Source organism: Malania oleifera, chromosome 1 (genome assembly GCF_029873635.1).
Source record: "Malania oleifera isolate guangnan ecotype guangnan chromosome 1, ASM2987363v1, whole genome shotgun sequence".
NCBI lineage: Eukaryota > Viridiplantae > Streptophyta > Magnoliopsida > Santalales > Ximeniaceae > Malania > Malania oleifera.
This window is the reverse complement of record NC_080417.1, coordinates 102,831,976-102,976,154: the sequence shown is the minus strand read 5'-3', so window position 1 is coordinate 102,976,154 and position 144,179 is coordinate 102,831,976. Positions and strand designations below refer to the sequence as shown.

The 144,179-nt window shown below is 35.0% G+C and overlaps 1 protein-coding gene and 1 non-coding gene across 2 annotated transcripts; one reads left to right on the top strand and one right to left on the bottom strand.

Moving 5' to 3' along the window:
- The first annotated feature begins 108,805 nt into the window (after positions 1 to 108,805).
- On the top strand, positions 108,806 to 108,877 carry TRNAD-GUC (transfer RNA aspartic acid (anticodon GUC)). Its single transcript has one exon. It is a non-coding gene; the product is annotated as a tRNA-Asp (tRNA).
- Positions 108,878 to 111,643: 2,766 nt separating this feature from the next.
- Positions 111,644 to 112,153, bottom strand: LOC131147917 (uncharacterized mitochondrial protein AtMg00810-like). The gene has a single exon (XM_058097576.1). The coding sequence runs from the start codon at positions 112,151 to 112,153 to the stop codon at positions 111,644 to 111,646; it is 510 nt and encodes a 169-aa protein (XP_057953559.1).
- Positions 112,154 to 144,179: the final 32,026 nt, after the last annotated feature.

Genomic DNA, 144,179 nt, shown 5'->3' with positions numbered 1-144,179 from the left:
TCCCTTTCGTTTTCCTCATGATGCAATCCTCCTCCGGCACGTGCCCCTTGCCTTTGATGCAATGAATGTGAATGCCCCGCACGTGACTTGGCTGGCCCCATCTAACCATCTTTTACGCAAACCACAGTAAATCTAACCAAATATATAATCCAGTCATAAATCAATCTGCATATTACATAAATCGAATATCATTTAAAATTTTTTTTATTCACTTTTAATTGAGTCGATTGACATATTTAAATTTTTATTTGAATCTATCGGTGTATCCCGATAACAACTTATGTTTAATTTCACTAATAATTTCATACGTCCATGCTTATTAGGCATTAATCCAATTACCATAAGTTTTAGTCGCTAAGACCTAACTAGTCACACACTCTCAACTCTTGCACAATTGTTTTCATCTCTGGTCTACCTTATGACGACATTCAAACTCAAATCTGAATACTTAATTTTCTCGTGATTAAAACAAAAGCCTCTAAATTCATGTTCTAAAAAATATGAATAAAAATAATAATTTTATGATTAGTTATTAAATGTTTAATATATTACCAAACTATATTTTTAAAAATAACTTTAATTGTTATATTATAAAAACAATTTGCTCATCGAATGGTTAAAAATTATATTATGGATGAGAATGACGGATTATCCATCATATGTCATAGATTATCCTATCCAAATAGTCATAAGTCCACAACTTAAATGAGTTGAATATATTAGATTTACTTTGTTAGGTATAAAACTTAATGTAAATTAATGGTTCGAAATTAAAAATTATTAAAATTTTAAATATATTATTAGTTATCTAAATTCTAGTCTGGTTAAGCCACATGACCTAATGTTAATTTCATGCAAAAATTAATCAACAACCTATAAGAAAATTTAAGAAAAAGTAAAATATTCATGTCTTCTCTACGTTATGGGCATAATACAATTAAGATGATTATTTGATGTGTATTAATTTTTCTCTCATGGAATATAATTGGAATAAAAATCAAGCAATCCAATATATTTTAATTTTGTTTGTACCTATTCGGATGAGCTGAGATATGTAACTTTAGCAATACATAAAAAGGTGAAACTAACGACAGACTTCATATATAATAATGCTAGCAGTAGTACTGCTGCCTACTAACCTTGAAGATGTCAGAAGTACTTAATTAATGATTGAACCTCGACGATGAAATTCATTTTCTTATGGATAATTCTAACGGATAAAGTCCATCTCCGACCGATGAAAAAGTACAATCATTTGGATAAGTTCAGATGGAGTTTTTTCCCAATTTATTTTTTTTTTAAAATATATTAAATAATATCTTTTTCGAAAAAATAATTCTCGGAATAATCTTAAGGTAATTTATTTGCCACGTGTCATTTCGGGAATTATTTTCCTAAAAAAAATATTATTTAATATATATTTTTTAAAAATAATAATAAATCAGGAAATAAATTTTTCTGCGTAATAAATAAGAAAATAAATTCTTTTAATATATTTTAAAAAAATGATAAATCGAGAAATAAATCTTCTGCGTAATAAATTTTTCTGCATAATAAATCGGAAAATAAATTCTTTCTATAAATTTTTATATGCTATAATATTATTATATATAATAAAAATATTAATAATGATATCATAATATTAATATTATTTTTAAATTTTATGTAATATATATTATATATAAATTATCATATTATAATAAATATTGTGTTTTCAAGAATCATGATTTGATTCCAGAGTAAGAGATAGAAATCAAAATATAGACAAAAGGAAAAATCTCATTATGCATGCGGAATTAAAATGAGATTTCCAATAAGCAAACAATCGGAACGAGAATCAATTATTTCAATTTCAGTTCCTATAGTTCCAATTATCAAGCACCACCCTAATTTAGTTGTGGAAAATTTTTTATTTTTTATTTTTTAAAAAATTATAAAAATTTTAATTGGTTTTTAAGATTCATATTAAATAGTTAGAAAATAAATATTTTGTTTAAAAATTCAAAATAATTTTTTATTTTAAATTTTTAGCTTTTTAAATAATTATTAAAGTAATTTTTTTAAAAAAAATTAAATTATATAAGTTAATATTTTTTATCACTAATTTTGGATTTGAATTCACAAATCTAAATTTAATATATGAGTGCATGCTCTCAAGTCTTAATTAACAAAACAAGAGTTAGAAATCTAAAAAATAGTAAAAAAATATTTGTTACATTTTCTATATGAATTTTAAAAAATAAAAAACGTCATTTTTAATTATTTAAAAAAATAGAACTATTTCTACAAGAAAATTGTATCAAATTTTTTATAATGTTAATTTATTTTAGAAAAAAAAAATCTAAAAAATGAAAAATTAGCTATTTTTAAAATATTTTTTGAACTAAAAATAAAAATTTAACATATTTTCCATCACTAAATAGACCCTTACTTTTTTTTAAAAGTCTTCATGATATTTATTTTTACATTTAACTGGTGATTAAAAAGCCATATATGATGACAATTTTTATATTTTGAGAAATATAAAATTTTAAAAAATGTGACACTCTTATCTTTATGCTCACATATGACAAAATATGAAAATTTTAATTTCATGTAACCCATGAGAATCTTGTGTAGAAATTTTATTTTTGTTATGAACCAAATAGAGAAATGAGTATTGTCTATACATTTTTTATATTGATATAAGATAGACTAAATAAAGAATCTTTAAATCTAGTGAACAAAATAATACTTTTAAGTAAAAAAAAAATTCAAGAATATATTAAATAGAAAAAAATAGATATAATTAAATAGGAATTTTCTTTTTTTCAAAAATTTATTGTTCCAAAAGTAATAAGATATAGAATTAAATTTGGTTTTATTTCCCGATTTATTATGTAGAAGATTTATTTCCCAATTTATCATTTTTTTTAAAAAAATATATTAAAAATTTATTTTCGTATTTATTACACAGAAGAATTTATTTCTGATTTATTATTTTTTTAAAAATATATATATTAAATAATATCTTTTTTAGGAAAATAATTCCCGAAATGACATGTAGCAAATCTCGCTACTCTAAGTAGCGAGATTACGTCAGGGTTATTCCGGGAATTATTTTTCCGAAAAATATATTATATAATATATATATTTTTTAAAAAGATAAATTGAAAAAAAGCTCCAATAGATGTATATATATATATATATATAAATATAATTGAGCTTTATAAAGATAAAACACAATCGAGCTTATCTTTGTTTCCTTTTCCACAAACAAGACCAAAGTTTTCTTACTTTTCTACAAAGCCCCATGAACTCCATTTTTAGAATAAATTCATTATCATATATTACCCATCTCCTCTCTCTCTCTCTCTCTCTCTCTGAGATATTATATATAATGAAAGTGCATGCATCTGATGATAGTGCAGTTGATCAAGTCCCCCCGGGGGGGGGGGGTGTTTTGAAACAACCTTCAACTTTTTATATACACATCAAATCCATCTCACTAATTATTAATTAATATATAAAAAAGTATTGTGAATATATATATATATATATATGTATATTTGATAATCCAAAAATTTCAGCCATCATTGTACCACCAAGAATAAAAATCATCCATCCATTGAGGTACCCTTGTAATTTATTAACGTAATGCTTTAAGGAAAAATTGAACTCGTGACTTTGAAGTTATCGTCCTTACCACTTGAATTGACTTAACCCAACTGTAAATATATTTTTAATGTATAATTAGTTGCATGCATGGGCACCTGCATATATACACACACACAGAGGAGAAGCATACGTGCGTACGTAGGTAGATAATAGAGAAGGAGAAAGCATAATCGGCGGATACGGCGGCCGTCACGTAGAATGAAAATACTCTAAAAGAAATGGTGGATGGATGGATCTAATAATGATATGATGGAGGCGAGGGCTGATATTTTGTAGGTGGGGAGATGGCGACGGGAAACACGTGGAGGGGAGCTGAGTCTTTGAGACTTGAGAGAGAGATAATTCCTTATAACTTTACAAATTCTATTTTATCTGTTTCTGTTTGAAGGGAAGCATGAGAGGTGGAAACCGTTGAAATCCCATGAACCACTCAATGCATGCAAGCAAGAGCCACTCTCTCTCTCTCTCTCTCTCTCTCTCTCTCTCTCTCTCTCTCTATATATTGACTTATGCGTACGCCAATCACATTCCCACACTTTTCATCCATGTCCCTCCCATTTGCTTATGGGCATCTTCATCCTATGTACTCTCTTCAATCTCTCTCTCCTCCTTTTCCTTATGGCTAACATACTATGTATGTGCATCCTCTCTCTCTCTCTCTCTCTCTCTCTCTCTCTCTCTCTCTCTCTCTCTCTCTCTCTCTCTTATCATGTCAAACCAATAGGAATGACAGTGAAACCCACCAGAAAGAAGGTGTAGAAGTTTGCGAGACTACCAGACAATGACGTCGTGCTTTTGGCGGCAAACACCACCTTTAAGTACATATAAGATGTAGTAAGTTGCTATGATCATATATCTATATGGTTCCCACGCTAAACACTACACTAATTACTTTGCAAGTCGTCACCCTCATCCAGCTAATGTGGTTTTGCTTTTCTGGATAAGTATCCCCTTCGGTCCTTCAATATAAATGGGTACTTGAGCTTTCTAGATGATTACTTTTTAGTTATAAATGCCAACTTTGCGTCTTATTTGCTCATGCTTCCAAGATTAATGAGGTGATTAGTAGGAACATAAAAGGAAAAAAGAAAAAAGACAATGGCATAACAAGTCAAAAAATTAAAAAAAAAACCCTCAATCTAGGTACACATTTTTCAATTGTTAGAGTTTGTTATTTTTGTAATTGGGTCTAATGTTAAGAAATCGTAAAAAAAAAATTTGGATAAGAAATAAATTATTACTGTCATGTTACCTAGCTCAAACTCGAGAAATTATACAAGGATCTCTCTCTCCATATGTCCGTGTGTTTGTTTGACAAATTGTTGTTACATTCATTAATATCAAAGAGAGATTTATTTTCAGTAAGTGTATAATTAAAGAAACAGACACACGACACATGGATGGAGAGATCCCTTGTATAATTTTTGCACAAACTTAGCATGCTTCTCAATTGACACAAAATTAAGGAAAAAAAATGATAATAAAAAACGTGCTTTTAGCTCCTCCCTATCTCGTTTTTTCGGTGATGAAAGAAAAAATTATATCACTAAATTAATGTGCATATACGTCTCTATTTATTTAATTTTTTATTTCTTAATTTAGACTACTAATTTAGATGTAACTAAATTAAGCTCATTACCATCCTTTTTTTTTTTTTTTTATTACACAGGAACTCCAGCTATCAACAAACCCTTCGGACCCCCTAGTGCGACACCAAACCTACGGATTAGCGTCCTTCCCCTAAGTCTCGCTGATCAGGTAAAGTCCGAAATGCGGACACGACTTCCATGCATCAGTTAGACGTTCGGCCAACCTGACCCCCGAGATGCATCTCCATTACCATCCACGATCTCCGTTGGCTCACATAAAACTCTCACCATCCACGGTCCCTGCTGATTCACAGAGCGAACTCTCACTATCCACGGTCCCCACTGGCTCACAGAGTAAATTCTCACCATCCACAGGTAAAAGTGACTCCGTGAATGTATTTACCTGGAATTGAACCCCCGATGCTCCTTCTTACGTGCTGATGTCTTTCCACAGCACGATGCCCATGGGGGCACTTTACCATCCATTCTTTTTAGATAAATTAATTGTTCCCTAGGTATGAAACAACTCAGTTATACTTGTTTCCCTTCCTTCATTATCTTTTTTGAACTAAAAAAAATTGATTAATTTTTTTCTTCTTTCCTTCTTTCTTCTCCTCACCTCCTATCAGCGGCCTGAATAATTCTTTAATATAATAATTTAATGGTCTCTATCTACTAAATATTAGGGATTCTTCTACCATTCTAGGAATATATATATATATATATATATATATATATATATATATATATATATAAAATTGGTTTTCATGGTTCTAGTACTCTTGTAAGTAACATTTGGTTGATGATCTTATTTTACATTCTTTGAAGTCTTTATTTTTAATTTCATTTTTACTTCTTGAGTAGTTAATTTTGGCTCTTTGAATTCACAAAATCTTTTATTTTTCTTTAATTAATAGGGTAATAAGACATAAATCTTGCCTTAAATTTCAAAAATCTTATATGGACCTTGCTTGAGATTTCAAAAAATCCACATACACATTTTATTTTGGGACATCTTTTTTCTCTATTTTTGGATAAGTTTGAATTTAGAATTATATTAAATTTGGATAAGATGTAATATAAAATTGTGCTGAAATTTGTCCAACTTCACCGAAATCCAAATTTAAGGTTTGAAATCTATACTCCCAAACGCAACATTAGTAAATTTGAGGAAAGATCTAGGAAATTCTTGAAATCTAAAGAGAGATTTCTGAAATTTTTAAAACATCAAAAAGTTCGGTATCTTTCTATCAAACTTCAAGGGAAGACAATATCTTTCATCTTAGTTAATATTGTAAAATTATAAATAAATGAATTCATGGGATACCTTGCCAACAATTAAGTCTGTCAATATCTTAATTATTCCTACAAATAAGACATGATAATTAATTAAGTATCTTATCTTATTTGAATAAAGCAAGTCAATTACTTGTAAACACTACTTTTTTTATATAAGAAGATTAATTAGAATTTAGGAATTCTTTTAATTTAGAAGATTGCAAACATTATGTCAAGTATGAAATAAATTAATCTTTTTCACATGATTGTGATGACTTTTATTTCTTCACGAATCTAAATTTTCCATCTTTTGTAACAAAAAGTATTTTATTTTTTAAAAAATAAATTAATCTTTTTTTTTTGCTTCACATGGGAGTGCTTTAATTACAAATGAATCAAATTGACTCTGATGTATATTCACGAGTTTCTATTGGATTAGTTTAGTACTTTGAAAACAACATAATAAAAGACAAATGATCTGGAAAATAAGACGCCATATTTGTCCACTATAAATAAAGAATCCAAATTTCTCAAAGGAGTCACCAAATCAATATCTCCTAATTCAAATTTCGCCTAGTTCATGATCTTCAAGTTTGTTATTAGCTTTAATGCTGCATTTAAGAGCATAGATGTTAAGATTTGGATCTAAATTTAAATAAGTTTATATAAATTTTAGTATAATTTTATATTATATCTTATCTGTTGACCTTATAGGTCACGCCCGGTTTTAATAATGACAAATACTCATTGTATCTAATGAGTGTTTGAAGTCTTATGCAGGAACTAAGATTGTTAAGATCAAGATGTGCACAAAGCAAGTAAAGTCTGAAAACTAATTTCTATTCAGCATTGTAATATATTTCATTTAATTGGTCTGTAATAGTAACTAGGGCTCTGATTTGTAATAAGCTCACACACATCACATGTATGATAATACGTAAGCTCAAACAAACCGTGTGTGAGAAATGACCTTAGAAAGACCTTAGGGTTTTCCTTTTGGTCGACCGACACCGGACTTTTTCGGTGTCTTCAAATTAGACCCCAAGTGACCCTAGGAGACTCACATTTGCTCCAATGTTTGTTAGGCACTTGAATAGGGTTTGTATGTTTCAAAACTCGACTGAAATGCACACATGGTGCACTTTCGGTCAACTAGCCAAGTCAGTTCATTTTGACCTGGTCGACTGAACCAGACCTGGGTCAACTGTTGACCAAGGTCCTAGTCGATCAAACCAGAATAGTTTAAAAAGCCCCAGTCGACCGAAACCCTCTCTGGTCAACATTTTGACCACCTGGTCGACAGAACCAAAATAGTTCAAAAAGCCCCGGTCGACCGAAACCCTCTCTGGTCAACATTTTGACCACCTAGTCGACCAAACTAGTTAGTTCAAAAAGCCCTGGTCAACCGAAACCCGCTGGGGTCAAAAGTTTGACCATTTGGTCGATTGAGACAGAAATGAACTCCAACTACTTGGTCGACTGAGGGTCCTCGGGAAAATTCTCAATTGTCTGGTCGACCAAACCAGCCAGTTCAAAATGGTCTGGTCAACCGAATCTCAGAAAATTGAGAAATCACCCTCTCCTGGTCGACCGAGCCCTCAGTTCAAAAGTCCCCTGGTCGACCGAACCATATAAGACTTGATCGATTGAACCTATTCTAGTCGACTAGACCTCTCGGGTTGCCCTGATTTTTACCGCAGTTAAATATTTTTTAAATAGGGTTAAAATGCTTTAAACATCATTAAACTTTCCTAATAATACCCAATTGGTCCCCAACGGTGATATTTTCTCCCATGCCTACATATATGAGATCATTTGTTAAAAAAAAAAAACATAATTAACTACTTTGATTAGGGGAGAATCCTCTGAAAACCTAAAATCCTATACTACTCATTCTTGAGCCTCATTCACTCAAACTTATCCTATATTAGTATCTAAATCATTTGTAAGTGGATTAAGTGTCTATTTGCAAAGGATTGCTCTCCTTATTCTATTTAATAGAAACGATTTTATTTGAGAGCAAAATCTAAGGATTCTTAGGGGACTTTATTGATAAGTCTATCCTAAGAAAACTTTGATAGATCTTCTAAGCTTGCACATTCATTGTAAGATCTTGAGAAGATTGTATTTGTTTTTGGTTGCAAAATGTTTTCAAAATACCTTCAAATATCTAGTCTGTGTTATCTTGATAAATATTTTTAAAGAGATATTTGATTGTGTGAGAAAAATATTTGTTGCAATATTCATTGATTCATATCTCTAGTTGAATACAAAGATCACACATCCTTTGCATATCAAGCATATACTTCATTTGGTACTTGCATGCTTGAAACTTCCTGCTGATTGAAATACTTGAGACTTGACATCTTTGTGTGAACTTATTGGCTGAATATCTTGTGATACAAAGATTGCTTATTTGGCACTCTCACGTATGCATTACACTGATAGAAAATACTTTTGAGAGTTGAATCATCTAGACCACATTAAGCTTACATATTGAATCATATTGTAGTGTATGTTATTGCGCGTATTTGGGTACATATCTGCTTTACACGAAAACACAATCACTGTACCATTTGATTATATACACATTTGTTGTATTTTCAGGCATGGGCTTGAAGAGGGAGCTAGCTCTGGAATTGTCCCGAATTGGCTTAGATCCGATTAGAAAAGGTAGGTGCGTCGTCCTGTTAAGGCGTGTAGGTTGAGGTTAACCCCTCTAATTGACCTGGATAAGGTTGAGGTCAGTCCTGTGTTAATTTGATCTGATTGTAAACGGTGCTGCTCCACCCTTAAGTGAGCTATTAGTGGAATCCTCGGGCTTACGAGTTAAAGGCGGGGACGTAGGTGCTGTTGGCCGAACCCCGATAACATATCGTGTGTTTGTGTATATTGTCGCACTTTATATTTACCACATGTGTATGTTATTATGTGAATGATGCGCTTGATTTAAATTTCTGCATATTATATTTATCAGCGTATTTGGAACTGTATAGAAAGACCCTAGGTTGTTATACTCAACTGACATCTAGTTCAACCTAAGAGAAAAGTTTAAAATTCCAATTCACCCCCCTCTTGGGAATACACCAATTCCAATATTATCACATCTATGTAAATTCAAATCAAAGAGATAAGAGTATACTTCATACCCATGTTCCAGTCCTGAACATTGAGATGTCAATGTAATGTCTACTATAAGGTTCCTAAGGTTTCTATTATACTTACTATATGGGACAATACAATTTATCATTTTTTTAAAGTAGTGGTCCCATTGTAAGTCCAATATAATCTGTTTCATAAGCCTTTATTTGCTATTATTAATATTGGATTTTGGGATTGATATCTAGATTGAGGATGATTGTAATTAACTATATACACGTAATGAAATGTAGTCCTTTAATTTACAGCTTGTGATCTCTTTTGTTGATTTTTCTTATGAAAATTAGATTTCATTTGTTGTCATCAATGAAAAGAATACAGTTGAAGCTTTCATAAAACAACCATATATTTTACTGAGGTGGAGTACATTTATCATATTATTACACACAACAAAAATAAAAATAAAAAAGCATATTTATTATTTAGTATTCATAATTATTACACTTCTCATTAGTTTAACCCTATGTTTGGAGAAATCTTAGATTTGGAGTTGTATTAGATTTTGTCAAAATTCACCAAATCCAAATTCAAGATCCAAAATCCATGCCAACTCCCAAACGCAGCGTAACTAAATTTATTATTCCATTTTTATTTACCAATCTCTCATTTTATTGTACGAATGAATATCAGTACATGCATATATACAATACTTATCTCGCGTGAAATTGAGTTCAATTATAAATCCACTAGCAAGTAAGGGATCATTTGGAGCCATTACTATAGAAATGTTTTTTAAAAAGTAGTGTTGAATTTAAGTGTTGATAATAAGTATAGACCTGAAAAGGTGTTAAAAGTTTTTTTAAAGGGGTAAACGAAAGTTTATTAAACCAACTAAATGGGATTCAAGCGAGTGACTTGAACCCATGCACAACATAGAAAAATCATCCAAAAAAAAAACCATAGAACAGTATAGATAAACAATCCATCATCTCGACTACGAAAGAGTAGGGAAACAAGAAATAGAAATAAATGAATAAAAAGCTAACCAACACCCCTAACAATACTCCGCAAGCGCTGAAGCAGAAGAAAAGTCATGTCTCTACTCCCTGCTCCCCTGGAAAGTTAACCACATATTGAAATCTCCCCACTCCACATCTACCAATTGTTAAATACAAAAAATAAGGTTATTAGTGAAGGATCAAAACCATCACTAATACTTATAAATTCATCACTAATATTAGTGACGAATTTATAAGTATTAGTGACGGTTTTAAATTAGTTGTTTTATCTGCTGTTATTACTAATTATTAGTGACGAAATTTGAAACCGTCACTGATAATGTCTTATTAATGACGGATTATAACCGTTACTAAAACTCCAATACCATCACTATAAATTTTATATTGACTTGACACAAATTCATCACTAATAGTAGGGTATTAGTGACGAATTTCAAAACCATAACTAATACTACAGTATTAGTGAAGGATCAAAACCGTCACTAATAATCCACTATTAGTGACAAAACCTGAAACCTTCACTAATAGTGGAGTATTAGTGAAGGATTAAAACCGTGACTAATACTTATTAACCTTTAGTGAATGATCATAATTCGTCAGTAATAGTATAGTATTAGTGATGGTTTTAAATTCGTCACTATTAGTTGAGTATTAGTGAAGGATCAAAATCGTCACTAATACTTATTAGCCTTTAGTGAATGATCATAATTTGTTACTAATAGTTGAGCTTTAGTGAAGGATCCAAATTATCACTAATACTTGATCTTTAGTGAAGGCTGAATATTCGTCATTAATAGTATAGTATTAGTGATGGTTTTGATCCTTTACTAATATTTATAGAAACCGTCACTAATTAATTGAAAATTAATGTTTTTTAAATCATTAATTCTTGTGAAAATTTGTAATTACATTTTTGCATAGATAACATTAAACCATAATTATTAAAAAGATTCACAAATTATTAAAAATTCTAATTCAAAATCAAATACAAATACATTATACAAATTCCAAATGTTTTATACATGAATCCCATATGTTCAGATAACAAAAAAAATAAAAAATAAAAATCAAAAGTTGCATCCTTCTGTAGTGCATGGGATGGTGTTGATGGTGTAACAGCCGCAAACCCTACAAATTAAGAATTATAATAAAAAAAAAAATTAGTATACGATTTTTGACCATATACATACTATAAGTATAAATGATTTGATAGAAAAATAAACGGACATTCGGACAAAGTTTAAAAAAAAAAAAATGATACTATTTTAAATTGCTAAATTTTATCAGTTTTGAGAAATTTTGACAGCATTTCCCCTATAAATAGAACGTTTTCTATAAAGATATGTTTGAAACCTGGGTGTTTACACAAATAGTTTACAATAATCCAACTAGTAATTAATGAATTTTATTAATGCACAAGATCTTCATATAATCAACATTAAATAATGTTATGTGTTTATGCATCCCACAAACAATTTATATCAGACTATAGTTTTATGAAAAAAAAATGTGATGTTGAGGTTTACATGGTTTCTTTAGGACTCAAAAACAACTATAATAATAAAATATTACAAATGAGTCCATTATTGATAAAAATTTCACTTAACATATGTAAAAGTTAATTTCGAGATGAAGTTCACAATTCAATTGAACTTCACTCATCATTTCAAAAATGTTTTAACATTCAGCACACTATAATCATTCTCACAAATATGGGATATGACTTTGATTATTTTAGGATAAATTTAACAAATTTTTGGCAGCATGCCGTTTTAAATAGAACATTTCTCAAACTTGCAAGTCACAAAAGTATGCAATTCAGAAGATTTTTGCATCATATAGATACTCAATGTGCTCAAGATAACCTTATGACTCAAAAATAAAGACAATGATATGTATGAAAGTCCATAGGATTATGTTTTCCAAAATTATAGAAGTTTTGAAAAATTTTGACAGCATTTTCCCTGTAAATAGGACATTTTCCATAAAGATGTGTTCCAAACTTGGGTGTTGACACTAAATAGTTCAGAATAATCCAACCAGTAATGATTGCATACATACATACATACATACATACCTAAAGATCTTTATTTTGACTAGATTTTATGCATGCTTTTGATCTTTGTTTCCCTAATTGGGTATTAAGTTGGGAGTTTAATGTTGTTAGATCTTCAGTTAAGGAGTTGGCCGGGAGGCTCCTGTATTACTTGTAGGCTATAGTATTTGGAAGATTTATTTGGGAGAATGTTAAGAAAGCATTAGAATTTAATAAATTTTCGGCAGCATGCAGTCTGTAAATAGAACATTTCCCAAACTTGCAAGACACAATTTCTTCCTTGGTTTTGCTAAGCCAGTAGCAGTTGTACACAACCTAGGGTCCGTCTACGCATATATGAAATTGCAGAAAAAATAATTCAAGTCCTAACAACACAAGCAATACAATTCCAATATCTCCCAACAATTCACAATTCAGCATATGAATAAAATTAAACAAGCACACACATGCACATTTTTAGAATGTATATTACCTGATGGCAGGAAAGAGAGATGCTTCATTAAAAGATATTGATTTGATTTTAATTTTTTTTTTTTAGTTTTATTTCAAATTAGTTATTTTAGGAAGGTGTGTATCCTTATTTTTAGGGAATTACTTACCTACTATATGCATCATAAACCCATAGAATTTAAGTTTATTATTTTCGAATAAGGGTTGCTCACCCTGAGTGTGTGCATGCGCTACATTAATACATATGTACATGTTTTGGTGCATGTATGTATCTGCAGGTAGATCTATTAAAAATGACCAAATGTGAATTGTGGGACAATCTGCTTATTTAAAAATTGTGGGTGTCTAACTTCTCCACACCTGTCTGGGTGGGCATAATTATAAGTTTATCATGTATAAACTTTACTAGCTGACAATATTTTAGCATATTTCTTACATGATCAATTTTACCAAGTATACCAATTCATAAATCTCTTTATCAAGCTCACGTGTATTAGACTTAAACGTATGGGGTATAGATGTTGAATTTTCTATGCACAAGAATAGAACAATTATATACTAGGATTTGATAGCTTACCTAAAAAAAAATCATTATCATGATGTACATGACTCTAAAATTGTAACAAGCCATCCTCTTAACCACTTGACAGTGAACCATTAACTACTAGGCCACTAATCCCAACAATGATACTGCGGGGGTAACTAAATACCTCATTTTTTATTCTATAGTTCACATGCAGTCTATTTTGGTCAAGGGTTTCATTTCAACTAAAGCTGAAAAGCTCACTAGTCTTAAAAACTCTGCAATAAGGTTCAGAGATGCATAAAAAAAGAAAGTACTAATTCATGAAAGTGAACTTAAGAGAAAAGAAAATAAATATTTTAACTAAAAACAGAAGTGAGAAACAAATAAAAATTTTAGATATCAATAAAAAGCATTTGTGTGTGCATACACCTGTATATGTATTATATGTTGTGCAACACCTAGTGCAAGGCATCATGTGCCCAATCTTACCTCCACACTTGGAGAGATTTCCAAACTTTTGAACCTTCATATTTGGATGTTACACACTTACCATAGAATCGATGCTCACCCTAATCAATTATATATTTATGTGTAGTTAAGTAGGTCCTATATGTGTGCATTTTACATAGTGAGCTCAACCATCCTACTTCTGTACCATGACAAATTACCAATACTCCCAACAAGTGTAAGCTTGTGGCCAATGAGTAGCTTAATTCATTTTTTCAATTCTCTAGCACACAATACACACTTCAATATGGACATTTCTTCATATGCAATAAGATGACGGCTCTTGCTACACAGCATATAAAGTCAAATCATTCAAAGTTATGGACTATCTTAAACGACTTCATAATTTTGAACTCTCATATAAAAGAAGCCTTGACCTGATTCTTTAAAAGAATCTTATACATCTTGATACACGGGACTAGATTTCACCAAATTCTCCAAAAATATACTCAAAATTTCAAATTTTGAAGGGGGGTTCAAAAGAAAACAAAACTAATGTTGCTTTTCTTTCAAAATTTTGGTTGAAATTTTGGACACATCACCTCGAGTTTTGGGAAATTTCTCCAGTTTATAATGATTTCAAAAATTATGAAACTTCGATTATAGTTCTTAGTTCCTACTTTTCTTTTAAATGAGATTATGATGTCATATTCGTTTATATATGTGATTGGGGGTTTACTGTTATTTAAACTACATTATAAGTAATAATAATGTTTAGAATTTAAAGTATGCCAATAATGAAATTATTTAAATAAATTATAGTGATAGAAAATAGATAAAATATAATGACACGATAGCTAGCATTTAATAATTTATAATGATCATATTACACTCATGTACACCCTTGCTCAATATTTTGTAAACTATAATCAGTGAAGTATATAAACACTAAACAATATAAGATTTCATCCCAATATCTAAGTTACTGGGATAAGAACAATGATTTTGAACAACCAAGAAGATAAAGTTGGATTAACATTTTATAATGATGATTTTAGACAATCAAATGAATGTAAGATGGTTATTGTAATGATTTGGATGTTCTTTACTTTTTCAATAATTGTTTTGTCTCACATGTACTATGAGGCACGAATGTATAGTAACAATTCTTGAATGAGTCAAAGTTTCAATTAACACAAGAAATAACAGTAATTAATTTGACAATTTACTTCATATGACATTTAGTTCTTGGCCTTTCACTGTATTTTGTTGTTCTAAATATTTGCTAACCATGCACAATCTCAAATGAATGCTCAAGAAGGATAAAAAAAGTGAACATTTATCTGCCTACCTTATCTGTGTAAGTAACATCCACATAAATTCTAGAAATAGCCAGAAAAACATAATGATATAGTGAAGCACAAAATACAGGTAGAAACCAAAAGCACCATATATTTTCATTAATTTTAGACGCAATACAATGTAGATAAAAACATCAAAGCACGCGTACAACCATTCAAAAGCATGGTAAAACAAAATACATGAAAAAACAAATAAAATAAAATAAAAACAAAGGGTGCGTGAACACATTATATAAGAAAAAGAGAAAGTGCATAAAAATATCCCAAGCATCTAGTCGATCCTAATCAGAGTCAGAATCAAAATCGAAATTGGCCAAGCAAGGCGTGCTGGCTACTACTCTAGTGGCATTTCAGTCCCGTGCCAGTTCCTCCAGAAGACAACGAAAATCAGGGGTAAGAGGCGAGGGTGGTGGTTTTCATGGCTTGAGGATACGGTGCGGCACCAACTCGTCAGGAATGTCCGCAAGAGGTGGAGCCTCAAAATAATATGGCATGGTCAGCCTAATCGTATTGAACAACATCAAATGAGCGGGTATGTCCTCTGTAAGCCCTAAGGTAACATTTGGGGACTGCTCTCTAATGGGTGGCGTAGCAGAACGTGCCGGGGGCAACTGCACATCCTCAAGAGTCACCCTTGGTGCTTTCGTCTCATTCAAAATCCTTTCGTGCTCACTCAGGGCTGCTCAACCCCTGGAAGAAGACTCTCCCCTTGGCAGGTCCTAGACCCTCTCCTGCTTGGCAGCGCATTGTGGCGAGTGGTTGTGCTTTGAGGTAGTCCGACGCTTTGTTCGTGGAGGCATTGGCCAGGAAAGACGAAACTCTACGATTTATGTTGAAAACAACATTTTTTTTTCAGAGGGACATACTTAACAATAACATTATGAGAACATTTTCACACCTACTTATTAAAAAAGTTCAACATAAATTTAATTTTAAACTCATTTACTAAACCAGAGAAAATCGTTAGGGATGGCTCAGGTGAGCGCTTCATTTTAATATATATATATATATATATATAATTATAATATATTAATTCATAAATAATAAGGTAAACATTTAAGCAGTTTAGGGTGAGTTTGATCCCCCTCTTTTGTCTTGTCCTTTTTAAAAGATAAAAGTAGGTCTAATTTTTGGTATAGTTTTTTTAGTTTCTAAAAATCAAGTTTTAGTTTTTTAGAAGTTACAAAATTAAAACTTGAAAAGCTAAAAGCTAATTTTTTTTCACCAACAAATTATTTTTTCTATTGTTGTCCTTAATTTTTTCTAACACTATAAAACGGTCAATATATTAATTATATTTCCTAAAAATACCATATTCATTTTAGTTATTATATACTTTTAAACACCTTATAACTTTTTTCATCAAATACTCAAATCTAACTTTTTCTTTCTAACAGCTCTTTTTTCACAAGGAGACCAAATATTTTTAAAACGACTTTAATAAACTCATTCTTATCATCTCTTTTTAAAAATGTTAATTTAGAAGTTATTTGTGAAGAATTTATGTTTAAATTTTCATTGTGTACACCAATAGCAGAAGCAAATTTATTATTCATAAAAACACCCAGCTCACCCTCCCTGTTGGGTGCCTACCAAAACCAACAATGATTTATGAATATCAAAACTGTGGACTTTCATTTTTAGGGTGAAATCCATAGATGCCTTTAGATTTTTTAAACATGAAACTAAAAAACAAGTCATTGCTGGTTAATTTAACTTTATTATTATTTTATTTATAACTAGTATTCCATTTTTAATTACTAGCTGTTGGTCTTACAAGACTTAACATCTTATTTTGATGCTAACAAACAAGTGAAACTTAATACATTTGGTTAAGTAACTGTAGACACCCCATTTTTACCCAGGCCCAATATTATTATTATATTACTATTATTATTTTTATTTTCATTATTATTACCTTTGTCATTTTTAAATATTATTATTATTATTATTATTATTATTATTATTATTATTATTATCATGGTTTTTATTTTGCATTATTATCCTAATTATTATTATTATTATTTTTAAATATTACTTTATTATTATTATTATCGTACTATTATTTTATTATTATTATTTTCAAATCTTGTCATTATTACATTACTATTATTATTATGATTATTATTATTAAGAATTATTATTAGTTGTCATATTCATTATTACTATAAAAGTATAAAAATAAAAATAAAAAAGAAGAAAAAGAAAATAAAAGAGGGAGCTTTAGGGTTTTGATTTTTTATAAATAGGAAGGAAAAGAACACTCTTAGGGGAGGAGGAAGCACAAACCAAAAAAGAAAAAAAACCTTACCTTGTAGTCTTGTGCTGCAACAATGGAGTCGTCGGCGTTTGCGCAGTCAACTAGATGAAATCAATCGAGTAGCGATTTCTTATCCGATTAATGCGAAACTTTACGAGGTCTTTTCTAACCCTTTCATCTTAATTTTCACCGTTCAGATTCTTCTTTTGAGTTTTCCCCCTTTGTGTTAATTTCTTGCACAGTCGTATCACCGCCGCAGCAGTGGAGTCATTAGCATCTGCGCATCCAACTGGATGAAGCCAATCGAGCAGCGATTTTTTGTTCGATCAATGCGAAATTTTACGAGGTCATTTCTAACTCTTTCTTCTTAATTTTCACCGTTCAGATTCTTCTTTTGAGTTTTCTCCCTTTGTGTTAATTTTTTGCACAGCCATATCACCGCCGCAGCAATGGAGTTATCGGCGCCTGCGCATCTAACTGAACGAAGCCAATCGAGTGGCGATTTCTTGTCCGATCAATTCAAAATTTTACGAGGTCGTTTCTAACTCTTTCTTCTTAATTTTCACCATTCAGATTATTCTTTTGAGTTTTCTTCCTTTGTGTTAATTTCTTGCATAGCCGTATCACCGCCGTAGCAGTGGAGTCATCGGCGCCTGCGCATCTAACTGAACGAAGGCAATCGAGTGGCGATTTCTTATCCGATCAATGCGAAATTTTACCAGGTTGTTTCTGACCCTTTCATCTTAATTATTACCATTCAGATTATTATTGTGAGTTTTACAAATTCATTTTAATTTATTGCACAGCTGTCTCACCGCCGCAGCAGTGGAATCGTCGGCGTATGCGCATTCAACTAGATGAAACCAATCGAGTGGCGATTTATTATCTGATCAATCTGAAACCTTACTCGGTTGTTTCTGACTCTCCCTTGTTAATATTTATTACTTTTATTAATTTCTTTAAGTTTCGTAATTTTATCTTCATCTCTTGGACAGCTTGTCCACACACACACAAACACACACATGCATGTGTGATGTTTTTGTAATTTGTTTATATTTTTTTTTCTTCTTCTTAATGTTATTTTGTATATATATTGTATTATTATTGTTTTATTTGTTCTAATATCTAATGTTTGGGGTTCTTTTTGTTTTTTTGTTTTTTTCTTTTTGTATATGTAGGTATGTAGGTTTCTTTGGTTTTTGTTGGTTGTTTTAATGTTTAATATCCATGATATATTTTTCTTGTTATTATTATTGTATACTTTAATATTGTTGTCATATTATCATTGTGTATTTATTTTGCATATTATTATTATTATTATTATTATTATTATTATTATTATTATTATTATTATTATTATGTTGCATATTTATTATATATATATTTTTGCATATTTATGTGATTATTATTATTACGACCTTATATTTATGTTATTATTGATTGCATATTTTATTGTATATTTAATTTGCATATGTATTATTTTCATTGCCTTATTTGTTTATTGGCATATTTATATTATCATTTAATTGCATGAGTAGTTTGCATATTTATTATAGCGATTGCCTCATATAATTATTTGCATATTTATATTATTATTGACCGCATATTTTATTGTGTTTCTATTTTAGATGTTTACTATCACATTGTTTCCATATTGTATATGTATACACTTGCATAATAGGTTTGTAGTTTGAATTATTTCCATAATTTTGTTTGCATGTTCATATATTGTATACTATTTATGGATTTCATTTGTATTGTCATATTTATATATAATATTCGATGTGCGTACCATTATTTTTATTATTATTATTATTATGCTAGGAAGCATTATTATAGTATTTTTAGTATATACGGTATATATTATGGTACTATTACTATGCTTGTGGTTAGCATTACTTATTAGGATAGTTTTAGTATTTTAATATACATGGTATTACTTATTATACTATATATTTATTATTTTGTACTATGGTACTTATTTTTATATTTTAGTATTATTGTTATTATTTTAAAAAAATTTCGATTTTCTTTATCCCTATGATTTTATTGCGGGGGTATGAGCCTTCGAGCATCACGTACCCTAAGCTCTGAGGGAATATCTATATATATATATATTATCTTTATTTATTTATTTATTTTTTACATGTACTTATAAATTCATAAAAAAGGAGTAATTTAAAAAATTATTAGATTAACTTAGGGATAATTTTAAATTAATTAGGTACCGTTCGTAAGAACGGGCGCGTAGGGGGTGCTCGTACCTTCCCCTTGCGTAACCGAACTCCCGAGCCTAACTCTGGTAATGTAGACCGATTATACCCCTAACGGGGTAATAATCATGTGTTCTAACCGCACTAAAGGTTAGTGGCGACTCCGACATTCCATGTTTTTCCATGAAAATATTAAAATGGTTTTAATTTCGCCGCCCGGGGCACACATGCCTCCGGGACGTCGCGACAGTAACGATATTTCAGGATTTAAGAATGAGAATTTTAAAGATGAGTCACAAAGATGAGTCAAAGCATGAACGCAAAGATAATATCTATTAAAGCTTGAAGATCATGAGAGTGTGGATGTTAAAGAGAACGTGCTAAAAGCTTAAAGCTTGAAGACAAGAGAACCAAAGAAAAGCAAAGTAAGAGAGCAAAGGAAAAGTAAAGCGAGAGAGCTCAAAAGACAAGCATGAAGACTCAAGCGCAAAGAATGTCCACAGTCCTAGAAGTCTTTATGTAAGTGCTTCATATTTTAAATATCTTTTGAAATATTTTTGAAGCTCTTTTTTGTGTTAAATATGGACTTAAAGACCAATTTTTTAAAAATCCTAGAAAATATTTTTGAAAAGTCACATGCAAGTTTTTCAAATAACAAAAGGTTTAAAAGCTTAAAAAAAAATAGAAATTTTGGAAAAATTGACTGGTCAGCTGACTAGCCAGAACGTACTGAATTTTCCCAACCGACTGACAAATATAACCGTTGATTAACTGCCTAGCCAACTGACCATTTTAAACTGAGATCAGTCAGTCGACTGACTCTTTTTGAACTGTGTTAAGTCAGCCAACTAACAATTTTAGTGAAATTAATTTCTAGAGATAGAAAGGTCTCAGCTTCTTGTCCAGCCGACTAACCCTGTGTAAAATGGCTACCTAGTTATCTATCCAGCCGACTGACCCTACGAGAATTTGAATTTTGAACTTCAACGAGAAAATTCTAAAAATTAGTTTTTCAAATATGAACGTTATAAAAATTTGGTGGACACTCCAAGTAACTTCGGAAACAAGGAAACTCATCCTAGAAAGTCTATAAATACTCCTTTAAACCCAAGAAATCAAATCCCCAAGCAATCACACAGCATTAAAGCAATTCAACTCTCAATCTCTCACAAAGCTCTTTCTTGCTGACACTCCATCTAGGAGAATTCATCTGAATTTCTACTGATTCGTAAGCCTACGGTTCTAATACTGAGTTTTCTTAATCACTAAAGAACCCTTGGTGATCTTTAATCTTGAGCTTCAATTCTATTTCATCTTGATATTTAAATTCTTAAAGTACATAGTTCTGAATTTGTACTAATCTACTCTGTTTTGAGAGTGTTCTTGCACGTAGCGTTTATTTCATATTTCTTGTGATTCTTGGACGATTCAAGGTGTTTGAATCATTGACCAAGAATAGGGTATCACTTGGAGAGGTGCAGCTCTAACCTATTGAAGGAGTGACTGAGTGTGGGGTATCACTTGGAGAGGTGGTACTCTAGCCTATTGAAGGAGTGTGTAATAGTTTTGTTCCGCCCGGAAAGGAACTAGTTTAGTGAATCCTTTGGTGGTTTACCAAAGGTGAGGATGTAGGTTAGGGATAATCCGAACCTTGTCAAAACCCGGTGTCACTCTCTTTCCCTTACTTTCTTTATTTTCAACAAACATATAAACTGCGTGGATGTTTTTAATTCCTTAATCATAAAAACTACGTGGATTGTAAATTAAATAAACCAAAGTTTAATTTTCATTTAGGATTGCGGAAACCGAAAGGGAGTACGTTGGTTGATCAATACTTTGCGGAAACCTCAAAGGGAGTACGTTGATTGGTTAACACTCAAAGACAAATTAACTAAGAGTTTATTTAAATTTTGAGTTGTTAGGAATTTGAGTTATGGCTTGCATTAAAGAATCAATTTCATTCTTTACAGGACTTGCATAAAATTTCATATACACAGGACTGTTCACAAAAGTTGAAAGCTGAATATTAAATTTTGTGGATTGAACACTTTGATTGTTGAATGATTGGTTGATTGTTTAAATTTTATTTTCTTGTGTTGTATTGGTTACTTTGTTGGTATATGGTTGTGGATTGAATATTGTTTTAAGTATTGGTTGTGTACTTGATAAATCAATTAGAAGTCAAGAATTTATTAAAAGAATTAATGGAGGTTAAGGATTCTTGAAAAGAATTAAAAGAAATTTTTTAAATCCAATTCATCCCCCTCTTGGGGCTACACCTTAGTTTTCACTAGCAACTTGTTTGGTAAGATTTTATTTTAAAATCCTAAGAACATACTAGATAGTGGTCAATAATATTTTTTAATAAAAATTTTTCAAGTATTTATCATTTCACTTAAGTTATAATTTAATATCATAGTGGAATTTGCACATTTTAATAAGGTTTATGGCATATATATTCAAAAGCACATAGTGCCACTACTCTCTTGATCTTCTAAGATTAATTGAAATCTAAGGCATCGATGTGTTGGGTATATCATCATATATATATATATAGCCTGCTGGAACCATTATATATATACATTGATCTTTTTTTTATGGTTTGATTTGTGTTTGATGGATGGATCAGAGATCATGCAAGGTTCTCTGCTGCAAGGAAGGGTCCCAATTTAAATACAATTTCCCAGTTAATTCAAACACAAATAGAGAAACAAACACAAACACATAATAAACATAAAAAATTGGAATAAAAAAACACAAAGACAAATTCTTCAAATCCTAGTTCAAAGAAACATATCTTGAAGGTTGGAAGGCTTCCGGCGGTTGATCTTCAATGGCAACTCTAGAACCGAGGAGAAAGTCCAATGGGGGTGACTTGAGAACACATAAATAGAGAGTAATACACGCCGCTTATGTCAACCATTTCATTGATATAAACTAGTTTAACAGACACAAAAATTTTTCAGTACACAAAATTTGCAAACCTAGAAAATAAATGAAGCTAAAATTACCATTAAAGGGCAATTTTTTAAAAAAAAAAATTAAATAAATAACACAAACTTCTTCATTTAATTCCTCTTTATTTGTATCAATAAACATTTCTTCCAGTCGATTGCTTTCAGCAACATCACTTTATCTTCCAAAGAAATCTCATCCTTTGATTCCATATGTCAACAAACTTTTGCAGCAAAAGAGATAAAATGTTGGGAGGGATTATACCTGGAGTAACAATCACACACGAAGAAAAATTATGCACATCCACAAGGAACACCAGATTTACGTGGTTCGGTCAAAACTGACCTACGTCCACGGGAGCACACCACTGCACTATAAATTGGGAGAAAAATACAGAGGAGCCTCACTGCTCTACTCACCACAACTCACTGCTGTCTGCACACAGCACAGCACTCTCACACACTGCACACCTCTCACAACTCTTTGCTGCACACACAACTCATTACACACACACACCACCTCTCTGCACTCACAGCAACACTGCTGCACATACACACATCTGCAACCCACACACATCCACGCACACTCCCAGCCCATATATATATATATATACAAGGGGGAGCTAAATTCAAAGACGGTGGCTTGCAATTTCAGCAAAGCCTGCAGAGCAGGTGGCCGTCCATCTCCAGTGTCAAAGGTGGTGGCTGGGTTGGTGCGGCTGTCGGCGGTTGGGCTGGTGCGGCTGCCGACGGCTCCACACTAGCAATCCTAACATAAAAATTCCCAGAGAATTACAATTCAGCAACTGTGATAAAACCCCAACAAGCAAAACTAGCGAATTACTCTTCAAAGCCCAAAATCACAAAACTAATGATCAGTCGAAACTCTCATTACAGAAAAATTGCCACAAAAGCCTATAATTAACTAGTTTGCTTACATGCTTGTAATTGAATTTTCTCAGATTTGTGTCATAAGATCCACAAGGAAGGACCCAATCTCTCTACTCTTCCAAATTTCAACGAAAAAATGGGAAAAGAAAAGAAATGAAAATTCGATCTTACTTGGCACATTGCTTTGATTTTCATAAATGGAAAGACCCACTTCAGTTAACCCAACTAAGCCTTAACTTGAATGCAATAAAACCACTTTCCTTTCCCTTCACCACATTTTCTCAGCAACCAAATAGCATATAAATTATCTAATAAATTGTAAAAATTGCGCACAAACTCAAAATAGAAAATCGAACACAATAACAGCTAAGAGGACCAAACTACAACAGAGATCCAACAAGCTTTAGCACCAAACCACAAATCTACGCACCAATAGGACAAAAAAAACTAAGAAAACCCACAAAGTTGCAATTCATAGAGATAGCAAAAGTACCTAAGATCTTTCAGTTAGCACATTCCAAGCACCTTTTCATGCTTTTACAAACAAAAAAGGGTTGATATTCTGCAAAAGGGAAACCAACAAACGAATTCGCGAGGGCTCCTACAGGTTCGAAATGAAGTCAAGAAGGGTCGTGCTTCTTCAAAATGTTGAAGACAAACTCACGATCCTAGTTCGAAGCTCGAATACGAAGTCGCGAAGGCTTTCGGCTAGTTTAAAGGATCGTGAAGGCTCCTGTTGGTTCGAATGTGCAAGACGAACTCACGAAGGGCTTCGAAGGGCCGAAAGGGGCTAGGACTCTGTTTGTTCGAGTCCAATGAGGGCTACGGGAAGGGTGGAGAAGACGTGCACAAACCAGAAGAAGAAATGAGGGAGGTGGAAAGAAAGGAAGAGGGAAAAAGGGATATAGAGAAAGTAGAAAGGCAAGAGCTCAGGGAAATCGTGCGGAGAGGGTATCAGTGACAGTTTTGAAACCATCACTATTACATACATAAATTCTTTTTTTTTTTTTATAAATAAAATACACTATTAGTGACGAATTTAGAAAATCGTTACGAATAAATGACTATTAGTGAGGAATATCCAAATTTGTCACTAATACTATGAAATAATTTTTTTTTAAATAAAATAAGTATTAGTGATGGTTCCCAAATCCATCACTAATAAGGGGATAATAGTGACGAATCACCAAATTCGTCACTAATACTATGAAATAATTTTTTTTTTATAAATAAAAGAAGTATTTGTGACGGTTCTCAAATCCGTCATTAGTAAGGGGATAATAGTGACGAATCTCCAAATTCATCACTAATATTATGAAATATTTTTTTTCATTTTTTTTTAAATAAAAGAAGTATTGGTGACAATTCCCAAATCTGTCACTAATTAGGGGCTAATAATGAAGAATAACCAAATCCGTCACTAATACTATGAAATAAATTTTTTTTTCTTTTTTAAGTAAAGAAGTATTAGTGACAGCTCCCAAATCCAACACTAATAAGGGGATAATAGTAACGAATCACCAAATCCATCACTAATATTATGAAATAAAATTTTTTATTTATTTTTAAATAAAAGAAGTATTAGTGACGGTTCCCAAATCCGTCATTAATAAGGGGATAATAGCGACGAATCTCCAAATTCGTCACTAATACTATGAAATAAATTTTTTTTTATTTTTTTAAAATTAAAGAAGTATTAGTAATGGTTCCCAAATCCGTTACTAATAAGATGATAATAGTGACGAATTACCAAATCCGTCACTAATACTATGAAATAAATTTTTTTATTTTTTTACATGAAAGAAGTATTAGTGACGGTTCATAAATCCGTCACTAATAATTGACTAATAGTGATGAATGTGAAGATTCGTCACTAATATTGTGAAATAAATTTTTTTATTTTTTTTAAATAATATTAGTGATGGTTATTTAATCATCACTAATAAGAGTCTTTTAGTGACGAATTGAATCCGTCACTAATAGTTTCGTCACTAAAAACCCGTTTTTTTAGTGGTTTGCTAACACAACTCCAAAAGAATAGGTTGTTTGGAATTCTTGAGGCCACAACTGAGAACGAGATGGATTACTCCCTGAAAATTCTATTATTTCTCTCCTTCCATATCTCCCAAGCCACCGCAACTCAAATAACTAGCCTAAGATACTTCATTGAATCCTTAATCTTAAATCATACCCAACTACACAACAAGTTGATTAGAGAGCATGGCATGACCCATTGCAGCTTCAAACAATTCAGAATAATGGACCATATATTCCATGTGTAGCCACAATGAAGAAACAAGTAGTCCACACTTTTCAAATATTTTTTGTAAAGGAAACAGAAGTATGCCATGTGCTGGCCACTTTTTTTTTTATTTCTTTTTTTGTCAAATTATCCTCCACCAGGAGTCTATTATAGATTACAAGCCACATGAACGCTGACACTTTTGTCAGGATGAATATGTTCCGAAGTAATTTGTAGTTATACTCTCCCTTCTTGTCTAAATTGGAACTCCGAATAGCATTATACAAGCTCGCTACTATAAACGCGTTGCTTTTAGAAAGCTTCCAACAACAAACATCTTCTCTGTTTACTGCTGATTTGGCTCTCTTAAAAATGTTGAGCAAACCCTCCAACTCCTCTGAATGCATGCCTTTAAGTCTTCTAGTAAAAATGAGATTTCTGACACTATCACCGAAACAAGCTCTAAACAAGGATTCTATCTTTGTAAGAACCCGACCCGAGATTTTTGAATTAAATAAATAAGAACAGGGAAAGGAATTTAAAAAGGTGAAAACAGTAGGGCTCATTGACAAGGCTCCTTCTCTCGTCAATGAAGTCCCTTCTACAGCTCAGCGACGAAATTCGGAGGTTAGTCGATGAGTGAATACCAAGAAATTTTTGGGAATTCTGAAATTTCAGGCTCGTCGACAAATGCCCTTCTTCTGCTCGTCAATGAGCGCTCCACTTCATCAACGAGGCTGGTCGGGTCAAAGGTCAATAAGTTGAACTTTCAATTGCTTAATGGTTAAAAAACATAAAAATCCTCTCTCTCTCTCTCTCTCTCTCTCTCTCTCTCTCTCTCTCTCTCTCTCTCTCTAAGGTTTTGGGTCGTTTGTTATCCGAATCAATGATCTGACATTACCACGTGGATAAGGAGGAGAATCTCTACGTTTATAGCAGATCGGATTTTCATTTCGAGGATTTTTGGGTTTTGTTCCAAAATTGAGGTAAGGGTCTAATTTCGTTTTCGATTCGGTAGATCTTTAGTTGTTGGGATTATATTGAAGTATTGTTCTTCAATTTTTAGGTTTTGGGGATCTCGTGTCGTTGTTTCGGACAGATTAAGTTCGTGTTTCGATTTTTGGGATAAGGTAAAAGGTTTCTGTTTATATCAGTTACTTTGTAATCTCGATCGGTAAAACTAAGGTTTACGATTATACGAATGTTTTGGCTACTTATTAGGGAAAATCTATCTAGTAAAATTTCGAGATTTTCAAGTTTACAAATTTTGGGAAAATTGAAGGTTTCGAGCATCATCTCCGTTTCTGTTGGAAAATTTTATATATGATTAAATTGTAATATAGAGATGACTGTACCTTTGATTAATTAAACTGTATTTTTGGAGTATATGATATGATATTATTTGTTTACCCAAATAAGTGTGGAATGAGTTGATGTATTGAATGATGTGTTATGTGAAAAAGCATGTCGATTAACTACCGTAAGCTGTGAGTTATTAAAATGAGATATATGAACAGGATTTCCAAAATGCTCCAAGTTTTGTTAAAATGCTGAGTCAGAATAAAACCAAAGGCCTAGGACAATCGAAGCGTGATGGTTAACTACGGAAGGCTGAGATATGAGGCATGCCAAAATAATACCGTAGACGGCTGAGTCGGTTAACTACCATAGGCTCAGATATTCAGCGTGAAGCCGAGGGTGTGAAATACCATCTATGATTCCAGTTGGTCACCAAAGTGCGTGAGTTTTGCCATATTTGCACCGGTTGAACGTTATGGGGCTTATGCTATGCTAGTTTACCGAGGGCGCCGTGTCGTGCGGCCGACTTAGGACGAAGAGTATGATGACACTAAACCGAGTTGTTTTGTGAGATATACTGGAACTGTGATTTGAAAATACTACAATTGTGAAATGTTTATGTTAAATTATTGAAATAACACCCATGTATCCACACACTGATATAACCTATTTCTCCATCACTGACAGGTGTCTCACCCCTATCATATAAATGTTTTTTAGGTCCTTCGAGTAGCCGACACTAGCATCCTAGCATTTCAGGAAAATTGTTGTTGGTTAGCATTATCTAAGTACTTGTGTAAGTACTAATCCTTCGCCGGGTTGTCATTTTGGGTTATGTTGGCACCCAGGGGTATATGTTGTGTTATGGGACTAGTTCCAAGTTTTGTATAGACTCTGGTATGGTATTATGATGTAATAGGTTGAATTATTCCGCTGTGTATATTGTGTATGTGATTGTGGATAGGGTATACGAGAACCCTAGGGGGTCAGACCCTTATATTGTGTAGTATCATGGATGGTTGTATGATAAAGAAACAAGTTAGGTTACTAAATCACACCATAGGGCCTATTTCCAAGTTTGGGGCATAACAGCTGTCAGAGCTAACTAAGTTGTTAGGTCTTGTAGACTTGGTTAGGCTTGACTAAGTGAACATACTAGAGTATAGGAATGTAGGGAATGGGTAGAGTAGGTCAAGGGTTGTCTTGTAGCTAGATAGGGATTCATTGATGGTGTTCTGTGTTTTTCCTGGAATGACGATTTCAGTAAAATTACAGCAAACCATTGATGGTTTCATGTTTGTGCAGTAGGGCAGACCTGGACCTAAGAGTCAAGAGTTAACATGATTATCTTGTAATGATTGTGTTAACTATGCTATGATATAGGAATGCTAATCTATTCCTATACTATTTTCAGAATGATGCCCAAGGATAGCAATTGGGATAGTAGCTTGGAAGGGACTGCAAGTGAAGGGTCTCCTTCCGTGCCTCGGGGATTGACCAGGCAAATTATGCAGGAGATCGAGCGAAGTGTTAGGGGACAGGAGCGTCCACCTACGGCTGTGGGTTGCACCATTAAGAAGTTCACCCACATGCATCCTCTGACGTTTACTGGAGGGTTCGACTCAATTATGGCGGAGAACTGGGTGCAGAAGATAGAAAAGATACTAAAAGTTATGCACTGCATTGACGAGCAGAAAGTTCTCTATGCTACGTTTCAGCTGGCGGGAGAAGCAGGGAGATTGTGGATGGTTATGAGTCTGCTTGAGAAGCAGAGAACTGATTCACAGGGATGTCGTGGGGCCGTTTTAAAGAGATATTCTTCAAGAGATACTTTTTGGCCTCCGTCTGTGATGTAACGGTAGACGAATTCTTGAGTCTAACTTAGGAGACCTTGATAGTGTAGAGTTATGTAGCTAGATACATTGAGCTGTCTCACTTTGTGCCATGTATAATCTCGAACGAGTACGAAAAAACTCAATGGTTTGGGAAAGGCCTAAGGAAGGATATTCGTAGACTAGTGGGAATGCTGCAGATTTTGGAGTTTCTTCTTCTGGTGGATAAAGCAATCATGGTTGAGGCTGGTCTCTAGGTGGATGAGGTGGTACGAGAACAAAAGAAGAGGGCAGTACCTTCCGGTTCACAGACTGGTTCTCGTCAGGGGCGGTGGAAGAAGAGGAACTATAGTTTGGGTAATCGCCAGGGTACGAAACCATGGGGTCCACAAGAGAACTGATCTCAGGAGCGTTGTACCAGGTGCCACAAATGGAATCATGTTGAATGCTAGCCGTTTGTGGGTAACTGTTTCAATTGTGGCAAATTGGGTCACAAAGCTCGAGACTATCGTACGCAAATGACTAGTACGCTTGCACCGAGTTAGAACCGAGGAAAGGATCAGGTATTCCATGGAAACACAGCTTAGGCGAGGATGTGCACGTTTACTCTAGCCGATGCAGAGCATGCTGGCAACGTGGTGATAGGTACCATGTTACTGCTTTCAAATAAAGTTGTTGTCTTATTCAATTCAAAAGCAACCCACTCCTTTATATCTGCAAACTTTGTGAAACTATGTGGGGTTGAAACCAAAGTGATGGATGAAGGGTTGTCTGTGGCTACACTGTCTGGGAATGTAGTGATCTGCAGGAAGATTTTAGGGAACTGCCGAGTGATAATTCAGGGAAGGCCACTACCGGTGAACCTGGTAGTGTATGATATGTTCGATTTTGATATTCTACTAGGGATGGATAGGTTATCCTCCAATTTTGCTGTGATTGATTGTCGTAGGAATGTGGTGGTGTTTATACCTCCTGAGGAACAGGAGTATGAGTTCATAGGATTGAGTGTGCGCTCGACGCCATAGACTTTGTCGGCAATGTAGGCAAGAAAGTTATTCTTGGATGGGTGTCAGGGATACCTAACTTATGTGAAGGAACCACCTCAGGATGATCTGAAACTTGAAGATATCTGAGTGGTTAATGAATTTTTGGATGTATTCCTAGAAGACTTACCTGATTTACCTCTTGATCGTGAGGTGAAGTTTGCTATTGAATTGCTGCCAGGCAAGGTACTGATTTCTAAAGCTCCATACCGGACAAATCCAGCTGAACTTAAAGAGTTGAAGGAGCAATTGCAGGAAGTATTGGATAAGATAAGGGCTTTGTCTGACCTAGTGTTTTGCCCATTGCCTCGTATAAATGATCTATTTGACCAACTGTAGGGAACGCGGGTCTTTTCAAAGATCGATCTACAGTCAAGGTATCATCAGGTGAAGGTTAGGACTGAGGATGTTGAGAAGACTGCTTTTTGAACAAGATATGGTCACTATGAATTTCTGATCATGCCATTTGGGTTGACTAATGCTCTGGCAGTATTTATGGACCCAATGAATAGGGTTTTCCATGAATACCTGGACCAACTCAGAGTGTTATTCATTGACGATATTCTGGTATATTCTAGGAGTCCGGAAGAGCATGAAAACCATATGAAGTTAGTACTTTAGGTACTGCGGGAAATGAAGTTGTATGCTAAACTGAAGAAATGTGAGTTCTAGTCGAACCAGGTTACATTCCTAGGTCACATCACGTTGGGAGGTGGTATCTCAGTTGATCTAGGTAAGATTGAAGTGGTGATTGAGTGAGTGAAACCAAAAAGCGTGCATGAAGTTCGGAGTTTCCTAGGACTGACTGGGTACTAATGGCAGTTCGTGGAGGGATTCTCTAGATTGTCTAGCCCTTTGACATGGTTAATGAGGAAGGATGTGAGATTTGATTGGACCGACGAGTGCGAGCAGAGTTTCTAGGAGTTGAAACACTAATTGGTCACTGCTTCGATTTTAACCATCCCATCTAGGGATAGTGGTTTTGTGATCTACAGCGACGCATCTCTGAAGGGTTTGGGATGTGCTAATGCAACAGGGGAAAATAATTGCTAATGTTTCTTGGCAACTCAAAAGTACGAGAAGAATTACCCTACCCATGATCTGGAGTTGGCAGTAGTGGTGTATGCACTGAAGATTTGGAGACACTACTTGTACGGTGAACAGTGTGAGATCTTCATGGACCACAAGAGCCTCAAATACTTTTTTACACAGAAGGGGTTGAACATGAGGCAGAGGAGGTGGCTGGAACTGATCAAGTACTACTATTGCACCATTAGATATCACCCAGGGAAAGCTAATGTGGTAGCTGATGTGTTGAGTCGAAAGTCAGAGCACGTATCAGTATCGGCAGTAGTAGATCAGCATCATATTAGACAAGATCTGGAGAGTCTTGGCATGGAATTGGTGGACGGAAATCATCAGGCTTTTATTGCTAGCTTGGTGATCCAGTTGACATTATTAAAGAGGATTAAAGCCGCGCAAACTAATGATGAAGAGTTAGTCAAGGTTGTAGAGAATGTACAACAAAGGCTAGCTATAGATTTTAATATCTCTGAGGGAGGTGTATTGAGGTTTCGAACCAAACTGTGTGTTCCAAATGATGATGAGATAAGGAGGATGATTCTGGAGGAGGTGCATTGTTCTTTGTATACGGTACATCTAGGTAGCATGAAGATGTATCGAGATTTGCGCGATTCTTTCTAGTGGAGTGGCATAAAAAGGGAGATTGCTCGATTTTTGGAGTAATGTATCACGAGTTAGTAGGTAAAGGTTGAGCACTAGAGGCCAGCAGGGCCGTTGCAGCCATTAAGTATCTTGGAGTGGAAATGGGAGCATATCTTCATGGACTTTGTCACCAAGTTACCACCGGCAGTTCACGGGCAGAATGTAATCTGGGTGATCATGGATAGATCAACTAAATCTGCTCACTTTGTACTGATATAGGTTAGCTACTCTTTGAGTAGGCTAGCAGACCTATACGTGTAGGAAATAGTCAGAATGCACAGGGTACTAGTGTCCATTGTTTTAGATCGAGACCCGAGATTCACTTCTTGATTCTGGAAGAGCTTACAAGAGGCACTAAGGACGAAACTTACTTTCAGTACAGAGTTCCACCCCCAGACTGATGGACAGTCAAAGAGGACGATACAGATCTTGGAGGATATGTTATGGGCTTGTGTGTTAGATTTCATCGGTAGTTGGATTTAGTTTCTACCATTAGTGGAGTTTGCCTATAACAATAGCTTCCAAACTAGTATTGGGATGGCACAGTTCTAGGCGTTGTATGGTCGGAGGTGTCGATCTCCTCTGTACTGGGATGAGGTCGGTGAATGGCAGATACTGGGTCCTAAACTCGTATAGCAGGCTTCTAAGAAGGTTAGGTTGATCAGGGATAAGATTAAATCAGCTCAGAGTCGGCAGAAAAGCTACACAGATGTTCGCCATTGTGAGTTAGAATTTGAGTTGGAGGGTAAGATATTCTTGAGAATTGCTCTGATGAAAGGACTAATGAGATTCGAGAAGAAGGGCAAGCTGAGCCCAAGGTATATTGGACTATTCGAGGTACTTGAACGAGTGGGTCTGGTAGCTTATAGAATTGCACTACACCCAGTGCTCTCTCGAATCCACGATGTATTCCACGTATCGATGTTGAGAAGGTATGTCTCGGATTCGTCACATGTGATTAGTTACAAATCTTTAGAGATTAGGAATGCTTTGACGTATGAGGAAGTACCAGTTTAGATTCTAAACCAGAAAGTTCAGAAGTTGCATACCAAGGAGATACTATTAGTGAAAGTACTATGGCGGAATCACGCGGTTGAGGAAGCTTCTTGGGAATGGAGACAAAAATATACCAAAAATATCCGCATTTGTTTTGAGGGGTGATGTTTACAGGAACAATTTGGGTAAGTATGTGATGTATCTATTATTTAAAGTCATGTGTGGTTAGTCTCTGGGAGAGTTTTGTGATATTATAAGCTCCTAAGACACTGTGCATGCAACCACGGTATTCCTCCACCATAAGTGAGGGTATGTAATATATTTGGGATGGGGATACTATGTGGACGGCTGTCGGCTCTTCTTAGAGTCGAATATGTGTTTAGGTATTGGTGATTTAACGAGTAAGAGATTGCAAATTTCGAGGACAAAATTTTTGTAAAAAATAGAGGTTGTAAGAACCCAACCCGAGAATTTTGGATTAAACAAATGAGAAAAGGGAAAGGAATTTAAAAAGGTGAAAATAGCAAGGCTTGTCGATGAGGCTCCTTCTCTCGTTGACAAAGTCCCTTATATAACTCGGCAATGAAATGCAGAGGTTCGTTGATGAGTGAATATCAAGAGATTTTTGGAAATTCTGAAATCTAAGGCTCATCAAAGAGGCCACGTTGTCATCGACGAATGCCCTTCTTCTGCTCGTCGACGAGCGCTCCACTTCATCGACGAGTGTGGCCAGGTCAAAGATCTATAAGTTGAACTTTCAATTGCTTAATAGTTAAGAAACATAAAAATCCTCTCTCTCTGTCTCTCTCTCTAAAACTCGAACCACTCTCTCTCTCTAAGGTTTCAGGTCGTCTATTACCCGAATCAACAATTCGAAGTTACCACATGGATTAGGAGGAGAATCTCTACGTTTATAGTGGATCAGATCTTTGTTTCGAGGATTTTCGAATTTTTTTTCCAAAATTGAGGTAAAGGTCTGATTTCGTTTTCAGTTTGGTAGATCTATAGTGGTAGGGATTACATTGAAGTATTGTTCTTCAGTTTTTAGGTTTAGGGGATACCGTGTCATTGTTTTGGACCAATTAAGTTCGTGTTTCGATTTTTGGGATAAGCTAAGGGGTTTTCATTTATTTCAGTTATTTTGTAATCTGGATCGGTAAAACTAAGGTTTACGATTACACAAATGTTTTGGCTACTTATTTGGGAAAATCTATTAGGTGAAATTACGGAATTTTCAGGTTCACAGCTTTTGGGAAAATTGAGGATTTCAGGTATCATCTTCGTTTCTATTGGAAGATTTTATATATGATTAAATTGTAATATAGAGATGACCATACCTTTAATTATTTAAACTATATTTTCAGAGTATCTGATATGAGATTATTTGTTTACCCAAATAAGTGTGGAATAAGCTGGTGTATTGAATTATGTGTTTTGTGAAAAAGCGTGCCAGTTAACTACCGTAGGCTGTGAGTTATTGAAATGAGATATAGGAACGAGAGTTCCAAAATATTCCAGGTTTTGTGAAAATGCCCATCAAAGCGTGTCGGTTAACTACCAAAGGCTGAGATGTGAGGTGTGCCGGAATAATATCATAGGCAGCCGAGTCGGTTAATTACTATAGGCTTAGATATCCGGCATGAAGCCAAGGGTGTGAAATACCACCTATGATTGCGATTGGTCATCAAAGGGTGTGAGTTTCTCCATATTTGCATCGGTTTAGTGTTATAGGGCTTATGCTATGCCAGGTTATCGGGAGTGCCGTGTCGTGCAATTGGCTTAGGCTGAAGAGTGTGACGACACTACACCGAGGTGCTTTTATGAGATATACTAGAACTGTGTTGTGAAAATACTAGAATTGTGAAATTTTTATGTTATACTGTTGAAATAACACTCATGTATCCACACACTAATAGAACCTGTTTCTCCCTTACTGAGAGGTGTCTCACCTTTATCATATAAATGTTTTTCAGGTCCTTTGAGTAGCCGAAACTAGCGTCATAGCGTTTCAGGAGCATGGTTGTTGGTTAGCATTGTCTAAGTACTTGTGTAAGTATTGATCTTTGGCTGGGTTGTCATTTTGGGTTATGTTGGCGCCTGGGGGTATGTGTTGTATTATGGGACTAGTTCCTAGTTTTGTATAGACTCTGGTATGGTATTATGATGTAATAGGTTGAATTATTCCGCTATGTATATTATGTGTGTGATTGTGGATAAGATATACGTGAACCCTACAGGGTTGGACCCTTATATTGTGTTGTATCATGCATGGTTGTATAATACAAAAATAGGTTAGGTTACTAAATCACACCCTATGGCCCATTTCCGGGTTTGGGGCATGACAACCTTGGTGTCTATAAATTGTCTTTTAAAATAGATTTGGAATCAAGAATGTCAACTGTTCACCTTCTACCTAGATATCTTACTAAAAGGAAGTTTTTTAGTCATTCCCTATGAATCTCTTAGCATGCTCCCAAAGGATTGCTCCATTTGAGATGATGCCTTTCCAAAGGTCATTTCCTTGTTTCTTCTTGTTGATAGATGGATTCCATGTTTCTGTCTTGTATTCATATTTTAGACAAATCATATTCTTCCATAAAATGTATGGTTTAGTGCAAAATCGCCAACTCCATTTGCTTAACAAATTAAGCCACATTCATCCATTTCAAAATTTTAATCTCTAAACCTCCTTCCTGCATTTTTGGGTAAACCTGGTTCCATTTGATCAACAAATTTTTGAATGACTTGGAGTGACCCTTCAAAATAAAATTTCAGTGTAGATTTATGATTCTTTTGGCGATAACTGAAGGCAAAGGCAGCAAAGAGAGGAAATAGATGCGCAGATTGGATATCAAGTATTTAATAACACTAATTCTACCTCCCAAAGAAAGATAACCCGCTATCCACTTAGATAGCTTGGATTCAATTTTTTCCACCACTGGGTCTCAAATATGATTCACTCCTCCCTGTAATCCAAAGGAGGACTCAGATAAGACGTGGTTACGTAATCTTACCAACTTGCAATGAAGAATTTCCACAAATCTCTCTAGTGTTAAGTAAGAGAATCATTCCACTTCCTCAAATCTCGACACGACAAATTTCTGTCCAATGGCTTCAACATCTGTAACAAACATATCGACTCCAACAACCAAATTTAATTTTAATTTTTTCTTTCACATAGCTTGTACTCAATATTTATTATTTTTATTTCAAATTTCAATGTATCATTGTAATAACCAGCTCTATATAAATAAACCAATACACATACTAGTTTGGTGTTCAGGCCAAAAACTTTTATTCATATCTTATTTCTTTCATGGTATCAAAGCTTATCTAGCTTATGCACTTCTACATTGATCCTTCAACATTTCAACCTCATGTAATGGCTACCTCATCATCAGTCAATTTTTTTGCCCCCAATCTTTGCTAACTTGTTTTGGCTAAGTTGGATGAGACCAACTATCTCATGTGGTTGTCTCAAATTGTTCTGATTCTTAATAGCCATGATCTAATGGGCTCGTGGATGGTTCTCTATCGTGCCTTTCTCAGTTTCTCATTGATGATCAAGGGAATCCAACAACTACTCTTAATCCTGAGTATATCCTATGGAATCAAAAGGATCAATTTGTTTTGGGCTGGATTAATGCCACTCTTTCTGATAAAGTGGCACCATTTGTGTATGGTATCAATTCGGCGCGACCTGCTTGGATTGCCTTGGCCAACAAATTTGCTTCTCCATATTGATCTCTCATCAACCACTTGAAGCAACTCCTCCAAACTTTGAATCAAGGTTCCATGAAGTGTTCCGCTTACCTTGATTCAACAAAGCAACTAGCAACACAACTAGGAGCTATTGGTAAGCCTATGGATGATGATGATTTAATTTTTTACATTGTGAGTGGTTTGAATCATTCACATCATCCCTTTGTCACTTCTCTGTCTCTTGCCACATGAGACAAAGCTCTTTTCTATGAAGACTTCCAAGCCAAGATACTATCGTGTGAGTTACTTCTAGAAACTCAACTCCATTCAATCCTACTTGAAACCAATAATTTAGCCTTGTTTGCTCCCAAACATCCCCAACGGCCTTACAACTGAAAGCCAAAATACCCCACAAAACCCCACCCCCCGACCTCCCATACTCCATACTACTCCAAACAGCCAACACCTAATACCCATCTTCTCCTTTTCCTCGACAAAACTGACCCTAGCAAACTTTTAATACCCCACACACCCCTTGCCAAATCTGTGGCAAAACCAACCACCAGGAACTTGACTGTTTTCATTGCATGGACTATGCTTATCAAGGTCGCCATCCTCCAACTCAATTAGCGGCTATGGTTGCTCAAACTAATGCTATTCATGTTGCCAAAAATCCTTGGTTTGCTGACAGTGGGGCTAATAAGCATATTATAGCCAATCTTGAGCAACTAACTCTTACACATCCGTACACTGGATAGGAGCATGTTACTATTGGTAATAGATAGGTTTGAAAATCAAAAATACCGGTTCCATTGTTCTCCATACCCCTACTTCTTCACTTAAACTTAATCATGTTCTTCATTGCCCTCAAGCCTCTACTAATTTACTCTCTATTAATCAATTTTGTTTTGACAATCATTGTTTCTTCATTCTAATTGATTCTCATTATTTTTTCAAGGACAACCGCACGAGGAAGACACTGTTGGAATGACATAGTACTGGTGGAATTTATCCCATCAATTTGTAGTCGTTAGTTCTCAATAAACCACTTGCAATGGCAGTAGTAGTAGGAGTCATAGCGTCTGTTCTAGTTTGGCATTCTAGATTAGGACATGCTTCCCATTTAGTTGTCACTCAATTATTAAATAAAAATTCACTACCTTATGTTCATTCATTGGATTATAGTGACGTCTGTGAGCCTTGTCAACTTGGTAAAGGCAAACAACTTCCCTTTTTAAGTTCTCATTGAATAACATGTTCACCTTTGGAACTTATTTGTTCCGATGTTTGGTCTTCCCCAATTCAATCTCTTAGTGGTTGCCATTATTATGTTCTTTACATTGATGATTTCTCTTGGTTTACATGGCTTTATCCTCTTCAAAATAAATATGATGTCTATGTATGTTTTCTCAAATTTAAAGTTCTTATTGAAAATCAATTATCTTGCAAAATTAAGAACTTCCAAACTAATGGAGGTGGGGAATATATGTTTAAACCATTTCAATCATTCCTTGCAATGAATGGCATTCATCATCGTATCACATGTCCCCACACTTCTCAACAAAATGGTACTGCTAAGAGAAAACATAGACATAACGAATTTGGATTATCCTTACTCGCTTAATCTCATTTACCTCTCACATACTTGGTTGACGCTTTCTTAACTGCCATATACCTTATTAATCGTTTGCCTACATTGGTTCTTAACAATGACACACCTTTCTTCAAATTGTTTGGCAACCACGCCAATTATACATCTCTTCGAACCTTCGGATGTGCTTGTTATCCGCTTTTGCGGTCATATGCATCCCACAAACTCATGTTTCATACTAAAAGGTGTATATTTATGGGTTATAGTGCTAATCAACGCAGCTATAGGTGTCTATATCCAGTTTCTCATAAAATTTTTATCTTTTGTCATGTGATTTTTAATGAACTTACATTTCTTGCAAAGGATGGCTTGACATCCTCATAACCTTCCACGGTGGCTACCTCTCATGGTAATTCCTTCCCTATCTCATTTCCTTCAAATTTTAATTCTGATTTACCTATATCTAAAATTGAATATGATCTATCTCTTAGCACTCATATAGATTCAACTACCCCTCACAATTCTCTTGACCAAACCCCTTTATCATCTCCACATGCTTTCGTTCCTCCCACATCTAGTTCATGCCTGGATATTTCTCCACCTCCACCTCACTCCTTAACCGCACCTATAATTCCTCTCGCCTCTCAAAGATCCCATCCTATGACTACTCAGTCTCAAATAGGCTATCTCAAGCCCCGCACCTTCCCTGAGTATAAGACATTTTACTCCAAAAAACATCCTCTTAAGGCTGTCACCAGTATAATAATGCCAATTGAACCACGTTCTTACAAACAAGCCTCATTGCTTCCTAAATGGTGCACGACTATGCAAGAGGAATAAGATGCTTTGATTGCAAACCATACATGGATACTCTGTCCTCGACCCTTGAATCATAATTTTATTGATAGCAAATGGGTCTACAAGGTTAAACAAACATCCAATGGTCAGGTTGATCGGCTTAAAGCCCGATTAGTGGCTAAAGGTTTTGAAAAAGAATGTGGCATAGATTTCACTAAGACATTTAGTCCAGTTATTAAAACTTCCAAAATTCGAGTTATTCTTGCTCTTTCTATTCACTTTGATTGGAAAATATGACAATTGGATGTTTCTAATGCTTTCTTGCATGGTGTTTTACAAGAGGTGGCCTATATGAAGCAACCTCAAGGCTTTTTTCATCCGAATTTTCCTACCTATGTTTGCAAGCTTGAGAAGTCCTTATATGGACTCAAACAAGCCCTATGGGCTTGGTTCATGCACTTATCTTATTCTCTACTTCAGTTTGGATTTATTTCCTCACTGGTGGACTCTTCATTATTCATTTATCATCAAGGAAATATTCACTTGTTCTTTCTCATCTATGAGGATGATATTCTTATGACAGACACACATCCTTCCCTTATTGCTTCTCTAATTAGCAAGTTGCAAATGCAATTCAAAATGAAGGATCTTGGTTCATTAAATTATTTTCTTGGCATTCAAGCTTATCAAGACTTTACGGGCTTACACCTTCGGCAATCAAGGTACATTGGTGTTCTTCTCAATCGCACTAAGATGATTGGTGCCAAACCTTATCCCTCACCATGCTCCTTGAGACTTCAGTTTTCAACTCATGATGGTGAACCTCTATCGGTAGTTTAAATTACTAAGTATTGCCAAACTGTTGGTGCTCTACAATATTGCACTTTGACTCGTCCGGATATTGCTTTCTCAGTTAACCAACTTGTTAGAATTTGTGTATTCCCAAGAGGGGGGGTGAATTGGAATTTTAAACTTTTTCTCCTAGGTTAATGTATTCAACAACAGTATATGCACAACCTAGGGCCTGTCTATGCAATTTCCAAATGCATAGATAAATATAATATGAGAATTAAGTCATACGCATCATTCACCCATAACATACATGTGCGGTAAATGTAAAGTGCGAAAATGTAAGCAAACACACGATATGTTATCGAGGTTCGGCCAACTGTGCCTACGTCCCCGCCTCAAGCTCGCAAGCTTGAGGATTCCACTAGTAGCTCACTTAAGGGTGGAGCGACACCATTTACAACCAAGTCAAATTAACACAGGGCTGACCTCAACCTTAACCAGGTCAATTAGCGAGGTTGACCTCAACCTACACGCCTTAACAGGACAACGCACCTAGCTTTCCTAACCGGGTCTAAGCCAATCCAGGACTATTCCAGGGCTAGTCTCCCTCTTCAGGCCCGTGCCTGGAAATACAACCAAAGTGTATTACAATGAAATGGTACAGTGATTGTGCTTTCAAGTAAAGCAGATATGTACCCAAATTTGCGCAATTACAAACACCACAGTATGATTCAATATGTAAGCTCAATGTGGTCTAGATGATTCAACTCTCAAGGTATTTTCTATCGGTGTAAAGAGTACGTGAGAGTGTCAAACAAACAATCTTTGTATCACAAGATATTCAACAAATAGGTTCACACAAAGATGTCAAGTCTTATGTATTTCAATCATTAAGATATCTCAAGCATGTAAGTATTAAACGATGTATATGCTTGGTTTGCAAAAGACATGTAATCTTTGTATTCAGCAAATAATATATAAGTGAAGGAATATTGCAACAAAGATCACAATCACACAAGCAAATATCTGTTCAAAGTATTTTGCAATATAAAAGTACAATAGATATTTGGAAGTGTTTGAAAAGTTTTTGCAAACAAAAACAAATACACTCTTCTTAAGATCTTGCAATGAAAGTGCAAGCTTAGAAGATCTAATAAGGTTTTCTTAGGAAATGCTTATTAGCAAAAGCCTCCTAAGAATCCTTAGGTTTGGCTCTCAAGAAAATCGTGTCAAACAAGTAGCATAAGGAGAGCAAATCTTTTAAACAAAATACTCAATCAACTTACAAAATATGTAGGCAATGATAGAAGGCAAGTATGAGTGGTTTGAATAATCAAATGAGTATTATAGGGTTTTGGTTTTTCAAAGAATTTTCCCTAATTAAAGTGGCTAATTTCTCCCTTAATCTTTGCAAATGAACCCATATATATAGCTATGGAAGGAAATATGACCGTTGGGGACCTATAGGGTATTATTAGAAAAGTTTAATGACGTTTAAGGCATTTTAACCCTGTTTAGAAAAATATTAACCACGGTAAAAATTGGACCAACCCGAGAGGTCCGGTCGACCAGAAATGGCTCGGTCGACCAGGGGCATTTTGAACTGAGTGGTCGGTAGACCGGGCAAGGGCGATTTTCCAAAACTCCGAGGTTCGATCGACCGGCCCCATTTTGAACTGCATGGCTCAGTCGACCAGACCGTTGGGAATCCTCCCAAGACCCCTCGGTCGACCAGGTAGTTGGAGTACAAATTTGGTCGGTCGACCTGGAGGTCAAACTGTTGACTCCCAGGTGGTTCGGTCGACCGAGGTCAGATGACCTATAAGGGCTCGGTCGACCGGGCCTGGGTCAAATAGTTGACCCGGACCGGTTTCGGTCGACAGGGCCAAATTGAACTGAATTGGCCGGTCGACCGAAAGTGCACTCAGTGTGCATTTCGGTCCCGTATCAACCCAAATAATTCCTATTCAAGTGCCTAACAAATATATGTGAATATGTGTGTGTCCTAAGGTCACTTGGGGTCCAATTTGAAAGCACCGAAAAAATCCGGTGTCGGTCGACCGAACCCTTAGGTCTTTCTACGGTCCTTTCTCATTCATGGTTCGGTTTGAGCTTACGTAGTAAATCATACATGTGATGTGCGTGAGCTTATTACAAACCGAATGCCCTAATTACTATTACAGACCAATATAAATATATTACAAAGAATATGATTTGGTCTTCAAGCTTTTCTTGCTTTGTGCACATCTTGATCTTATCATTCTTGATTCCTGCACAAAACCTCAAACGTTCATTAGATACAATGAGTATTTGTCATAATCAAAACCGGGCGTGACCAATAAGGTCAACACAACTATGCCAACATATGCATTGTCCAAGATCCACTCACTGGTCTGCTGCTAAGCGAGTTCTCCATTATCTCAAAGTAACAATTGACAATGGCTTATGGTATCCAAAATGAACTCTTACTCTTTAAGCCTATTGCGACTCTGATTGGGTTGGTAATCCTGATGATCGTCATTCAACTACAGGCTATGGTGTATTTCTTCGTTCCTGTTTAGTGTCATGGGTTTGAAATAACAAACTGTTGTAGCACGCTCCAGCACTGAGGTGGAATATCGAGCTTTAGAAATCACTATAGTCAAACTCTATTGGGTTAGAATGCTTCTCAAAGGCCTATGTATACCTCTCTCTATCCCTTCCACACTTTAGTGTGACAACATTGATGCATTAGCCTTAGCTTCTAATCCTGTCTTTCATGCTAGAACCAAGCATATCGAAGTTGACTGCCATTTTATCCATGATAAAGTTCTTAATAAAGATATTACACTCAAATTTATTTGTTCCCAAGACCAGATTGCTAATGTTTTTACAAAAGGATTAAGCACAAGTCAATTTTGTGAGCTTCGGCACAAGCTGCAAGTGTGCCTACCCACTTCCAGGTTGCAAAGGGATGTTAGGCAAGAGAATTAGTCCACTTCCTTACATCTCGACATAGCATATTTCTCTCCAATGACTTCAACATTTGCAACAAACATATCAGCTCCAACAACTTGAATTAATTTTAATTTTTGCTTCCGCATATCTTGTACTTAATATTTATTGTTTGTATTTCAAATTTCAAATGTACCATTGTAACAACCCACGTTGTATAAATAAATCAATACACGGACTGGTTTGGTATTGAGGTCAGAATCTTTTATTTATATCTTATTTCTTTCATCTAGTTAAGTTATCTCTAATAAGGAACAAGTTGCTCTTTGAAAAAATAACCTTTAAACGTGTAGCTACCTCAAAACATAGCAATAGAATACTCAAGTTCCTAATCTCTTCCTTGGAGTCCCTGCAAAAAACTAATAATGTCATTTGCAAAAAAGATATGCAAGATATTAAGAGATGCACCTCTCCTTTGAAAGTTGACACCATTGAGGAGATCCAACTAGGTTATCTTAAATATCATTTGAGAGAATGCCTCCATAATCAAGGTGGATAAGAAAGGCCAAAGTGAATCACCTAGCCTCACTCCTCTAGTGTTGTTGAAGAAGCCCATCACTTTCCCATTAAAAAGAATAGAGAATGAAGCGGAGGAGATGCAGTGATGGATCCAGCCTATCCATTTTTGCCCAAAGCCCATAATCTCGATGATGTTTAATAGATATCACCAATTCACATGATCAATTGCTTTCTCCAAATCACACAGCCAGCCTAGCTCAGGTGGTAAAGATGAACTTGTGTCTTTGGAGACCCCAAGGTCATGGGTTTGATTTCCCTCTGAGGCATTACACTTGTGAATTACCAATGGTGCGTCAATGAGTGGACGATAAAACTTCACTCTTGTGGGGTTTGGTGCCGTACTGGGGGCTCCAAAGGACTTGTCGGTGGCTAGAGTTCCCATGTAATAAAAAAAAATTTTCTTTCTCCAAGTCTAATTTACAAAGTGTGCTTTTGGTTGTATTTAAAATAAGTGATATTTGGATACTTACTTTCACTATAGGGTACTTTATGACTATTTTTAAAATAAAAATATTAATATTTTAATTAATAAATGCATTAATAATTATTTTAATTATTTATAATTAAAATTTAAATATTTTTATTAAAAAATAATATATTATTATTTTTTTTAAAATAATTATTCTTGTTATTAATGTACATTTATGGCATATTATTATCATATTAAATTATGAAAAAATAATACTATTAATTAAATTTGAAATTTTAATTTATTTAATGCTAATTTAAATTAATGAATAGTTATTGTTTAGTCTAGAATTTAATTTTTATAACTAATATGTATTTTTAAATATATTTTAAATAAAAATATTAATATTTTTATAACTAAAAATTTAAATGATAATTTTATTATAATAAAAATAATTTTTTTTAATTTATATTGATAACATATTATTATCAAATTAATTTATGTTAAAATAATATTATGAATTAAATTTTTATTTTTATTATTTTAATGTTAGTTTGAATTAATTGATGGTTCTTCTTATTCATTTCATAATTGAATTATGTTTTATTAATAATTAATATATTATAATATATAATAAAATAATATATGATTCCCCTCTAATGTATTTTTATAAATATATAATAACAACTAAATTTTCTTATATTTACAAAATTGATCTCCCCTATAGGTTATGAACAATGTCACTTATAAGTAGTCAAAAAGCTTTTTAATTTGTTTCTCAAAATTCACTTAAATATTTTTCATGAAAGTGACTCTAGATAATGTAAAACACTTTTTTACAATAAGTGTTTATTGTAGTACAATAAACATTAATTGCAAAAAGTGTTTTTCCAGAACCACTTTTTAAAAAACAATTTAAGTGAATTTTGAGAAACAAATTAAAAAGCTTTTTGACCACTTATAAGTGACATTGTTCATAACCTATAGGGGAGATCAATTTTGTAAATATAAGAAAAATTAGTGGCTATCTTATAATTAAAAAAAATACATTAAAATATAATAATGTATTATTTTATTATGTATTTTATAATATTAGTTATTAATAAAACATAATTTAATTCTGAAATATATAAGAAGAACTATATATTAATTTAAATTAACATTAAAAATTAAAATCCTAAGTTAATGAATAATATTATTTTAACATAAATTAATATGATAATCATATGTTATAAATATAAATTAAGAACAAACTGTTAATCAAAAAATAATATTATACTATTTTTTTATTTAATAAAAATATTTAAATATTAATTAAAAATAATCGTTAACGTAATTATTAATTAATTTTTTAGTTATATTTATATATATATCTATATATATATATATTATTTTATAATGCATTTAGCCCAACTTATTAATAAAATATAATTAAATTCTAAAATGAATAAAAAGAATCATCTATAAATTTAAATTAACATTTAATAAACTAAATTTTTATTTAATTGTTAATAATATATTTAACATAAATTAATATGATAATCGTATGTTATAAATATACATTAATAACAAGATTATTATTAATTCATAATAGTATTTTATTATTTTCAGTAATAGAAAATTTAAAATATAAAATTAGTATAATTATCATTTAAAATTTTAATTATAAAATATTAATATTTTTTATTTAAAATTGTTGTTTATGACATGACTCTTATACTTCAAGTGTTTATAAACAAAGGGAAGAAAAATATGTGCATGTGTTCTTGGTGCATAGCAGCAGTAGGGACTCGTCGACGAGTGCCCTGTCCTCGTTGACGAGGAGATCTCGAGAGCAAGAAAAACTCATAGTTTTTGAGATACTGAGAGCAAAAAAATGGGTTCGTCGACGAGTGGACAGACTAGTCAATGATTGTCCTTTGTCTCATCAACAAATCCCCTGTTCTAGTCGATGAGTAGTTTTGGGTTGCGAGCAATTTTTTGAATTTTGAATTTGAATGTTAGGATGGTTGGATAATTGGAGGGAAACCTTCAAGGGACTGTTATATATGTCATTCTGGACATGTATTGACAGAGAGAGTGATCATTTGTGAAGTGTATTGTGTACTTTGATATTTCCTTAGTTGAATTCTTGTGTCATTGTTTTCATGGATGTAGGCTTTGCCGAACTATGTAATTCTTGTTATTGTTCTTGTTATTTCTTGTGGTTGTGATTGATTTGCTTGTTGTGTTTTTATTCCTCTGTGCATCATTTATCCTATCATTATTCAAAAAAAAATTGGTATCAGAGCGATTATTGTTATGGCATCGGGATCATCTTTTACAAGATTTGACATTGTCAAATTTGATGGAATCGAAAATTTTGGTTCATGGGAGAGAAGAGACAAGGATATTCTTGTGCAACAAGGAATGACTAAGGCTCTATTTTATGTTCAATCGAATGGAATGGATGAGGCCATATGGGGAGATTTGAAAACAAAGGCCGCTTCTACAATACGCTTGGGTTTAGCCGATGAAGTGCTCTATCGTGTGATGGAGGAGGATTCTCCAGTGGCTATATGGCGAAAGTTGAAAAGCCGGTACATGTCTAAAATCACTCAACAATAAACTTTTTCTTAAACACGGTCTTTATTGGCTTAAGATGGTTGAAGGATCAAACTTAAATCAACATATCAATGCCTTCAATCAAATCATAAGTGATTTGATGAAAGTTGATGTTATGTTTGATGAAGATGACAAAGCTTTGATGCTATTGAACTCCTTGCCGTCGACTCATACCTATGAAAATCTAGTTACCACTTTTATGTAGGGAAGAGAGACTCCTGATCTTGTTGGCCTAACATGACTTACGAATCTTTTTTTGATGATAATAAATCAAGGGTATTTAACATGTTTTGGTTAAGGTGATGATGTTTTAGGAATCAAGTATATAAGTTCAAGATTAAGAGATCACAAGCCTTATTGATTGATTACATTCCAAGGATAAGTTGAAAAATGAATGCTTAAAGAGTATGAAAGCATGGATTCAAAGATGATTTTATGAAAGCTTAAAAGAGTATTGAAGTTCAAATTTAAGATGGACTCAACAAAAGACAAACATGAAGACTCCGAGCTTAGAACGTTTTTATGTCTTAAGAAAGTCTTTATGTAACTACTTCATTCAAAAGTCAATATGGATTATTTGAAACTTATTAGGATAAATCATTGACTTAGAGACCATATTTTGAAAAAAATAAGGAAAATATTTTCAAGATTCTCAAAGTGTTTTGACAAGTATAAAAGAATACAAAATATTTTCGAAACAAATTGAAAAACAATTTTTTGAACTGTCCAAGGGACTGACCCTTGCTAGCCTAGTCGACTGAACATTTATATAGAGCAAAATTGGGTGGACAATAAAGGCCCCGTCAATTGACCCTGACGAACCCAGTCGACTAACCCTACACTGACTTTGAATATTTACTATTTTTAAAGGCCTAGGTGACTGAACTCTTGAGTCCAATCGACTGGCACTTTGAAATTCAAAATTTTTAAAGTAACAAGAAGTTTCCAAGATTGAGTTTTTGAATTCTAAACGTCATGAAAACTTGGGAAACACTCCAAGTCACTTGGCGAACACAAAATACACTTTCTAAACTCTATAAATACACCCAAGACAAAGGATTCAAGATACCAAGAATTAAAATCAGCAATCAAGCCTTAGTGATTACAATCTTCAAAAGCTCTCTTGCTCACATACTTGTTGAAGTTTCTATTGAGTCTTGTTGAGATTTTATCACCGATATTTGCACACAAATTCAGAATCTTTTAATCAAAGAAAGAAGATCACGACAATATATTTCTAAAGCTCCAAATTTTCTATATTTGATATTTTGATTTGAAGTGTATAGTTGTGTTTTAAACTTGTACTAATCAAGCTCTTATTGAGAGTGTCTTTGTACACCAAATTCTCTGGTTTTTTTTGTTGACGGTTCAAGGTTGTTGAATTGTTGTACAGAGCATGGGCTCTATCATATGGAAGAAGTGTTGTAAAAGGTTTGTTCCATCCATAAAGGAGTGGTATAATGGAATCCTTAGGTATATTGCCTAAGGCGAGGACGTAGGCGGGGATAGTCAAACCTCATAAACTCTCAGTGTCACCCTCTTCCCTACTCTCTTTAACTTTTTGCACACTCAACTTGTGTGGATTGGGTATTTAATTTTCTACATATATATCAACTGCATGGATTGAATATTAAATTGCTGAAAATTAATTTGCTTTTGGGAATTGTGGAAACCAAAAGGCAGTACGTCAGTTGATCAATACATATTGTGGAAACCATAAGGGAGTACATTGATTGATTAACACTCAAGACTCATTAATTTGTTAATTGATAAAAACCAAAGCTCATTAATATAGAAATTTGTTTATTTAATTTCGGAGTTTTGGAAGCTTGGTTGAATTCTTTATTTCTTTTCATATTGAAATTCAGCTTATTTTGTTGAGTGGGTTGTCATATTCAAAAGCTAAATCTTGGAAGCATTGCTAGAATTAATATATTGTTTCATATGGTGAAGCTCATCTTAGTTGATTGAATTGATTTATTGGGTGTTGATTTAAAGTGCTAGAAGAAGTCTTGAAAAAATTACAAAGTATTCAATCTGGTATTCTCATTCATAAAGATTTATAGCTGAATTAATTCTTAGTTGAACTTGTGATTGAAATTCAAATCAACTATACATGTGTGATTGCTGAAATTAAAAAGAATTGAGAAAGAATTAATAAAATAGGTTATAAAGAAATTTTTTTTAAAAATCTCAATTCACCCCCCCCCCTCCCCCTCTTGGGAGTACACTGTTGGCCTTACAAGGCTTAATATCCTATTTTGATGCTAACAAACAAGTATAACTTAACATATTTGGTTAAGTGTTGTTATTTTTAGGACTAAATAAAGATTGCAAGGATAAAGAGTTCATGAGAGCTTATACTTCAGAAAAGGATAACTATATCAAGCTTGAGGCATGGATTCAAGAATAAAAAGACAAAACTCAACATGGCAAGCTCAAAGTTCAAATGAAGCTCAAATTCCAAATGCTATATCTTGAAAGTTCAAGTGATCCAAATTGAAAGATCAGAGAATTCTGGGAGATCAGAAGTTCAACAAAGAAGATCAAGAGACCTTAAAGCCAAGAAAATGTCAAAACAACTTAGGTCCAAGTCTTTGTAAATATTTCAAGTTTGTTCAAATATGACGTTTTCATTTTGAAGCTCATTAGGAAAAAGGAGACTTAGAAACCAGAGCTTAAGCCTTGGAACATATTTTTAAAAGTTAAACAAGTTAATATTCTAAGATAAACTTAAACAAAAGAGAGTGAAATCAAAAAGGGTTTAAAAGGGAAAAACTACCTGGACAGACGACTGTCTGTTAATAGACAGACGACTGGTAAGTTAAGAAACCTGATCAAAGTGGCAGAGCCTGGCAGACGACTGTCAACCAGTTGATAGACGACTGCCAAGGTAAATTGAGACGCTTATGTGTTTTTTACCAGATGACTGCCACCATTATGAGTGTTTTACAAATTGAGTGGTTCATGGACAAACGTCTGCCCACTTGAGGACAGGCGACTGCCATCTCTCTATGTGTACAAGTTGTACTTAAAATTCATGGACAGATAACTGCCACCCTGAGGACAGCCGACTACCACCTTTCTATTAGATAGATATATGTATGTTATACACTGACAGCCGACTGTCAAAGTTTGACAAACGTCTGGCTCGTGACATGTTTCAATTTTCCAACAAAATATAATCTTTGAAATTCAAATTTTTGGAAGCTTAAATATTTTTAATATTTGGAAACAACTTTTAGTATTCTTGGGGAACAAACAAGGAGGATTTCTACCTCTATAAATACCTCAAGAAACATTGATTTTAAACACCAAGAGAGACACCAAGAAATCAAATTCTGCAAATATACTCTCTCAAGCCTTCTGAAATTCTGAAAGTTCTTCAAAGCTCACATCATTCACGAAATCAACTGAAGTCTTGTTGATCTTCTCACCAATCTTGTGCTTAAATTGCTAATTCTTTCATCTATTGAAAGAACTCTACGGTGATACAATTCTGGAGCTTCAATTCTGAATTTCATATTTTGAATTTACTTTGAAGTATATTAGTTGTGTTGTAATTGTTGTACTAACCAGCTCTTTGAGGAGCAAGTTCTTTGTACACATCTATTTGATTTTTATCTTGTAGATTGATGAATCCAAGGACTGTTTAGATCGTTGGCTAAGTAAGGGGATATTTCTTAGAGAGGCGAGCTCTAGCCTATTTGAAGGAGTGACCAAACGATGGGATATCGTTTGGAGAGGCCGGCTCTGGCCTACTAAAGGAGTGTGTAAAGGTATTGTTCTGCCTAGTAAAGGAACAGGTTTAGTGAATCCTTTGGTGGTTTTCCAAAGGCGAGGACGTATGCTGGCTATAAGCCGAACCTCGTAAAAATCTTCATCTCACTCTTTCTTTCCCTTACTCCTTATTTTCAGTACATATTTCAATTGCGTGGATGGTTTAAATTTGAAATCATATATACTACGTAAATTTGGAAATCAAACAAACTTAAAGTTCAATTTTGATTTGAGTTGCGGAAATCGAAAAGGGAGTACGTTGGTTAAAATATTCTTTGCGGAAGCCATACTGGAGTACGTTACTTGGTTAAACACTCAAAGATAAATTAACTAAAATTTTATTTGAATTCTAAATATTTGGAAAGAGTGATTGAATTTTTTATTAAACATCCTATTGATAAAGAAAATTCACTATAGGGCTGCAAACTGATATAAGCAAAGTGATGTATATCTCATTCTTGGTTTGGTTGTTTTTACTTTCAAATTGTGGTTGAAGATTGAATGTTAATTAGTTGATTGTTTAAAAGAATCTCAGTTATTGTGTAATTGATAAATTAAACAAACAAGTTAATGAATTGGTTAAAAAATTAAAAAGGTTAAGAATTCTCCAAAGAAAATAAAAGGAAGTTTTAAATTCCAATTCAGCCCCCCTCTTGAGAAGCTATTCCTAATTTCAATTGGTATCAAAGCGGTGTCATAGCAAATCTTTATTAGTAGCTATAAAAAGATCTAAATGGCACACTTAGGTGTAGCTCCCTTTGGAGAGGGATAATCTTCAACTAGGCCTCCAATCTTTTCTGGACACAACTATACATTTTAGAAAAAAAGAATGCAAATATACCTTCAAACCATGGATTGGAAAGCTTCGGAAGTTATCATGGAAGGTGACCAAATTCCCACTAAAATAGTTGATGGAAAACAAGTTCCTAAGGAGAAAATTGATATGACAGACCTAGACTATAAGATGTTGCAAATAAACTCTAGTGCTATGAATGTTCTATATTGTGCTTTAGATGCCAATGAATTTAATAGAGTAATGGCTTGCAAATCAGCTAGGGAAATATGAGACAAGCTAGAAGTCACTTACGAAGGCACTATAGATGTTAAGGATAATAGGATCGATATGCTCACAAGTGAATATGAAGCTTTTAAGATGAACCCGGATGAATCCATAACTAATATGTTTATTAGGTTCACTCACATAATTAATTCCTTATGCACTAGGAAAAACCTATACTACTTATGAGATGATTAGGAAAATTCTTAGAGGGCTGCCACCAAAATGGGAACCAAAAGCCACTGCCATAACTGAAGGAAGAAATCTGAAAACCACTTCCTTAGATGAGTTAATGGTTCTCTGCTTACATATGAAATGGCAATGAATGAAAAAGATGGAAAAACCAAAACCCAAGACACAATAGCCTTCAAAGCCCTAAAAGATAACTCAAGTAGTGAAGAAGAAATGGATAAAGATGAAGTAGCTTTCATATCTAAAAAACTAGCGAGAATACTAAGAAGGAGAAACAAATCCAAGAGAAGTAATCAAAACTCTGAATCAGTAGAAGAAACCAGCAAAAAGTCAAAGAATAAAACTCCTATGTGTTACAATTGCAACAAAGTTGGATACATAAAACCGGAATGTCCTCTACTTAAGAAAAAGTCTAAAAAGAAAAAGAAAAAGGCCATGAAAGCCACTACTTGAGACATGATGAGTACAAGTAGTTCAGAAATTGAATCAAGTGACCAAGAGATTGCTTATACTTGCTTTATTGCTTGGGATGATGAGGAAAGCTCTTCAGCCAAATCCTTGGATAATTCTTATAGTAATTCTTCAAATGAATCTAATAAGGAAAGGATGCCATCTTATGAAGAACTACAAAATGATTCATTCAAAGTACACAAGATGCTGATCAAAGTAAATAAACAAAACACTTAATTGAAGAATAAGAATGAATGTATCATGACAGAATTAGAATCCCTTAAGAATGCTAAAAGGGAAAAGGATTCAAGGATCAAGAAAATTGAAAATAAGTATGATGCTGCTATAAAAGAATTAGAAGCTAAAACTCTTGCTGAAAAAGAAAACGGCTTGAAAAGTAAGAAATTAAAAAGCAAGAATGAACAAATGATAGAAGACCTTCGATCCCTATCCTCTACGGTATATGAGAAAGATATGTATATTTTTGAATTAGAGAATAGAATCAGAAAATTATCTCATGAATTGGAGAAAACATTAAAGAAAGTTGACAACAAGAAAGAGATAGAGTTAAATGATCTCAAGAATCAAATTGAAGATAAAGAGAAGATCATTCATAACTTCACTAAAGGAAAGGCTAATTTTGATAAAATGATAGGCTCCCAAAGAATAACTCTAAATAAAGAAGGCATTGGTTTTAATGGAATTAAAAATACAAGAAAAAAGAATCTTTATATGGGTTATTTTTCAAAAGAAGCCAAAGACTAGGCTACTACATCTAGTAATGCCTACACTAATACAATATGCTATCAATGCAAGAAAAAGAGGCATAGCAAGTTTGAATGTCCATTCAAGAGAAAGAATGTGAAAATGAAACAAATATGGAAAATTAGAAAACATCCCTTGTGAAACCTACAAGACTCAAAAAGGTATGGGTACCTAGATAAAAAGCATTGAAAAACTCAGTGTTTATTAAAATACATGGTTGGTCAAAAATCATAAAATGATTCATACAAAATCATGATAAAGATTTTTTAAAGAAAAAGACATATGAAAGCAAAAATTGAGAGGTTAACTAAAAAGAGAAGAAGAACAGTTGGTCAGGGCAGACGACTGCCAAGAGCTAGCAGGCGGCTGGCAGGCTACTGTTTGTATAAAAGACAGTAGATAAACGACTGCCAGAGAGCTGGCAGGCAACTAGCAGGCTACTAACTGGCAGGCTACTGTCTGTGTAAAAGAAAGTAGACAGACGACTGTCAACAAAGTGACAAATGACTGTCTTGTGGCGGGTGGTGCTCATTTCACTTAAAAACACGATTTTTAAACCCCCCAGACGTCTGTCCATCCTTCTTCCCTCTCTAAATCATCTTCTCTTCCTTTTCTTCAAAGTTCTTTCTCTACCAAGCTGCTCCCAACGGACATCCATCATAACCCTAATCCATACACATCTAGGGTTTCTGAACTTCAACTGGTTCAAAATGGTTTGTACCAAAACTGCAGGAAGAAAAGAAAAAGCCTCCTCGTCTTCTTCAAAGCCTACAAGCAACGATGACATAGAAAAGCGGCTAGTTTCATCGCATGCAAAAGCAATATATCAAAATCACATTTTGGCAATCAATCCAATGATCTGCAAGGTACTAGATGTCACTTTCTTTAAAGAAAATTTTCCTGAAATTCTAGAAATGTTCAAAACTATAGGATGGGATAATTTCATTCTTCACCAAGTAAAGGGGCATTACTCGGATCAAATTAAGATTTTTTATTCAAACTTGGTAAAGAAAGAAGTTGGAATTGCTTCTAAAATTTATGGTCAGAAGATAATTCTTACCCCACACACTTTACGGAAAATTCTTCACATCAAGCATGGAGCTTTTGAGTGTACTCCAGTTGAGAAACAATGGACTTTGGAACAAGGTTTCTCACCACAAGAATTTTTTCCCTTGGTAGTGAACAATGCACCTGTTTATTTTGGACATCCTCCATTATATAAATAGCTCAATCTTCAAGCACAAATCTTGTACAAGATCATTGTGTACAATATAATTCCGAGGTATGGATCCTTTGATCATGTATCATTCTTCGATTGTTTCATAATGTGGTGCTTACTAAAAGGGAAGAAATTAGACTTAGCCAGTATTATACTGAAATGGATGGTTATGAAGCTCGAATCCCCTAGAATTGAGCTTCCATATGGCGAGTTTCTTTCCTTGATCTTTGCTCATTTCCAAGTCCTCTCTTCATCCTCAAAAATAGTGAAGCGTACCCATTACCATGTTTTCTCATCTACTACACTGAAACGAATGGGTTACAAAAAGTATACCAAGGGTTGGATGTTTCGGGGTAATAGACCGGCAAGACCTGCACTAGAAGAAAGGAATCCAACTTTTGAAGAAGCTGATATGCCACCTTGGTTTGTTTAGTTTTATCAGAGAATTATACTAGTTTTAGTTCTAAAATGCGAGAAAAATTTTCTTCTCTTCAGGATAAAATCTCAACCATTGATGACAAGTATACCTTATTAGATAATCGCATTGCAAAGATAGAGCATCATGTCATTAAACATGAAACTGATTCAGAACGAGAGTAATGAAAATACTAATGAGGAAGAAGCTGAAAATGAAGGAGAAGATGAAGCAGAAGCTGAAGAAGAAGGGGAAGCTGAAGGAGAAGATGAAGAAGCAACTGATGAAGAAGAAGAAGAAGAAGAAGAAGAAGAAGAAGAAGAAGAAGATGAAGAAGGAAAAGGAATTGCTGAAGATAGAATCACCAATTATGATACATAGACTTTTGATGTTGTTTGTATGCTACATGTGCTCAAAATCTGGATGTATTTTTCCTTTTTGTTGATGTAAAAAGGGGGAGTATGTGTGAGCAAAGTTTATGAGTCTTTGTATGTCTTTGTTTCTAGTTATGAAGCTCTGAACCTATGTAATGTTTTGTTAAACAGTTTGATTTACTATAATTTCTAATGTTAATGTTCCATTTGAAACTTTGAATCTTTTGAATTATTAAGTGTGCTAATTGACAGGGAGAGTGTTATGACTTATCACATGTATATGCTCATTTTGCTATTAATCAATTGATACCATGAATTATATTTTAAATTGGATAATAACAAAGGAAGAAAAAGCTGTTAGTAAAGATATGCCTATTAACACACACATGCTATATTGAGAAATAAATTGAGGTGTACACATGGTGATAATATACTCAAAAGGACATTTGAACTTGGTCATCATATTTTTTTTTCTCTTTTTGATCGATGTCAGAAGGGGGAGAAGTGTTTAGAAAAAATTGAGTTACAAAAATTGAGCTTGAACATAATACATATATATATATCAAAAGGATAATAAGCATTTGAACTTGAATGTTGTTAAAATGATGCTTATTGAATAGGGGATGAAATTAGGAATAGCTTCCCAAGAGGGGGGGTGAATTGGATTCTTTTAAAAAAAAATTTGTCCCTTTAGGATTAATTCTTTTTAAGTTGTAAAATTTAAGGGCAATCATAATCAACATAGCAAGATCAAACACTCAATTTATGTAACAATATATGTGAGAATTTGCTGCACTCAGTATAAGTCCTATATCACAATTATTCTTCTTCCAATGTTTAGTTTTTAAATAAACTTTCAGATTAATAGGTCAAGGATAATCAACCAACATAGTCCCTTTTGGTATCCAGAATCAATGCTAATTTATCCAAAATGAATTACCTTTCGGTCTTTTTAACAACCAAACATTCAGAATTAAAATTTAAAGCTACCATGCAGATTATATCAAAAAAATAAAAATAAATAGTAGAGTAGAAAAAGAAGAACACAAGGATTTTTACAAGGTTCGGCTTCAAAATAGCCTACGTCCTCGCCCTTGGCAAAAACCGTCAAAGGATTCACTATTACTATTCCTTTATCAGTCGGAACAAAACCAATTACAAGCACTCCTTGGGTAAGGCTAGAGTCTGCCTTCTCCAAACAATCTTCTCTTGTTTGGTCCAACGATTCAATACTCAAAACCGTCAATAAATCTTGTTACAAAGATAGAAAACAAGACGTATAAGAACTTGCTCCTCAAAGAACTGATTAGTACAAATTTGAAACACTTATGCACTTCAGTAAATTCAGAATATGAATTTCAGAATGAAGCTCTTAGAAATTTATCACCGTAGGTATCTTTCAATGAAAGAATCAACAACTCAATGATCAAACACAGTGAGAGATTCAGCAAAAACTTCTCTTAATTTTGAGCAAGGATGAGAGCAATTTGAAGCACTTTCAGAAATTCAGAATGAGAGAGTATAACAGCAGAATATGATTTCTTAATGATCTTAATGTAGAAATCAATGTATCTTAGGGGTATTTATAGATGTAGAAAACCTTCTTACTTATTCCCCAAGAATACTTAGAGTTGTTTCCTTATATTAAACTTATTTGAGTTTCCAAATATTTGAATTTCAAAAATTAGATCCATTGGAAAACAAAAAAATGCCACGAGGTAGACGACTGTGAAGTCCTAGTAGTCATCTGTCCATTTAATATAACTATAAAAACATAGGCACAATGGTGGCAGTCATTTGTCCCTTAAGTGGCAGTCATCTATCATCAGAATATGAGGTGGCAGTTATCTGCCCATATGGTGACAGTCGTCTGTCCATATGTAATTTTAAGCCTTTCAATAACATAGAACTTGAACAGTCGTCTAGTGAAACCTTCACAGTCTTCTCACTTTTCACTGGCAATCGTCTGTTAGGCTACTGTTTTCGAGTTTTAAGCCTTGTTAATTTGGCCAGTCATCTGTCAATCGTCTGTCAATTTATAGACAATCGTCTATCAATGTACAGACAGTCGTCTGTCAATTTACAGACAGTCGTCTATCCACTGGATGTTTTTCTTTTCTAGTCAATTTTTTTATTTCTCTCTCATTGTTGCTTGGAATATAGATCTGTTTTAACTTTAAAAACATATTCTAAGTTTTATCTTAAGGTCCCTAAGTCTTTTTGCTTAATGAGCTTCAAAATGAAAAGTTCATATTTGAATAAACTTAAGTACTTACAGAAACTTTTCCTAAGTACTTAAAAATTCTTCTTTGCTCTGAACTTTCTTTGTTGCTAGTCTCTCATCTCTTAGAATTATCTGAGCTTTCATCTCATTAAACCCTCTTAATATTTCTCATTGATTCAGACTTTTAGCTCTCATGTTGATCTTCTTTAATCATCATGCCCTTATGGTCTTCAGACTTTTATCCATGCTATCAAACTTTGATCCATGCTACATAAGTACTTTCAACATTGATTCCTGAGAAAATACAACACTCAACAGAAGCATGTTAATTCCTACTTGTTTGTTAGTATCAAAATAAAGTATTAAACCTTGTAAGGCCAACGGGGGAGTCTTATTTAAGGCTAACTCCAATTTTATTTTTACTTCTTGTTTGTCATCATCAAAAAGGGGGAGATTGTTGGCCTTACAAGGCTTAATATCCTATTTTGATGCTAACAAGAAAGTATAACTTAACATATTTGGTTAATTTTTTTTTATTTTCAGGACTAAATAAAGAATACAAGGATAAAGAGTTCATGAGAGCTTATACTTCAGAAAAGGATAACTATATCAAGCTTGAGGCATGGATTCAAGAATAAAAATACAAAACTCAACATGGAAAGCTCAAAGTTCAAATGAAGCTCAAATTCCAAATGCTATATCTTGAAAGCTCAAGTGATCCAAATTGAAAGCTCAGAGAAGTCTGGCAGAACAGAAGTTCCGCAAAGAAGATCAAGAGACCGTAAAACCAAGAAAATGTCAAAACAACTTAAGTCCAAGTCTTTGTAAGTACTTCAAGTTTATTCAAATATAAAGTTTTCATTTTAAAGCTCATTAGGCAAAAGGAGACTTAGAAACCATAGCTCAAACCTCGGAACATATTTTTAAAATTTAAACAAGTTAATATTCCAAGATAAACTTAAACAAAAGAGAGAGAAATCAAAAAGGGCTTAAAGAGGAAAAACTACCTTTACAGACGACTGTCTATTAATAGGCAGACGACTGGTAAGTTAAGAAACCTGATCAAAGTAGCAAAGCCTGACAGATGACTGTCAACCAGCTGATAAACGACTGCCAAGGAAAAATGAGACGCTTGTGTGTGTTTTACCATACGACTGCCACCATTCTGAGTGTATTACAAATTGAGTGGTTCATGGACAGACGACCGCCCACTTGAGGACAGATGATTGCCATCTCTCTGTGTGTAAAAGTTATACTTAAAATTCATGGACAGATGACTGCCACCCTAAGGATAGTCAACTGCCACCTTTCTGTTAGATAGATATATGTATGTTATACATTGACAACCGACTGTCAAAGTTTGACAGACATCTAGCTCACGGCATGCTTCAATTTTCCAACGGATATAATCTTTGAAATTCAAAATTTTGGAAGCTTAAATATTTTTAATATTTGGAAACAACTTTTAGTATTCTTGGGGAACAAGCAAGGAGGATTTCTACCTTTATAAATACCTCAAGAAACATTGATTTTAAACACCAAGAAAGACACCAAGAAATCAAATTCTACAAATATACTCTCTCAAGCCTTCTGAAATTATGAAATTCTAAAAGTTCTTCAAAGCTCACATCATTCACGAAATCAACTGAAGTCTTGTTGACCTTCTCACCAAGCGTGTGCTTAAATTGCTAATTCTTTCATCTATTGAAAGATCTCTACGGTGATACAATTCTGGAGCTTCAATTCTGAATTTCATATTTTGAATTTACTTTGAAGTATATTAGTTGTGCTATAATTGTTGTACTAACCAGCTCTTTGAGGAGCAAGTTCTTTGTACACATCTATTTGATTTTTATCTTGTAGATTGAAAAATCCAAGGACTGTTTGGATCGTTGGCTAAGCAAGGGGATATTGCTTAGAGAGGCAGGCTCTAGCCTATTTGAAGAAGTGACCGAACGAGGGGATATTGTTTCGAGAGGCGGGCTCTGGCCTACTGAAGGAGTGTGTAAAGGTATTGTTCCGCTCGATGAAGGAACAGGTTTAGTGAATCCTTTGGTAGTTTGCCAAAGGTGAGGACATAGGTTGGGTATAAGCCGAACCTCGTAAAAATCTCCATCTCACTCTTTCTTTCCCTTACTCCTTATTTTCAGTACACATTTCAATTGCGTGGATGGTTTAAATTTGAAATCATATATACTACGTATATTTGGAAATCAAAGAAACCTAAAGTTCAATTTTGATTTGAGTTGTGAAAACCGAAAAGGGAGTACGTTGGTTAAACCATTCTTTGCGGAAACCATACGGGAGTACGTTACTTGGTTAAACACTCAAAGATAAATTAACTGAAAGTTTATTTGAATTCTAAATATTTGGAAAGAGTGATTAAATTTTATATTGATGAAGAAAATTCACTACATAGCTGCAGACTGATATAAGCAAGTATAAAATTACCATATTCAAACTGTTGTATATCTCATTCTTGGTTTGGTTGTTTTTACTTTCAAATTGTGGTTGAAGATTGAATGTTAATTAGTTGATTGTTTAAAAGAATCTCAGTTATTGTGTAATTGATAAATTAAACAAACAAGTTAAAAAATTGGTTAAAGAATTAAAAAGGTTAAGAATTCTCCAGAGAAAATAAAAAGAAGTTTTATATTCCAATTCACCCCCCCCCCCCACTCTTGGGAAGTTATTTCTAATTTCATACACCTTCCTTTCAATTGGTATCAGAGGGAGGTTGTAGAAAATCTTAATTTAGAAGTTACATAAAGATTTAAATGTCACACCTAGGTGTATCTCCTTTTGCTGAGGGTCAATACTCAACTAGACCTCTTATTTTCTGTGGTGTAAACTTAGACCTCTTATTTTCAGCGATGTAAACTACACTTTTTTTTTTTACTTTTTAAGTCTGATCCCTGTTTCGATGCTGACAAAACACTTGTATTTCATGTGTGCAATTAGCGTTTTTGAACAGGTTCATGATTCAGCACACACATAAGGTAATGGACATGGAATCCAGAAGACTTAAAGCTTACTTCAACTGGTGTATTCCATGGAGAGAAAAGCAATGAAGAAGAAGAAGACATTTAATTTTAATTTGTAAATGCATTTAATTTTTATATTTTTGGTTTGTAATAATTGCTTAAATTTTGCATGATATGACTTAATGCTCAAATAAGTCATAGACAGGCCTTAGGGCAGACATAATTAAAAGCCTTGGGCAATTGACCGATATATGTGTTATAGCCCATGGTCGATCGAACACACTGTTGGCCAAAAAGTCAAATAGTTGACTAAGCCTTGGGCGCCCGAACCAAAAATGAACGAGTCTTCCACAATCAACCGAACCCTGGTCATTGACTTTTCCACTATAATCAGGCGACCGAACTTGTAGTTCAAAAATGCCTCGATTGACCAAACCTTATGAACCGGCAGCCCAAACCGTTCACTGGGCGACCGAAACCACAAAGGCCTAGGAAATCGCCTAGCTCAACCGATCAGCCATTGGCCATGGTCAACCAAACGAAAAATTTGCCTGTGTGCCTTTGTGAGTGTTTGGGCGATCAACCTTAGGCATCAGGCGACCGAACCTCTCGAGGTTAAATTTTAATTAAACTTTTTCAAATTCCCCAATAGGTCCCCAATCGTCATATTTTTCGAAAAACTATAAATACCCCTTTCATTTGTTTAATTAGAAACTTTGATTAACTGTAAAATTCTCTCAAATACTTTTTAATCAATGTTTCCCCATTTCAATTTCTATTTTAAAATCTTTTATGGGGTAAATTTTTATACTCTCCAAACTCTCTTTATTACTCTTTGTAAAATCATTTGAAAGAGAGTATTCATTTTTGATTGGGCATTTATTTTATGAAAAAAAATTTTACCCTCATAAATTCTTTCATTATTTTAAAATCATTATTGAGAGTAAATCTTGGTTCTCCCGATTATTTTCCTGATAAATATTTTCGGAGAAACTTTTTGTAGGCTTTAAGATATTAGAAGTATTTTATTGCATACTCTATTTTAAATCAAAGATCATATATTTTTCATTTGTGCAAAAATTTCATTTATATATCATACTCAAAGATTGCACAATTATTTTGAAAACTCCTTTACTCTACTGAGCATTAATTTCGTATTATATTAGAGAGTGCATTGTAGAGCTTAAACGTGTACATCTTTGCTTGTATTTTCAAAAGCATTGTCTTATATAAAAATGGTTTTTATTGTAACAGTTGGGTTCATCCCATTAATTGAACTTGGGAGTTTCAGCCCTGTAAGTGAGACCGATTGGTTTTAGCTCGAAAATTGAACTGAAGAGTCTAAGCCCATAAGTGAGACAAGTTGGGCTCAACCTTATAATTGAGCTGGGGTTTACCTCGCCCCGTAAGGGGAGGTTGTAACGGCTTCTGCTCCACCCGTTTAAGTGAGCAGAGATAGTGTAATCCTTGGGGGGTATGCCCAAGATGAGGACGTAGACTAATTTGGCTGAACCTCGATAACAAATATCGTGTGTGTGTCTCTCTCTCCCTTATCTCAATTATTTTTGTACTTAAATTACGCATGTGTATGCTCTCATTTATAGTTATAATTATTTGCATGCACACCTCTATTTCAAATAAGATATGTTCTACGTGTATGTCTGCATTTATCATTTTATTAATTTACATACACATTTGTACAATTAATGGGATATGAATTGTGGTGAATCGATATAAATGTTTAAATTAGTCGAAATGTTTTAAAACCCAATTCACCCCCCCCCCTCCCTCTTGGGATCACACCAAAGTCAACACTTTTGGAAACAAAGAATGAGAATATACTTACAAACTATGAATTGGAAAGTATAGAAAGTAGTCACACACGATGACCTTATCCCCACTAAAATCGTGGATGGTAAAGAAATGCCAAAAGAAGAAAAAGAGATGACCGACAATGACCATAAGATGTTACAAGAAAATTCAAGTGCTATGAATGCATTATATTGTGCTCTTGATGTAAATGAGTTCAATAGAATTATGAGATGCAAATCAGCCAAAGAAATATGGGATAAACTAGAGGTAACCTATGAAGGAACGGTTGATCTTAGAGATAGTAGAATCGACATGCTCACAAGCGAGTATAAGACTTTTAGGATGAACCCGAATGAAAATATTACTAGTATGTACACTAGGTTCACCCATATAATAAACTCCATCAATGCCTTAGGAAAGAATTACTCAACTTATGAAATAATCCAAAAAATTCTTATAGGACTTCCACCGATTTGGGAACCTAAGGCCACTGCAATAACTGAAGGAATAAATTTGAAAAACACCTCTCTAGATGAATTAATAGGTTCTCTACTCACATATGAGGTGGCAATAAATGAAAGAACTAGAGGAAAATCTAAAGCCAGGGAATCCATTGCGTTTAAAACCTCAAGTGAAAGTTCTAGTGATGAAGATGAAGAGGTAATGGATGATAACAATATAGCCTTCATAACCAAGAGACTTACAAAAATCCTTAGAAAGAAGAATAAAAGAAAATTCTGGGACTTCAAATCAAATGAAGAAGAAACTAATGAAAAGAAAACAAAGAAAGAACCTCCTACATGCTATAATTGCAAGAATGATTTTAAGAAGAAAAAGAAAAAGGCAATGAAAGCCACTACATGGGACAATATAAGTTCTAGTAGCTCAGAATGTGAATCAATTGACCAAGAGGTTGCAAATGGTTGACTTATGGCATGGGACGATGATGAAGTACAAAGCACCTCATCCAAATCATTTAATGAATCTTATGACAACTCATCAGATGAATCTAGTGATGAGAGTAGAGCATATTATGAAGAACTAAAAATAGAATTATGCAAAGTTCATAAGATTCTAGTTAAAGTAACTAAACAATATACTTCATTGAAAAATAAGAATGAAGCTATAATGAAATAATTAGAATCAAAAAATCTTACTAAAAGAGCTAGTAAGGATGCAAGCAAGCTGCAAAGGAATAAAAGATTTAGAAATACTTTGCCTTGAAAGTAAATTTGAGGGTCAAAATAAAATAATTTACAACTTCACTAAAGGAAAGGAGAACTTTGATAAAATGATTGGATCACAAAGAATATCTTTGGATAAAGAAGGTATAAGATTCAATGGAGTAGAGAACACAAGGAAAAAGATCCTCTACATGGGGTACTTTGTAAGAGCCTCTAAAGACTATGCTAGCACCTCTTCAAATGCTTACACTCACACCACACGCTTCCTTTGCAAGTTAGGGCAATACCGAGACCCCTCTTTTTGCGAGTCTGGCCTGCTCGCCTACCTAGATCACCTGAAAAATTTTAAAGTAATGGGATGAGCCAACACTCAGTAAAACGAAATATGCTATTGCTAGTGTGGGCAAATGAGTTACAATATTGTGAGAATCTATTACTATATAATCATGTATCACTGAATTTGTAAATACAATACCAGTAATATAAACCATCACCTTTTCCTTGTTGCTTAACATATCTGTACTTTAGGTTTCTACTCAAAATACTTTTAATATATATATATATATATATTTTCTATCTCTATAAATCTGTATAAACATAGTAATAATTGAAAACTTCCCAGTGGATAATTATGTGTCATGATTTAGCCTCTTATGACAGGGTTGTACGGCCCGTAGGTGGGATCTACCCTGACTGGCCGACTAGGATAAACCACTATATTCCATCAGTCTGATCAGCCCTCCTCAACCCATATCTGATGGGGAGGTCGTCCACTCGTGGGCTCTATATGATCGACCGTTATACCACGTATTATCTGAATAGGTGGTTGCACTCTATACTGTATGTAGCTACGATACCGTGCTTTGTAATTTGTAATGGTCCATCAAGGTCTAATACTATATAATACATTTCTATATACAACTATCTGTTTTACCATGATTCTGTAATAACTGTATAAACCATGACGTTGTGATAAACTGTATTTGTATCAACTATATTTTTTGAAAAAACTGTAAAATTGTATGTCATGGTACTGTAAATTGTATCTGTATCAACTATATAATAATGGTATTCTGTAATTATTATAAAATATTTCATCTGTTTGTATATCTTGTAAAATATAACTCTGAAAAATACTGTAAAGTATGTTTCTGTACAATATCTATATTCTAAAGTCACACGGTAATTTAAAACATATTATACGTAATGGATAAACTGTATAAATTTCTGCTATGAATAACAATCTGGTATATATATCCTATACTGAAAATCATACTAAATTTGTCTAGCATTGCATATTTCCCTTACCTGATTTTTTCTAAAATCACCCTACTGTAGCGGGTCCTACACCCGCAGGGTTCTCCACTCAACACCCTGAAAACCATAAATCTCATAACAAAACATCATTATTTCTATGTCTACTACATTTTTTACAACTGCAACTAAACCAAATTTTGCTTAAAAGACCTTACCCTGAATTTAGGATGAAATCCAACTTCGTCCAACCGACGATCTGCTCCAGCAGACTTGGAGAGAACTTTCCCAGAAGCGTCGTGGTGGCTTCAGATCGTCGATCCGGCGACTAATGGGTCCGAAATCAAATAAAAATGGGAGAGGAGCCGTAGATAAAGGAGAGAGAGAGTCTTCGCTAAAATTTCTGCTTAAAAGTTGAGTTTAAGCACTATTTATACTTCGGGATTCGTCAACGAGCCACATCACCTCGTTGACGAGTCCTGTAGAAAGTTGGTTGATAAACCTTCACCCTTGTCAATGAATTTTGGACTTCCTAAAAATCCTCTTTCGGCATCTTCTCGTCGACGAGATCCTGAAGAACCCTCATCGACGAAACCCCTGTGTTTGTCGATGAGGCTTGGAAAATTTCTTGGGATTATCACCTCCAAAATGTAATGTCGTCAACGAATGCCTCCTTCTGTTACTGTTTCCATTTTCCTCCCACTTTATTATTTAAATATCATTATTCTTTGGGTTGTTACATTCTCCTCTCCTTATAAAATTTCTCCCTCGAAATTTACCATTCATATAGCTCATCATCCTTTAAAGGTAAAACGGTTTACTTATTTTATTACCCGCCCTCACTTATGGCGGAGGAATACCGTGGTTACATAGGTTGTTCTACGAGATTACAAGTATAAAAGAAAATTCACCCAAAACCAAAATACTACATATCCTATAATCTACATTATAATTTGTTGACCTAACTGGGCTTTTTAATCTTATTTTGATGATAACAAAATGAAGGATGTTTTAACATATGATGTTAAGTAATGTGTTTTAGGTAAAAGAACTCTCAAGGTTGATAGGTTGAAGCTCAATGTTAATCTAGTGAAAGCTCCTCAGAATATTGAAGGCAATGAACGACAAATTAAGAAGTTTAAGGGCAAGCAAACCCAAAGTCAAAAGTGAACCTCAAAAGGCTGAAGAAGGCTGAAGGATTTAAGAAGACCATAATTAGAAGAACTATTGTAAGTACTTCAAAACCAAATGTCAATTAGATATATGAAGCTCTTATAAAAATAAAAGAAACTAAGAAATACTTTGTTTTACAGAGCTTAAAACATGTTTTTGAAATCAAAGTAACAAAGGTCTTAAAGGAAGGAAAGTTTTCAAAATAAAAAGAGAGTTTCTAATAAGCCATGCACCTGACAGACGGTTGTCTGTCTATGGACAGATGACTGGAAAGTCAAAGGGTTTAATTAAAGTGTTCAGAGTTTTAAATTTTAACTATGATAGACGTTTGTCATGTCGTGGCAGACGACTACCACGCGAAGCAGATTTCAGATCTCAACGGGAAGCTTCTTTTAAAATTTTGAATTTCAAAATTGAGTCAACAATTTCAATGTTTTTTCAAAGTTTACCTAATTTGATGTGGATGTTGATCTTTCAAAATTTTGAATTTCAAAATTTAATCAACAATTTAATGTTTTTTCAAAGTTTACCTAATTTGATGTGGATGTTGATCTTACAAAATTTAATCAACAATTTAATATTTTTTCAAAGTTTACCTAATTTGATGTGGATGTTGATCTTTCAACATTTTGAATTTCAAAATTTAATCAACAATTTAATGGTTTTTCAAAGCTTGTCTAATTTGATGCGGATATTGATCTTTTAAAATTTTGAATTTCAAAATTTAATCAACAATTTAATGTTTTTTCAAAGTTTACCGAATTTGATGTGGATGTTGATCTTTCAAAATTTTGAATTTCAATATTTAGTCAACAATGTAATGTTTTTTTCCAAGTTTTCCTAATTTGACGTGGATGTTGGTCTTTTAAATTGCCTATAAATACCTCTTTGGGTAGTGAAAAAACATGATAGAGAAAACACAAGAAAAGAGAGAAATGAGACAAAATTTGAAATTCATCTTGTGCTAAAATTCTCCTGAAGTTCTTCTTTGGTCACATTTTTTGTAGGAGAGGAATTCTACAATTTTGGTAGAATGAAAATATCAAAGCTTGGTTCCAGGTTGCAATTCCATTTCTCTTTTAAACAAACCATTGGTGACTTCTAAAAATTTTAAAGCTTCATATATTCTATTTTACTTTAGTTTTTTGAAGTACAATTTACATCTTAATTTGTACAACTTGCTCTAAATTTTGAGAGTATTTTTTGTACACAGAATTGATATTATATTCTTGTAGATTGTGACGATTCTAGGTTTGCTGAATCGTTGGCTAGGCGAGAGATTATCGCTTAGAGAGGTGTTGTTCTAGCCTTCTGAAGGAGTGTGTAAAGGTATTGTTCCGCCCGGTAAAGGAACAGGTTTAGTGATTCCTTTGGTGGTTTGCCAAAGGTGAAGACGTAGGTTGTGTTGAAGCCGAACTTCGTAAAATCCTATGTCTCACTCTCTCTTTCCCTTACTCTTTATTTTCAACATATTTATATTGTGTGGCAGATTTAAATAATCATATACACTACGTATATTTGGAAATCAAACAAACTTAAAGTTTAATTTTGATTTGTGTTACGAAATCTTAAAAGGAGTACGTTGGTTGAACCATACTTTGCAAAAACCATACAGGAGTACGTTACTTGGTTAAAACACCCAAAGAAAATTAACTAAGAGCCAAATCCTTCCCATATCATCAGCCATGCGAAACTGGAAGTCGGTGAGACTTTAGCATATGAAGAAGCTCCAGTACAGATCCTAGATATGAAAGAACAGGAATTGCGTAATAAGAAGATACAGTTGGTAAAAGTTCTATGGAGGAATCACGCAATAGAAAAGGCTTCGTGGGAGCTTGAAAGCGAGATTAGATAGAAATATCCCCACTTGTTTAGTGAGTCATAGTAGTGATGTATAATTAAGTAATAGTAATTTTATTTTGTTTAGCATAGTGGAATTGTAATGTAATGTATAGGATAGGTAGTATTTCGGTTTAGAGAGAATTTTCTTTTATATTTGTAATCTCTCAGAACTACCCATGTAACCACGGTATTCCTCCGCCATAAGTGAGGGCAGGTAATAAAATAAGTAGACCATTTTCCTTTAAGGGATGATGAATTATATGAACAGTAAATTTCAAGGACGAAATTTTATAAGGAGGGGAGAATGTAGTAACCTGAAGAATAATAGTAATTTAATAATAAAGAGGGACGAAAATCAAAATAGGAACCGAAGGAGGCAGAAGACTTCGTCAACAACATCGCACTTTGGAGGTAAAAATAATTTTAAGAAATTTCCAAGCCTCATCGACGAATATAGGGGTTCATCGACGAGGGTTCTTCAAAACCTCATCAACAAGGTCCCATCTCGTCGACGAGAAAATACTGAGAGAAGCATTTGGGCTACTCTAAATTTTGTCGACAAAGGGTAAGGTTCATCGATGAAATTACTTAAGGACTCATCGATGAGATGATGTGGCTCTCGTCGACGAATCTCGTAGTATAAATAGCCCTAAACTGATTTTATTCGCAAAAATTCGGCCGCAAACCCTCTCCTCTCTCTCTCTCTCCTACAGCCCTTCCCCCTTCTCTCCTCGATTTTGGCCCCGTCAGTCGCCGGATCAATGATCTAAGCCCACCACGATGCTCCTGGCGGAGTTCTCTGTAAGTCTGCCAGAGCGGATCGTCGGTGGGATGAAGTTGAAATTCATCCCAAATCCAGGGTAAGGTCTTTTATTCAGAATTTGGATTTCTAGCAGTTGTGAGAAATGTAATAGACGTAGAAATAGTAATGTTTTGTTCTGAGATTTATGGTTTTCAGGATGTTGAGTGGAGAACCCTGGGGGTGTAGGACCCGTTACAGTAGGCGAATTTTAGCGAAAATCAGGTAAGGGAAATATGCTATGCTAGGCAATTTTTCTTTGTTTCAGTATAAACTATACATTTTTATTAGATGATTATTCATGATGGAAATTTATACAGTTTATCATTTATGTATAATATGTTTATAATTTCTGTGTGGCTTGAGAATATGGGTATAGTAAAGAAACATGTTTTACAGTATTTTCAAGATATGATTTACAGAATATACAGTCAGTGGTTATGTTTTATAGTAATTACAGAATACCATGATTATACAGTTTTCAGTACCATGATTATACAGTTTACAGTATCATGATTATACAGTTTACAGTACTATGATTATACAGTTTCCAGTACCATGATTTACAGATTACAGTTCAGTTTAGAAATACAGTTAACACAATTACAGTTTATTTCAGTATCATGGTTATTACAGTTATTTCATAATCATGGTAAAACAGTTAGTTGTATATAGAAATATATTATATAGTATCAGACCCTGTTAGACCATACAGTTACAGAGCACGGTACCATAGCTACATACAGTTTACAGAGTGCAACCACCTATTCAGATAATACGTGGTAGTAGGTCAATCGTATAGTGCCCTGATGTGGACAGACTCCCCATCAGATATGGGTTGAGGAGGGCAAATCAAACCAAGGGAGTATAGTGGTTTACCCTGGTCGGTGAGCTAGGGTAGATCCCGCCTACGTGTCGCACAACACTATCATGAGGGGTTAAATCATGACACATAGTTATCCACATGGAAGTTTTCAGTTATTATTATGTATGTATAGATTTACAGAGACAGAGAATATACTTATGTACATTAGAAGTATTTTGACTAGTAACGTAAAATTACAGATATGTTAAGCAATACGAAATTGGCAGTGGTTTCTGTTATTTGTATATTATTCATAGATCTAGTTATACATGATTATATAGAAACATATTCTCATAATATTGTAACTCATTTGCCACGCACTAGTAATAGCATATTTCGTCTTATTGAGCGTTGGCTCATCTGAATTACTTTAACATTTTTCAGGTGATCCAGGTAGGCGAGCAGATCAGGCTCATAGATAGAGGGGCCTTCGTATTGCTCTGATATTAGAGTGAGTATTTTTGGGAATATCTTTGTATAGCCTTAGCCAGTTGAGGATATTTCTGGGAAACAATTATATATGTATATTTTGGGAAACAATTTAACACTCTGGTATTGTATATAATTACCTATGGTTATGTTTATTTGATTTCTGCTTCTTGCTGTTTAGGTTGATGATTGGGTTTAATCCAGTATGGTATCAGAGTATTTTAAATGTTATAGTATAAAATAAAATAAAACCCCTTTAAATTTCAGGTCGTTACAAATATACTTTATAGATACCAATGTTAATGTCACATTATGCACAACTCATGAATACTCTATTATTTAGATTCAAATTTATCCATTTATCCATGTGATCCATCATAAGCATACATGGCCAAGAATTTATCAATTCATATCAAAATTCATGTTTCTAAATCATGCTTCATAACTTTATGCTCAAATTTTTAAAATATAATGAGCCATAAATTATCAATATTTTTATTGCCTTTAAAAATTTCAAGATACCAAATTTAAGATGTACATATGTGTCATATTGCATTCATATAAGCATGGGGTAAATCATATCATGTGCTTTGTACTATACTTTTGCTCGGATTGTTTTTATATTGCTCAAGTATTTTATTTCAAACTTGTTTAATAGTTTTTCCTTCAGTCAATCGACTGAGCTTCAGTCCAGTCTGTTGACCTATACTTTCTCTTTAAAGGTTTTGTTCAGTCAGTCGGCTGATCAGTTGGCTAACAATCCTTCTGCCAAGCTTTCTTCTTCATTAATAAGCTCTATTTGCTTCAAATTTTCTTTTCTTTTGATTTCATTTAAACATCCAAACTTCATGTATCTTTAATGCTTTCTATTTTATGCCTTGTATGATTCATTCATTGATTTGAAGCCAACAATTATACATAAGATACTCTTGAATAATTTTATCCTTATTCTATATTTCAATTTATTCAATATATTTGTATGATGTTCCATAAATTTAATATCAATTGAAGTTGAAGAATTTAGTATTTCATTTTTGGTACCCATATTTTATTGGGTCCGAATGGTTTAACAAGGGATGTTTCTTTAATTTTCCAAACTTGTTTAGTTTTTACACACTTTCTTTTAAATGGACATTCAAACTTTATATGCCTCTTTTTCTTACATTGATAGCATATGGTGTTAGTGTAGGCATTAGAAGATGTGCTAGCATAATCTTTGGATGCTTTTGAAAAATAACCCATGTAAAGATTCTTTTTCTTTTTATTTTCAGCCCCATTAAATCCATTGCCTTCTTTGTTTAAGGTCATCATTTGTAAGTCTATCATTTTGTCAAAGTTTTCCTTACCTTTTGTGAAGTTGTAAATGATCTATTTTTTATCTTCAATTTGATTTTTGAGATCATTTATCTCAATATCTTTCTTTTCATCAACTTTCTTTTGTGATTTCTCTAATTTTTGAGATAATTTTCTGATTTTATCCTCTAATTCAGAAATATATATGTCTTTCTCATATTCCATAGAGGATAGGGATCGAATGTCTTCTATCATATTTTCATTCTTGCTTTCTAATTTCTTGATTTTCAAGTCTTTTTCTTTTTCAGTAAGATTTTTAGCTTCTAATTCTTTTATTGCAGTTTCATACTTATTTTCTATTTTCTTGAGTTTTGAATCTTTATCATTTTCAACAATCTTACTTGATTCTAACTCTTTCATCATTCCATCATTCTTGTTTTTTAATGATGTGTTTTGTTTAGTTACTTTGATTAGCATATTATGTACTTTGAATAAATTATTTTTTTATTCATCATAAGATGACATACATTTATCATTGGATTCATTTGATGAATCACCACAAGAATTATTTAAGGATTTGGATAAGGAGCTTTCCTCATCATCCCAAGCCATAAAGCAAGTATAAGCAACCTCTTGGTCACTTGATTCATATTCTGAACTACTTGTACTCATGTTATCCCAAGTAGTGGCTTTCATGGCTTTTTTGTTTTTCTTCTTAGACTCTTTCTTTAGTAGTGGATATTTTGATTTTATATGTCCAACTTTGTTGCAATTATAACATGTAGGAGTTTTATATTTTAGATATCTTTTTGCTAATTTCTTCTTCCTCTTCTTCATTTGATTCAAATTCGGATTTTCTTTTGAATTTATTTTTCCTTCTTACTATCCTTGCAAGTTTCTTAATATAAAGGCTAGTTCATCTTCATCCATCTCTTCTTCACTACTAGAGTTTTCTTTTGAAACTTTGAAGGCTATAGATTCTTGCGCTTTAATTTTTCCACTCCTTGCATTCATTGACATTTCATATGTGAGTAGAGAACCTATTAGCTCATCTAAGGATGTGTTTTTCAAATTTCTTCCTTCCGTTATAGCAGTGGCTTTTGGTTCCTATATAGGTGGCAGTCTTCTAAGAATTTTCCTTATCATCTCATAAGCAGTGTAGGTTTTTCCTAAGGCATTTAGGGAATTTATTATATGAGTGAACCTAGTATACCTGCTAGTTATAGATTCATCTGGGTTCATCTTAAAAGCTTCATATTCACTTGTAAGCATATCAATCCTATTATCCCTAACATTTATAGTGTCTTCGTAAGTTACTTCTAATTTGTCCTATATTTCCTTGGCCAATTTGCAAGCTGTTGACCCTATGGGTCATACCCTGTTTTGATTATGACAAATACTCAGGTACTTAATGACTGCCGAGTTGATGTACAGGTTTACCTTGGTAGTATCCTATGATGGCACTTGGAGACCTAAAAGAAAACGAAGACCCTGAAGACCCTAGATATAATTTATTTATTGTAATTTATATTCGGGTCTGTAATATTTAAGTAGGAAAGGTTTGTAATAGTAACTAGGGCTCTAGTTTGTAATAAGCTCACACACATCACATGCATGATAATATGTAAGCTCAAACAAACCATGAATGAGAAATGACCTTAGAAAGACCTTAGGGTTTTGGTTGACCGACACCGGACTTTCTCGGTGTCTTCAAATTGGAGCCTAAGTGACCCTAGGACACACGCATTTTCACACATACTTGTTAGGTACTTGAATAGGGCTTGTATGCTTCAAGACGGGACCGAAATGCACACTTGGTGCACTTTCGGTCGACCAGCACAGTCAGTTCATTTTGGCCTGGTCGACCAAAACCTCCATGGGTCAAAAGTTTGACCATCTGGTCAACTGAACCAGGTAGTTCAAAAAGCCCTGGTCGACCGAAACCTCTCTGGGTCTAAAGTTTGACCATCTGATCGACCGAACCGAGTAGTTCAAAAAGCACTGGTCGACCGAAACCTCCCTGGGTCAAAATTTGACCACCAGGTCGACCGAACCAGGTTGTTCAAAAAGACCTAGTCGACCAAAACCTTCCTTGGTCAACAATTGACCATCTGGTCGACCGAGAACTTTTGTTCTCCAACTACCTGGTTGACCGGAGGGTCCTCGGGAGAACTCCCAGCGGTCTAGTCAACCGAACCAACCAGTTCAAAATGGCTTGGTCGACCGAACCTCAGAAAATTGGGAAATCTCCTTCTCCTGGTCGACCGAGACCTCAGTTCAAAAGTCCCCTGGTCAACCAAACCATATGAGACTTGGTCGACCGAACCTATTCTGGTCGACCGGACCTCTTGGGTTGCCCTGATTTTTACCGCGGTTAAATTTTTTTTTAAACAGGGTTAAAATGCTTTAAACATTATTAAACTTTCCTAATAATACCCAATAAGTCCCCAATGGTCATATTTTCTCCTATGCCTATATATATGAGATCATTTGAGAAAATTAGGGGGCATTAGCAATCTTTGATTAGGAGAAATTCTCTAAAAAAACCCAAAGTTAATAATACTCATCCTCCAACACTTATTCTTACCAGATCTTCCACTCAAACATTTTTGTAAGTGTGATTTAAGTGTTGTTGCTTTCTAGGGTTGCTCTCTTATGTGTGGTAATTGTTTTTGACAATTTTAATTGAGAGCTAACCCAAGTATTCTTAGGGGACTTTCTTAATAAGTCTCTCCTAAGAAGACTTATATTAAACTTCCAAGTATTGCACATTCATTGCAATACCTTGTGAAGTTTGTATTTGGTATGGATTGCAAAAACCATTTCAAAATACTTTCAAATATCAAGTGTGATTTGTCTTGATAAATCTTTAAAGAGATATTTGTTTTTGTGAGAAAAATCTTTGTTGAAATATTCATTAATTTATATCTATAGTTGAATACAAAGATTAAACTCTTTTTGCAAACCAAACTTATACATTGCTAGAGCTTCATATACATATATGTATTGAGAAAACTTGTTGATTGAAATATATGAAGTGTGGCTAATATCTTTGCTTGAGCATTTAGATTGAATATCTAGTGATACAAAGATCATATAGGTTTGCACTCTCATACACGAATTACATCGATAGTAAATCTATTTGAGAGTAGACATCTTAAGACCACATTGAGCTTACTTATTATATCATTTGTGGTGTATGTGATTGCGCGTAATTGGGTACATATCTGCTTTACTTGAAAGCATTTTCATTGTACCATTTCATTGTATTTCAAATACTATTGTATTTCCACGCACAAGCTTGAAGAGGGAGACTAGTCCTAGAATAGTCTCGGATTGGCTTAGACCCGGTTAGGAAAGTTAGGTGCGTTATCCTATTAAGGCGTGTAGGTTGAGGTCAGCCCCGCTAATTGACCTGGTTAAGGTTGAGGTAAGCCCTGTGTTAATTTGACCTAGTTGTAAATGGTACCGCTCCATCCTTAAGTGAGCTATTAGTGGAATCCTCTAACTTGCGAGCTAGAGGCGGGGACGTAGGCATAGTTGGCCAAACCCCGAAAACATATCGTGTGCCTTGTTTATATTTCTATACTTTATATTTACTGCACATGTATGTTATCGTGTGAATGATACGTTTGATTTAATTTCCACATCACTTTTATCTACGCATTTGGAAATTGCATAAACCGACCCTAGGTCGTGCATATATCGCCATTGGACAGATTCACCTAGGAGAAAAAGTTTAAAATTTCCAATTCACCCCCCCCCCCTTCTTGGGAATACGCCAATTCTAACACAAGCCATGACTCTATTGAATTCATTAGTGTCTAGAGCACAATATAAAGCATTCATAGCACTAGAATTAACTTGCAGCATCTTATGATCTAAGCCTGTCATATCAATTTTCTCCTTAAGAACTTATTTTCCATCTACTAGTTTAAGTGGAATTAGGTCACCATCCGTGACAATCTCCCAAGCTTTCCAATTCATAGTTTGAAGATATATTCTCATACGCTATTTCCAAAAAGTATAGTTCAAATCACAAAAGATGGGTGGCTAAGTTAAGGATTGGATTGACCCTCTTCGAAGGGAGCTACTCCTATGTGTGCCATTAGATCTTTCTATAACTACTTGTTAGGATTTGTTATAACCCCGCACTGATACCAATTGAAAATTAAGGTGTAGTCCCAAAAAGGGGGTGAATTAGATTTTAAAAATTTTCTCTTAATTCCTTTTAAGACTCCTTAACCTCTTTTATTCCTTTTAACCAATTCTTAACTTGTTTGATTGATTTATTAATCACACAAGAACTTAGTTCTTTTTATACAATCCACAACACAATTACTTAAACAATCAAGTAATCAATCAATCAACCAAACCAATTATCCAATCAAACACAATATCCAAATCAAGATATAAGATACAAATTTCAACTTTTGTTTGTTTGCAGCCCTGTAAATATGAAAGTTTGATTCAAGCCCTGTGGTTAATGCAATCCCTTTGATAATGAATTAGCTTTCTTAAAGTGATTTTCAACAAAACATTCACACTCTTCCAAAAATTCAGAATTCAAATAAATTCTTAATTAATTTATCTTTGGGTGTTAACCAATTAAAGTACTCCCTTATGGTTTCTGCAAAGTATGGTTTAACCAACATACTCCCTTTCGGTTTCTGCAACACAAATAAAAATTAGACTTTAAGTTTACTTAATTTTCAAATATATGTAGTATATATGATTAAGAAATTAAATCATCCACGCAATTTATATGTGCTGAAAATAAAGAGTAAGGGAAAGAGAGAGTGAGACTGCTGTTTTTACGAGGTTCGGCTTATCCCCAGCCTACGTCCTCGCCTTTGGCAAACAAGGATTCACTAAAACCAGTTCCTTTGTCAGGCGAAACAACACTGTTGATTTAGGTGTAATCCCAAGAGGGGGGTGAATTGGGTATTTTAAAAATTCTTTGAAACTTATTTATCAATCAATCCATATTTCTATGTTTAACTAATTAATGGCTAGAATTTGATGCTGATTTGAATTACTAAATCTATGAATTCCTTTTTACTCAATTAAGTGTGTGTAAAGTTATTCAACATACACAAGCAAGTTGGAAAGTGAAATATAATGCAGAAAATAAAAAGGATAAGGGAAAAGAGAATGCAACCACGATTTTACGAGGTTCGGCCAACCCAGCCTACGTCCTCGCCTTGAGCAACCCACTCAAAGATCCCACTATAATCCCTGCTCCTTAAATTGGGATGGACCTTCCCTTACAATCCGCTGCTTACAAGAGGTACAGCTCCCTCCTAATCCGTTGCTTACAAGAGGTACAGCTTCCTCCTAATCCGCTACTTACAAGAGGTACACCTTCCTCCTCACACCCAGTTCACAACCCTAACCGTGTTTACAATTTAGGCTCAAATCTGCAAACACTCAATGTTACTTCTAGCAAAAGTTGGTGAGTACAATTCAAAATCCTAGTACATTGACATATGATGTAATTTGAAGCTCAGAATGTATGCAAACGATACAATCGTTTATGTATGATATGCTTCAACACACAAATACTCTTTTTATGAAATCTCCCAAATAAAGATATATTTAAGCACTTTGGAGAATTTTAGGGTTCTAGTTCACTTGGTAAAAATGCACAAATATATCTTTTGTGAACTTATCAAGAAGCTTTGAAGATTATATCAATTACAATCAAAAAGGTTCCTTTCAAATATTCAATCTCAACACAATCTTTGTTTTATGCAAGCATGTATATATATATATATATATATATATATATATATATATATAGATAATGATGTTCAACACTCACAAATTGAATATATTGTTGTTCAGAAAAATATCCCTCAATAAAATGAATATTTATAAAAACCAAGGATATTTAATCAAGCGTTAATATATCTAAAATATAGATCCTTTAACAACTACACACTAGAATCATATTTTTTAACCAAAAAAAAAAAACTTAATCAAGTAGTGAGATTATCCAAATAATCTATGTGAAAATATACTTACTATCAATCACCCGGCTTATTTTAACAATAGATTTGGAATGAGAATTTCTTTGAAAAATAGATTTACTCTTGAATCAAACTCTATTCAACCAATAGCTAAAACCTTTCTCAAGTAATGATCTTGTTAAAAAATATTTATATGTATATATACACATTCAAGATCAATTTCTCTAATGATATTCAATAACAAGTAATGAACTAAGAAGTTCTTGAAAATAATAACTTGAAAGATCAAACCTCAATACTATAATGAAAAACTAGATGAGTAAACAAGTTCCCTTCGAGATTCTAAGTTAATTTGCCCAAGCTCGATGATTAGAAGTTGAAGTGTAGGCAATCGTATAGCAATGAGAGCAAGTTTCTCAATATTCTTTCAATAATATGTATTCTTCTCTTCTTGTGTGTCTTAGCTTGGTTCTAGGGTTTAGATATTTAGTTTTTATAGTGTTTTAACTTTAGGATTGATCTCAACCATTGGATCAAAGAAAAAGCTCGCAAGTTCTATTAATAAAAATATGATTTTTAAACTTTCCCACGACTTCAGGCTACTAATGTTGAAGTTCAGGCCCCTAAAGTGACTTCAGGTGACTGAAGCTCCACTTCAGGCGACTGAAGCTCCACTTCAGGCGACTGAAGCTCCACTTCAGGCAACCAAAGCACCTCGGCCTTCTTGCTGTGTTTTCCCATTAATTCTTCAGGCTACTGAACTTAATCTTTATACTCCTGAAGAAATTCTTCAGGCTACTGAGAGTGAGTTTAGGCTACTGACGTCCCATTTTTCTCAATTTTCCTTTCTTTTTTTTTAATTTAAAAATCTATTTTACTTTCTTTCTTGGCTCTTTTATAAAGGTACTTTCCAAGGTTTTAAGAATATTTCTAAGTCCATGAAAGTCCCCTAATGATATACATGAAATGCATGAATCCTAAAATCATTTTAAGTTATGTTGAGCCTCAAATTAAATCATATGAAACTGTAAGTACATGAGTTCTTAATACTCATTCCCAAGATATTCTTGAACTTTGCCCCTTGCATCTTGATTCTCGTACTCTTTGAGTTCTATGGATCTTGCCAAGATATGTCAGCTTTACTTTATGGCTTTCATGACTCGTTATCCTTCCGTGCATGCTTAATATAGTTCCTGTTCACAAACTCAATGCACAGATCAAATACCAAGTGATTTGTCCTTATCAAAATTGGATTGGACTCCTAGAGTCAAAAAAACACCGTTCACACACTCCTTTGATTAGGTTAAAGCCCGCCTCTCCAAACGATATACCCTCGTTCGGCCACTCCTTTAACTAGGCTAGAGCAGCACCTCTCTAAGCGATATCCCCTCACTTAGCCAATGATCCAACAATCCTGGAATTGTCACAATATACAAGAGATACAACAAATAGATGTATACAAAGAGTGCTCTCACAAAAAGCAGATTAGTACAAGTTAAATCTATATACTTCAATCAAATTCACAATATGAAATACAATTGAAGTTTAAGTGTAGAATTCACCAAAGGTTCCATTGTGACTAACAAAACTTAGTATGAGAACCTTAGATAGTTGTTTTAGCAGCAATTCAGATGTTTTCCCCCGGCAAGAGTATGAGTAATATAAAACTTTGAGAGATTAAAAGATTTGATGCAAGTGTGCTGTAAAATTGCTTGTATATCAATTTCTTGGGATTAAGGTAGTATTTATAGGCTTCTTAGAATTAGTTTCCTTGTTCCCCAAGTTACTTGGAGTGTCCCCCAAGTTTTTATAACTTTTAGATTTAAAAAACTAATTTTTAGAATGTTCACGTTAAAGGTCAAAATTTAAATTTTCATAGGGTCAGTTGGCCAACCAAGCGACTGGGTGGGTGTTTATACAGGGTCAGCTGGCTGGACAAGCGACTCAGTGCCTTCTGTCTCCCAAAAATTAATTCTTTCAACTGGTCAATCAGCTGACTAAACACAGTTCATTCTGGTTAGTCGGCTGACCAGACAATTTTGCTGAAGTGCTAACAGCTTCAACTCCACTTTAGTATTTTGGTCATAAATTTTTATATATAACTCCAAATTTGACGTTATTGGTGTTAAAAGAAAGGTAAGATAAAATACTACAACTTTTATGTTTAACACTGTTTAAAATAGTGTCTTTTTGATAAAGAAAAATGTTCATGTTTTGTCTTGGCCCTTTCTTCAAGCTTTAATATCAAGTTCATCCTCTCATAGTCGTCAAGCTTTAATATATCATCTATGCCTTTAAGTATTCTTTAAGTTTCATATGATCATATCCTTTGGAATATAAGGTTCAATTGATCCTTGTGAGTACTTGACCTTACTTTCACATATACGAGATCTGAAATATCATCACTCAACTAAATATGTTAAGTTCCACTTGTTTTTCAGTATCAAAATAGGATGTTAAGCCTTATAAGGCCAACAATACAGATTTACATAAGAACAACAGATATATTATATTCTTATCAGTATGGATAAATAGAAAACTCAGATAATACAATTGTATTTTAAGTCATGTAGGTGTGAGTTGCACAATATTTACATGATATCTCAGTTTAGTTTTTTATCAGTAAATTATTTATGTAGACTCAGTTGCCACACACAAGTAATAGTATATTTCTTCTTACTGAACGTTGTCTCATCCCAATAAATTAACATTTTTTAAGTGATCCAGCTAGACAAGAAGATCGAGCTCACAGGTAGAGAGGTCGTCTACATGATATCTCAGTTTAGTTTTTTATCAGTAAATTATTTATGTAGACTCAGTTGCTACACACAAGTAATAGCATATTTCTTCTTACTGAACGTTGTCTCATCCCAGTAAATTAACATTTTTCAGGTGATCCAGCTAGACAAGAAGATCGAGCTCACAGGTAGAGAGGTCGTCTACACTACCCTATCTGAAGGGTAAGTGTTGTCAGGGGATTGTATTTTTTAGTAGTATTCAAGAATGTTGGGTAGAAGGTGCTGGGATGATGTATAATTATGTATGTATGCTTTGGGTTGATACTAGATTCTAATATTATAATTATGGATATATGACTTTATGCTTTCCGCTGTATAGTGATTTCAAGAGTATCAGAGTAAAATGATTATCAGTATATTTTATATATTATTTAGAAAAAAAAATGGTATGGAATTTTAGGTCGTTACATAGATCATCCATGTGAAGAGTTGTTCCATTGATCTTTTATACTATGGGTTTTACTTTGAAAATGCAAGCGCCTCGCTTTGATACCACTTGTTAAATGTCCTAGTCCGAGAGTACATATGTGTGCCCCGCAACAAATATACAATATAGAGTCAGAGGCAGGGTGAATGACTCTTTTCGCGTATTTAAAATTTTCTCTACAAAATAAAATACTTGGCAAGAAGTAAGTAATTATATCACAATATATAGTAAATTCAAATCAAGCACAAGGCAATATAATAAAGAGTAGGGAGAGAAAAGCTTAACGTCGGGTTTTAACGTGGTTCGGCACCAAACCTACGTCCATGCCTTAGCACCAAGGTAAGGATTCCACAATCCACTATAAACGCTCCTTCCCCGGCAGAGTAAGTCTTACAACTCGAGTACAAAACCCTACACTTAGGAACAAATTCCTTCGTGTTCACAAAGAGCCTTCACTTCAGTTCATAAAGAACCTTCACCAAACCGGTTCATAAAGAACCTTCACCAAACCGGTTCACAAAGAACCTTACAAAGAGATGGAAGACTACAAATCAATGCTCCTCAAATAAGCAAATATGAAATACAATTCAAACCTCACACTACTCTCTTAAGGAATGATTCAAACAAGATGAATGAGCAAGAGATCAGATTGAGCATTGTGTGAATGAATGACTAGAATGCAAGTGCAAAGTGCTTGGTTTTGGATTCAAAGATATTTTTCACTAAATGCTTGTAATAAATAATCAAAACCATTGTTAAACAAGCCTAAGGATTTGTATTTATAGGCAAAGTGGGCTACTAGCTGTTTTATGGCCGTTGGGTATTTAAAACAATAAAAAAATCTATGCAAACTAGTCGTTTATAGTCGTTAGGACGGAAATCCCTACGCAAACCGTCGACGGTTTTCCAGAAACCGTTGACGGTTTTCCAATAACCATCAAATTCATCAACATGAAAGTTGTGAGATTTTTTTCTTAACTTTCCATAGACACCAAGATTTCCCTTTTTGGATTTTTCTAGCAAAAGTTAGGCCCTAAATATCGAAAGGTATTCAAGAAATTTGATAGGTGCATAACTGAGGTTTTAAACCCAACCAAAAAGCCTTTTAATCACTTAAAACATTCTTGGAAAAAATTATATAAAATATATAAATTCTAATGAAGATTTAAACTTGTCCAAGTGAGCTTTTCCTCAAATATAAGATATCTTCATTTATGAAAACACAATTTGAAAGATCATATGATGTCTTATATACTTAGAATGTCCTTTTACAAAAATATACTTAACTTTCTTAAAGCTTTAGGACATTAACGATGCTTTGACAAAATCAAGACCAAGTATAAAAATGTTCTTAACTAGGATATTAAAAACTTGTCCCTTTGAAAACATATATTGAGTTTAGGATTGTTTTTGACAAACTCTTTGAATTTAATTTTGAAAACCATGAATGTGAGTTTGTGACTTTAATGCAATCCTATAAACTCATGTGTCCTAGTATGCATGCATTTTTCTTAACTCTTGCTCAAAAATCATGAATGAAACAAAACCAGCAAGAGTTACAAAACACTACCTCAAACACTTCCCAAACACATATAAGACTACATTAAGCTTCCTTTGGTCATGCTTGGGTCCTTCCGAGTACATGTCCATTTGATATTTCCTTCTTGACATCTACTCAGTCTAATCTTTGCCTTTTGACCAATACTTCAAGTATTCATCCCTTGAACCTGTACGAAACATAATCTGCAAAGATAGGAAAATACTAGGAATAACAAGTAGGTTAATATCATCAAAACACAATAAACCATGATAGTGTAGCCATCAAGGCTAACACTCTTGCTCTTTACTCTTGTTTTACACATCATTTGCAAAGAGAAAGTAGTGTGAGGTTTAAATTTGTATAATCAGCTCAAGAAGAAGTAACTTGTATTGTATCTACATCTTTTGCTTCATTGTATTGGGAGGTTCTTTTTGAGCCATTGGAGGGTGCTTCTTGGTGAACACCATAGTTGTAAGCTCTTGGTGAGCGGCTGGGTTGTGTGCCCTTGTTGTAAAGGCTTCTCCAGCTTGAAAGGAAATCGTTTAGTGGATTTGGGAATCCTTGAGTTGGCCTCACGGCGTGGACATAGGCTTGGTGCCGAACCACGTAAATATCATCATGTTAAGCTCTTCTCACCCTATTATATTTATATTGCTTACTTGTTATCATTTGCTTTGAATATAAATTGTGATATAATACTCTTACTTCTTGCCAAGATAATTTTTATTTTTGTAGAAAAAGTTATATGTCCGCGAACGACGTCTATTCACCCCCCTCTAGACGCACACTCAGACCGACAATACCCTATAGTAAAAGTAAGTATCCAATTACCACTTATTTTAAATACAACCAAACACCATTTATAACTTTTAAAACTTTTCCATTTTATCACTTATTATCAGCACTAATTAAATTCAACACTTTTTTTTTTTCTAAAGAACACTTTTGCACAAGTGATTCCATAAGTGGTTCCAAATGATGTTAAAAGTACTTATTTTAAATGATAAGTGTTATAAGCACTTTTTTTGAACGCTTCCAAATGGTGGCTAAATTAAAGAGAAGAAATTAGATAAGGGATTTTTTCTCATTCATTTTTTAATTTGCCCATCGACCTATTTGGCAACAAATATACAAGGGAAGGCATTATATCTTTCATCCCGTATCCTTTCCATTTTTTTTAAAGATTTAAAATCTAAGATTTTAAACATAGAGTTTTGAACTTTAACCATTAATATCATGTATGTAACTCAACATACACTTTAACTCTATACTTTTGCATATATACTAACAAAAACTAATGATGCCCTTGCCGATTAACATTAATTAATTGTGTCCTTGTTGATCATTGCCAACTACTTAATTAAGTTAGGTAGGTAGCTCAATTTAATTCCATATTTTCTAAATATAAAATTTTGAGTGATTCTTTAGTTTAATAGATTAATTGATTGATTGTCTCTCTATAATGAATGGTAGGGGCACAATATACTTAAAAAAGATTAACATGAAATTGAAGATATCAAAGTGACTTGACATATACTCTAACTCTTCTATTTGCATGTGTATGTTTATAAAAACAACAATATTATACTTCCTAAATATCATACTTTTATTTACCCAACCTAATGCTTCACTCATATTATATTAGGTGTATAATATAATTATATAAAATAATGTTTAAGTAAAAGTGTGATGTTTGATTAATAAGTGTATACAAATAATGAAGGTGAATCAACTCAATAACAATTTTGGTACATATGCAAATGGACATAGCTAATTAAGGCAAACCAGTGAGACTCCAATTTTTGTATCAGTAGTGCTACAATTGCCATCCCAACATCACACTTTTAAAATTTTGAGTTGAATTGTCCGTCAGTTTATTAATTTATTAATTCTCTCTCTCTCTCTCATGAATAGCAGAGACAAAAATGAAGAGGAAAAATGAGAGAACGAAGATACCAGGTGTCTTGCCATTTTGACTTTATTGCTTCTATTCGTATTGATTATTGCAATTAAAGAACTTAGCTCATTTTAACTCCATTTGTACAAAACGTAGAACTTTGAGCTCAATTTAATAAATGATTGTCTCTCCCTAATGAGTTGTAGAGACAAAATTCAAGAGGACTGAGAGAAAAATATGTATCCCTGTTTGGTCTTAATTACTTGTGCTCCTATTGATCATTGCCAACTAGACAATTTAATTCACTTTAAATGCATTCATATGAAACGAAAACTTTGGGATTAATTTATTAAATTGACACACACACACACTCTCTCTCTCTCTCTAGAGACAAAATTCAAGAGGAAAAATGAAAGAAAAAAGATATCATTGTGACTCAACATAGAGTCTATCTCTATTAGTTTGTATATATACCAAGAAGATTTATACCTTTCCATTTTGACTTGATTACTTATGTTCCTATTGATCATTGCCAACTGGCCAATTTAGTTCGCTTAATTTAACTGCATTTATATGAAACGTAAAACTTTGGGCTCAATTTGTTTATAAATTATTTGTCTCTCTTTCATGAATAGTAGAGACAAAATTCAAGAGCAGAAATGAAAGAAGAAAATATCAAATGTGACTCAACACAAAGTCTATCTATATAAGTTTAAGTATATGCCAAGAAAATGAATACCTCACACTTTTGACTTGATTATTTCTGTTCTCATTGGTCATTACCAACCACACAATTGGTTTCACTTTAATTGCATTTTTATGAAACTTAAAATTTTAATCTAATAAATTGATTCTCTCTATAATGATTAGTAGAGACAAAATTCAAGAAGAGAAATGAAATATATATATATATATATATACATATCACCGTCGCTCAACATAAATTCTAACGTTACTTATTTACATATATCAACGAATTGATGCCACGCCAATTAGCTTTTTCTAAGTTACATATTCACTTCTGTAAATTTTATCATTGTATAAATTTTTCATCATGGTTTATTATTGACGTTGCAGATGTTGGCTTTGAGAAAACAACACTTTAAATTTCTTACATGGTGAATGGTGAGATGTAAATTTTTTGTTCACAATTTTTCTCAATCAATCGTGCAATAATATTGTTCTCCAAATATGGGAGGGCGACAACCATTCACCATCCAAATAATGCAATGCTCCAATCTCTTCATCAACTTGGTCTCAGACCACTTCAGAAGAATTACTTTTTAATTAAGAGGTCTTTATCATTCTCTTTTTTAAAAAAAATAAAAATAAAGAAGGAATGAATTTTGAATGAAGAATAAATTATTTTTGTTTCTGGGCAATTCAATTACCCCATATTTGATACATAGGAATGGAATAAAATCAGGAACACTAATAGAATTATTTTTTTTTCATTTGATTTCACTATTCAATCGTCATCAAAATCTCAATTCATTGGAAAAAAACAAATAAAAGAAAAAACCAATAAAACCATGTTTAAAATTTAGAAAATATTTAAAAAAGAAATTTTTTTATATATTTAGTTATTTAAAAAATAAAAAATACACCAAATCAATAAACAAAATTTTGATTTTACATATTGGTAATGGAGATATGTCCCAGGGGTCGGGTTGGCCGAACGTCCAATTAATGCACAGAAGTCGTGTTCGCCCGAAAACTTTATCTTGATCAGCGAGACTTGGGGACGGAGGACGCTAATCCGTAAATTTGATGCCGCACCAGAATGTCCGAAGGGCTCGTTGGTAACTGGAGTTCCTATGTAATCAAAAAAAAATTTTGATTTTACATATTAGTAACATTTAATTTTTCTTAATTTTTAGTAGTATTTCATATAAAAAAAATAATTTTTTTATATTTTCTTTTCAAACTAAAAGAACAGTTGAGAAAGCGTGAGAGAGATACGAAAGTGGTGAGAAATCGACGGCCAAGAATCATGGGGATATTTGTTGAAAACAAAAATGGTCAAACTTTGGTGCATCCATATCTGGGGATTGATGCTGATCCATACACTGCACATCACCACCGCTCCCGGTTGATAATTCTAATTTTGAGGACAAATCCAAGCCGTTGGTTTCACGGACGAAGCCACGACCGCCCGATTGAGTGAAAAAATAGACAGTGGGAGAGGGATGTATGTGTATAATTATATCATATACTTTACGAGGCTTTTTGGATGAAAATGATATATCCCACGCGACCGTTGACTGGTCCTCCGACTCTCGTTCGGCTCAAATGGGCCCCGCCCCCCACCCCTCCTCCTATTGGGCCGGAAGCCCATCCAGATGGGACAGTTCCCATCCTCACTTGCTCTCTCCTTCTTCTCATTCTTAATTTTCGTTTCCCCTTTTTTTGTCTACTTGTAGGCTTTTGACCTATTCGAAAGTTTCTAGTTCCTCTCCCTCCACTCACTGCCTGCTTCATTGCTTTTCAGATTTTATTTTTTTTTGTTCTAAGAGGAGCTCGGACAAAAGTTGCACTCCTGTTGTCTATTATTGAATATTTATGAGCAACATCAAAATCAGATTTTGCTATCATAAAATTTGTTCTCCCTTCTTGAATTTTGACCATCCAATCAACAATTGATGGGTAGTCTCCTGTTATTTTTGGATTTATAAAATAAAATTTACTTAGATCTTTGTAATCGGATCAGCTCAAGGGATAAGGGCAAACTTGTAACTTTGGATATCCCAATGTCACGGATTCGGTTCCCATTTACGGCATTATACCAGTGAATTACCATGGATGCGTCAATGGGCGGGTTGCAAAATTTCACCCCTCCCCCTCGAGTTTGGTGTCGCACCATTATGTTTAATGTGACGCGATGGTAGCTAGAGTCTCCAGGTCTTCGAAAAAAAAAAAGATATATATTTAGATCTTCACGCTATTTAAATTGAATATCATTTGCATAAAGCATAATGAGTTTAAGATTTTGATTGGGATATAAATTTTGAAATTTAGATTTTGATTTGTATAGATTTATAAGAAATTTAATATAATTTTATATTATGTTTTTTTCAAAATTCAAATAAATTTAAACCTCTGATATTATAATCCCAAACGTTTAAAATAAAAGAATGCCATGTAATGGATAGTTTGTTTGGTGTTGCAGGGTATGAAAATTTAAAGACTACTCTCAAATCACAAAACTATTATTGGTGTTGTATTCTTCACTTTAGATTTAGTTATGAGTCTGCTGTAAATTGTCCTATCATGTTTATGTCATCTTGTGCGTCTGTCTTAAGAAGTCATGTTAACATGGTCATCATAGACCGAGAGAATGGGAGAAGACTAAATAAGAGTGAAGAGTCATTATCGTCCCTTCAAAGTGATAAAGACCCTACCCAAAATTAACAAAGTAGTTAGGTGAGCAATCGATCGCACCTAGGCGTACATAGAAAGCGCACGTAAAATTCATTAAGAATAGAAAATGATCAGCATAAGAAGTAAGAAATTGTGTAGTCTCAATTACTGGACTAGGAAGTAAGATCCTAATAAACTTCTTTTAAAAAAAAAAAAAAAAAGAGTTATTAGAAGAAAATTGTGAATAGTCAAGTGAATGATGGTAAAGTAATGAGTCTATTATTCTAATGGATTAGTTAAGCGCTGAAAATAAAATTTTGATTATTAATCAATTTTTCCAATAAAGAAAAAAGGAGATAAAAAGAAAAGAAAAAAAAAGAATGGGCCGGTCCAACCAACAAACGAGGGCTTTAGATAAAGACGAAGAGAAACTAGTGGGCCGATGGAGGAGGCTGGGCCTTCTCCGACATCTGAAAATGGGATTGAAGCTTCAGCAAAAGCCCATCACATGACATTAGATAGTTTTGGTTGTTCCAAATTCCCACATCAAAAAGCCTAAACGCATGCCCACCATGCGTTTGGCGAGGCTAGGGCTAGGACACAGGCAACTCATCATGAAAAATTATTTTGCTCTGAAACTCACAGTCAATCTCAAATTCGTTTTGGGTCATCACCAAAAAAAAAAAAAACTCTTTCTCTCTCTCTCTCTCTTAAAATTACAAGTTTAGTGGTGCACAAAGCATGTGGTGGCCGTTTTATGTGTGACATTTAAAATTTTACATCCCTTCGTATAGATTATTACTACACTCGCAAACAAAATCAATTGTACATATCAAACAACAAAGAAATTTTAAAATAAACATGGTTATTGGATAAAAAAATAGTTAGAAGCATTATATGACTCAAATAATTTTTATTTAGTTTTCTATTTTTTTTTAATACATTTCTCCTGATTTTTTTGACTTTTTTGCTATCTTTTTTGAATTAAAAATTATTTTTTAAATAAAAGAAATAAACCAAACGATTCAGGATGGGTTGAACAAGTTCAACCGGCTTAAACAAGGTCAATGGGTTGACTCGATTTAGGAACAAGGCTGCCATGTGGCAGCCAATGGGGGCGACATGTGACGCATATATTTTTATTTTTTTTTTATTAAAATTTTAATTTATTGCAATAGGGTGACGTCAGTGTGATGTCACTCGCCATGCGGCAGGCCATGACAGACGCTGGACCTTTGACGCAGATTTCTGACATGGTAACGATCTGACCATCTAGAGAAAACACACATTGGACGGCCAGGAACGCGCCACACTACCCCCTAAATGCACAGTTAGTCACACCACATGTCACCATCCGCATGGTGACAAGTGTCCCATTGTGTGTTTTTTTAAACCATGTATAAAAACTTTTTTCTTTCTTTTTTCCTCTATTCTTCTCTCTTTCTCTCTCTATTTTGCTCATCTCCTCACGGATCTCTCTCTTCAATCTTACCTTCTCAGTTCACAAATTTCTCTCTCTTCATCTCCAAACCCATGCGTTTCTCTTTCTGTCTGTATCTACAACCTATGTTTCTTATTTCTCTCTTTCTAATTTTTTATCTTTTTCTTCTTTTTGTATTTCTTTTCTCCATTTTGATTTCTTTCATTTTCACTCCCTCAATTTCGCTCTCCTTTCATTTTGCAAATTCAACCAATGGAAGAAGCAAAAGCAAATTGATCCCTATTGTCACAACCTAAATCCAAATCCTAAGGTAAACTCATTTTCCTATTTTATCTGTTCAATTTCTTTCATTTCCTGAGGAAAAAAAAAAAACAAGAGTAGACCCGGGTTTGACTGACTGAACTAGGGTAAGATTTGGTTAAACTTATTTAGTAGCTGGCTGGGTTTAAACTAGTTGGGCTAGGATTATTGGGCTAGGATGAAGTTAGGCTAAGCCAAGCCCAAATGGGGTTGTGGGCTTTCGTTTAATTAATTAGGCTCTTGGGTTTTAAGTCAAATGGACTCGGGTCGATCGATCAATGAATCTAGGTCAAAGTTTACCTAGATCCTGGGTTTTCAGGTCCATGGTTTCGGACCCATGTCAAATTAAACTGAGTCTCCAGGTCGAATAAAGGGGCATTCGGATCTGGCTTTTTCTGGATCCAAAGTTGGATCCAGTTCCTAGGCCTGCTATGTTAAGAATTCCACATGTGAGCTTATCTCATATTGGAAAATTAGAGTGGATGATGGGTGCTTATATACATAGTTGGGCCCAAAACCCAATAGGCTTAAGCTTTTGGGTCAAGTTGGTGTTCACCCATGTGTATCAACAAACACATCAGCACTAGGCCCCACTGCCACGTTAGCGCCACGTCATCATTGGGCCCCACTTGCCACATCAACACCACATCATCATCGGGTCCCACCTGTCACGTCAACAGCTTGTTAACAGCATTAATTAACGTCATCAGTAACGGCGTTAGAATATTCTGTTAAGTGGAAGTATATTTCGTTAAGTTTAAAGAAAAGTTGACCGATTTTCACCAAAAGGTTTGACCAGATTTTCTTTGAACGACTTGAACCATTTCTAAAGTTTTCAGCAGTTCTGAATCCAACTGTGCTGTCCATTTGAGTTGATTCCATCTCTAGATTGACAAATCAAAATTTCAAATGAAAATAGCTCAAAGATCGAGATGTTTAATGGCACCCACTTCGGTTTTTGGAAGATGTAGATCGAAGACGACTTGTTTGGTAAGGCGTTGCACTTACCATCAAAGGGAAAGTCAAATTCCATGAAGGAGGACAAGTAGGAGTTGTTTGATCGAAAAGCTCTCGGAGTTATCAAGATGATGCTGGCAAAGTCTGTTGCCATTAATATAAAGCACATGACAACCACCAAGTCTCTTATGGATACGCTCTCCAACATGTATCAGTAGCCATCAACCGCCAAGCAGGTACACTTAATGAAGAAGTTATTTACTATGAACATGTCCAAAGGTGAAAGTTTTAGTAGACATCTAAATAATTTCAATGAGCTATCAAATCAACTTGCCTCAATTGAAATCAAGTTTGATAGTGAGATCCGTGTCTTACTGATTCTTAGTCAATTGCTTGAAAGTTGGAAAGGTATTGTTACTACGATCAGTAGTTTCGCAAGAAAATCAAAACTGAATTTTGATGAAGTCGTCAGCATGATTTTTACAAAAGAGATCAGGATGTCAAACACTGCTTCCACTTCAATTTCAGCATTGAATATGGAAAATCGAGGGAGAGATTCATGGAAAGGAAGTGGGCATGGCCAATCAAATAATCGCGGCAGATCTAGGTCTAGGCGATCCAAATCTAGAAATCCCAAAGGTTCCCAGGGCACAAAGAACATTGAGTGCTGGAAATGTGGAAAGTTCAGTCATTTTAGAAACCAGTGCAAAGGTCCAAGAAAGGAATATGAGGCGAAGATAGAAGCAAATGTTGCTTCAAAAGAAGGTGATATGTTGATACGCTCTTTGGAGAGCAAGAAGGAGTCTTGAGTCTTAGACTTTGGAGCCTTATTTCATGCCACTTACAGTAAAGATTGCCTAGAGGAGTATATACCAGGTGACTACAATGATCAACCTTGCAACATAACTGGCAAGGGAATTGTGAAGATCAAGATGAACGGGTTAGTATGGAAGCTGAAGGATGTCAGATATATTCCAGACCTGAGAAAGAACTTGATCTCAGTTGGTCAACTGGAAGATGAGGGATACATCAAAACATTCATTGGCGATGAATGGAAAATTTCAAAGGGTGCATTGACAATTGCATGAGGTAAGAAAAGTGGAACGCTTTATGTGACTTCTAATACATGTATGTCTATTTCAGTTGCTACAGGAAATGTCGATAGCAACATTTGGTCAATTGGTCACATCAGTGAGAAGGGACTTAAGGTAATGCACTCAAAGGGAAAGTTGAGTGATCTACAATTAGTAGAGATTGATATGTACAAGGATTGTATACTCAAGAAACAGAAGAGGGTTAGTTTCCAAACATTCACTAGTACCCCAAAGAAGGAGAGACTTGAACTAGTCCATTCAGATGTATGAGGACCGACAACCGTCTGATCCCTAAGTGGAAGGAATTACTTCGTGACGTTTATTGACGATCATTCTCAGAAGGTATAAGTTTACTTCCTAAAATACAAATCTGATGTCTTTGATGCTTTTAAAATTTGGAAAACAATGGTTAAAAATGAAACTGGTTTGGAAATCAAGAAGTTGAGAATCGATAATGAGTATGATGACATCAAGTTCAAGAAATTCTACTATGAGCATGGTATCAAAACTGATGGTTCATAACTTTGGGTCAACGACATCGTAAAATTCGAGATGTGAAGCTAATTCTCCTGACGTGTTAACAGTTGGAGGACCAAGTGTGTGACCGAAACCAATAAGGATCATCTAGGCCTGAGATGGATCCGAATAAGGTCAAGACGTGAGAGGTAGGATTGGTTTAGAGGCACGTGGAATGCAATTTGAGGCATGTAAGGTGTCAATGGTAAGGCCCACTTAAGCAACTGTTGGGGAATTGGGCTTACTCCCATAAGGGAGAGAGTTTCCATTCAAGGGGGAACAGTTGGAACTCACAAGGGAGGGGGAGATTATTGAGAATTCCACTTGTGAGCTTATCCCACATTGGAAAGTTAGAATAGATGATGGGTGCTTATATACATGGTTGGGCTCAAGACCCAAAAGGCTTAAGTTTTTGGGTCAATTTGGTGTTTACCCATGTGTATCAAGCCCACGCATGTGCTCCGCTGGTCCTAGCATGCTAGGGGAACTTCATAGAAAGTTTTGGGTTTATTGCACTTTGTTTGGCTTTTTGTTTAAACTAAATCTCAAATTACATAATCTTGACTTTGAAATTAAACAATTTAAAATATGCCAAAAATTGAAACAAAATTAAACTAATTAATTTAATTAAGAACCAACCTTTGTTTCTGGATTGTCCAATTTGCCAACTTGCTTTTCCTTCACCCGAACTCTTATAAATTTCCATTGCCAAGCTTTCCCCACTTTCTGCAATTCAAGCCTTTTGGTTTTCAATCCTTCTTCTCATCCTCACTCTCAATCACTCAATTTTTCCTCATAATTCTTTCTCCAATTTTTCCTATGCTCAATTCCTCTCTTCAATTGTCCTCTTCTCCAATTGTTTCCCAATTGTTCTCCTCCAATAACTCGCTGAATCTCTCTATTTATAGGCGAAGGAAAGAACCTTGATTTAAATTTCATTGACCAATCCGTTTTAAATTAATCAATCAAACTTAAAACTAATTTGTTAATTAAATTGATTAATCAATTTTAAATTTTTAATCAAATTTAAAAATCAATTAGTTTTTAATTCTGATTTCCTAACTGAATTTTTCTTATATGTGTGTGCAAGTGTAAGCATGGAGAAGCTGGTCCATTGGATCCCATTTTAAATTTTTTGTTTATTTTCTTTTTTAAAAATTTTCCATGTAATTTTTTTTAATTTCTATGTATTCATTTTTTTTCATGTATTTTCCAATTTTCACCGTATTAATGAATTTTTACACACTTATGTACAAATTCAAAATTGGACTAGGAAAAGACTCAAATGGGTACTAAAATTAAACATCAAAACCCAAATTATATTATATAAGCCCAAATAAAAAGGGGTGTCTACAGTTGCTCCTTCTTATACGTTTGTTACTTAGGATGACAAGAAGACTTATCTCTTGGCATCCTACAGTAACAAATCTATAAAATTTTCTTGGCCCCTAGTGAATTTATGGATGATCTTAACTTGTTCCTTTATCTTTCTTTTTAAGCCTTGAATTTTTAAATCTTTTAAGCCCTTGCAAACAGCTTGTAATTTTATGAATTCTTTGGTCATCCTATTTTCTTTACACTCAAGTTCAGAGATTTGAAGATCCTTTTCATTCTCAATGGAAATTTGGAATCTTAAATCTTTTAGCTCTTTTTCCAACATTGCATTCTTGTTATCTAATTTCATGATTTTCAAATCTTTTTCCTTATCAACAAGAATTTTAGAATCTAATTCTTTTAGTGATGTCTTATTCTTGTTTTTTAAAACAATATAACGATTATTCATTTTAGCAAGAAACTTATGAGTCTTAATATATTCCTTTTCCAATTCTTCATAAGTGGGCGTGCAATCATCATCAGATTCAATACATGATTCACTAACATATTTACTATAAGATATAGCACATGAATCATCACATGAACCAGCAGTAGATATATAAGGAGAGGAATGTACCTCTTCGTTAGTCAAGGCAAATAAGCAATGATCTTCTCCTTCTTGAACGTTTGAGCTCGAAGCATCTGGAGTAGTGGACTTCTTTTTCTCAGTTTCTCCATATCTTCTATTAAGTTTCTCCCAAATATCTTTAACATTCTGACAAGCTATGATTTCTTTAAAAACATCAAAATCTAAAGTACAATAAAGCATGTTCATATCACTAGAATTGATTTGAAATAAATTATAATTATGCTCATTCATTTCACTTTCTATCTTGGGCAACTCTACATTTTGAATAACTTTCATTGGGATATAAATTGACCTGGTTGTAATCGGTGCCGTTCCACCCGTGAAGTGAGCAACTTAATGGAATCCTCTTACTTGTTAGCTTGAGGCGGGTACGTAGGCAATATTGGTCGAACCCCAATAACATATCTGGTGTCAGTTTATTTTCTGCAATTTACTTTCTACATGTATATGTTTATGTTTATTGTTTGAATATTGGATTGGATTTTTTATTACACAGAAAGACCCTAGATTTGTGTAATACTGCTTGTGGAATCTGGTCTAACCTGGGAAGAAATTTTAAATATCCGATTCACCCCCCTCTTGGGAATACACCAATTCCAACAAGGGTTGACCCCAACCTACACACCTCTCCTTACGGGGCGAGGAATGACCCAGCTCAATTACCAGGCTGAGCCGAACTGGTCTTCCTTAGAGGGCGGAGACTCCCCAGTTCAATTTTCGAGTTGAACCCAATCGGTCTCTCTTACGGGTCAGAGACTCTCTAGTTCAATTTACGGGGCTGAACCCAACCAGTCTATTAAAAACATTTTTTTTTTTTTGTACATAATACATACTTCTAAAAATACAAGCAGAGATGTAGAACATTTAAACTCAAACATGCACTCTAGTATGATATGAAATAATACTCATTAGAGTAAGGGTGCATTTTTCACAATAATAATTTTGAAATCTTTGAATAAAATGTGTATGGTGAATGTATCAAAGATTTAACCTTAAGAAAATACTTCTCCCAAAAATATCTTTCAAAGAATAATAGGAGAACCTAGGGTTTAGACTCTCAAGAATGTTTTTGCAAAAACTGAATATAAGTGATATTTGATGTTAAGTGAAATGTGCAATAAATGCTTCAAAGATCTAAGTGTCATAAAAATTTTCTCCAACAAAGATTTGCAATAAAAGATGTTTGGAGAAGATAGGATCTATGCTTAAAACATTTGTCTTTGCAATAAACACAATAAAAAATAAATGCCCAATAAAAATGCTCTCTTCCAAAAAGATTTCAAAGAATGAATGAAAGAGAGTTTGAGAGAATAAAAATTTTGCTCCAATCAAATATTTTTGCAATAAAAATATGATTGGGGGAACTTTGATTAAGAAAAGATTTTAGAGAATTTTAAAGCTAATCAAAGTTGCTAATTGAGCTAATGAAAGGGGTTTTTATAGAGTTCTGGAAAATATGACCATTAAAGGACACTCTCGGTATTTTTGAAATGTTTAATATAAAAAATTAATCATGTTTAAGTGCTTAAAAATTTTCCACCTGAGAGGATCGGTCGACCGGTCCAAGCGTCAGTTAGTTGTCCTCTCACAGCGTATTCAAAATTTTAAACGGGGTTGGTCGACCGAGCAAGGTGTGGGTCAACCGGTCGAAGACGATTCCAAACCCTTCGTAGGTTCGGTTGACCTAGGCTCATGGCCAGTCTACCGGTCCAAGTGACCGATTGACCAAGGCATTTTTGAATTGAAGGATCGGTCGGCCGGTGACGGTAGAAAAGTCAAAATCTTTGGCCGGTCGACTGTAGAAGCTATGTTCATTTTATGGTCGGTCGGCCGAGGCATGGTTAACTATTTGACTTATATCCTTAAGTGTGATCGGTCGACTGAGGCGATTTATAACTTGAATGGGTCGATCGATCGGGGCTTATTAAAAGTTCAAGTTTAGCCCTATTTTTGACCCTAAAGCACTTCTAAACCTTTTGTATGATTTTAATTTTTATCAAAACGGTTTTCTATGGAAGGTTGGGTCCCCTAAGGTCAATTTATGGTCCTATCTGAGCATTCAACCATATCATGCAGATGCATGTATTATTACAAACCAAATAATAAAATTTAAATGTAATTACAAATGAAAATATTTGTCTTCTTGTTCTTCTTTTGCTCTTCTGTTCTTTATGGGATGCGCTAGATGATGTATTCTTTAAGTCTTCTAACTTTCATCATCAGACCCCTTATGTGTGGGTTGAATAATATATTTGTTCATATGCAAAGTACACACATAAGATCATTGTGTTTTGCAACATCAAAATAGGAATCAGACTCAAAAATTCAACAAGTTTCACTCGCCCAGTAAGGAGAGGGTGTTGTAAATGATGTGCTCCACCCGTTAAGTGAGCATTAGTGGACTTCTCATACTGGTTAGCTAAAGGTAGGTACGTAGGCACTGTTGGCCCAATTGAGCGTCTAGAGGGGGGGTGAATAGACGTTTTTCGTGGATATGCAAACTTTCTACAAACATAAAAATCTTACCAAGAACAAGTGCATAAAATTACAGTGTAAAGATGCAACAAATCGCAATAATAGTATAAAAGAGATATAAGAGAAGAGAAACTTAACACAGAGATATTTACGTGGTTCGGAACTCCACGCCTTGAGACCAACTCAAGGATTCCCAAAATCCACTATAATCCTCCTTCAGGAGGAGAAGCCAATACACACAATTGCTCACAAAGAGCTTCAACAAGGTACTCACTTAGAGACACCCTATAATGGCTCACAAAGAGCCTTTCTTTACAAGAAGTTGGTGAGAAATAAATACCAATTTAAATGCTCCCTTTGAGCTAAGTATCACAACAATATCCTCACTCAATGTCCTCTTATCAATGGAGTAGAAACAAAAGTAAGAGCAGCAAGAAGAGGGCAAGTGAGTGTATGAGCAAACCCTAGAATGAAGGCACCAATAAATGATCTTGATACAATATAAACTTGCTTGGCTAGAAGTAAATGCAATAACTCCTATTTAAACACCAAATGGGTGAGAGGAATGCTGGAGAGCTGTTGGGCATTTATTAATGTAAGACAAGGGTCAAACTAGCCGCTCTATTGCAATTAATAAATGCTATTGCCCGACGTTTGTCGACGAAATCTGAAACTTGTCGATGAGCTCTTCAGTAAATTAATCAACGAAGCCCTGTGTTCATCGATGAGTTACTGGTTCTGAATTCAGGTGCCTCTCAGCTTCTATTTGTCGATGAGAACCCTGCGTTCATCGACGAGTTCTTCATAACATTCTTCGACGACACCCTGTGTTCGTCGACGAGTTCTGGTTCTGAATTCAAGTGCCTCTCGATTTCTTTTCGTCGAAAAGAACCCGATGTTCATCAATGAAGGTCTGTGTTACACTCGTCGACAAAGCCCTGTGTTCGTCGACGAGTCCCTTCTTCTTTAGAAAATTTTTCTTTTAAGTTCTAAGAAGGTCCTTGTCCGTTTGGGGGTTTCTTTAGACCCTTTTAATAACTTTACTTGTTTTTGTTGTATGTGTGTGATATGCCTATTTCTTGCTCTTAATTTTTGAGTTACTCTATGTACAAGGGATTTACAAAATATTCTCTCTCACATTTTCACACTCATCCTTTAGATCACTTTGTATATTTTGTAGAGTCCATGATTACTTTGAGAGGCTGTGCTTTTGGTCATGACACGAGTTGCTTCAATTGATTTGAAACTTGTTGGTTCTGGTGCCATTCTGTATAGCTGAAAATGACTTAGAGAGAAAGGTTAGTAGCCTTGAAGAACTGCTAATGGGTTGTTGTCATCAAAACATAGTAGGAATGAAAGACCTTTAACTACTTGGTCTAACATTCTGCCCCTTGTTTATGATGGCAATCCATTAGTGTTCTCTTTGAAAGATATATGCTCCCCCTTACTAAATGAATAGGTTTAGAGTTTAAATAAAAATTCTCCCCTTTAATGTTTACATTGTATGAAAGAAGATTTTATTTAAATTTTCGGCAGCATGCCGTTTATAAGTAAGACATTCCCAAGTAATCCTGTATAAAACATGACAGTCCGGTATATCAATCAATCAAGCATGTTTGTACACAAATAGAGCATTTATGTTCAAAAAGTTTCAATGCTTGCTAAGTTCAATAATCTCAGTACTAAATTTCTACATTGTGTGCAGTGATTACAAAGTTACTATATCTACTGGAAATACATTCTAAATACATCTGAATACATCCGAATAGAAACCTAAATCTATTTCTCCCCCTTTGCCATAATCAAAATTAGGGGAAAGCAGAGACAAAGCACTACTCGCGTGGGCAACCCAGACGATCAAAGAGTGCTACAAAAGAACGTTGAGGGTGTCAAAAAGAGTGCAGTTAGCGTTTTCTTGCCAGGAAAGAGACGCATCTAAGGAATCAAACCGATTACGATGACAAATTTCAGATTGTGTCATAGTGTGCTAAAGCCCATCCAGGCGCTCCAGGATATGGCCAAATGCAGTGTCCTCATGCTCCCCTTCCTCTTCTTCGGCTTCCATGGCGGCCTCAATCTCATCGACTGGAATATGACCCTAGTCGTGGGCTTTGACCCACGTGTTGGTTTCGTCGTCTTTTTCAAAATGCATGCGACGAAGGGTCGCCTTAGTGTATATATCTTTTGGCACAGGACGAATGCAAGGCAAGTCGACACGAATGAGGTCGAAGTGATCAAAGAAGGTCGTGAGGAGACGACTGTAAGGAAGACAACCTCACTGCCTTTTAAAGCCTTCCTCTATATTCTGAATAATGATGGATGGAAGGTATATGCCACGGCCAACCCAGAGGCAGTACATGCTGAAGATATCGCCTAGGGTGACCCAATCCCTACCACCTGTGTGAGGGCATAAATTGTACGTGATCATATGGTGGAGGACTCGAAATTCAATAGTGAGGTCCTTGGATTTTGGGCGAGCAATCGCGGGAATGCGAGGATTACTAGTAATCAGCTTGAGTGTGGCGTGCGAGTCGAACTAGTCGAATCATGTGGGCCAAGATGACTTAGGGAGGCCTCGAAGGGGATCAGGGGTGCAACCGAGCACTATGGAGAAGGTGTCCTCGGAGAGTCGAATAATGGTCCCGCGAACTGTGGAGTAGGTGGCAATGCCGCAATGTAAGGGAACAAAATTTGCGTAGAACTCATGAACTAAATCCTTATAGACGAGCTCATCAAGGTCAAAGAGGGCATCCCACCTGAGGGCTTTAATCTTGGAGAGAAGAGTGGGGAAATGGAGCTTGAGGAAATCGGAGTGCACGATTTTTTTGTAGACAATATGCTGCTTGAGAATGTCATTTTGATAGTGATAGGCAGCTTCAGGAGAGATGAAACGGGGCTTGGGGTTTGCAGGGGCAGGCGTAGGAGGACCAGAGGTAGGGTAATGAGAGGAACCTTCACCAGCTTTGGTTTGAAGGTTGCGGTGTTTCGGACGGGGAGCCATTGAGGGACGAAGGGATGTGTTGGCTTTACAAGGCTTAAAATCTTGTTATCTTGTTTTGATGCTAACAAACAAGTGGAATTTAACATATTTGTGTGAGTAATGTTGTTTCAGGGCTCATATATGAGAAATAGACGTTAAAGTGCCCATAAGGATCAAATATGATGAAAGCAAGGTCAAAGTGCTCACAAGGATCAAATGAAACTTAAAAGAGTCAAAGCATGGATTTAAAGATGATATATTAAAACTTGAAGAATATGAGGACATGAATGATTTGTTGAAAGCCAAGGAATGTTAAAGTCAAAAGAGCCAAAGAAAAGCAAAGTGAGGAAGCTCAAATAATATGAAAGTTTGAAGAAAAGATGGACTCAATCCAAGGACAAAGCATGAAGACTCAAGAATCTAAAATGTTAAAGTCTTAGAAGTTTTCATGTACGTACTTTAATGTTTAAAATATCGTTTGAAATATTTTGAAACTCTTAGGTTAACTTCTTAGACTTAGATACCTTTTAAAATATCTGGAAAATATTTTTATAAGGTTAAAAATTATTTTAACAAGCTTAGAATCATTTTTGGAATAAAAAGCACCAAAAAGAGTTTTTCCAAATGCTGTCAGTTTTTATACATCCGTATTGAGGTGAATTTTTTTCTATCAAAAACTCATTATTTTAAAAAGTTGTCAACATGAAAGTTGTATTATTTTCTCTTAGATTTCTTTTGACATCAATAAAACCTAATTTGGAATTATAAAGAAAAATTTATGGCTAAAACATTGAAGCAAGGTTACTACTGTCAAACATCTTAACACTGTTCACGGAAGGGACTTCAGATGACTGAACAGCACACAGAACGACCTTAGACGTCTAAAGATTAATTTTAGACATTTGAAGATTTTCTGTACAGAATATAAAGAAGGCAGTAGCAGTTCAGACGTCTGAACTCGCAACTTTAGACGTCTGAACACTGTTCAACGGGCAAATTTTTAAATTCTAATATTTTAAAATATAGCTGTTTTACGCTCCGATTTTTCTAACAACTTGGAAAACTCTTTAAGGAAACTTTAGCAACATGGAAAAAAGTTTGAAAGCCTATAAATACATGGTTTTGCAAACCAAAACACACCATGAATTAAAAAATCTGTTTTGAGAAGCTAAAAGCAATCTTGTTCTTCCAAAGTTCTCTTGCTCACTCATTGCAAAACTCTTTTTCTGAGATATTATGAAGTACTAATCCTTCCTTCTATGAATTCATACTGCTAATCCTCATCTAAGAAGGATATTGGTGAATTCTACACTTGAGCTTCATTCTATTTCTTATTTATATTTTACATTTAAGTATATAGTGCTGAAATAGTACTAACTTGCTCTTTGAGAGAGTATACTTGTACGCAGATCTTATATTGTGTTTTCTTGTAGTTCTTTGACATTCCAAAGATTTTTTGGATCGTTGGCTAAGCAAGCGGATATTGCTTAAAAAGGCGAGCTCTAGCCTAAAGGAGTGACTAAATGAGGGGATATTGTTTGGAGAGGTGGGCTCTAGCATAGTGCAGGAGTGTTTGAGCGTGGGGTATCGCTTGTAATCAGGTTTTGTTCCACCTGTCAATGGAATAGGTTTAGTGAATCTGTCGGTAGTTTTCCAAAGGCAAGGACGTAGGTTAGGTATAAGCCAAACCTCGTAAAAATCCCCGTCTCACTCTCTCTTTCCCTATTCTTTATTTTCATTGCATATTTAAATTGCGTAGATGGTTCAAATTTGAAAATCATATAAACTACATATATTTTAAAATCAAACAAACTTAAGGTTTAATTTGATTTGGGTTGTAGAAACCGAAAGGGAGTACGTTGGTTACACCATATCTTGCGAAAACTTTACGGGAGTACGTTACTTGGTTAACATCCCAAAGATAAATTTACCAAGAGTTTATTTGAGTTCTAAATATTTGGAAAGAGTGATTTGATTCATCTATACAGGGCTTTACATTAGCAAGCATAAATTCTCATTCACTACAGGGCTTGGTTCAAATTTGGCAAATATAAACAAACAACCATCTTGAGTTGTTATATTACATAAGTGTTGTGTATTGGCTTGTTTTTTTGCTTTCTAATTATAGTTGATTGGTTTGGTTGAATGATTGGATGTTTGTATGGTTAATGATTAAATAAAGAAACTAAGTTCTTGAGTGCTTAACAAATTAAACAAATAAGTCACAAATTGGTTAAAAGAAATAAAATAAATTTAAGAATTCTAAAAAGGAATTAAAAGAAATTTTTAAAAGCCAATTCACCCCCCCCCTCTTGGGAAGCTATTCTTAATTTCATGATGGAGAGAGCTAAAAGAGGATGGGAGAGCCAAGGGAATCGAAGAGCTGAGGATATGATAGAGAGCTTTGAAGGTGAGAGCGTGTGTGGTAGAGAAAGAGAGGTGGAAGGAGGTAGAGGGCAGCGCAAGGTGGGTTGAAAGAGGGACAGAGTGCAGAGAGGAAGGAGAGGATTGAAGGGGAATGGCTAGGGTTTATAGAGAGAAGTGTCTGTTTGAACGGGAAGAATAAGTATCTCGACAGATTTCGTCGACGAGACCCTGTGTTCGTCAACGAAATTAAGGCAAATTCGACGACGAGACCCTTGTGTTCGTCGATGAATTCTTTAGACTTCTCGACGATGAATACCCTGTGTTCGTCGACGAGAGCAGGAAGAAAGAGAACAACTTGGTTAAGTGTATGGTGAGCAAGATAAAGAGGTAAGAACCAACACAAGGATCCTATGATATATCGGAAGGGTTACACGTGCCTAGGGCATGTCGAATTTTGTGGAATCTTTCTTCATTGAGTGGCTTAGTGAGAATGTCAGCGAGTTGATTTTCAGTAGGAACATAAACCAACTCAATGTCTCCCTTTTGAACATGGTCTCGAATGAAGTGGCGCCTAATTTCAATATGCTTAGTTCTAGAATTGAGGCATGGATTCTTTGAGATGTTGATGGTACTAGTATTGTCGCAATGAATTGGAGTACCCTTAACTAAGATTCGGAAGTCCTCAAGTTGTTGTTTCATATATAAGGCTTGGGCACAGCAGCTACCGACTGTGATATACTCAGCCTCGGTGGTTGAGAGAGCTACAGAGGTTTGTTTTTTGCAAAACCAGGACACAAGAGAGTGTCCAAGGAAATGACATGTTTCACTAGTACTTTTTCTATCGGTTTTACAACCACCGTAGTCAGCATCAGAGTAACATGTAAGGTCAAAGGGAGCATTTTTAGGATAGAAGAGTCCTAAGTCATGAGTGCCTACCAAGTATCTAAAGATTCTTTTGACTGCTTGAAGATGAGATTCTTTGGGACAAGATTGAAATCTAGTGCATAGACAAACACTGAACATTATATTAGGCCCGCTGGGAGTGAGATACAAAAAACTACTCATCATTCCACGGTAGAGTTTTTGGTCAACATTTTTCCCTTTTTCATCGGCGTCAAGCTTAGTTGTGATGCTCATAGGAGTTACTTTAGACTTACCCATTTCAAGGTTGAATTTCTTTAACATGTCCTTAACGTATTTGGCTTGATTTATGAAGATTCCATGTTTCATTTGCTTAATTTGTAATCCTAAGAAGAAGGTTAGCTCACCCATCATACTCATCTCAAATGTTTCCTGCATAGTTTGAGCAAAATCTTGACACAAGGTTTCATTTGTGGCACCGAAAATGATATCATCCACATAAATTTGTATGACAAGCATATCATTTTCCTTATGTTTTAAGAAAAGAGTAGTATCAAATTTTCCTCTTGTGAACCCATTTTCTAGGAGAAATTTGCTTAAGCACTCATACCATGCTCTTGGTGCTTGCTTGAGTCCGTAAAGGGCCTTTAAGAGTTTGTATACGTAATCGGGATGAGTGTGGCTCTCAAATCCTGGAGGTTGCTCGACATATACTTCTTCATTTATGTATCCATTTAAAAATGCGCTTTTAACATCCATTTGAAATAACTTCAAGTTTTTGTAGCAAGCAAAGGCAAGGAGCATCCTAATAGCTTCTAGTCTTGCTACCGGGGCATGAGTTTCATCGTAGTCAATACTCTCTTGTTGGTTGTACCCTTGGGCTACCAATCTAACTTTGTTGCTAACAATGTTCCCATCTTCATCTTTCTTATTCCTAAACACCCATTTTGTGCCAATTATTGTAGTTTTTTTGGGTTTAGGAACAAAATGCCATACTTTGTTTCTTTCAAATTGATCTAGTTTTTCTTGCATGACATTTATCCAATTTTCATCATTTTCGGCTTCTTTAAGGTTTTTAGGTTCTAGATGAGATATGAAAGCGATATGATTAAATCCACTTCTTAGGTGAGATCTGGTGCTAACTCCTTGGGATGGACTACCTATAATAAGATCAGTTGGATGATTTTTTACAAACTTCCAAGCTTTGGGTAGTTCATGATTCTCCTTTTCTTCTGGTTGGTTAGACTTTTGAGGAGATAATCCTAGATGATCAATGTTTGTATCTTGACAGTTTGTATCTTGATCATTATTTAACTTGAGTTGTCCTAATTCTCTTTCAATTCTAAAGGTAGTGACTTGGTTCTCTTCATCTGTCTCAACAGGTGTTTTGGATGCGTGAGGATTTGTTTCATCAAATACAACATGGGTTGTTTCTTGAACAGTTTGAACTCTTTTTTTGAATACCCTATATGTTTTTCTATTCATGGCATATCCTATGAAAATTCCCTCATCGGACTTTGAATCAAATTTTGCTAAATGATCCCTATCGTTTAATATGAAACACTTACATCCAAAAACCTTAAAGTGTGAAATGTTAGGTTTTCTACCTTTCCATATCTCATGTGGGGTTTTTCCTAACTTGGATCTAATGATGACTCAGTTACTAACATAGTAGGTTGTGCTCACGGCTTCTGCCCAGAAGAAATTTGGCAAGTTATGTTCGTTGAGCATTGTCCTAGCCATTTCTTGGAGTGTTCGATTTTTTCTTTCACTACTCCATTTTTTTGTGGAGTTTTTGGTGCGGAGAAGTTGTGTGAATAGCCATTTTTGTTGCAAAAGTCTTCTAGTTCTTTATTTCTAAATTCTCTCCCTCTATCACTCCTAATGTGTACAATTGACATTCCTTTTTCATTTTGGATTTTTCCACAAGAATGGATGAATTCATTACAGGTGTCACTTTTGTTAGCAAGAAAAATTACCCATGAAAATCTAGAGAAGTCATCAACTATAACAAATGCATACAACTTTCCACTAATGCTAGCTATATCATTAGGGCCAAATAAATCGAGATGGATTAACTCTAAGGGTCTTGAGGTAGAAATTCCTTTCTTAGTTTTGAAAGAGGTCTTAACTTGTTTTCCATATTGACATGCATCACATATTTTGTCTTTCACATAATTGTCTTTTGGTAGGTCGTTTACTAGTTCTTTGGATGAAAGTTTGTGAAGTAGATCCATGCTTGCATGACCTAGTCTCCTATGCCATAACCAACAATTTTCATTTGTAACAGCTAAACATTTAATGTTACAATTTGTGATGTCATCAAACTCAATTGTGTATATGTTGGATTCACGTTTTCCTACAAGGATGGTATTTCCATTTAAATCATTTACTAAGCATTTTGTGGATTGAAAAGTAATGTTTAATCCTTTATCACATAATTGACTAACGCTGAACAAGTTGTGTTTGAGAGTATCTACAAGAGCAACATTTTCAATAACCAAGGATGAATTACCTATTTTACCTTTACGGATGATTCTTCCCTTGGCATTGTCTCCAAACGTGACTAACCCTTCCTTCTTGTAGGTGAGAGAGAGGAATTTGCTTGCGTTTCCCGTTATGTGTCTTGAACATCCACTATTAAGAAACCATTTGTTTCTTATGGAGTCGGTCTTCAAATATACCTACACACAACATTAAGTGACTTGTTTTTGTACCCACATTTTCTTGGGTCCTATTGGGTTAGTGTTCTTAATCACCCATTTGTAGTTCATATTCTTTCCTTTATTTCCCTTGAAGGGGTAAGTAAATCGTACATGACCTTTTCTCTCACAATATAGGCAAACTTTATTAGCATGTGAGGGGTTTAGTTTAGGTGCATGGTTTTTCTTTAATGCGGAGCTCCTTTTAGCATAAAGATTTGCAAATCCTATCGATTCTGAAGATGATAGGTCGTATCCTAATCCTTCTTTGAAAATTCCAAACCTTTGAGCTCCAAGTAACTTATCAAAATTTTCTTTACCATTTGTAAATTTATATATAGTATTGTTTTGATCTTCCACCTTCTTTTTCAATGAAGAGTTTTTTTGAAGAAATTCGATTAATTGACTTTTCAAGTTTCCAATTTCCTTTTGAGAGGACTCTTTGTAGTTTGTGAATTCCTTAGAAAGCTTTTCATTTTCAAGACGAAGAGATACATTTTCTACTTTCAAGGTGTCACATGAGCAAATTTGTTTTTGTTTGCATCTTGAATGATTTTCTTCTAAGAGTTTGAGTTTCTTTTTAGATGCTCTTAGTTTAATATAGAGTTTTCTACAATTTTTTTCTAATTCTTCATAAGAAGGGAGATATTCGTCATTAGAATTTACCTCACTTTGTTCGTCTGCCATAATGCAGAAATGAGTAGCTTCTTTCTCGATTTCTTCATCGGTTGAGGTTCTATCCAGTGCATCCCATTCGGTTGCGTTCATTGCTTTGAACTTCTTTTTGTCTCCCTATTGATTGTTGCCTTTGTTTTTGAAGAGAGGACAATCAGTCATGCGGTGTCCGATCTTTTTGCAGTTGTAGCATCTAATGTTCGATTCTCCTTTCTCCTTTTGTTTGCCATTTTGTTTGTTCAATAGAAAATTTCTGAATCTTCTTGTAAGGAGGGCGATTTCATCATCATCATCATTTTCCTCCTCTTCTACGAGTTTTTTTTTTTTTTTTGGCTTTTAAAGCAATTCCGGTAGCCTTCTTGGGTACTTCAGCTTCTACAGCAGCATTTTTCTTCTTGATCTCATAGGTCATAAGAGACCCAATTAGTTCGTCAAGGGTGACCTTTGAAAGGTCCTTTGCTTCTTCAATTGCTGTGGACTTGGCGTGCCAAGATGTCGGTAATAAACGAAGGCTTTCTACACATTATCTTCCATAGAGTACTCTCTACCGAGAGCTTTTAGTCCATTAGTGATGTGTGTGAACCGAGTGAACATGGCTGTAATTGTCTCACTTTCTTCCATTTTGAACATTTCATATTCTTTTACTAGCATATAAATTTTTTATCTTTTTACCTGGGTTGTACCTTCGTATGTTACCTGAAGTCTTTCCCACATTTCCTTAGCCGTGTTGCATCCGCATATTCGGTTGTACTCTTCATCACTTACAGCACAATATAGGAAGTTCTTGGTCTTGAAGTTCAGTTGTGCTAGCCTTGCATTTGCCTCGGGAAGTTTTCCAATGGGTATGTTATCGCTGTCTTCATTTTTGAAGGTGTAGTCTCCTTCAGTGATGACGTTCCACATACGATAGTCATAGGCCTGGATGAAGATCGACATTCGATCTTTCCATGCTGGGTAGTTAGTTCCACAAAATTTGGGGGGACGGTCCACAGATTGACCTTGGGCAAACATATTTGCCATGTTGTTCTTTTCGCCTGGGAGTTACTCTGAATTTCAGCGATTGGTGCTCTAATACCACTTGTTGGCCCAGTTGAGCGTCTAGAGGGGGGGTGAATAGACATTCTTCGCGGATATGCAAACTTTCTACAAACATAAAAATCTTACCAAGAACAAGTGCATAAAATTACAGTGTAAAGATGCAGCAAATCGCAATAACAATATAAAAGAGATATGAGAGAAGAGAAACTTAACACAGAGATATTTACGTGGTTCAGCACCCCGCCTACGTCCACACCTCGAAGACCAACTCAAGGATTCCCAAAATCCACTATGATCCTCCTTCAGGCAGAGAAGCCAATAAACACAACTGCTCACAAAGAGCTTCAACAAGGTACTCACTTAGAGACACCCTATAATGGCTCACAAAGAGCCATTCTTTACAAGAAGTTGGTGAGAAATAAATACCAATTTAAATGCTCCCTTTGAGCTAAGTATCACAACAATATCCTCACTCAATGTCCTTTTATCAATGGAGTAGAAACAAAAGTAAGAGCAGCAAGAAGAGGGCGAGTGAGTGTATGAATAAACCCTAGAATGAAGGCACCAATAAATGATTTTGATACAATATAAACTTTCTTGGTTAGAAGTAAATGCAATAACTCCTATTTAAACACCAAATGGGCGAGAGGAATGCTGGAGAGCCGTTGGGCATTTATTAATGTAAGACAAGGGTCAAACTAGCCATTCTGCTGCAATTAATGAATGCTACTGGCCAATGTTTGTCGACGAGCTCTTCAGTAAATTCATCAACGAAGCCCTATGTTCGTCGACGAGTTACTGATTCTAAATTCAGGTGCCTCTCGGTTTCTATTCGTCGACGAGAACCCTGTGTTCGTTGACGAGTTCTTTATAACATTCATCGATGACACCCTGTGTTCGTCGACGAGTTCTGGTTCTGAATTCAAGTGCCTCTCGATTTCTTTTCGTCGATGAGAACCCTGTGTTCGTCGACGAAGGTCTGTGTTACACTCATTGAAGAAGCCATGTGTTCGTCGACGAGTCCCTTCTTCTTTAGAAAATTTTTCTTTTAAGTTCTAAGAAGGTCCTTGTCCGTTTGGGGGTTTCTTTAGACTCTTTTAATAACTTTACTTGTTTTTGTTGTGTGTGTGTGATATGCCATTTTCTTGCTCTTAATTTTTGAGTTACTCTATGTACAGGGGATTTACAAAATATTCTCTCTCTCATTTTCACACTCATCCTTTAGATCACTTTGTATATTGTGTAGAGTCCATGATTGTTTTGAGAGGCTGTGCTTTTGGTCATGGCACGAGTTGCTTCGACTGATTTGAAACTTGTTGGTTCTGATGCCATTGTGTATAGCTGAACATGACTTAGAGAGAAAGGTTAGTAGCCTTGAAGAACTGCTAATGGGTTGTTATCATCAAAACATAGTAGGAATGAAAGACCCTTAACTACTTGGTCTAACGGGCACAGTTACCAAATCTCGATAACATATCATGTGTCACTATTCTTTTATTTCTCTTTACATTCCTATGCTTACTTGCTTTTTGGTATTTGCTGGATTCATTGCACTAATATTTAAATACGCTTTTTTGTTTGCTTGAGAAATACTGGAACTGCTTTATCTATTTAGCATATCTTATCATCCTTGTATCTGTTGAATTGAAAGTGTCTAGAAAATACCTTAGGTTGAGTTATACTGATTGTGGATTGAATTAGAATAGAAGTGAACTAAATTTTTTAAATATCCAATTCACCCCCCCCCCTTTTGGGATTACACCAATTACATCACACCAAGATGAAGTGAGCTTTAAGTTCAGTCTTGGCTTCCAATTACATCATCATCTGTGTTTATTTATTTATTTATTTATCCTGTTCATACACTCAACACACAAATGAGATGCTATGGTTTGTCATAATCAAAATAGGAATCGTACTCAAAAAGTCAACAATAACCTCCTTCATAAACTTATTACAAAGAAGATAAGTGATGCATTCTGCCATATGATTTTAATCAATTGAAATTTGAAAATTGATTATGATAGGAAGGTGTGCCAACTGGTTGGTGATGTTTTTATGAGGAACAACATCACCTAAATTGTCAATATCTTGGCATTCATCGTCACATACAGGAGAATGCTCCATTACGACCCTTCCAAGATCTCATGAATCGTCATGAAAATCTCGGCCATTGTCGCTTTACCCTTTTGTATTGCCATCATACGTATTGAAGAAAAAGAATGAGACCAAAGAAAAATGAGTAGGAGTAGAATTACTGACTATACCTCTTATATGTCACCGTTGGATTTATCTACCACTGCCAAGAACCTCTTGTGCTGCTGCCATTGGCTTCCCGAAGTGGTACGACATCCTCCCTTCCCCCTTCTTCCTTAATTTATGCCCCTCTAGTGTTCAAGCTGCTCTTAGTTGTGGGTTCAGTTTCACATAGGTAATTGACCAATATGTTCTAGTATTTATAAACTATTCTGTTTATGAGCAATTGAAGTGGGGGACGATTGGCATTATGGTAGTTTAATAGTGTAAATTATAATGGAGACAAATACAATTAATAACAATCAAAGGAATATGGAAGGTCGTGAGACAAATACAACAATTAACGTCTAAGAAGCCAAAAATAGGTATCCACTTTTCTTTTTTTTTTGTTTTAGGACATGAAAGGAATTATATTCTAGTATGAATAACATAGATAATTTTGGTATTTTAATTTTTATCAACTAGGGGACTACCAAAATTTCTCCTTCGTTTTAGGACATGAAAGGAATTATATTTTAGTATGTTAATATTTTAATTCTTATCAAAGGAGTTATATTTTAGTATGTTAGTATTTTAATTTTTATCATATAGGGACTACCTAAACAATACCTGACTAACTGATGACCGCACAAGCCAATTTGCCATGGTACAATAGCGAGGATTGTTGACCCATGTATACATCCTTGAATTAGAGTCAATTTATTATTTGGAATCCCAGTTTGCATCCAAGTCGTTGTAGTATAGTGGTGAGTATTCCCGCCTGTCACGCGGGTGACCCGGGTTCGATCCCCGGCAACGGCGAATGGTAAAACCTTTTGGCCTCCACTTTATGTGTTGCGTTTGCCAAGTGACTTACTTGTTTTTATCTCCTCTTTATTTTCGTATAATATATGTTTTTTCGTTTTAATTAATTATCTATTGCTACTAATTAATTTAATGAAAATTTGATGTTTTCCAATATAAAGTTTATTCATATTATATGAGTTATGATTTTTATTGGTATTATATTGTTATTGCTCACAGTTTCTTACAATAATTTTTACTCATTTATAAAATTAAAAACTATTTTAAAATAACATAACTACATTAATTATACAATAAGTAGAGTAGAAATTGTGGGATATATATATATACAGCAATTAGCACAAAGCTCACCAATAATTTTAAAAAATATTTCAATAGTACATGTGGAAAATCCATGTCAACGAAAGAAAACAAACTACCACACATACAACTAAATTTATTTATTTTTTGTATTTATAAACTATTTTATTTATCAGCAATTGAAGTGGGGGACGATGATAGTTTGATACTGTAATTATATGAAGATAAATACAATTAATAACGACAAAAGAAGATGGAAGACCACGAGACAAATAAAATTATTAATGGCTGAAAAAGCAAAAATGGGTATCCACTTTTCTTTTCTTTTTTTGTTTCTTGACATGGAAAGAATTATATTTTAGCATGAATAACATATGAGGGATAATTTTGGTATTTTAATTTTTATCATTTAGGGGACTACCAAAATTGCCCCTTTATGATTTTTTGTTTTAAGACATAAAAGGAATTATATTTTAGCATGAATAACATATGAGGGATAATTTTGGTATTTTAATTTTTTTCATCGAAGTAGTTTAATAATTAACTTAAGAGGCACATCAAGTTTAAAAGTACTATTTTCAAATTACAATAATATCTAATTTCCTCAATATATAGTTTTTTTAGTAATCCCATTTTTTCAAGCTTTTTTGTTACATAAACATTATTTTTTCTTACTTTGCTTATTCACATACTTAAAAACAACACAAATTCAAACAAAAAATTAAAAAAAAAAAAATTAATTGTGATTAAATTTAGGAGTGGTCAATTGTAGGTTGTGGATCCTATGTTGTTAAAATTGAGTGAGATTCCATGCATCTCTTTTACTAGGAGTGATAGATTATATGTTGTACTCATGTATTAAAACCATACATGTGTTAAGTTTCTTAGTGAGAATATGAAAAAATTTTATTGTCGATATTTGCAAGTATAAATACAAGATAACTATGAAGTATGTCTATAAATTGTCTCACAATGGTAACTCCGAGCATTCTTTTGAGTCATGACTCGTATTTAGAAGGTTTTGTCCATTTGAAACTTATTGTAAGTGGGAGGTTTAGGACCATAGAGCTAGTGTATTTGAAGTAGGGTGTAGTGTCATTCTATTATATAAGAGTATTTTAATTTTCACGTGAGGCTATATATATATAAACCCTAAGGATAGTTTCATTGACGACATAGTGAAAATTATATAGAAATTCTATATACATAACTATATGAACCATGTAAAGCATTGTGTTCATATTTTTCTTACTATCTCTTTTCTATTTGATACGTGTGTGCATAAACCTTAGAGCTTGTTTTCACAAGGATCTAATTGGCAAATACTGAACTCCATTTTACATATTCTTGACTAATTAGTCATGAATATGTATTCGTTGTTTAACAACCACTATTATATATGTTTGTCTTAGTGTTTCTAAACAAGTGACTTAGTTTAAACTAATTATTCTTATAAGATAGTCATCTCATCTTTTTTAATTTTTAAGGGGGGAAAAAAAAACATCAACACTCAATTCACAATCCTATTACTAGAAGCATCTAATTAGAATTAACTGTTGAATAGTATAAGTCTAATGTATTTAACATTCTTAAGAACTGCTAGGAAATTTAATAAAATAAAAAACAATAAAACTTAAACACAAATAAAAAAATACAAATATAAACACGATTTACAAATAGGTTGAGGTACAAATATCTCGCTCTCTTTAAGGAAATTCAAGCCTTCTGCGGTTTTTTTGGCTTAGCCCACAAATTGGTGCAGCATAACTCCGCGAGACTTGTCTCCCCTGAGAAAGTTTGAGAACCACCACTCTTGTAAAGTGGTGAAGTGGTGAGTATGGTTTATTTATATTGAATTAAGGATTGTATGTAATAATTACATATCAATCACATATTAATTTAAGAAAAAAAATAAATGGAAAATATATATCGAATATGCTCCTAGAATTAAGGCAGATGATCCTTAGCATGATCCTCCACACCCCCCACCCCCCCCCCCATAAGCTGAGCATCGGATTTGAATGGACGTGAAGCTTGGATTGGAAGAATTTGAAGAGAGGTCTTGATACACTTTTAGTGAAGATGTCGGCAACTTGAAAATAAGAGGGCACAAATTGGGTGCAAAGTTTGCCAGCGAGAAAAATTTCACGAAGAAAGTGATAATCTAGCTCAACATGCTTGGACCTCTTGTGAGAAACGAGATTGGAACTCAAGAAGATCACACTCTTGTTGTCACAAAGTAGAAGAGGCCGCTGCAGAAGAGGAACTTTGAGATCACAAAGGAGATGTGTGAGCCAAAGAACTTTGGCACTAGTGAGAATTAAGGCACAATACTCATATTCACAATTGGAGCGAGAAATAGTAGGTTGTTTCTTTGCACTCCAAGACACCAAATTGTCGCCAAGATAAATACAATAACTAGAGGTGGAGGGATGAGTATTAGGGCATCCTTCCCAGTCTGCATCAATAAGCAACCAAAGCACCAAGAGGAGCAGATGGATGAAAAGTGAGGTCAAAATGCAGTGTGCCCTTAATATAGAGAAGAATACGTTTGACAGCAAGAAAATGGTCTTTAATCAGAGAATGGAGAAATTGACTGACAAAGTTGATAGCATAAGCAATATCAGGATGTGTAATAGTCAGATATTGAAGAGCACCAATGAGAGATCTATAAAGTTTGGGATCTAAAAATAGAGGACTATCAACGGTCAAGTGTTGGGAAACAACCATTGGGGTATGGACGTGTTTGCTGTTAAGTAATTGAGCACGTGTGAGAATGTCTCGTGCATATTTCAACTGACTAATAAGAAGACCATCAGTGGTGGAAGTAGCTTCAAGACTAAAGAAGTAACTGAGAGAACCCAAATCCTTCTTAGGGAACTTAGAATTGAGCTTACAAGTAAAATTGTCAAGAAACTTGGAGTTGTTGCTTGTAATAATGATGTCATCAACATAGAGAAGCAAATATATCATGTTAGACTGCTTATGAAAAATAAAGAGTGATGTGTCTGCACGACTGTAATAAAAACCAAGGTGAGTGAGAAAGGAGCTGAAATGCTGAACCGGGTGCGAGGTGCTTTCTTTAGACCATAGAGAGCTTTCTTCAACTAACAAGCATGAGAGGGGAAACAAGGGTCAATATACCTAGGGGTTGTTCCATATAAACATGTTCAGTGAAAATACCATTAAGAAACGCATTTTTGACTTCAAGTTGGCGAAGAGGTCATTTGTTTGTCACAACAAAAGAAAGAACAACAGGTACGGTGGTGGCCTTGATGACATGACTAAAGGTGTTAATGTAATCAGACTAGGTACCTGTGTGTAGCGATGGCTGAAGGTGTTCTCTAAGGTAACCTAGATCTCGCATGAAGTGGAGATACTCACGACTTCAGTCATGACCTCCTTAGTGAGGGAGAACAAGAGAAGGCGAAGGAGACATTTGTTAGTATTTTTCCATGCCATGTGTTTGATGTTTGGTGTCTAAGAATCCACAAGGGTCAAAGCAGGGTGGGGGCTCAAGAGTTCCATCTACATGGCCAATCAGTTCTTGGCTCTCTAAGAGGGAAAGCGATTGAATCTTCCATAGGAGATAGTTAGAAGAGAAGAGTTTAATGGTAACCATGTGGATGAGGGTATTGAAAGGAAGAAGAGTGGAGCCATAGGTGGTGAGTCGTTGGCATCAAGGGAGCAGTGGCGATGGTTGCAAATTGTAGGAGTTCACGATGGTGCTGTGATGGGTCTAAAGGGTTCACGATAGCAAGGGGGTGAATCATGATGAAAGCGAGCGGAAATGGACGAAATTGGTGCAATCAATTTGGAACTTGCTACAATCGTGATGGAAGCAAGCAACAATGGTGGAGATTGCTACAATTGATTTGGAAATAAAGAATGCGAGTGGCAACGGAGGAAATTTGTGGCAGAGTTTTGCTGGAGATTGTTGTGATGGCTTTGGCTGTGTGCTACAAAGAAGTTGTGATGGTCAGAGATTGCTATGATGACTCTTGATGGGAGCTTCAAACTTCAAAGGTTGAAGTTGCAACTTGGGAGTTGGGGCCTTGGGGTGGCCAACTATAGAGAAAAGGGAAGGGCTGAGTCAATCACCTATGGTGTGAAGGGGGTCGTAAGGTTGTAAGAACCCGAACCGTGATCTTTGAAATAAATTAATAAGAGAAGGGTAAAATGGTAAACTGAGCAGGCTTCATCGACGAAGCCAGAATTCATCAACGAATGCCTTATGATGCTCGGTGACAAAGTGCAAGAGCTCGTCGATGAGGAGAAGCCAAGAGATTTCGGGAATACGAAAATCTTAGGCTCATCGATGAGGTCACCGTCTCGTCGAAGAACTGTCTTCAGTGACTCGTTGACGAAGACGCTATCTCGTTAACGAGGTTAGCCTAGTCAAAGGGCTATAAATATCATTTTCCATTACTTCTCAGTTAAGAAATCTAAAATCCTCTCTCTCTCTCTCTCTCTCTCTCTCTCTCTCTCTAAGAACTCTAATACCACTCCCTCTCTCTAGATTTCTTCATCGTACATTACTGGAATCGTCGATCCAACGTTACCATGAGGATCAGGGAACGATTCTCTTTGAGATTTATGGAACGAATCTTTGTTTCGGGCGTTTTCAGGTTTTGGCCCAAAAACGAGGTAAGGCTCGGTTTTCAGTTTTGTTTTGGTAGTTTTGTAGGGAATGGAATTGTGAGTATGTTTTGTACTATGATTTATAGGTTTTGGGAACTTAGTTCGTTGTTTAGGGGCTGTAGAGTTCGGGTTTGGATTTTTGAGGAAAGGTAAGGGGATTCTGTTTACGTCGGTTATTTTCAAAATTAGACTCGGTAGAACTGTGGTTCACGATCTTGTGTGTATTTTGGTTACTCATTTGGGGAAATCTAACGGTAAAATTATGGGTTTTTCATGTTATAGTTTTCGAAAAAAGGGGGCATTGGGTTGCATATCTGGTTTTGTTGGAAAATCGTGAATATATTGTGATATATATTATGTTATAGGGATGGTCGTGCCTTGACTTGTCTAAACTGTATTTATTTGGAAAATCATGATTTTAGATTACCAAATGGGTGTGGAATTGTTTGGTTATATGAACATGCATGAGTTGTGTTTTGATGAAATAAAATAGGAACGGGGTTCCAAATTTTTCCAGGTTTTGAAATCCAGCTTTTACCGAAGGGTGTGAAAATACCAGATCTGCACCAATTTAACACAGTGGGCTGATGCTATCCTAAGTTACCGAGGGCACCGACGTTTGCCAAAGGGTGTGAAATATCACCAGATTGTGGACTTCTACTGAAGGGTGTGAAACATCACCAGATCGCCGATTTTTACCGAAGGGTGTGAAATATCACTAGAAAGTCTAGCTTTGGTCAAAGGGGGTGACGACACCAGATTGTATTGCTTGTTTTGTGAAAATACTGGAACTATTTTAATTGTGTATATTTTATGTCATGATAACACATATATGCCACACACTGATATAACCTAGATCTGCCTTACTAAAAAGTGTCTTACCCCTATCATACGTACATGTTTTTTTTAAGTCCTTTGAGTAACCGGAACTAACGTCCTTGTGTTTGGAGCGTAGTGGTTGGTGTACTACGGGAAGTACTTGTGTAAGTACTAGGACTGTAACTGGGTTGTCATTTTGGGTTATTAGCTGACACCCGGGTTTATGTTTTGTATTATGGAGCCTAGACTCCTTTTGTATAGACTCTGGTATGGTACAATGTATGTATAGAAAGAACAATTTTTGCTACCTATTTGTTATATATGTGAATGTGTAAAAGGTGTACAGGAACCCCATGGGGTCAGACCCTTATTCATTGTAGCGTTTCATTGATGTTTTGTATGATACAGCGACAGGTTCGATTACTTATTCACCCTTGGGTCCCATTATCGAGTTCGGCGTGTGACAACTTGGTGTCATAGCTAACCAGGTTGTTAGGTCTTGTAGACTTGGTTAGGCATAGCTGTGTGTACATACCAGAGTATAAGAGGTAGGAAATGGGTAGAGTAGGTCGAGGGTTGTTTTGTTGCTAGACAGGGACTCATAGGCGGTATTCCGTAATTTTCCTAGAATGACGATTTTAGTAAAATCATGGTAAACCATTGATGATCGTGTCGGTGTGATAGGACAGACCCGGATTCGTTAGGTGGTAGTTAACATGATTAGTTGTAAATGATTGTGTTAACAATACGTGATGTAGGAGTACTAATAGATTCCTATCATTTTTTAGAATGGAACCCAAGGATAATAACCTGAGAAGTTGCTCTGAGGAGACTGCAAGCGATGAGTCTCCTTCCATGCCTCAAGGGTTGACGAGGCAGGTCATGCGGGAGATCGGGTGGAGTGTTAGGAGACGCAAACGTTCTCCTACTGCTTCAAAGTGCACCATTGAGAGGTTCAAACGCATGCACCCTCCAACGTTCTTAGGAGGACATGATCTGGTAATAGCGAAGGATTGCGTTAAGAAGACCGAGAGAATTTTGGAGATCCTACACTACACAAATAAGCAGAGGGTGACTGGTGCAAACTGCAAGTGCACAATATCATAGTTTTATAATATAATGATGTGTAGAGTATCGTCCTTAGGGATTGATGTCTTAATTTTACCAAGTACCGAAATTTTGCTAACCTTGATTTTATTTAGAAAGATTAATAATTTTAGACTGCAAAATTTAAATAAAATTACTTTAAATAAACTATTCAAGAGAATTTAAAATTGGATGCCACTTATCAAATTACTAATGGTGAAAACTTCCAGGAAACCGATTTCACATAGTTTCTCACTATGTTTTACTCATCTATCTAATTAGATTTTCGTTTTCTCTGTTTGTTAGCAAATCTCCAATTTTTTTTCCAAAAGCCTCTTTCGATAGTCAATTAGAACCTATTCTTATTTATTATTTAACATAAGAATATGCAAATTAATAACGCAAGAACGCAATAAGACCCTCAATTTTTAATGCTATGTAGGTTCATATAAGTCTTTCGATCTTTATATTTACTTACGCTGAATTATCCAAGATCTAACCTATAATCCCCCCTTTCGGTAGCAAATCATAAGACTATCATCATCTAATTAATGACCAGTTAATTAAAATCATTAAGCACAAAATAACTCAAACAAACATTAATGAAAACTAATTCAAATTAGCATCAAAGAGCAAGCATAGTTCGAATATGACTATATCATTTTCCTAGAATTCAAAAATTAGTTCATTACGAAAATTAAATCCAACATAACAGATTTCATTATATTTTTTTCTATTTGGAGCGTACAGGAAAAATCAACACTCGCAGCACTGTCGTCACTCACCGAACACCTCGAGCACCGCCGTTGTTCGCTGCCTTCCAATTCCAAAAATATTTTATTTTTCTATGCCTCTAGAGCTCCTTTACCCTTATTCATGCTATTTTTCAATGCAACACAACACCTCTAAATGACTCCAAGAAAGAAGATCCCAAAAATAAAATTCCTCTAACCCTATTTTTCAATCTCCCTTATGGTCCCCCTGTTCAGTCTTCCCCTAAAGAAAAGCAAAAAAGATGCCCCTCCCCAAAGACTTCCTCTGCATGTGGTGCAGCCTCCCCAATATACTCTTCGGCCTCCTCCGCCTCCCTCTAAAAAAAAAATTTCTTTTCAAGTCTCCAACATTCCAACCCTAACCTCCGCCCCCCAGCGCATCTATTCGTGAGCCCTCCAGTGCATAGGCTGCATGCATAGGTCACATCACCCACTCCCATGGCCCAGCACACACTCTCCTTTATGAATCCACATGCACGACCTAGCTCTCCACTTGAGTTCTTTACTTCACAACTCACACACTCATAGCCCACAATTTTGGACTTCTCAAAAATTGTGTTTCCAAGCCACCGATTTTGACCTTTTCAATTTCATATATATATTTCAAAGCCCACTATCTTTGACTTTTCCAATTGCATCTTTCCAAACTACACACAAACATATATATACACACACACACATATATATTTTTATCTTTTGATTTTCTTTAATTGTCCAAGAGAGCCCTTGGCGCGTACTTTTGGTGCTCATGTACACAACACGTGCATTTTTATTTTTGACTTTAAGATCCAAAAATTATCCTACAATAATAAAACACGAACATCCGTAAATTGTCGACAAAATAGGATAATTATCTCAAATGAGCTCAATGTTGAAATACCGAACATAATTAGGCATTTTAATTAAAATAGTAATCTTTAATGCATGATATTAAAGTCATAATTACGCAACTGTGGCGCGTAATCAGAGGGTCCTCTATGCTACCTTCCAGCTGTCTGTGGAGGCAGGGCGATGGTGGAGGTGGACTGCAGTGAGTCTGCTAAAGAAGCAGAGAGTCGATCCTATGGAGATGACATGGAGCCATTTTAAGGAGGTGTTCTTTGAAAGATACTTCCCAGCTTCCACACGCGATGCTAAGGCGGATGAGTTTTCTGCTCTGACTCGGGGAAATATGATGGTGTAGGGGTATGTAGCTCGGTATATAGAGCTATCCCATTTCCCGCCGTGTTTGACCTTGAATGAGTACGAGAAGACTCGGAGGTTCGAGAAGGGCCTAAGGAAGGACATTTGTAGATTAGTGGGCATGCTTCAAATCCATGAATTTTTGTTTTTGGTAGATAAGGCCACTGTGATCGAGACCGGCATTCGGGAGGATAAGGTGGATCAAGAACCGAAGAAGAGGCCAGTACCTTCTGGTTCTCAGTCTGGATCTCGACAAGGATCATGGAAAAAGAGGAATGGGGCTCGGGTTACCATCAAACTACCAAGCATTAGGGTTCTCAGGTGGATTAGTTGCACAATCGTTGTATCAGGTGCCACAAGTGGCATGACGGTGAGTGCCAACCGTTTGGGGGCAACTGCTACAACTGTGGCCAGTCAGCCGTTTGGGGGCAACATGCATCAACTAAAGATAGTAACTTCGAATACGTAATTAAAACACGCAGGGATGGAAACTCAATCAAACACATACTAAAAATTGAACTTTTAATCAAATCGCGATCTTGAACCAAAATGCAAACACATTAAAACTCTAATGCTTGAACGAGTACGGAACACAATAAAAATACGAACTTTGATAAAACCAACACTAACTAAGCTGAACTTTGACAAAATATTGAATTTTGAAAAGAACAACTATTCTAACAAAAAACACTTTTTTTTTTCTTTTTATAGTTTATTCTCTTTTTTTTTTTCAAGAAATCACACAAACCTAGTCAAACAATAATAAAAAAAAAGGTAATTAACCGAAGCAAACAATATAAAAAAAAAAAACTTTAATATAAGAGTAGTACTCAATAAAAGAAAAGAAGAAGAAGTTAAAATTCTTAATACATAACTCAATCTGAAATTAAAATTACACTTCAACTAAAATAATAAAGAGAAACCATTAATATTACTTAAAGTAAAATAATAGAGAGAGAGAGAGAGAGAGAGAGAGAGAGAGAGAGAGAGAGAGAGAAGACCATGGGAGGCTGTGGGGAGCAGCTGGCCGAGGAGCTTGGCTCGGGTTTGCTGTCTGGTATGGAGAGTCACAGGGGTGCTCTGCTAAAGATATGCTGGTGTTGGCCGTGGAGCTTGGCTACTGGAGGAGTCGTGGAGTGTTGCAGAGGAGGCTCGCGGTGTTGTGGAGTCTAGTGGCAGAGGGAGTGCTGCAGATCTGCAGGTGAATGTTCGGGCTGCTGCTGTCTTTGAAGATGGCTACTGGAGCTGTGCATGCTGTGATGGACTAGAAATAGAGAGAAGGGTAACCGAGAGAGAAGGGGAGAGAGTATGGGAAAGTAAGAGAAGGATATTGAAAGAGAGGAAGGCCAGAGGAAGGGGGAAAAAAAAGGGAGAGAAGAGGGAGCAGCGAAGAAACTAAAGAAAGAGAGATCCTAGAGACAAAGAAAGGGAGAGAGTAAGGAGTAAGGGAGAGAGGGGGTGGCACGCAGGGGCACACCCACACAAGAGAGCAAAGAAGGATTTAAATAGGAGAGGGAGACTGCTGCCCTAGGAGAGACCCGCGACCCGGATAGATCCAACCCGACCCGGCCATGCATGGCCCACATAAAAAAAAAACTGATTTTTTTTTTTATTTTTCTTTTTTCCTTCATTTTTGTTCTCCGCATTCACAGCCAAGTTTGACCTTCCCGGAGCCCATTTCGCGTGAAACTCAAAACACAGAAGTTGTAGATAATCCTTTCCTCTTTCTCCAAAAATTTGAATAGTCTCGATCAAAACTCAAACGGGAAAGTTATGCATAAATTACAAACTAGTGCCGGTTTTAACTCTCGAAAATTTTTCGGTGATAAAAAACTACAAAAAATTCATAAATTGTTCAATAAAACTCAAAAATGATAAATAGGTCACTTTTTAAAAATATTGGACATAATTAGACATTTAATTAAAAATAGAAGTCATAATACCCGGATTAAGATACCTAATTACGCAGTTTTAGCGCGTAATCAGCAGGCTAGTGATGCGGAGTTAGTTGAGATAGTGGAGAAAGTACAACAGGGGTTGGCTGCAGAATTTAACCTTTCCGAGGGAGGTGTGTTGAGTTTTGGGACCAGGCTATGTGTTCCAAACGACGACAACGTCAGAAAGACGATTCTAGAGGAAGCGCATTGTTCCTTATATACGGTACATTTGGGTAGTACGAAGATGTATCGGGATTTGTGCGAGACCTTCTGGTGCAGTGGTATAAAAAGGTAGATTACTCAATTCATGGAGCAGTGTCTGACGTGTAACCAGGTGAAAGCTGGACATCAGAGGCCGGAATGGTCGTTATTACCCTTAGCTATTCCAGAATAGAAATGGGAGCATATTTCCATGGATTTTGTGATCGGATTGCCGCCAGCACTTCACGGGCAGAATGCTATCTGGGTGATCGTGGACTGGTTGATGAAATCTGCTCACTTTTTATCGATGAAGGTTAGCTATTCTTTGAGTAGGCTAGCAGACTTGTACATGCATGAGATAGTTAGAATGCACGGGGTACTGGTGTCCATTATGTTAGATCGAGACCCGAGGTTTACCTCTCATTTCTGAAAGAGCTTGCAGGAAGCACTAGGGACGAAACTTACTTTCAGTACAACATTCCACCCCCAAACTGATGGATAGTCGAAGAGAACAATACAGATCTTTGAGGATATTTTACAGGCTTGTGTGCTAAATTTTGGTGGTAGCTATATATAGTTTATGCCATTGGTAGAGTTCTCCTATAACAATAGCTTCCATGCAAGTATCAGGATGGCACCGTTCGAGGCTTTGTATGGTCGGAGGTGTCAATCTCCTTTGTACTAGAATGAGATTGGTGAACGTCTGGTGTTAGGACCTAAACTCATGCAGCAGACATTTAAGAATGTGGGTTTGATTTGGGATAGGATTAAATTGGCTCAGAGTCAGCAGAAGAGTTACGCGGATGTTCGCCACCGTGAGTTTGAATTTGAAGTGGGACGCAAGATATTTATAAGGATTGCTACGATGAAAGGGGTGATGAGATTCAGGAAGAAGGGCAAGTTGAGCTCGAGGTATATCAGACCATTTGAGGTTCTTAAGCTAGTGGGTTCGGTGTAGTCTATAGGATTGCACTACCCCTAGCACTCTTGAGGATCCATGATGTGTTTCACGTATCCATGTGAGGTGGTACGTGTTGGATCCATCACATGTTATTAGTTATGAGGACTTGGAGATTGGGGATACTTTAGCGTACGAAGAGTTACCCGTTCAGATTTTGGACCGTAAAGTTTAGAAGTTACGTACTAAGGACATACCATTAGTGAAGGTATTATGGCAGAATCATGAGGTTGAGGAAGCTTCTTGGGAATTGGAAGCAGTGATATGTCGGAAGTATCCACAGTTGTTCTGAGTATGTGTGTAATACCCTACTACGGTGTTGGGATAGGTGGTTAGTCATGGGGAGTGTATTATTGTGAACTCTTGAGACAGTTTATGTATGTAACCATGGTATTCCTCCACCATAAGTGAGGGTGTGTATGTATTATGATAGGGCTTTGATGTAAATAGCCACCGATTCTTCTAGAGTTAAGTGTGTGTCTGAATGTGAATGAGTTCATGACTGAGAGATTGCAAATTTCGAGGACAAAATTTTTGTAAGGAGGAGAGGTTGTAAGAACTCGAACCGTGATATATGAAATAAATTAATAAGAGAAGGATAAAATGGTAAATTGAGCAGCCTTCGTCGACGAAGGCCTCATGTTGCTCAGCAACGAAGTGTAGGAGTTCGTCGACGAAGAGAAGCGAAGAGGTTTCGAGAATACGGAAATCTCAAGCTCGTCAACGAGGTCACCATCTTGTCAATGAACTGTCTTTGGTGACTCGTCGATGAAGATGCCATCTCGTCAACAAGGTTGGCCGAGTCAAAGGGCTATAAATATCATTTTCCATTACTTTTCAGTTAAGAAATCTAAAATCCTCTCTCTCTTTCTCTCTCTAGGAACTCGAATACCACTCTCTTTCTCTAGATTTCTTTGTCGTACGTTGCTGGAATCGTTGAACCGACGTTACCACAAGGATTAGGGAAGGATTCTCTTCGAGATTTACGGAACAGATCTTCGTTTCGGGCATTTTTGGGTTTTGGCCCAAAATCGAGGTAAGACTTGATTTTCAATTATGTTTTGGTAGTTTTGTAGGGAATGGAATTGTGAGTATGTTCTGTACTGTGATTTATGAGTTTTGGGAACTCGGTTTGTTGTTTAGAGGCCGTAGAGTTTGGGTTTGGATTTTTGGGGAAAGGTAAGGGAATTCTATTTATGTCGGTTATTTTCGAAATCGGACTTGGTAGAACTGTGGTTCACGGTCCTGTGTGTGTTTTGGTTACTCATTTGGGGAAATCTAACGGATAAAATTATAGGCTTTTCACTTTACAGTTTTGGGAAAAGGGGGCGTTGGGTTGCATCTTTAGTTTTGTTGGAAAACCGTGAATATATTGTAATATATATTATGTTATAGGGATGACCGCACCTTGACTTGTTTAAACTGTATTTATTTGGAAAATCATGATTTTAGATTACCAAATGGATGTGGAATTGTTTGGTTATATGAACATACATGAGTTATGTTTTGATGAAATGAAATAGGAATGGGGTTCCGAATTGTTCCAAGTTTTGAAATCCAACTTTTACCGAAGAGAGCGCAATACCACTAGATCAGCCAACTTTTGCCAAAGGGTGTGAAAATACCTGATCTGCACCGGTTCAACACTGTGGGTTGATGCTATGCCAGGTTACCGGGGGCACCAATGTTTGCCCAAGGGTGTGAAATATCACCAGATTGTCGGCTTCTGTCGAAGGGTGTGAAACATCACCAGATCGCCGATATTTATCGAAGGGTGTGAAATATCACTAGACAGTCCGGCTTCGGCCGAAGGGTGTGACGACACCAAATTGTATTGCTTGTTTTGTAAAAATACTGGAACTGTTTTAACTGTGTATGTTTTATGTCATGATAACACTCATATGCCACACACCGATATAACCTGGATCTGCCTTACTGAGAAGTGTCTCACCTCTATCGTACGTATATATTTTTTCAGGTCCTTTAAGTAACCGGAACTAGCATCCTTGTGTTGGGAGCGTAGTGGTTGGTGTATTGCAGGAAGTACTTGTGTAAGTACTAGGACTGTAACACGGTTGTCATTTGGGTTGTTGGTTGACACTTGGGTTTATGTTTTGTATTATGGAGCCTAGACTCCTTTTGTATAGACTTTGGTATGGTACATGTATGTATAGAAAGAACAGTTTTTGCTACCTATTTGTTATATATGTGAATATGTATAGGGTGTATGAGAACCCCATGGGGTTGGACCCTTATTTATTGTAGCGTATCATTGATGTTTTGTATGATACAGAGACAGGTTAGATTACTTATTCACCCCTAAGTCCCATTATCGGGTTTGGGGTGTGACAGAGGTTGCCAGCTCTACGATGGTGTGGAGACGAAGCTGCAGCGGCGAGTGCGGCGCTGGGAAGATTGGTGGGGTGTGATGCTAGAAAGAGGAGAAAAAGATTAGGGTTGCAGGTAAGGGAAAGAAAGGTGGGGTTGCAACAACGGCGCCTAATAAGAAATTAGGTTGGTTCGTTTAGGCTCTAATCCCATGAGAAGGTTTGAAAACCACCACACTTGTAAAGTTGTGAGTATGGTTTTTTTTTATTGAATTAAGGATTGTATCTAATAATTACATATTAATTACATATCAAGTGCATATTAATTTAAGAACAAATAAATGGAAAGTATATACAGAATATGTTCCTATAATTAAGGCAGAAGATCCTCAGCATGATCCTCAACATCCCCTAGGATGCAACAACCCATTTTGAATCATTTGACTCTTTCCAATTTTACACAAATGAAGGAGTCCAAAGCTCCAAAAAAAAAAAAAAAAACACTTTTCTTTGCTTGTCAAACTCTCTATACTTGAAAGAAGGATGACATAATGAATGATGTGAATAGATTGGTGTGTAATGTCAAAGCCTTAAGGTTCTATTTATAGGAACAAAATGACCTTTCATTCTCCTTACACTTAATAAATAAGATGTATAAATACTAAAGAGGCTGACACCTAATTTTAAGATATACTCATATAATTAATCTTGTGAGTTTATGAGATACATGAATGAAAAACCTTATTAAATGTAGATACATAACCCATTCCAAGATACATACTATTTTCCAAGATAATAAATAAAATAATAATATTAAAACATACAAACAATTCTCCCCTCATTTTAATATTATGTATGTACCATGCACGTAGAGAGTTTAACAATCAAAGATGAGTAATTATGCATAATGAAGGCGTGCTATACATTGAACCTTCACTTAGTGAACAATAACTAATGGAGATCAACATGCATTCTTAATCCATAATGTTTTAGTATATGTGTTTGTTAGGGTTGAACAGTAAGACTACGTCGATCCATCCCATCCTACATCAATAACCTTTACTCCAAAGCCAGTAGTGGTCTCAAACTTGAACTATGACTACTTAAGGGAAATAAAGTATTATTGCTCACATATAATCATTCAGGTGTTGACATGAGCTTTAACAACTAGTTCGTTTCAGCCTTATGCTAGTCCTAGTTTCTTGAGCATATTTGAGAATAAGCCCAATTCTCATAAAGAGCGACCTCATTCTCATGCTCACATAAGTGAAATTTGTTAAGGATGCTCTTATAACTTTAACACCCCACTCATAAGAGATACAAATTATCATTACGAGTTTTAAAAACTCAACCTCCTCCATTATAGGATAAATGCACTTACACCACAGGGACGAGTTTAAAAATAATAGTGCATTTCTTATGATCACCATATGATTCGTTCTTCCCATTAAACCCAATTATAGGATCTCTAGTCCTTGGGTTAGGTATCCTCATGTGTGGTTCTTGATTTTACGAGCTTTAATCTCATCCTCCTCAATGTAATTGTGACCCTTTCTCTTGCTAAGACCTTAGTTAATGGATCTACAAGATTCTTAAAAGATTTTATATTGTTGACTTTTTAAGCCTAATCTCTATTTTGATACTAACAAAGCACAAGTCTCTTATGTGTGTATTTAGTGCATAAGTAGGTTTACATTTCAGCACACACATAAGGGAAAGGAAAAGTCGAAGCTAAGACAGGCCTTAAAGCACATTCAACTTGGCATATTCCATGAAGACGGAAGAGCAAAGGAAAAGAAGATATATATATATATTATTTGTAATGCATTTAATTTTTATTTTTGGACTGTAATAATGCATATCTTGCATGACATGGATGAAAACTCGAATGACCATAGACTAACCTTAGGGAACCAAAAATTTCATGGAAAACCCTTTTCTTAAAATTTCAAACTCATACACATAGGGTTAAAAAGGTTCGGGTCAAAAACAAGGCCAAACTTACATTGTTAGCTAGGCCCGATCAACCGACCCTTTCGTGTTCAAACTAGCTCGGTCGATTGACCATTCCTCGAGGGCAATACTCTATTTTTATTCAAGCTTGGCCGACCAGTCATTTTTATAACTGATAAGCCTTGCCGACCAACCCTTTATATTTTTCCTATTTTAAAGTGCCTTGTCCAGCTGATCCTTTAGAGCTTTAATATACTCAGCTGATCGGCCTCAACCTTTTGACCAAATTCGCATGCCTCAACCGAACGGCCTGTTATCAAAGCTTCAGGGCCATCCGACCGGTCTTTACATTTGGCCAGATTTCTTAAGCTCGGGCGACCAACCTTTTAGTTCAAAATAAGCCTCAGCCGACCGATCACCAAGATCGGAAGACTGGCCATAAGCCTCAACCGACCGAACTCACAAAGCCCTAGAGAATTTCTTGAGGTCAGCCGACAAGTGATGCCCACGATCGACAAAACCTCTCGGGTTGGTCCAATTTTCAACACTAAAACGAGCTTAATTTTTTATTAAACATTTTTAACAATCCCCAGCGTGTCCCAAACAGTCATATTTTTCACAGACTTTATAAATACCCCTTCTTAACTTATTTCCTAACTAATGCTCAGATTATAAATTCTCTTAAATTATTTTGTGCTTCATTTCTTTTATGCCTTCAAATACAAGCATATCATTTTGAGTCTCATTAATTCATTCATTTGAAAAATCATTTTTTAAAGAGAGCATTTATTTAGGGCATTCATATCGTCAAAAGCATTTTACTCTCATTCATTCTTTCATTGTTTTAAAATTATTCTTGAGAGCAAATCTTGGTTTTCTCCACATATTTCTCTTGATAAATATTTATGGAGAAACCACTTATAGATAGTGGATCTTTGAGCAACCCATTGTAAAAATTCAAAAGCTCATCTTGCACTTTATTGCAAAACTTTATTTTTGATCTAAACCTCAATATCTCCTACACCTTCTTTGTAAATCCTTTGGAGATATTTTGAGAATTATTCAAAAAGGATTTGAGCATATATCTATTGATATATTCATTTCTTAGAAAACTTCTTGAATTGATCTTTGCCTATTCATTTCTTGGAAAGCTTCTTGAATTGATCTTTGCCTAGCCTTAGGTTCTCCTACACTTTTGTTGAAAAATATTTTTGGAGAAATATTTATTGGGCTTGAATCTTTGAAGAGTTTATCATATACATCTTACAAAAAGATTGCATAATCTATTTTGAGAAAAATATACCTACTCACTTGAGCTTTATTTCATATCTTGTATGCGAGTGCATTGTGCTTAAATTTGTACATATCTGCTTATTTGAGAAGCATTATATTTGTACACAAATTTTATTTTCTTTGTATTCCAGGTGTGGCCTGAAAAGGGAGACTCACACTGTGAAGAGTTGCAGATTGACTCAAACCCGGTTAGGAAAGTTAGGATTTGCACTATCTTATAAAGTGTGCACAGTTTGACTCAGTTTGGTAATTGAGCTGAGGTGTCACCCCCTCGCAAGGAGAATTGGTTGTGGCTCAGCCCCATAATTTGAGTTGGGAGTCTCCGCCCCATAAGGAGAGTGTAAGCGGCATTGCTCCGCCTGGTTAAAGTGAGCACTTAGTGAATCCTTGGGCTGCTGGCTTAAGGCAGAGATGTAGGCAAGATTGGCTGAATTGCGATAACAAATTTTGTGTCGGCTCTTTATATTTCGTACTTTAAATTTCTGCACATGTATGTTTCATTATTTATTGTCTTGATTGTTTTACCTACATGCTTTAAATATTTGCGGAATTGGTATTTCCTTATAAAGACCCCAGGTTGTGTAATACTGATTGTGATTTGAACCTAATGTAGGAAGAAATTTTTAAATACCCAATTCACCCCCCCTCTTGGGAATACACCATTCCTATCATATATAACTCACATCAATGATGCCACTACTCAAATATGATCTCAGAGTACAGTATTTTCTTATTATGGGTCTAGATTTACTGTTATAATAACGGTTATTCACTTTACCAATTATGGGTCTAGATTTGCAGTTGTACTATCGCAATTAATTAAGATAAATGGTATTGGTTTTTTCCAAGATGGAATTTCATACAACATATCTCTCAATCAATTTGCTTCCTTGCTAGCTAATGCTAAAGCAATAAGTTCAGCTTCCTTAGTTGAGTTAACAATTATTGTTTGTTTTTTAGATTTCTAGAAAATAACATTACCACCTAAAGTAAAAATTTAACTAGTGGTAAAGAGAGAATCAATTGACAAAGTATTCTAATTGGCATAAAAAAAACCTTCAAGTACTGCATAATACTTAGTAAAAAACAAACCATAATTTTTGGTACCAACTAAATATTTCATTAAACATTCAAGAACATTCCAATGTTCTTTACCTAGCTTGCTAAAAAATCTATTATGTATTCATACTGCATATGTAATGTCAGGTCTAGTTAAATCAATTGTATATCTCAGGTTGTCAATAATGCTATTATATTCCTTTTGATTAACCACTCTATTTTCATTCTCAATAGGAAATAAGTGATTACTTGAATCAAAAGGAGTAGTAACATGCTTGCACTTATCATAGTCTTAATTTTTTTTTCAATGTAATACGACTGATCACGAAATATTCCATCGCATGATATTATAGTTTTCATGACTAAAATAACATTAGCCTCACTTAAATCTTTCATTTCAAAATGTTTTTTGAGCATAGTTTTTGTTTTATTTATGACATGCAAGTTTGAATAAAAAATTGAGCAAGTTGTCCATGTAGAGACTAATAATAATATATGAATCTTCCCAAGTATAATAGTTTGGGGTTCCTTAAAATGAGTGTACATCTTGAACCAAGATTTATAGTTGGCCTAACAAGGCTTAGAATCTTGTTTTGATGATAACAAATCAAGGGTACTTAACATGTTTTTTTAAGTAAATTTTCAGGGCTCAAATGCTTTCATAATGATCAAGATTGAGTGCTTGAAGAGTTTGAATAAAGCTTGTACTTAAAGTTATAAGGACTGATGAAGTTAAAGCTTATTGAAGATAAAAAGCTTCAAGTGAGATATAAAGAGCAAGCTAAAGTAGGAAGACTTAGTATTTAAGATAGTTTGATCATATATAAGTCCCATGTAAGTACTTCACAAATTCAATATTGATGCATGGAGCTCTTAGGAAATTTAAGTGACTTAGAGACCTGATTTTAAATCATGGAAAATATTTTCATAAAGTCTCACTTATGTTTTCCAAGATCAAATTAAAGTTTTGAAATCAAATTTTGAATAACATAAGAGTTGAAAGCGGGACAAGCAACTGACATTTATGTCCTAATGTTTTTTTAAGCAAACAGAACTGAGACAGGTGACTGATCCTTAACGTCTAGTCGACTGACTCAACACTGAGTTTTCAAAATTCACTAAACTTAAAAAGCTGAGGCAACTGACCCTCGAGTCACAGTCGACTAAAGTTCATGTTTTAACTTTAAAATAGTGGTGGGAAAGTTTCCAAAACTGATTTCTTGACTCCCAAACTTGGAGAATACTTGGGAAATATGGCAAGAAACTTGGAAAAATGGTAATATACTTTACTACTCTATAAATACTTGTTATTTTCACAAATTATAGACAACTATCAAGCACATACGAATTACAAACTCAGAGTTGTCTTGCTGAAATTCTTACTGAAATATTGTTGTGCTATTGCTAATACAATCCACGAATTTTCGATCTATTTTGCTGATATTTTTCAGATATAATCAGAACCTTGGTGATATTCATCTGAGCTTCATTCTTCTATATTGTTTATTGTTTGAAGTATATTGATTTTCAATTGCACAAATTTGCTCTAACAGAGAGTTCTACTTGTACGAACAAAAGTTGTTCCTTGATCCTGTTTTCTTGAGGATTTAGGATTGTTAGATCATTGCCTAGCGAGAGAGTGTTCTTGTTAGAGAGGGATATCCACCTCAAATGGAGAGAGGTTGAAACTTCATTTGGTAAAGAAGTTGGAAAGGAATCCTCACAACATGTTGCTTAGGGTAAGGACTTAGGCCGCTGGCCGAACCTTGTAAAAAATACAGTGTTCCTCTTTTCTTCCCTTAATCTCTTTACATTCTTGCAAGTATAAAAATTGCGTGTATGCTTATTTAAATTGTTAAGAACTTGCTGAATATTTGGGAATTGTTGGAATACTGATTATCTTTAATCAAAGGAACTCTATTGATTGTTTATTGGTGTGAAAAATTAGGTTATACTTGAATACTAAATTGGTGAGTATTGGGAGTTGGCTGAAATTTTGAATATTGAAGATTCTGAGAATAATAGTTGAAATAAACCTTGTTAATTTATCAATAAAGATATATTGCAGGGTTTTTGAGATCAATCTTATAACATTCAATCTTGATATTTATTGTTGGAATTTAACAACTGATCTTTAAAATTGTTCATTCATAAAAATTGAAATTTGGATTGTGATAACATATTTTCATACAAAGGATTGTTGGCTATGCTTGTGAGGTTGTTGATCAATATTATTATGATTGTGTGATTGTTAGAAATTAATTTGAAAGGGGTAATACTTAAATAAGGTATTTGTAAACCTAAGTTATTAAAAAAATTTTAAAAACCCAATCCACCCCCCCCCCTCCCTCTTGGGAGTACACCTTAATTCTCAATTAGTATCAGAGCCTTAGGTTGTAGTAAATCTTAAACTATAAGTTACATAAAGATCTCTATGGCACACCTAGGCATATCTCCTTTTGGCAAGGGCCAATCCTCATCTAAACCACCTATCTTCTGGGGTGTTAACTACATCTTCTAGAAACAACGAATGATAATCTTTTTGCAAACCATGGATTGGAAAGTCTGGAAAGTAGTCACACATGGTGACATCATCCCCACTAAAAATGTAGATAACAAAGAAATACGTAAGGAAGAAAAAGAGATGACTAACAATGATTTGAAGATGCTGCAGATAAGTTCTAGTGCAATGAATGCACTATATTGTGCCCTAGATGTCAATGAAATCAATAGGATTGTGGGATGTAAATCAGTTAAAGAAATCTAGGACAAAATTGAAGTTACTTATGAAGGAATGGTTGATGTAAGAAATAATAGAATTGATATGGTCACCAACGAGTATGAGGCGTTTACGATGAATCTTGATGAAACCATTACTAGTATGTATACTAGGTTCACCCACATTATAAATTCCCTTAGTGCTTTAATTATGGAAAAAATACTCTACTTATGAGATGATTCAAAAAATCCTTAGAGGACTTCCATCGATTTGGGAACCTAAGGCCATTGTCATAATGGAAGGCAAGAATTGGAAAAATACCTCCTTAGATGAATTAATAGGATCGCTCCTCACACATGAGATGACGATAAATGAAAGAAACACTAAAAGTAGCAAACAAAAGAAGTCAATAGCTCTTAAAGCTGCAAAAGAAAGTTCTAGTGAGGAAGAAGACAACGAATTAGATGATGATGACATAGACTTATTCACTAGAAGTCTAGGAAAATTCTTCAAAAAGAACAAAAGGTTTACTCAAGAATTCAGAGGCTCAAAATATGATAAAGGAGAAACTAGCAAGAAAGAAATAAATCAGTACTCCTCTTTTCTTCCCTCAATCCCTTTACATTCTTGCAAGTATAAAAATTGTGTGTATGCTTATTTAAATTGTTAAGAACTTGCTGAATATTTGGGAATTACTGGAATACTGATTATCTTTAATCAAAGGAACTTTATTGATTGTTTATTGGTTTGAAAAATCAGGTTATACTTGAATACTGAATTGCTGAGTATTAGGAGTTGGTTGAAATTCTAAATATTGAAGATTTTGAGAATAATAGTTGAAATGAACTTTGTTAATTTATCAATAAAGGTATATTGTAGGGTTTTTGAGATCAATTTTATAAAATTCTATCTTGATATTTATTATTGGAATTTAACAACTGATCTTTAATATTGTTCATTCATAAAAGATTGAATTTGGATTATGATAACATATTTTCATACAAAGGATTGTTGGTTGTGCTTGTGAGGTTGCTAATCAATATTATTGCGATTGTGTGACTATTAGAAATTAATTTGAAAGGGGTATTTAACTAAGGTATTTGTAAACCAAAGTTATTAAGAAAATTTAAAAACCTAATTCACCCCCCCTCTTGGGAGTACACCTTAATTCTCATTTATCATAATAGACATGCCTATTAGCACCTGAGTTTGCCCACAACCCTTCAATACTGTGGACCATATTTATATCAGTAAGCATCGCCAAAAATTGTTCCTCAACTATATTAGATTGAAGAATATGTCCACGTTTTCGAAATTCATAAATTCGAGCAATATGCCCACTTTTTCCATAAACATAACAAACATTATTGTTTTGCTTGTTTTGATAGTAAGGGGGTCCTTCGTTCAAATTCTTTTGATTAGGTTTGCCCCTATTCATTTTATGAAGTCTACTATTATTTTTCATATTTCTCCTCTTGGGATTTAATTGAGGGTTTTTAGGAAAAAGACCATTTGGTAAAGTATTATATTCAAAAGCAATTAAATTTACCTTTGTGGCCTTATCGTTGTTGGTATTACCATTTTCCTACATAATTGCATCTTGCCTTCTTGCCTCCTCGGTATCATACTTATTCTACAAAGCCTTCCAGTTTTTCTTTGCAGATGAGTAAGTAGCATCATACTAATCATAAAAATGATTGGCTAGGCAATTTAAAATGTAATACTGACATTTATATCCATCTTTTTCATATTGTTCCAATTTTTCATGGTGATTGACCAGCTCATCTTCATTCATTTTTGCGGCATTGATTTTTTTGTATCCTTCTCGGTGAGAATATAAGCAACTTTGAGGAGACTAAGGTAGAAGAGTACCTTGCCTTTCCACCTCTTGAAGTAAGCTCCTTTAAACTGAGAAAGGCTTGTTGAGATTTCCAACATTTTCATTCAGTTTCTTAACTATAGGCTCCATATTTTGAATCTACTTAAAATTGTTAGGAAATTTAATAAAATAAAAAATAATAAAATTTAAACATAAATAAAAATATAAATATAAACACGATTCACAAATAGGATCAGGCACGAATATCTCGCTCTCTTTAAGGAGATTCAAGCCCTCTGCGGTTTTTTTTTTGGCTTAGCCCACGAACTAGTGCAGTAGAATTCCTCGAGACTTATTTCCCCCAGGATACAACAACCTGATTTGAATCGTATGACTCTCTCCAATTCTGCACAAACAAAGAAGTTCAAAGTTCCAAAAAAAAACCTTTCTTTGCTTGTCAAACTCTCTAGACTTGAAAGAAGGATGACATAATGAATGACGTGAAGAGATTGGTGAGTAATACCAATGCCTTGAGGTTCTATTTATAGGTACAAAATAACCTTTCATTCTCCATGCACTTAATAAATAAGATGTATAAATATTAAATGGGTACACACCTAATTTTAAGATACACTCACATAATTAATCTTATGAATTTATAAGATACGTGAATGAAAGACCTAATTAAATATAGATACATCACTCATTCCAAGATACATGCTCTTTTCCAAGATAATAAATAAAATAATAATATTAAAATACACTAACGAGAACTATTATTTATAACTTAGATTTTATGGAGTTATTAATGTAGCAAAGATATTATTTTTTCTTTGTGATGACTCATATCAAAGTGATTGCTTTTATTTATAATATTTATAATTTAATCACAATAAAAGGTAAATAACAATAAAAAAGAAAATATTTCTCCATGGTCTTCGTTCTTGTGTCCCCCCGCCCCCCAATGCTACATTTATCTTAATTAGATGCCTTGTTTTCCCTTTTATCCTCACAAAACAAGCCAACTTATGTATCAAGTTATGGAAGTAAAACCATTTGAAAAAAGGGATAAATTATGCACCAAAAAGAAAAAGCAATGGAGAATATTGCATGGCATCAATTATATAGAAAAAAAATTTGAAAGAAAATATAAATAGTCACCTAATATTAACTAGATGTTCCTCAATGTTCAATCTATATGAAGGATGATTAATACATAAAAATGGTACAGTGAGCCAGAGAGAGAGATTTGAGGGAAAATTTATTTATCCTGTGTTTAAGAGAGGCCTCAAATTTGAGTTTCTGTGGATTTGAAAAAATTGTAATAAAAAGTTGTTCTAAATTTTATTTAAATGTACACAAATTTGAATCTAAAACTCAAAATCAATGCTCCCAAATACTGTGTTAGCACAGCAAAGGAGGAGAAAGGGGGGAACTCAAAAGGAAGAAAAGGGCGAGAAAGGATGGAACTCAAAAGGAAGAAAAGGGCGAAAAAGGGAGGAGCTTAGAAGGAAGAAAAGGGCACCAACCACTAAAATTGACAGCCACTGAAATAGATATTTTACTCTCACCTCTTCTTTTATTTTAGTTATATATATATATATATATATATATATATCATTTACATAGTAGTGTTTACACCAACCGAATAGTATTGGTATAAGACTTTCACAGAAAAATTCTATAGGCACAATAATGCATCAATACAAGGTCATAAAACTACACATGCATCCTTCACTCGTAACACATGCATTCTAACTATAGTTTTTTTGTTCGTCAAATGGGAACGCTAGCCACCATCATGTAACGACCACAAAATTCATACCATTTTTTTCCATATATATATATATATATATATATATATATATATATAGACCGATAATCCTTTTACTCTAATACCCCTGTAATAATTACTAGAAAACACCTATGCAACAGAAAACATAAAACTGTACAACCATTATTACAATACCAGAATTTAGTATTATTCCCAAAACATATATACATAACTACACATCTTCCAAGCAACATCTACCAATAAAAACCCTGAATGCTACTCCAAAAAAACGTCCCCCTTGAAAACACTTACCCTATAAACAAGGCAGTGTAAATGACCTCTCTATCTCCAAGTCTGATCTGCTCATCTGACTAGAACAACTGAAAAATGTTAAATTACTGGAATGAGACAACTCTTAGTAAGAACAAATATGCTATTACCAGTATGTGGCATTTGATTTACATGAACTATAAACTAACAAATAACTGAACTAAGATAATATGCAAAATATAATACTGTGTAACTCACACCTATGTGGTTTAAAATACGGTTATTTTTGAACTTACTATTTGATCATACTTTTATAATCTATAGGTAAGTCTGTTGATTTCTGTAAATCTATATATATATATATATATATATATATATATATATATAACTGTGAAACTTTCCTGGAAAACTGTATGTCATGATTTAACCACTCATGACAAGGTTGTGCGGCTCGTAGGCGAGACTTAATACTAGTTGGCCTACCAAGATAAGTCAACTGAAACCCTATCAATCATCTAACCGACCACTCTGCAATCCCTCCAAAGGCACGGTAACTAACATCTCCCTTGTCAAACCGGCCTCCTCAGCCTATATTTTTGGGGAGCATGCAATCCCTCCAAGGCACGGTTGACGAAAATCCACACACTATCTGAGATATATGGTTGCACTCTGATCTAAAATAGTTACGGTACCGTGTTCTTCTAATTGAACTGATTCATCAGGGATCTGATACAATATAATACTATTATATATGTATCTTACTGTTTCGTCATGATTCCAAAATAATCATAACACTATAAAACTGATTTGAATATACTGTATTATCTAAGTAGAAATATCTGTAATATCTAATCTGTATAATCTATATTATCTTAATTGAATAAACTATAATATCTAAGTGTTATGGTTTTGTAATTTTGGGAATTATGGTATTCTATAAATACAGTAAAATATTTGTATGTATATATACTGTAAATCATAGTTCTATAAATCTGTAAAACATGTTTCTGTACATAAATATTGTAGATCATGATATTATGAAAACTGTATAAATTCCATATTGAACAATATTTACTCAAGCCACACAATTAATGAATAAAACTCATATACTGAAATTTATATAACTATATGATTTATACTTTGTATCTCATAAACAATTACTTTAATTTACTGGTAAAATTCTTGATTTAACTAGCATAGCATATTTCCCTTACCTGGCAACCTAAACTCGTCTACTAATTCTAACTCACGCCTATGGCGCTCATAATTCCAAAATCCTGAAATTATACACATATATATGTATATATATATATATATATATATATATATATATATATATATATATATCCCTGTCAATCAACTGAATTTCCAGAATAATTTCCATAGCCACATTTCCTAAATTATAAACTATTCATCATCTTACCTGAGTTTCTGGAAACACCCATTAGGTTTCTTAGCCTGCTTGCAACATATGCACCAAACCCTGAATTCACAATACCCTAATTTAATCACCCCAAACACCATTATATCAACATCTAATACAAAATCTGGGTTCAGAGAAGCCTACTAACCAAATAAACCTTAAATACTTACCCTGAATTTGGGATGGTAGCCAACCTTCTCAAACAAAAATTCTGCTCTGGTTAAGTTATAGAGAATCTCCCCAGAATCATCGTGGTAGCTTCTAATCATCGAACCAGGGAGAGATGGAGCCGAAAGCCTAGAGAGAAGGCAAAGGGACCAAAGTATATGCAAAAATCACGTTTCAGCGAGAATTCATTTCCCCTTTTCATTTTCTCTCACTATATATACTGCTTCCACGTGGCTTTGTTAATGAGCTACATGTACTCATCGACGAACCGAAGAAGGGAGTTCATAGACGAAGGTGAAAAGCTCATCAATGAACCAATGGATCTGATTTACCCCCTCTCGGTATCTCTTCTTCGACGAACACTGAAACTCGTCCACGAACACTATAAGGTAGTTTGTTGACAAAGTCAAGACGTTCGTCAAGAGACCCTGTTTTTGTCTTTTTTAAAATTTTCCCTTCTCTATATTATTTAATTATTATTATTTTAGGGTCTCTACATTCTCCCCTCCTTATAAAATTTTGTCCTTGAAATTTACTATCTATATTATACACCATCCTCTGAGGAAAAATTTACTACTTATTTTATTACTTACCCTCTCTTGTGGCGGAGGAATACTGTGGTTACAATCAGGGTTCTAGGAGATAACAAGCATATAAATAAAAGAAAATTCTCCCAAAACTAAAAACATTATCTACCCTATAATCTAATATACAATTCATATTTTAATTACTCTGAACTGAAATAAACAATACTGATTTTATTTGGATTGTTACCCCTAACTACTACTGTTCCCCACCAAACAGATGTGGGTACTTTTGTCGTATCTTTTCCTCTAGATCCCATGAGGCCTCCTCTACTGTGTGATTCCTCCACAGGACTTTTACTAATGGTATTTTTTTGGTGCGCAACTCCTGATCTTTCCTATCTAAGATGTGCACTAGCATCTCATCATATGCTAGTGTATCTATGAGCTCTATATCCTCGTAACTGATCACATGGGAGGAATCTGAGATGTATTTCCTCAACATGGAAACATGAAATACGTTATGTAGTATAGATAAAGCTGGTGGTAAAGCTAACCTATAATCCACTAGACCCACTCTTTCTAGGCCAATAAACCTAGGGTCTAGCTTACCCTTCTTCTCAAATCTCATAGCTTCTTTCAGCAGTGCTACTTTCAAAAACACCAGATCTCCCACATCAAACTCCAACTTCCAGCGGCAAGTATCTGCATAGCTTTTCTACCGATTTTGAGCTGCACTAATCTCATCTTTAATTATTTGAACTTTATCATACGCTTGTTGCACTAATTCTGGTCTCAAAACTCGCCTCTCACCCATTTCATCCCAGTGGAGAACGGCACTTCTTGCCATATAATGCTTTGTATGGTGTCATCCCTATGCTGGCCTGGTAGCTATTATCATACACGAACTCACCAGCGACATATACTGGGTCCAACTACCCGCAAAATCTAGCACACACACTCGTAGCATATCCTCAAGTATCTGGATCGTACTCTCTGTCTTCCCATTAGTTTGAGGTTGAAATGTCGTGCTGAATGATAAATGAGACCTCAAAGCCTCCTATAAGCTCCACCAAAACCATGATGTGAAAAACAAGTCTCGATCTGAAACTATAGATACTGGCACTCCATGAGGTCGAACTATCTCCTAAATGTATATCTTTGCCAGTCTATTCATAAGGTAGCTGATTTTAATAGATGGGAAGTGGGTAGTCTTCATTAGCCAGTCTATAATTACCCAAACGGCGTTCTGGCCATGCAGTGCTAGTGGAAAACCTATGAACAAATTCATAGATATATGGTCCCACTTCCACTCGGGGATGTGGAGTGGCTACAACTAAATTGTCGGCCTCTGGTGCTCAGTCTTTACCTACTGGCACGACAAACACTACTCCACAAATTTGGCTATTTCTCTCTTCATACCGCTCCACCAAAAAGATTCTTGAAGGTCCCGATACATCTTAGTGCTGCCAGGATGAACTGTGTAAAGGGATCTGTGAGCCTCCTCTAAAATAGCCCTTCTAATTTTAGCATCTACGGGAACGCACAGTCTGGTATGGAACCTCAGGGCTCCATCATCTGATATAGTAAACTCCTCTCCTTGTCTATTCTTCACTCTATCTATCAGCTCTACCAATTCTAGGCCATTTCTCTAAGTAGCTTTGATTCTCTTCTACAAGTTAGGTTGTAACACTAGGTTGGCAATGAATGTCTGGTGATCATGCTCTATCAGCTCCACACCTAGTCTCTCCAAATCCATCTAAATAGGATACTGAATCTCCATTTTTGACATCACCACTTCTGCTGCTTTCCGGCTTAGTGCATCAGCCACCACGTTTGCTTTCCCTGGGTGGTAGCTAATGATGCAATCATAATCCTTAATAAGCTCTAACCATCTTATTTGCCTTATATTCAATTCTTTCTGAATGAAGAAATACTTTAAATTGTTATGATCAGTGAAGATCTCAAATTTACCACCATAAAGATAATGCCTCCAGATCTTTAGAGCATACACCACTACAGCTAGCTTTAAATCATGTACTGGGTAGTTCTTTTCATTCTCTTTAAGCTACCGAGAAGTGTAGACAATAACTTTACAATGCTGCATCAACATGCACCCGAGTCCCTTCTAGGGCGCGTCACTATATATCACAAACCCATCCTCTCCTGATGGAATAAATAATACCAGTGCAGTGACCAGTCGTTGCTTCAATTCCTAGAAGTTCTGCTCACAATCATCGATCCATTCAAATCTCACATTTTTTCCTTGTGAGGCATGTCAGTGGACCCGATAATTTGGATAAGTTATCCACAAAATGTCTATAATATCATGCTAGACTCAGAAAACACCTGATCTCCTGAATGTTCCCCAGTCTCACCCAACTTACCACTACTTCTATCTTGCTCGGGTCTACTAATATATTGATTACGCGCCAAAACTGCGTAATTGGGCACTTTAATCCAGTCTTTACAGCTTATATTTTTAATTAAATGTCCAATTATGTCCAATATTTGATTCTTGAACTTTATTGCACAATTTATGAATTTTTGGTAATTTTTTGTCGCAGGAAAATTCCCGGGAACCAAAATCAACACTTGTTCATATTTTGTGCATAACTTTTCTGTCCAAGCTCCGATTGAGACTATTAAAATTTATGGAGAAAGAGGAAAGGATTATCTACAACTTTCATATGTTTTTAGTTTCACGCGAAACGGGCTCCAGAAGGGTTAAAAATTGGCCGTGTTCGAAGAACGAAAAAGGACAAAAAATAATATTTAAGTGAGTTTTGATTTGACCCGGCTATGCATGGCCGGGTCGGGTTGGTCTCGTGGGTCTAGGGCAGCAAAGCCCCTTCTATTTAATCCCCTCTTCTCCCCTATGCACAGTGTGCCCCCGCGCACCATCTCTCTTCCCTGCTCTTTACTCTTCCCTTTCCCTTTCTTCTTCCTTGCATGTTTTTTTTTTCTCTCTCACTCACTCCCTCTATTTTCAGTTAATTCTCTATCTCTCAGTTCCTAAACTCTCTTCCTCTCTTCTATCTTCTCTCAAACTTTTCCCCTTCTCTCTGTCCCTCTATTCTCTCCCTCAACCTCTCTTTCTCCCTCAGTCCCTCTTACTCCTATGCTACCCGATCCATTCATAGCAACCTTCAACCATCTTCCCCAGCTTCTCTTTGCAACTCCGGACCCTCGGCCAGCCTCTGCACTAGCCATAGCACCACCGAGACTCCAGCCCCAGCCGAGCACTTTACCCAGCAATTTCCTCAGTAGCCGAGTCATCTAGCAGGCCGAGTGTATGCACAGCCACGACCCAGCTCCAGTTTGCAGTTCTACCAGCCAAGGCACAACCAAACCAGCGGCCATCTCTCTCTCTTTTTCTCTCTTTTTTATTTTTTCTCTTATTATTTCTTTGTTCTCCTATATACAGTTAAATACTCTGTTATGTAGTTTTTCTTATTTTATTGTAAGGTTTATAAGCTGATTTAATTTTGCTTCTCTCTCTTTTGTTTTTATTTATTTATTTATTTATTTTTTATTTAACTAAATATTAGCATAGTTTTAATTTTTTTTTCCTTAGTAATTAATTTTAATCAGATTAAGTTTGGGTTCATTCTAAAATATAAAAAAAAAAATTTTTTTTTTAATCACAAGTTCGATTTAATTTAGGGTCGGTTCTATTCAAAGTTCGTATTTTTTTTATCGTGTTTCATCGTCTTTTGAATGCTAATTTCTCGTTCATGTTCATGGTTGCATTAAATTGTGATTTTATTTCAAGTTCTTAATTTCATTAAAGGTTTGGTTTTTATTGCGCATGTGTGTTTGGTTGAGTTTCCATTGTGTGTTTTTAATTCCATGTTCTAGGTTGCCATTCTTAATTAACACGTGTCCCAATGTTTCCTTGAGTAGATTAGGGTTTCCATTGTTTGCTCCTTAGTTCCATGCATGTTAGTTTTAGGGTTTCACTTTGCATGTTATTTTAATTAATTTGAATGAATCTCAACAATTTTGAAAATCCCAAATCTGAACTGAGTTCAGTACCTTTTTAATTTCGATTGGACGAACATAAAATTGGAGATTAAAACACATTCCATAAGGATACAATCTAGCCCTTGGGCTTAATATTATACGACAGAACTCCTATACTTGGGATAGCTTATGAGCTGCTCATTTTTCGAGTAAGTCAAGTTTTTGGCGCCGTTGCCGGGGAATGTCAGTCTTAGTCTCAAATTTGCATTTTTTCCGTTATTTTTATTAGTTTTATGAAAAAAGAAAAAAAATAGAAAACAAAAACAGAAAAAAAAATTGAGTTTTGAAAAATGGTTGCACCTGCACTACGCACAATAATGGACTTTTCGCAATTTGAATATGCCACTGCATCCTCTTCCATTGTTTTTCCTAATGACGAGCTTAATTTCGTGATGCAGTGCGGGAGGACGTCATTACTACCCGAGTTCTACGGGACAGAATCTAAGTGCCCTTATCAGCACTTAGCAGAGTTCGAGTTAACCTGCAATATATTTTTCTCTCATGCTAGAACTGATGAATTTATTAAACTGAATTTATTTCTTACTACTTTGCAGGATAGGGCACTGATCTAGTTTCATTCCTTGAGACATCACTCTATCACTAATTGTTCTGATATGGAGCATGAATTTCTGCATGCATTTTGTCCCTCATAGAAAACTCAATTTTTGCAGGAACAAATTCTTAATTTTGTGCAACATGATGACGAGACATTTTGGGCTTGTTGGGAGTGATTCAATGAGATGATCACGCAATTGGACATCTTAGAACAAGAGGAATTGCTTGCGGAACATCAGCCTAGTCCTTAAGAGTACCAGCAACCACAACAACAAATGCACAATGTTCTCTTTGAGATAGCAGAAACCACAACGCTAGAGTTCGATAGTCCAACCCTACTTGACCAGTCATTTTGATAGGGTTAGATGGATTTTTGGGTGACGACCCTATGACTTGTTTTTGGTTTTTTTGGGTTATGTGTATGTATATGACGAGTGTAGTAAACTCTGGTGTTGTGTTGAATGGTAATTTGATATGTAAATGATTTCACATTTCTTGCTGCTTAGGTATTGGTGTTGTATTTCAGGTTTATCTTGGTACCCTTGGGTCCAGGTGGATTATGATTCGACATGTCTTTTATATGGATACCATTATTATGGAAAAAAAAATTTATGGGAAAATGAGCAGGTCGTTATAGTTTAGTATCGGAGCCTAGGTTGCTAGGTTTTGTAGACTTTAGTGTGTAACGGGAACGATACCAGAGTATAGGAAAAGGATTTAAGGTTTTGATCTACAATCTAGAGGCAGGACTTCCATGGTGGTTTCTGTGTTTTTCCTAGGGTGACGATTTCAGGAAAACCATAGTAAACTATTGTCGGGTTGTGTTCCTAGAATGTAGGACTGGATCTAGAAATAAGATGAGGATGTTAAGATAGGGGATTATGCTAGGAGAGTAAATTATAAGGATAGGGTCTCTAAATCATGTTTATTGTTTTTCAAGATAGACCATGGAGGAGGTAGTGCCCACATGAGTGGAAGTGATGGTACAGGACCCTCGAGTGTAGGCGGGACTAATTCTGATGTGGTACTACACAGCGTGGCTCAATAGGTTATGACTGAGATCGCTAGGAGCTCTAGAGAGCAGGGAGGTCCATCTGCAGGCCATAGGTGCACAATAGAGAAGTTTACTAAGATGAATGCTCTAGCATTTTCAGGAGGAGTTGATCCTACTGCCGCTGAGAATTGGATGCATGAGATCGAAAAGTCTTGGTAGTATTACAATGTATGGAGGAACAGAGGGTCCTCTTCGCCACCTATAAACTAACAGGGGAGGCCAAGAGGTGGTGGATTGCTGTGAGACTTCTGGAGCAGCAAAGGATGATGTTGATAGCTATAACGTGGGATTGATTTAAAGAATTATTCTTTGACAGATATTTCCCAGCCACTATTAGGGAAGCTAAGGTGGAAGAGTTCTTGAATCTGAAGTAGGGATAGCAGTCGGTCCAGCAGCATGTGGCGCGATTTATAGAGCTATCTCGTTTTGCTCCGTATATTGTTTGTGATGAAGTAAAGAAGGCGAGACAGTTTGAAAGAGAATTGAGGCGAGACATATACAAGCAGGTGGTAGTGCTAAAGATACAGGACTTTGCTGAGTTAGTTGACAAAGCAGCCTTGGCTGAGGCTAGTGAGCGCGTGGACACAGAGGAGCAAGGACAGAAGAAGAGATTTGCACCTTCAGGCTACTAGCAAGGACCTAGGCAGGGTCAGTAGAGGAGAGGAAACTATTGCAAAGGACAGAGGTAGGAGACTAGAGGTCGTGAAGTTTAGGCGGTGCAGAATTTTCCTGTCTGTCAAAATTGTGGGAAGAGACACTAGGAAGAGTGTCGCGTGGGGAGAGTTGTATGCTATCACTGAAGTAGATAAGGACATCTGGTGCCAAACTGCCCTACACCACCAGATATCACTCCTGCTCCCAGACCGTACTGGGGAGGCTATCAGGCATCATGTGGAGGCTAACATAGGAATATGGCTCCAGCTAGAGTTTTTGCTTTGACGTTGGGTGATGCTAAGACAGTCGGTGATGTGGTGACAGGTATAATTAACATGTTTTTATTTAAAGTTATTGTATTGTTTGATTCAGGGGCCACACACTTGTTCGTGTCTATGAGATGTATTAAATTGTGTGGAGCAAAAACACAGTTGTTAGACACCGAACTATTAGTAACTACACCGACAAGGTCAGTAGTGAGGTGTAGTAGAGTTCTCCTAGACCATCCAGTTGATATTTAGGGGAAAATTTTGCCAGCTGATTTGATAGTATTAGACATGTACGAGTTAGATGTCATATTCGGCATGGATTGGCTGGCAACTAACTTTGCCAGTATAGATTTCTGTTTAAGAGAAATAATATTCAGATGTCTAAGAAGATCTGGATTCAGGTTTATAGAGTCGGGAGTGCAATCCTTGTCTCAATTAGTTTCAGCTATTCAGGCGAGGAGACTGCTCCTGAGTGGTTGTCAAGGATTCATGGCATTCGTAAAGGAAATGTTAGGGAATGAGTTGAAACTCACTAGTACGCTAGTAGTAAAGGATTTTATAGATGTTTTTCCAGATAAGTTACTAGGCTTGCCACTTGATTGGGAGGTAGATTTTCCTCTAAAGCACCCTACCAAATGATGCCAACAGAATTGGTAGAATTAAAGAATCAGTTGCAAGAACTGCTTGATAAGGGTTTTATACGACCCAGTGTATCTCTGTGGGGAGCTCCAATCTTATTTGTGAAGAAGAAAGACGGGACCATGAGGATGTGTATAGATTATAGGGAAATTAATAAAGTGACAATCAAAAACAAGTATCCTCTACCCCGTATAGATGATTTATTTGACCAGCTCCAAGGTACATGGGTGTATTCTAAGATTGATCTTAGATTAGGTTATCATTAAGTAAAGGTAAAGGTAGAAGACATCGTGAAAACAACTTTCAGGACCAAATATGGGCATTATGAATTCCTCGTTATGCCATTTGGTCTAATGAATGCTCTTGCGATATTCATAGATTTGATGAATAGAATCTTTCACCAATATTTAGACCAGTTTATTGTTGTTTTTATTGATGATGTACTGGTTTATTTAAGGAGTTATGAGGAGCATGAGACGCATTTAAGGTAGGTCTTACAAATGCTTGGGGAAAAGAAGTTATATGCCAAGTTCAGCAAATGTGAATTCTAGCTTGAGAAGGTTGTGTTTTTAGGGCATGTCATCTTAGGGGATAAAATTTCTGTGGATCTTAGTAAAATTGATGTAGTAGTGAATTAGGCTAGACCAAGGAACATCCAGGAGATCAGGAGTTTCTTAGGGCTAGGTGGGTATTATTGTCATTTTGTTGAGGGACTCTCAGTGTTATCAGGGCCTCTCACATGACTGACTAGGAAGAATACCAGATTTAAATGGGACGATAGCTGTGAATAGAGCTTTTAGGAATTGAAGCAAAGGCTTGTCACAACACCAGTGTTGATCATCTCGTCAGGGGGTGAGGGTTATGTTATCCATTGTG

Bases quoted from the DNA above. Each gene is read 5' to 3' on its own strand.
- LOC131147917 (XM_058097576.1), bottom strand. From the start codon at position 112,153: ATGATATATTTGCTTCTCTATGTTGATGACATCATTATTACAAGCAAC.